This window comes from Ylistrum balloti, unplaced genomic scaffold (genome assembly GCF_031769215.1).
Source record: "Ylistrum balloti isolate Yb309-2 unplaced genomic scaffold, AGI_CSIRO_Ybal_v1 Utg369740, whole genome shotgun sequence".
Taxonomy (NCBI): domain Eukaryota; kingdom Metazoa; phylum Mollusca; class Bivalvia; order Pectinida; family Pectinidae; genus Ylistrum; species Ylistrum balloti.
Genome location: NW_026781950.1, coordinates 1,672,018 through 1,811,803, shown reverse-complemented (window position 1 = coordinate 1,811,803; position 139,786 = coordinate 1,672,018). Strand labels below are relative to the sequence as shown.

At 34.3% G+C, this 139,786-nt stretch overlaps 6 protein-coding genes across 6 annotated transcripts; 3 read left to right on the top strand and 3 right to left on the bottom strand.

Annotated features, from left to right (window-relative positions):
* Positions 1-5,202: 5,202 nt before the first annotated feature.
* LOC132543105 (neuroendocrine convertase 1-like) lies at positions 5,203-31,471 on the top strand. Its single transcript, XM_060206563.1, has 15 exons — positions 5,203-5,741; positions 15,437-15,541; positions 17,222-17,353; positions 18,351-18,459; positions 19,101-19,138; positions 20,578-20,654; positions 21,073-21,161; positions 24,329-24,501; positions 25,191-25,403; positions 26,200-26,300; positions 27,044-27,283; positions 28,366-28,523; positions 30,033-30,166; positions 30,431-30,622; positions 31,334-31,471. Exons 1-15 carry the CDS (start codon positions 5,577-5,579, stop codon positions 31,445-31,447), a joined length of 2,040 nt encoding a protein of 679 aa, XP_060062546.1. The 5' UTR covers positions 5,203-5,576; the 3' UTR covers positions 31,448-31,471.
* Positions 31,472-34,378: 2,907 nt separating this feature from the next.
* Positions 34,379-41,869, bottom strand: LOC132543062 (protein canopy homolog 2-like). Its single transcript, XM_060206517.1, has 6 exons — positions 41,796-41,869; positions 40,756-40,859; positions 39,995-40,110; positions 38,820-39,014; positions 37,778-37,880; positions 34,379-36,919 (listed from the first exon to the last, which is right to left on the bottom strand). The coding sequence occupies exons 2-6, from the start codon at positions 40,841-40,843 to the stop codon at positions 36,678-36,680; spliced, it is 744 nt and encodes a 247-aa protein (XP_060062500.1). The 5' UTR covers positions 40,844-40,859; positions 41,796-41,869; the 3' UTR covers positions 34,379-36,677.
* Positions 41,870-42,081: 212 nt separating this feature from the next.
* On the top strand, positions 42,082-47,737 carry LOC132543114 (methionine aminopeptidase 1D, mitochondrial-like). The gene is made up of 7 exons (XM_060206575.1): positions 42,082-42,107; positions 43,116-43,429; positions 44,267-44,458; positions 45,223-45,386; positions 45,755-45,852; positions 46,774-46,827; positions 47,193-47,737. The coding sequence occupies exons 1-7, from the start codon at positions 42,095-42,097 to the stop codon at positions 47,333-47,335; spliced, it is 978 nt and encodes a 325-aa protein (XP_060062558.1). The 5' UTR covers positions 42,082-42,094; the 3' UTR covers positions 47,336-47,737.
* A 37,642-nt stretch (positions 47,738-85,379) lies between these two features.
* Positions 85,380-119,499, top strand: LOC132543064 (ankyrin repeat and death domain-containing protein 1A-like). Its single transcript, XM_060206519.1, has 16 exons — positions 85,380-85,421; positions 95,113-95,185; positions 107,961-108,064; positions 108,751-108,849; positions 110,955-111,053; positions 111,896-112,003; positions 112,914-113,012; positions 113,776-113,874; positions 114,944-115,042; positions 115,707-115,805; positions 115,956-116,054; positions 116,691-116,789; positions 117,340-117,435; positions 118,239-118,437; positions 118,963-119,091; positions 119,429-119,499. Exons 1-16 carry the CDS (start codon positions 85,380-85,382, stop codon positions 119,497-119,499), a joined length of 1,614 nt encoding a protein of 537 aa, XP_060062502.1.
* A 1,907-nt stretch (positions 119,500-121,406) lies between these two features.
* Positions 121,407-128,126, bottom strand: LOC132543065 (3-oxoacyl-[acyl-carrier-protein] reductase FabG-like). The gene is made up of 9 exons (XM_060206520.1): positions 128,030-128,126; positions 125,826-125,965; positions 125,307-125,399; positions 123,939-124,077; positions 123,362-123,402; positions 122,877-122,946; positions 122,477-122,513; positions 122,323-122,377; positions 121,407-121,716 (listed from the first exon to the last, which is right to left on the bottom strand). Exons 1-9 carry the CDS (start codon positions 128,064-128,066, stop codon positions 121,513-121,515), a joined length of 816 nt encoding a protein of 271 aa, XP_060062503.1. The 5' UTR covers positions 128,067-128,126; the 3' UTR covers positions 121,407-121,512.
* A 2,913-nt stretch (positions 128,127-131,039) lies between these two features.
* LOC132543066 (3-oxoacyl-[acyl-carrier-protein] reductase FabG-like) lies at positions 131,040-139,558 on the bottom strand. The gene is made up of 9 exons (XM_060206521.1): positions 139,510-139,558; positions 136,365-136,504; positions 135,414-135,506; positions 133,866-134,004; positions 133,710-133,750; positions 132,625-132,694; positions 131,826-131,862; positions 131,504-131,558; positions 131,040-131,343 (listed from the first exon to the last, which is right to left on the bottom strand). Exons 1-9 carry the CDS (start codon positions 139,544-139,546, stop codon positions 131,158-131,160), a joined length of 798 nt encoding a protein of 265 aa, XP_060062504.1. The 5' UTR covers positions 139,547-139,558; the 3' UTR covers positions 131,040-131,157.
* Between the last annotated feature and the right edge of the window lie 228 nt (positions 139,559-139,786).

Below are 139,786 nucleotides of genomic sequence, written 5' to 3'. Positions count from 1 at the left end.
TTTAAAGAACTGATGTTGTGATGTTGTAAGTGTACGAACAAATATTACACCTCTTGAAACAGCAAGTGGCAGTAATATGATACGATGAAGGTAGCTTACCAATAACCTGTAGATCTTTGCTTTGCTTGGTATAAGATGCATGATATTATCTAAAGAAAGGCAATGACAGGTAAACCTTGATACTTATGGGACATCTGTTTCATGAGATGAATGGCATAACCCTTCGTCGTTAGCAAAGAAGGTTTGCGGAAACATAAATCCAAAAAATAAAAAAGAAGAAAGTACCAGAGGCAACTGGTAAAAGATCGTACTGGTTAAGCTAGGTATAAATTGGTGAATTTGGATATAAATGGGATGATAAAGTCTTAAATAGTAATAAACACATCAAACCCAAAACTTAAAGACTTAAACTGTATTGTTGGAATCATTGAACAAACAACATCAACATAACGATAAAAATTGCTTTGGTAACTTATCTATTGTATCGTTCTCCGATAATGATGCAAAATCAAACATTGTTATAAAACACATCGTTTTTGTTTGTTTTTGACCTTCCCTACCATTGACCAACATAGAATATTGAAAGTTTCAGGTATTCATCATTTGCTGGTGTTTTTGTCTAGTGTCTTAGCAACATGTATTTCTGCTGGAAAAAGAGCAAGACATAACGAAAAGTTTATGTATGTAAGTGCATCTTCCCCGTATATATAGCTCTATTTCTTCCTGTCAGTGTTGATTTTATTCAGTGGTCTGATAGAGTTTAAGTTTTGGTCTTGAACTGAGTTCTAGAAAGAAGGATCAGCTGTATAATACAGTGTTATTCATTATTTGTCTCTACTTTATCTAATTCCAAAATATTATTGAAAGTTGTAATTCATTAATTTGTAGTTTGTACATTTTGTAAGACTTCAACGTCGATGGCTCAATGCTAAATTACACATAATCAGCGACAAAGCAGTATGACAGTAGAGTTTTTGGCAGAATAATGTGGGACGCAATTAACATATTTTGACTATTTCATATACTACCTTTTACCGTGTATATAGAGTGTAAGAAATTCGTTTTATATTTCTATCTTACATGATAACATACGACGTGCTTTGGAAAATGATAATTATTTTCTCTTAGCATTTAATACAGAATATATATGAATTGTACAGATTTGTCTATTTCATTTATCTGTTTAGAAATAAAGGTAAATTTATCTATTTTCGAATAAAGTTATCATCCAGTCGATAAATGTGTACACGAGTTGTTGACAACAAATTCAAGGGAAGCATTTTTGACAATACTGAATACAGGAAGTCACATTATTGAAGCCATACAATTATCAAATAGCGATATTCTCTAAAATGAAACTTTTTTCCGATCCAATGCATATGCATTTTCCAGTTCAGTGCAATTTAATCTCTGTAGACACTATTTAAAGTTTAACCGAGAAATCAAACGCGGGATTTGAATCTGGTTCGGATTTTTTATCAAATCAGAACTGGTGTACTCCCATCCGCAATGCAAGCACACATATCAAACCTCTGTGGCATTGCAATATCAAGTTCTTTATATAAAAATTAATGCAAACTATCTTATTAAATCAATCGCAAGGAAACAAATTCAAAATGGTTTATGGAATATTTAGGGATCAAAAAGCACAAAATAAATTACAACGCAATCTTTCACCGGCATAAATATGAATTTTATCGTCAATACTTCTTCTTGACACATTCATTTATCACAATCAATCAATTATATGACGTTTAGTTATTTCATTCAAAAAGTAAACCTAGAACGATGATACGCTAAGGATGATTAATTTATATAGACCGTAGCAGGTAACGTTTCTGCAGTACCTCGCTCACTGGAGTTTGAAATATATACCGTCTTCGTCAATAAATGCTACTTTACCGCTCTGTGCCATGATGGCGGTTTAGCATGACAGCTAGAGTATTTCAAAGTACCAATAACGACGTAACAATCGCCTAATTACGGCTAAATAGATCAAAGCTTTACTCTAATGGGATTTAAATTGCCTCCCTCATCTTACCGGAAGTGTTAAATACTTACTGAGGGTAAAGGACATCCTAACCATTTAAGGCACGTGAAAAGCGTCATTTAACACGTCAACAGGTAATATTCCTGTATATAAAGAAGCAATGGCACCCATAATTATATCGTGCAGGGGGAATGATGTTAAAGTCTTTAAATCGTGGTTAAACTGTCTAGTCGTTCCCATAGCTAATTGATTCAGCTGTCATCGTGCATTATTACGGGCAATTGGTTATTGTGTAATGACCTGATCTTAACAGACAGTGAAGGGCAGGTTCAATTTTGAATAAAAACACAACAACATCAATACTTTCGGAGTAGTAAATAAGCAATGCTTATTTTTTGTACGGTCACACCTGATTCATCGAAAAGGCGGCATCTGTATTCACTGCGGAATATTCTAGTGTTCGTTTCTCTTCTTTTATATCTCATAAAAAATATGTATAGCGATTGGCAGAAATAATTAGAATGTGTCTTCTTCGGTAATAAAATACATTGCAATAGTTATCGGTAAATGGCAGAGAATAAATATATGCTTGACTTTTAATAGGACGTAAGCCGAGCATGACATTTAAGAGAAAACTGGGAATAACATTATAGCTCAACCCGACAGTTATATATTGGTTGAACATTTTGGTAAATACCATGATCTTATCATAACGGATCCCAAGCCACAAGGACATCAAAAGAGAAAGCAGTGCAAAAGTAATCCTCTTCCTACTTAAGGGAGATTTAAGATACTTTTATTGATTGCATCACCACTACAACACAGGATCGTAGGGAGTTTTCAGTTGTACTTCTCCTGACTATTAATTCTGTATTGTATTGTCACAACAATGGTTTGTTTTTCCCTAGTGTGGGTTTGTAGGGGGACTACAAGGTAGGCGAAGCGTAGGAGGGAGATATTGAAGGGTTTGGTCTATATTGTGATTGCGCAGAGAAACATTATCGGCATGTTTTTATGTAATACTACTCATACTAAATGTTATCAATATTTAATGTGATTCATGAAAACATATCCGGTTATAGTATTTGATATTAAAGCACTGAATCGCGCTTCGACCGACTCCGTGGAATAATGAATCGAGTTGAGTTTGTCTTAAGAGCAAGACCATGATATCGACCAAAACAAGATTTGATTCTTGTCTGTCAGATCAGACAGTTGATTTTGTATGACAGTCGACAGTATTAGAAATCTGTAGAAGTCCAATTACGTCGATTAGTGATAGATTTTACAAAAGACATACAAGTGAATTTTCAATACAAACAATGCCAGGATATAGGTAGGACGGTGCACTTACCGCATAATTAAATGTATTATGTAACTTTCTAATTTCGTATTTTAAACAAACTAGAATAACATTAAACAGCAATGTCTACTGTCTGTAAACTCGAAGATTCTATAAAAATACACAAATGAATAACACCGAATTAGAGGAGGATCAAACAGTACTACCAAAGCGAAATAAGATCACAAATTTACAATATAACGAAACACAAATCATATATATCAAAATGAAATGATTAAGTTTATCAACAGATTTAGAAATAATAAGGGAAATCCTGCTAAATATGTGTAGAGTGAATCTTGTCGTTTTTTTTTTCCGTTTCAATGACATCACGAACCGAGTCAAGAAGCAGTTTTGTATCAGAATCGCACAATGGATGTTTTTGGTCTTGTTCGCAATTTTATTTTCAACTGGCGGAAGTTTTAAATTTTTTTTGACTGCATGTTTTTTTTTTGCAGCAGATGACAGCATTGACAAGGTTCCATACAGGTTTCATCAAAATGATCATAATGTTACATTTTCAAATGTATTTCATAATTATTTTATATTTCATTTCCAGATATGTTATATCAAAAATGTTAAAGAGTTATCTTCCCATATTAACTTTTTTATATATTTATACGTGCAGATCAATGTCATTCTGGTAAAATTCATTGACAAATGAAACAAGCTAATTGGAAGTTTCATTGACTCCAACTGGAGTTAAAATGTAAATGTAACTAATTAAGAGATAAAGCTGGAAAATCGTATCAATTGGAAATATTATTTACTAAGTTTGAAAGGAAATATTGTAGCACATATGATGTTCAACCTTGTTTCCATCAATAAAACGAAGTAGATATTTTTAACTGATTTGATGTGGTCTTTCAATGACATATGGTACCTGTATGTGATAATCAGGAAGTCAGTGCAGAATATTACACTTTCAGTAAATAAAAGAAAGTTGTTTATCTTTTTACATAAGAATTTATATGTAAATGATAAAGGTCTCTTTGGCAAAACAATGGAGCATTAACGGAGAAAATGATTTTCGAAATTGGTCGCAATCCTGTATTTACCAAGTCTTGTTAAGATAATCAATCATGTTAACATTGTTTTTCTTTTCCCACAAAAGTGGTTCCAGTATTGTCAAGACCTTGAGTGCTTGGATTAGGTCAATAATCTTAATAACGGTCTGATGATCACGTGATAAAATTACAAAAACGTACTTCAAGCATTATATATTCATTATATTTGTCATTATGTAATGAGTACATACCTACATAGGAATTGCAAAAACTAGTTATGATCATATAGTTGAAAAAAATACAGTATAATTTTGTTATGAGTAACAGTGAAATAATGCGTCATTTTATTGTCTGTTTAAATAGCAAATAACTATTAACAGCATCAAGAAAAACTGAAGCATCACTTTTATCGAATCTGTCAACAATAGAGCACAAAGATCCTATTAAGATGTGGTCACCAAGATGAACAAACAGTTACATTAAAGGCGTAAGTAATGCTTCCACGGGGTTGATAAGACTTAAGCTTTATCCTTCCAACTCCCAGTAATGTAATTAGTATTCTATCCTGTTAATGCTGGATTCAGAATTCAGGACTTCAGAAAATCTCATCAGCCTGCGACAATTAATAAAGGCCATGGCTTTGTCATGTCGATTATCCATTTGGGACCAGTATCAGCCAGTCAATTGTTTCTAAAAGGCCTATTAATAATATGGACAAGTTGTACATTATTTTGCTAAATTGATATTTCCACAAATATTTTAATGTGTCCTGATTTCCTTTCATTGCTCACACCACAGCGATACGGCTCTGATTAGGTCTGATGCTGAGGAAAGATGTATACCAATGGATCGTGTAATGCGCGTATTATGCACACGACCGAATGAGCGGGCGGCTGGAAATGACATCAAATACATGTATATATACAATACTAGTAACAGTGTAGAGGCTAGTGTCGGTCTATCAGTACTTTCTCTCGGTGACAGCTGTGAAACAATACTACTTTCTCACTGAAGTCGTGTTTCGTGCGGTATTATCTAATACCGACCCCAAACTACTGATATGGCAAGGTAACAAAGATTGGAACTGTGTCCTCGGCTAGTACGGCCTATCACCAATCAGGAGCTAAGAAAGGTTTTCTGTGTATAAACTTTCTTCCCCATGACGTGATCCTAATTCTACATTTTTCCCGTTACCTTTCTTTTTCGATTTTCGATTCTGTGTGGATAGTCGTGTATTATGAGAGAAAGAATTATTCTTTCTTCTGTCTGTTTGTTTGTCCTTTACATCTGTAATGTCACTGCCGATAATCATTATCTGAATGAATGGGTTGTCGAAATCCCAGGAGGTTATGAAGAAGTTCATCGCGTGGCCAGACACCATGGATACGAAATACTGAAAGAGGTATGCTATGTTCCTATGGAAACTTTAAAAGATAATTAAGGCGATATTATTTGTAACAAATGTTGATCGTATTCACTACAGTAGAAATCTAATTGATTAAATATTTACATATGTATATACAATTATCAGTTTGATAATGTTTCTGCATTAAATATCCCATCACAAAATAAGAATCAACCTTACTGGAAGTAGGCATCTGTTTTACATTCTTGTTTTAAATATGACTCGTTTTTACCGATCGTTGAAATTGGGCTAGAATTGCCTACATAATTTTCATTTCAAGCATCAATTTCCCCAATCATCCCGATAATTACGGTGTAGTTATAAAATGTCAGAGCCCACATATGTATTGTACCATATCCTTGTGTATTATGTACATAATCCTAGTATAGTTAGGATGTATGTTACCACATTTAGTTATTGTGATACAACACAACCTGCATGGTTGTTTTATCTGCCGTACATATGTTAGTTTTTGTCCGTTAAAATATTGATCGGCTAATTGAGTAGATAGTTGTTCATTAGATTTGAGGATATTACAGTCAACACCTGTTATATAGATTATTGGCTTTGTCTCATTATCTCATTATGAACACGTGTTATATACAATAACCTATGGTTTTATGGCACAAATTATTCACACTGTTAGAAAGTTGTTAAAGAAAGTGCTTTCGATGACATTTAGCTCGTTCACATCTAAATGTGATTGAGATTCTAAAACAAATATTAAACAATTGTCTCATAATGCTGAGTAAATTTACTGGAATAATGCCTCACACCTCCGCACAACTTATCAATCAGTGAAAATAATTTTTTGACAAAATCTTACACAATATAATATGCATATGTCGAGCGAACAAAAATTGTTATGTAGATAACAGAACATCACGTGATATACCATTGGGGTCAAATAGAATTTGACGTCATCAGTTACCATGTAGATAACAGAATTGTATAACTACTTAAATTCTGCATAAGGTCATTCGATTTTTGATGTAAAAACAAAATTAGTTGAATTGAAAATTTCTAAGCACGTCTAGAATTAAAATGAAAAGTCCTGGAATTTTATCGAAGTAAAAAGACTTTAACAGGCTATAAGATCTTTGATGATTCTTTATCGACGCTTTCATGATTTTCTTGAAGAATTATATATTTATTTTTGAAATTGAATGTATTGGGTATTATTTAGTATGTGCGGAGATTACATTATTGTATTTTAGACCGCGTCGTCACTTACCTGGATTGAATACGTTATACATTTCAATTGTTGCCGATTAAGCAGAGAACATTATTTCAGACTATCAGGACAACCCCTTGTTCTTTTTCTGTGTATCCGTGTCACTCGAAATTTTCATGCAAATTTTAAAGAAATATAAACAATGAAGCATGTAAGTCATTTTACATAATCTGTGTAAGCATCTAGCAAGAAATGGATAGCAAGATATGTGGTACAATGTAGATTTTACATAGCATACGCAATACAAACTGGGTGTGACATGTTTTTTATTGTGATGTATTAAGTTTTTTTAACAAACATATATATATATATAGTGCATTTTGCAGTTTAGGAGTGTACAACTGAAATAGACACCTTACACAAAATGAGAGATTCATTCTATAGTACAGAATTGGACCTAAGATAATGCAAAACATTAAGACTGACATTACAAATACTGTAAAGAAAATTGCGTCGTGGCTGTTAAAAAACTAAATATAGTATCTTCTATTTCGGCGTGTATGACATTTTCTTTCATTTCATCGGTTTTATGGTTGTGCACTGTATTAGTAATGCGGACATGTGGTCGTATGTTACAGCTAATCAAACTGGGCATTCATCACATCCACACTCTTTTTTAAAACATAAAAGACAATCAATATCCATTTTCTCCTAGTCTAAAATTGTTCAAAAGACACATATTAATAACAACATTACTACAAGTTTTGTTAGATGCAGTAAAAGTCAAACAATGAATCAAACTGCATCCTACAGCTGTTTCGTCCTTCTAGAACTCATCAGTGGTGTTACGGGCGTACGAAACCTAGGATTTCTGGTTTAAAATAGTCAGCTGTAAATTCTGACGTATTGACATTACTGATAAACTGCTATAATTAGGAGGGTCGAACCGTTAGTCGCAAACTATCACGTTAAGTCGAATTGGTCGAATATCCCAATGCGTAATCTTACTTTAAGTGAGGATCATTTGCCCGATGTCAAGACCATTCAGTGGTTATATAAAGATGGTAAATTATAATATTTATTATTATGATGAGAACATCTAACAATGAATCGGGGATCATTTTATCCTTTATTATTGAAACAATAGATAAATAGATCAAATGATAAAAAAAGCAAATAACAAAAAAAAAAAAAAAAAAAAAATAATAATAATAATAATAATAATAATAAACCGCCTCCTTCCAAAGTTAAAAATCATTACCTCCTCGTATAGCATCAATTCCATGAACAGAACATGTACTGAAGACCTTTAAGCTACAAGGCAGGTAAGAAAGGAGCCATTATATTGATTCTTTGTGTATTGCGTGGTAAAATGAAACCAGTTGTAAGTCGATCGTCACCACACCGTGACACCCATACTTACCTACAGTTAGTAACACCTGCTACAGATCGATATTTAGTCGACATCGACAGTTACCTGATCAGAGTGGGTAGTGTTCGTATTTAGCACAGTCGACCAGGTCTTAATGGATACAATATGTAGCATCGAGATATCAGGATATCCTGTTCAAATAACAAAGTAAATATATAAAGTAACAGTTGAAACAATTCTGAAAATATAACAAAATGGAAGTGATATTGACGGAAATTTGAATCGTCTCACTCGTCAATTATATTCCGCATATATAGTATACGTCATACAATTTTCAGATCCGATGTTATTCTAACCAATTGTACTGTATGCACGACAATTGCAAGTGGAAGCAATTTTATGACTATTTAGACACACACCATGGAAGAATATCCGGATAACAATGTTTTTACGAGGTTTAGTGGCAAGGTGTTGGTATTCAGATAGTCATGATGTATATATAATATAGCAAAAATAATGTTTTTAAAAAAACAATCTGCAACAACATCTTACAAGGAAATATCAAAATGATAGCCTAATCTAGATTCGGTAAGGTTTCTAAATTGCATTGGCACTTCCGTAATGAACTAGGTTGATGTTACCGAGAAAAATATTTAGATTGAAAGAAGTGTGGCTGGTGTTTGTCTCTTAGAGTCGCCCTTCTAGTTAAAAACATTATCATGATTTGTTTTGATTAGCATGCCTATGAATACATCTATACAAAAAATTCCAATGAACACGGACGATGCATTTGGATTAAAACAAGATAGACCGGAATGGCGAAGAGAATAACTAGGCAATGTCTATGATATAATATATTATCAAGCATCAATATGTCAAATACAAAAGGTTTGATATTGAATAAAAGATGTTGGTACACCTTTTTTTGTTCGACTGCCTAGCTATCTGCATCTTTTATTTTTATCTTTGAGTTTTAGAATCGCGCAGACCATTATTTCATCGGCACAATTGTCAGGGTAGGTGCAGTGGAGAGGAAGGGGGTATAGGAATGTACGCAAGTTGGGGAAAAAGAGTGATAAACTTGATAATGTTTACTTAACTGTACAAGTGTGTTGCAAACATTATTAAACAAAACTAAATGTCTTAATTTATACATGCATCACTCTAATTAAAAGGCAATTCATGTTTAATTTCGAAATATTTTATTCGTGTATTAAGGAGGTGTGATTTTTACACGTACATGTACATGTAACTACAGAGAAAAAAAGTAATGAAGTATCAATCTAATTGTCACTAGGAATTTATCGACTAATTAATTTATCGACTAATGAGAAACGACTTGATTAATGTACTGTGATTATAATGGATTGATACAAAGTACAAAACGAGACTTCCTGGCAATTGCCTAAAACATCTTATTATATTTTTGCCAGAGAAATATAGAGTAGTATAAAAGTGATAGAACTGTTGATTTTCACTTATGAAATTCATTAAAAATTTGAGCACATGTAAAAATAAAATAAAAAACGGAAACAAAACATAAGTTGACAGTCTAATTTTGGTAGTTTTAGTTTCCTGATCAAAGTGATAATAGCTTAAGTCTGTTTAATCCTTCTATTCATGCTTTGTCAAAATTAGCATCAGACAAATATCAATCACCATTATACTTTCAAAGAACTGTACGTTGAGAGAATCAATATAGCCATGTTGACGATGAAGCATGGGTAGCATCACAGTCATTACCGGAAATTAAAAACACATGAGTAGGAAATAGTTTGTATATATAGTGCGACCAAAGACACATGAGAGTAATTTTGGATCATGCTTTATTGCACTCAGTTTAATGCCCGCAAAACAAAAATGGAAAAACATGTTATCCTTTATTTGAAATGAAACTCTTTTATTTGTTTATATATTTTTTATTTCTTACTGACAAAGTTGACGTCAAAAGCAGATATGTAAAAGATAATTTTGGTAGCTAACATCAGAAGCCTTTACGACGAATTACAATAAATACAGGAAGTTATTCAGAAACTTGTTAAATCATCCGGAACACAACGGCAGTTGTCCTTCCTTGTTGGAGTTTCTCATTACTGTCATTTGGTTAGTCGTTTGGCTTTGTTTTATTAGCCCACGAATAGTATATGTTCCAACACTTCCTTGATATTTAATCTCAAAACCAAAGAGGGATCATTTCATCATGATTATATGGTAATGATTTATGCGTAGGCTGTATTCGTTATACATGTCAACGACATATATTTGATAACTTATAATTAATTATCGCGGATATATATATATATAGTTCTGACTCACTTCTTTTGAGAGGAATTGATAAAGGTTGTCACCTTATCTTAGAACTAGTATCAGTGACAAATCATACCTGGCCCCACTTGTATAAAACATCTCAACTTGAGATTTCCTCAAGCCCAGATTTTCCTCAGCTGATATCTTCTTGAAAATATCTTGTATGAAAATCCCTCAAGGAATTTCAGGACATCCTAGCCGATGACTTCCTCCTGTTCCTTGAGAAAATTTTATACAAGCCGTTTTTGAGGAGATATCTGCTGAGGAAAATCTCGACTTGAGGAAATCTCAAGTTGAAATGTTTTATACAAGTGGGGCCTGATTTGTAATGTTATATCACTCCTATCATAAACGTTGAATACATTGCGCTATTCATTACTACGTGTTGTACTTATTTACCAATTACGTTTCCTTTCTGGATATTACTGTTACAGTCACGATGTATACAATGAAAACAAAGGTGTTTTTTGTTATAAAGTATTTTTGTTTCTTTCAAAGATGCCCCTAAAAATCGTTTTTATTCCTTCAAATATCAACATGTCAATTTCAAAATAACTATCATGTCAGGTTATAAAAATGGAATAGGGGTTATAGATTTGAAATGCATGTATACATTATAGATTCAGAGGGTTATTTATGGAAAGGCAATCCTGCATGTCGTTATTAGATTATCCATGATCAACTAGGAATAAAGTATTGAACAACGCTTTGTGTGCTGAAAAGTAAGTTATTTTCATTATTAATTCACATGTATAAATACTAACAAATTCTTCTCTTTGTTCTAATATTAACTAATCAATTTTTTTTTTTTTTTTTTTTGGATGGATTTGTATTTTGCTCTGACTTTACAATACCTTGACTAACTTTTAATGCATGTAATAATTGTAGGCCCCTCACATCCACGACTGACAAATTCTAGAATGATAAAACAGTTGTTTGTTTCATTGTTAGGATCTACTGTATCTAATTCTTAATCTGTTTCGGAGGTTATCGACTACGTTTGTGTCTTTGCACCTTTCTCTGACAACAGACCGAAATATAAATCTATAATCAGATCAATGTAATCCTATTTCAAATTTGATCCATGTAGATATTCGATGACACCATTTCATCATAATCGCACAAGGCAGTTATTGTGTGATTTTTATAAGTCACACTATTCCAGACTTACTGATAATATAAACACCAAATAAGGTCTTCATACGTATTCATGGATATGCCTTTTACTACAACTAAAATTTCTCTAAATGTCTCATATAGTAAATTGCGTTTTAGATAGTTGATTCCTTAACATATTAATTAGTAATGATTGGATCGCATTCTTCTGATATCGATTTTTCACCTGCTGAAATAGATCAATATGTCAAGCCTTTGTATTCAAATTAGGTAACCTAAAAGTCAAAATGACCATCATCGACTGAGCAATGTCTATACAAAACTGAGTATAGGCTAGGTTGGCCCAATTAATAAGCTTATCGATGCCAGAACCTCCGTCGGTAACAGGAAATAACATGTGGGTGAGGGACTAATAATATCTTATAGAATAAACGTATAATCCCTTTAATGTCAGGACTGTAGTATGGGATGTGTTTCATACGACATTCATGCATGCCTAACGTCATACAGTAGACCCGGTCTATATTGATACTGGTTGTAATGCAAATTGTTGATATGGGATAGCCACTGTCAAACTGCGTCACAGTGAGCATTTATATGCTGGTTAGGATTTCGGTAATACTTTGCAGATAATTCAATAACGCTAACAGGACTATTTGTAATATCATGTTTACATCTTTCACGGGTAAATATCTTGTGTTGAAAGCGTGACGATCATTACAAAATATCACATTTGCAATGCATCACACAAAAACACATACATAGCAAATACATATTTGTCGGGATATCTGATGTATATGTTAATTTCTTGTGGATAAAATTGTAAATTACTTGAGGTAGATATTGCTGTATAGTGTAAAACGGTTGTTGAGAAACCTGATAAATATATAACCAATATGCGGTGAAGGTAAGCACCAACACTGTAAATTTCTACAGTATATTATCTAGATAAGATCTTGTGGAAATGATGCTTTTAAATACCTAGTTCTTATTTGTAAAAATCATTTCAAACACTTCTGGAAGATCTAGATTTCTTCCCATAGTGTTTCCTGTAATATTTTCCTTTGATTTGTCTCATTTGTTTGCTTTTTCCCCTTTTGTTATCTTGGTTGAAATATTGGTGTTTATCTTGTTGTTTTCTAGGTACATCCTATCTACGTAGCTTTACTGTTAAGATGACATAAGCCGTTCATTAAATAAACCATTAACATTATTTGACTCGTGCCCTATCCGTTGCCTCGAATTTCCTATCGACGCCTCCAAATCGCCCAGCCAAGAAATTTGACAAATGCCTAATCAACTAATTCATCCCGAAATTCAGGTTTGGAAGTTGATGGGATAGAGACTAGGAAATTCCCAACAAGGTCATAATGGCAAATTCTCTATTTTTTTATATCAACACCTGGATCACAATGCATATACATATATGGATACGAATTGTATTAAACACAGGTGCAATTTCGACAGGAAATTTAACTCTGAAATCTTCAGATCAATATACATTAGTGTGTATGATACATTGTGTTAATTCATGTATATTTCAACAAGATAACACAACTAACGAAGGAAATATACATATGTATGTACATCGCCTCCGTTCAACTAGCCTTATTTCCTTATGACGATAAAACGATAAAGGGTATGATTTGAATTACTTTTAACTTTTAGCTGTTATTTCATCGAGCCAAATATATTGCGCAAATGACAGTGTGTATTAGTCGTCAATATAACAATAATAGTGAATGTGCGAATCCACATTTACGTCACTTTGTTTAATACTGATATTGCGCTAAAACCTCATTGCGCCAAAATAAGTGCGTTTACATAACTCAAACTTGTCGTTTCTAATTTCAATATGTATTCACAACCGTGTCCGCGAACATGTACATGCATGATATACATTCTCTATTGCGTACGTGGATAGATATTATGTAAACTTATTATACAAAACAAGCTTAATCTGACACCAATTGCTCTTCATAATTAAATGTAATTGTGGTCGCTGTGCGGAAAAGGAAAATATCCAACAAGACATTTTCGAAGCTTTAAGCATTCAATGGGAACATTGGCAGAAAAAGAAGGACTGTTACAGAAGCGATGATGACATTATAGGAGTCATTAGCAGCAACATACCAAGATCAGTTGGATCAAACACAGCATGGCGTCGTGCCATTTTAAATCATTATTTTTATGCCATGCATTGCTAATCAAACGAGTCTAATTTTCAATGCATTCTTAATTGAACAACGAGTCATCTGAATTTCACACAACATGTTATAATTGAAATCCGTGCAAACCTATTAATCTTGTTCCTGTATACAATGGTAGATTTTGTGATGCATTTAATTGTATCGACTGGCTTTGTGTAAATATGTACCAAACGCAATATCAAAAAGGTATGGACGACATGACGACTGAAGGAAATTTTATGTTTTCAGGTTTAGCGTGAGAATCACACAACTAAGCCGTAGATTGCCAATGCCTTAACAGCAGATGGCAAATATTGATCAGTTTAACATGTTAATGGAAAATGTTGATAAATTTATATATTTCTACCGGTCGACTATCAGTGATGATAATCTGACAGAAAGTTATTTTTTGTGTTAGATCTATAACATGGGATAGATTTGATAGTTTATTAAGGCTCAATGCTCATGCGCTTAAAATTTGCATTTTAAATTAACATTTCATTTTTTATAACTTAAATCATTGATATTTTTCGTGGGATTTATTTCCTTAATAATACATGAGAAAAGTCAATCGCTAATTCAAATCCCTCGCGAAAAAAATATCTTGATGACTTCCATAATGCTTCGGTCACCGATATTTTCAAATGCCCCATTATTCACAAAAGTCGAAGTCCTTACTAGATTTTACATTTAGACATTTATTTAACGCATATTTTATTTGGTTTAATTAATGTAATATCCCAACGTTAAAATCTGCTTAAAATAGGCAATATCACATGAACAAAGACAATTGGACTTACGCGCAGTACCTGCTATTGGTATAATGTCCTGTCATTGCTCCATGTATCCTTCACCCTAAGAATCTCCAGATATAGTGTATGCATGTGTGATGGTGATAATTGACGACGCAATACATTTTTGTCACTTTTTTCTCTTTTTTTTTTTTTTTTTTGCGAAAATTCATTATCGTTATTTATATTGGATCTATGAATATTCATACATGTGAACAGAGCATGCAGTTCATTAAATCGACCAACAGCTACATATCTTCCTGATATATTATGTATACCACATGTTGTTACTGTGATAAAAACTCTTAAACAGAACATTGATAGGTAAGTCCTTACTAAATCACCGTTCACGAAATCATGTATTCGCGAATATTCTGAAGATGTTAGTTCTCGAAAGCGCATCGTGAGCACATTTTATATGATATACTTTAAACATAATAATGTTCGTGACTAGTGTGCGCCTCTGCTCTTCAGGATCTTAACTAGCTCGAAAAAAGAATGGGATTTTAGTTTTCATGGATAGGATGCCGCCGTGGACATCGCATTAGTGAAAAGCCTGCGAACAAGAGTAGTTGAATAGGTGTGTCAAAAGAAGGCGTAACGTATATGTAAACTTGTCGGTGAATTCTTTTGTGAGAAGGTAGAGAGATGTTTTATAGGTAAATGATATGTTTACATAAGGAGAAATCGGTAGAAAAAACTAATTAGACAAAATATTTTCAAATGTTTTATATTTCTTGCAGCTCAAACCTTTTAATGACCATTACCTCCTAACGCATGCAGAAGTTCCTAGTCGTTCAAAACGCAGCGCTGATCATCATACACTGCGACTCCAAACAGACGAGCGCGTGAGTATGGTCTTTAACACATGTACCAGGATAAAAGCAAAACTGCATGTGTCTAATTGAAGGAACTATATCGCCCAATGTCTTTGTGTTCAGCACTTATCATAAATGTAAGGTTAAGATGTCAACTTCGAGCATCAGAGAATGGGTTGTAGCGTTTTATTATCATATTTATAAGTTTAAAAGCCTTTATTATGCAGTTAGTAACATTATTATGTCAGACCGGCCCGACATTGTGTCTTCATTAAGGGACGGAGTAAAACCGTTACTTATGTATAAACGTCCATTTGGATGTATTCATTGTCGTGCGTTCTGGTCAAACTTCCAAAAATCGATACAAACACAGTCTACCTAGTTAAGGCGGAATAATTCCCGCGTTTTTCATGACCGTACGTCCGTCATATGACTGAGCATGACGTGTTCCTGCCGGATCTAGCTGTTCTAGTGTCTGAATACAAACGGTGTTTGGATTATGTATTATTACAATACTGCGATCCTTTATCAGAAACTGCGGAAATGAAATGCAAAGTAATGTTGAAATGAACAGCGAATACTCGAAGTCTGTCACGTGTGCTTATCTCACTTCCGGTGGCGGGATTAATGCCGTTTCCAACATTAATGAAAAGCCTTATGGAATTAAGGTCAGGTGGAATAGAAATCACCTCATTGTCCGGAATCATTACTTCCGTTGTAACTTTAGAATCACGTGTTCACAATACTTGTCAATCATCATTTATTCATACTAGCAATATTAGGCTTGTATCAATACGTGAACTTTACCATTTAATCAGTTACAAGATAATGGAACTGGTCATATATAAACATAGTATGTGCATTTACATTTATCTAACGCATATTAATGTATTATCCCAACGTTAAGATCTGCTTAAAACAGAGAATATCACTTGAATAAAGACAATTGGACTTAAGCGTAGTACCTGCTATTGGTATAATGTTCTGTCATTGCTCCATGTATCATTCACCCTAAGAATCTCCAGATAGTATATGCATGTGTGATGGTGATAATTGACGACGCAATACATTTTTGTCAGTTTTTTTTTTTTTTTTTTTTTCCTTTTTTTTCTTTTTTATTTTGCGAAAATTCATTATCGTTATGTATATTGGATCTATGAATATTCATACATGTGAACAGAGCATGCGGTTCATTAAATCGACCAACAGCTACATATCTTCCTGATATATCATGTATACCACATGTTGTTACTGTGATAAAAACTCTTAAACAGAACATCGATAGGTGTAACTTGCACTGACTGAAAGCCTATTCCTTATCTCACCTAACTATGTTGATTTCTCCTGTTTTCTACAGTGATTTTGACCTCGCTATACAACACAGTAAAAGTTCTACTCTATTAATTCTCGTTATATGGACTTCATTTTTACAGTTAATTTGCAACTGTACATCGTATGTAGCCTATGTGTGAAAGTGAATGTTTGGAATAAGACAAGAAATACGTTGTTATTCAAGAAAAACCACTTCTTGTAAGGATAGTAATTTAAATAACAAAATCGTACTGAAATGAAACATCTTAAGTGTTATCTGTGACTGTTTTGTTTATTTATTTATTTTATTTGGTTATCTTATTTTTTGGGGTTTGTTTTTTTTTTTTTTTTCGATTTCGTATATGAAAGTCAGAACCGTGGAGCATTTTATAACTCTAGGTACACTGGACTGAACAACAGGTTGCAAAATCTCGAACCAAACGGGATATCGTTGAAGAAAGGACTAGAGAAGAGAGACAATATGTCAGCATGGAGTTTAATGACCCTCTATGGGCGAAACAGTGGTACATTGTAAGTATACAATCACTTCCTAATGAAATCAACATTTGAAAAAATAAACATTGAAAGCAACACAAAATGTATGTTGACATGTAATGACTATATTATATATTGTGAAGTATTCACGGTCATCATAATGATCTCAAAGAGAAATGTCTTATTTCTTTGATGTATGATGTATGACTGTTGGTTCTATTGTTGTTGACCTTGTTCTCACTTGAGAACGTGACATTACTTGCTGACATTGACCAAAGTTTACCTGGCGGGTGTCATCGTTAAAGCAGAAGAAGCTTACTCTTTCGGAACAATCGACCTTATTTTCATCGTACTTTTGCAAGAATAACCGTGTAAATATTTCTTTCGCACATATTTTGCCCTAGTGTAATCGACATTTTGTATGGATGATGATTCAGTTTACTAGGGCCTGTAATTTTTACCATAGAAGTTTTGAGAGGTCATATTTGAAGTTTTGTTTTTTCTGTAACACTAGTTCACTAGTATACGGTAACATTGTGTTAGGTCATGAAAAATGATCAGTTTACATATAACATTTTATCTACATCTGTTTTAGATCAATAGTACTTGTTTATGAGAAGTTTAGGTCACGACTTTATGGGCAATAAGAAAAAAACAAGTGGAAATGTATTTCAATTGGCTTTATAGCTGAGGAAAAACGATATGAAAACATAAAGAAAAAATAATGTTTTCTATTTCTGTGTTTGTGCGTGAGGAATTAGATCAATATTAATATCCTAAACACGATATTTGGCATCATAATTATGAAGATAAGAATTTCAAACAATTCAAAATTTGTTCTATCATTCAGCATACATCAATAGTCAACGAAAAATAGAATATAATTTATCTGATTTCTTTAAAAAAAAAAAAAAAAAAACTGGTTAAAAAACATTGCATACATACAAGTAACATGTATTGCAAGAATTTATTCGTTTTTATGTTTGGGCTTATAACCTAAATATGATTTTGCGGCATTATTATGACTTTGCAGAAAGATAAAGCCCATGATCTTACTAAGCCAAAGTATGATCTCCACATCATTCCGGTCTGGAACCAAGGATTCACAGGAAAGGGGGTTGTCATCACAGTGCTGGACGATGGTAAACACTACAAATAATATAAAAATACATTTGGAGAAGTATTGAATAATTTATCAAATCCTCATTTGTGTGTCTTTAGTACAATATCTAGGTTATGTATTTTACTCTCAAACATTCAGGACTGATCTATTATGGTTTTTGATAGAAAATTCAACATTTTGTATTTACAATGGTAGCTGCAAATAAGTTATTGCCCATGACATATTTTTATTGATTCTTTTTATCTCTACCGTGTATGTTTTACTAAAAATAGATATATTCCCTAGAAGGAAACTTTTACTCATGATAGATTCGTATCTGTTACGTTTACAAAAATAATCGACTACTATAGCAAAGGTGTAGATACATATATAGATTTGTAACAGATAATGCGCGACGATAATCGACCATTATGATAAAAGATATAAACACAGTGTACACATGGCAGATGTATATCAGTTACCGTTATGATAAAGCATGTGCATAAAATGTATACATGCTAGATATGCATCAGTTTCGCTTTATGATAATCGACTATCACTATAGCATATGTAAATAAACGTGACTTTTAGATGCATACACTGAGAACAAAAAGACAAAAATAAAAATATTCATATTAAATACGTTTCCCATATTTGAAATTTATTTTATGTGTTTATTAGGTCTTGAACATAATCACACAGACCTAGCACAAAATTATGTAAGTATGAATTACTTTTGGCGTGTTATGTTGTAATATGCTTTATTCATGTTGAGCTGAATGTTGTTCAAGTGCACATTTTCCATCCAGATAAAGAGTGAAGCATTTAACACTACAATCGCTGGATGACTCATATGCTTTACTTATATAACCAACATACAGATCATAGCACCAGTTTAAAAGTGATCACGTGGTCATATTATTATACTTAGAGATGTTATATGCTTTACACATATTGTATATAGCTGTCGTGATTAAGTGTGTTTGTAATCATCTCATAATATATACAACTGCTGTTGTAATTTATTATATAACCTTTATAAACCTTAGTATCATTATACAAGGATAATCATAGACTCTCTCGATCGTGCATAGTGATATGACGTTCTGAATTAAGGACTGCCACGTAACGTCATCGTATCACACACTTGGTCTTGAATTTTGCACATTTCAAAATGTCTCTGCGAAATAAAGTTGATTAGAAATACGGTCCTTATTGTCAATCTTTTAAGGTATTCTTTTACGAAGTTTCATTAGAGTAATCTTGAGAATCTTTATATACAGAAAATGGAATATGAATATTTCTGATGTAAATAAATAAGATAGTTGTTGTTGCCTGCATTCCTGTGGTAAACAGTAGGCTACATTATGGTGGTTTGTAGGTAGACAAATTGAAAGAATTGGTCAGTTTTAATGTCTGTCAATGTTGACAAGGATATAAATAGAAACTATGTTTTAATGAATCAAAACTGTATATATAATGTTTAATTTACTCGAGTTCAACTGTAGTTACCACCCTATAACCTAAAGAAGATAGAAGGTGCATCGTTAAATACATAATATACTGGACCGATCAAGTTCTCATATACATTGTTTGCAAATATAGATATAAATATACTATCTAATACCTAGCCTTGCACAAGTCCGTATTATCTTTATAACAATATGCCCATACCTGTAGTGAGTATACTTTGCGTACAATATACTAACACAGATGTAATGCTCAATACACTTGATATATAAATAAACTTACTTTAACTGTGTCGTTTCAAGCTGGAACTTAAATCTCAATAATCTTCATTTAAAGATTAAAGAATGATCAAATTAAATAACATATACATGTATATACTTTGTACTACAAATATTGCTACACGGCGTACATTTACATTTAGATAAGTAAAGAGATTATTCCATTTACGATTCTGTGTAAAATATATATATATAAAACATGTCACAGAAACTGATAAATTATAAGTTATACGAAAACCTCTATGCAACATTAAGATTTAATCAAGAACACATTGAAATTAATAAATTTTAAAAGCTTTCAATTTAATATATGATATCATGAAGCGCTCATACAGTTAGTTCTATGTCCTAGTTCAATAGAAATCAGCCAGTTATCAATATTTATTGTATGTTGATATTTGTTGATACAGGATCCTCAGGCGAGTACGGATTTGAATGGTAATGATCGCGACCCCCAGCCGAGATATGACCCTACGAACGAAAACAAGTACGTCAAAATACCAACTTATGAACAGTAAATCAATCACATCTATATATAGGGAAACACGTACATTGCATGTTTTGAGCTTCTTTTATATATAGTGACTATATGACATTTATAATGAAATAATTCTGAAATAATCTTTACCTTATGAGAGGAAAAATGAAATATCAATGATGACAATATGAGATAGAAATTGAAAACTTGTATACATATTAATAGCATAATGAAATCGTTGTCAATGTATTCGCATGTAACAGTCAGGCACAAATATGTATATATATTGTGTATACCAACATTTGATGATAATATCAGTGTTTAACATTGTGACCATATACAGAACTGAAAAGAAAGCAAATATTCTTTTGATACTCCGTATCTATCAATACTATCACTAGTAGTTCCCTATTTCTTATTCATACAGACATGGCACCCGTTGTGCTGGCGAGATCGCCATGGTGGCAAACAATAGTTTGTGTGGTGTTGGTGTTGCTTACAACGCAAGGATAGGAGGTATGACGTCAGCAATGACCAAAGTAAAGCAATTCTAAATGTTTTCCAGACGTATTTCCGTTCCAGCATCAACTAACAAAATATTCTTTATTATCTATTTTTGAAACAATTATCTTGGCTTGTATAAATCCAAGAATTTGTGTTCTTTCCTACTGATACGTTCATACCGAAATTGGTACAGGTAGATATCACAACAAACATTTGTCTTAAGATTCCAGCTTGACATCGAATTGTCACTGAATACGAGATAAGTGGAGTCTGCACTCTCATTTGATTTTAAAACCCTTTACATAGTGTTCTCTTTGTCTTTCTGTGATCGATATAAATGTTTGTAGAACAGAAAATGTCCTCGATTATTTAGATTTTCCGCGTTTTAGTCTTCTGTTGTACGCTCACTTGTTGATTAGTAGATTCAGATGATCAAAATTGCTTGCTAATGGGTTGAAGAATATTTCGCATCCTATAGATCTGAAAAGTGTTTGCTTTCATCTTTATTTTCAATTACTTGTATGAACATAGAAACCATTGTAATCTGTACATATATCAAAGTGTTTCCTCCGTAGAGATTTATCTTGTTATAACAAAAAATTACAATACAGCTTACATCAACCACAATCAAATGTCCCTTCCTCCATCTATTTTAACAATTTATCAATGTGATGTCTCATTTGGTGCAAACGTATGTATGGTCCTCAAACCATTAAAAACATACACCCCAAGGGAGGACTTGTCATTGTGATAAGTGTATATTTTCCCAGTCTCTGTATCAGACTCAGCACATAGCAATAACAGCCGATTTTATGAGTGCCTTGAAAAGCCTTGCGGATCATAAAACCCGTGTTATTACACTTCACATACATCAAATCTGTTATTAATAGTAGTAAACGCCGCGATGATTTCCCCACTGCCAGGTTGAGAACTAGACCGGGGATTTTGCACTAGCTATGTAAATCAGTCGGTGTAAGTGCTATGTCACCGATCTAAATGGTATGTGGACCGAAGTTTACAATAAAGACCTATTGATGCATGGAATTTAAAAAAAAAAAAACGGACACGCCTGCTATCAGTACGTTCCTATCACAATATATAGCACTACAATTAAACAGATTTATGGGTTAAAGTTCAAACTTGTGACATTTAAAGAATTGTCCAAAAGATGCAGAAATGGATTTCATTATTTCATTAACTAATTATAGTTGACAACGGGCATGTGTTCACAGGGATTTGACACAAATTCTCGATCCACGGTCCATATACAGGTAGCAGGAAACAGTTAATTTGCATTTTTCCTGTAATTATTGGTCATGTTTCAGATATACAGGTATAGCAGTTTGGTTATGAAAAATACATTATGACATGTATATATATTCATAAACTACATAATAATTACATAAATAGCAGAGAGATAAAATTTGTGTAAATCAAAAAAAATAAAATGAATTTGAATTAAAACCTTTATAATGGGCCAATCTAATGAATCGAACACTCGATTATCTCGAAAGGTTTCCATGGTCCCATCAAGTTCGAGATAGGGAGGTTCGACTTGATATTGCATTATATTGAGTATAAGAACGCGGGATCGAAAATTCTTGCCAAATCTCTGTGCATGTACGAATGGATTGCGAATTTCCAATACAAATTTAGAATGAAATACTGCAGAGCCGAATAATGAATTAACCAGCATCAAAAACCTATACCCATTATCATTATCGATTTTTGTTAAACGTCGTCAGCTGAAGGTCTTACTTCTCATTTGAGAATGTTTCATCACTTACTTAGACTGAGCAAGATTTACATGCCAGGTGTCGTCGATAAAGCAGAAGATGGTTACTCTTCCGGAACATTTTATCTTATTTTCCTTGAACTTTTTCATGAGTCTCCGTGTATTGTTTTTTTTTTATTTTGTTTATATCCCCCATAGTTTTATTGAATCTGAGTGTGGATTAAGATTAAATTGGCCTGTTGGTATTTTCCTGTTGTTTTTTACACAGCTGTTTCTTTTTTGGGGGACTAGCAAGTGTTGCAAATTAAGCGCCAAAATTTTGAAACCTTGCAGGCGACTAATGAAAATCAAAATTCATAAAGACAAAATACTCATAATGTAATGGCCGGTAACTGGTGACGAATGTCCTACTTAGTCAACTGTATTTTCCAATCGCATGAATATTGAACGACCCATACCCATAACTTCCAGGGGCGTAGCAAGCCAATCAGAAATGTGTAAGCCCAGGCGAGGGGTCTGAATTTCATGATTTCAAAGAGGTTTTGAATCGTTTTCTGAGACAGTTTTTTTTTCCAAATAATTTAACAACAAACTTCAACCCCTGATATTTATTTTCAACTTTACTTTTGTAATTTTGTCCGACATACTCTATGCACGGATTTTTTTTATGTGTAAGCCCGGGCTTTTTTCTTTCTATGGAAGCTACGCCCCTGACATCACAATATTACGATAGAATTGGTAAAAAAAATAACTTACCCTTATGTTTTAACACGAGAGGTGGCTCAAGAGGTTGCGAATAGATAATGGCCAGGAAAACTTCATGTATGAAAGTTCATCTAACTGCAGCTCTATTTATACATATTTGTTATATGTTGAATCCTTTGATCCTTTAACAAAGCTGAATCAAGTAATAGATACAACAGGTGTGGATTATGGAAGATGATCAATAAAATATAAAAAAAAATCTAAATATAAAAGTATAATGATAAAAAGAATAAAAACGGCGGTACCCATGTACATACTATTTCAACAATATCTTATAAAAAATAAATTGATGAACAAAAAAAAAAAAAAATATCTACCAACAAATAGGTCATTGGGTATCTATATTTGTTAATAAGATACATCGAAATTTGATGTTCTTGTGCTGGAGAGAAACGGACAACGCCCGAGACAAAGATAGCTTTATTATATTACGTCTTTAATCTCCGTCTTGATTATTACGAAAATAAATTGTAATCATTGGAGGGACAATCACAGTAATCATAACAAATATACTGTATTGCTTCTTGATTTTTATAAACTGCTTCCCGCTATATTTTTACTACAGTATTTACTTAACTTGCAAAGAACAATCGTGAAATAAAGCCAGCGTACTTGGATGTTATTGGTAATATATATTACAGTGATTATACGGAATACGTTTAATATTACCCATTAACAGGAGTACGAATGTTAGATGGTAGAGTAACAGACAGTCTGGAGGGAGAAGCCATAGCATTCAACCACAAATACATTGACATCTACAGTGCATCATGGGGACCAAATGATGACGGAGCTACAGTGGAAGGACCGGGCAGAATGGCGCAGAAAGCATTCGAACTTGGTATCAAAGAGGTCAGTATCAATTTTTAACCTTTCATACTGCGTTAAAATTAGTCTATGGAAGTTTAAGCTAAATTGTCTTGACTCCCGTGTGAATTACAAGGCAAGACACTACTATTTATGTTATAAATCAATTAGCCGACTAAAGAAAAGACTTGCTGTAAAAGTACATTGATGTGTAAAGGTGAAGGTTTGTGGCCTCTCCTCGTACTCTTCCAATAAGAACATTCATCCATCTTGTGATGTCGTTGTAGGTGTCCTTTTTTACGATCAGTCTCTACTTATTCATGTCGAACGATACAACCATTTGAGAAGGGACCTGTAACCAAAGATCTACCGGTTAAAATCTTCGAAAATTACTTTCAAAACAGCCATACATAATCTAAGCCTTGCAATACGTTTTGTCTATCAATCTCGTAAAATCGGGGAAGGGAATTTACGTTACGTATCATTTGATCTATTAAACAAATCACAAGAAAATGTCCACATTTGATTTCTAATGGAGTTTTAATAATGTGTTAAGAGGTTCAATTTTCTTCCTTACACATTGATACTTATTTTGTATAATCGGACTCTCGATGATCTCTATCACTTGATACCGTGTTGTACAACTAATGAATTCTTTAAAATTCCAAAGTTTCAGCAACATATTTGTTAAATGAATTCATTTTACGCAAAACAGCTACCAAATATCTTTACAGGGCCGTAATGGAAAAGGTGTCATCTATGTTTGGGCTTCCGGAAATGGCGGCCGTTTACAAGACAATTGTGACTGTGACGGTTACACCGGAAGTATATACTCACTCTCTATCAGCAGTGCTTCTCAGCACCAGATGACCCCTTGGTACGCCGAAAAATGTGCTTCAACCATGGCAACGACATACTCCAGTGGCGCTTACGGTGACGAGCGCGTGGTATGATTTATTCATTGTTAAAATTTTCAAACCGATGTGTATGCAATTTGATATCTTGATCAAATGACTTATTCATACAGCCATACCTACGATATCAGTACCTCTAAATGCGATATGTGTAACATATCTAATTACACTAAACGTTTTCCTTGTATGATATTAAATTATTCACCCTTCAGAGTGTCATATTAGTACATTTTACCTCACAAATATTTCATCCTTTCATATTGTAAAACTAACTCACCTACAGTAAATATGACACCTTAAATACCACTCTTTGGAGAGCAATCTTGATATTTCGCTACTTTTAAAAGACACAATAGGGATCTCACAATTGAACCTTTTTAAAATCTTATTTTCTCTATCATACAATGTGACTAGTATGTTATTGCTGACAGTTGGAATCTTCAAGATGCCATTTGGAACGAATTCGACCCTTCTTAATGATTTTTTCATCACGTTACCATCGATGAATAACATAGGTAACACATCCCATCCCTTCTCAATGTCATTCTACATACCCAGCACATTTGTCGCTATACAAATATTAAGTCTTAAAGACTATCGTATTTCAAATCAAACAATTTGATGAAAATTTTAAAAACTGTTTTATCCATTGCAGAAGGTTTTTGCAAATCAAAATAGTTCGTATACAATAGAATATTAAGTAAATATTGGAATCTGGGTTGTTCTGTGTTGCTGATTCCGCGGGAAATGAGATTGCTTAAAGCAAGGATACTGTTCTTTTCGGATATTGTGTTCCTTTTTCAGCCTTCCGTTTCTATTCTTTTGACAGGCCAGTGCCGACCTCCATGGCGGCTGTACAGTACAACATACGGGCACTTCTGCTGCCGCTCCATTGGCGGCTGGGATCTTCGCCCTGGTCCTAGAAGCCAAGTATGAAGACTTTCTTTGAATTATTTGTGATTTGCTGGGGAAGAAAACTGATTTGTAGTTATGCATGCCTTAGTATCATCTTCTGTTGTATGTGATCATCTTAAATATACTGCTTTGATTCTAAGTTACAATTCGAATAGTGGGAAGGTTTCAGAACATATACATGTACAAACATATATATTAATCTATGTTTTGTTAATTATTTTTAATTGTTTATTTATCGGTCGGATTTATTTCCGATTTTATTCAAACACAATTTTCATAACATTTTAAGTTTGTCTGATAGCACTAGGTTTTCCGCTCTTTTCTCAGTTCCTCAATCACCATTAGAAGACAACTTTTATGTGCTCTAACAAATCCCTTTTGTGGTGCAGTTTCATAATATTACATAATTCCTACTTATGAGCATAAATCATGAGCGAATGTGCGCCTCTATTTGTAATCCATTAAATGAAGTCAGTTTTACAGTAGTATGCCATTAATTTTAGTATCATCCGATCCATTAAGATCAAACAACCTTTAAGGTTCTCGGGCAATCTGTTTCAGTATAAGTGCATATATGTACTTTCCTTTGCTGTCTGTTTAAATGACTTTTGTAATGGTATGTACAATGTACATGTATGCCAGTGTTTGACCATTAGCAGACTAACTCTTCATCAAAATTTATTATCATTATTATCATTTTTTTAATTATTATTATTACTTTTCTTCACAAACTACTTTCGTGTTTTCTCCCGTTTCAGTCCAAATTTGACTTGGAGAGATATGCAGCATTTGGTAGCATGGACATCTGAATACTCGCCACTACGAAACAATTCCGGATGGAAGAGAAACGGAGCCGGATACTGGGTGAATAATGCATTTGGGTTCGGACTGTTGAACGCCGCTAGCTTGGTACAGGAGGGTAATCCTCGCACCTGGAAAACAGTTCCGCCAAAATATATCTGCACGGTACATTCGGATTCAACTTCAAATTTACCGCAGTAAGTCAAAAGTTTTTTTTTGAAATTCAAATTCGTAAACAAAAGAAACAATTATAATAAATATCTCATTTGGAAGAAGGAAAATAAAATGTTTTAATCTTAAAGTACCAAATGCCATGACAGGCTTTGGAATGAACCTGTTCTACAGTTTCGTTTTTAAGATGATATTGCTTATCAGTATATTTGGTCGAGGTTTCCATTTATCTTATATTGAATAGCTGACATACCCTTTGCTACATGATTCTCTGCTTCTTTAAATAATCTTTGCATTTATAAATTCTAATGACATTCAAAATTCAAACTAACTATTCCCTGTCACAAAACTGTAGTCATATCTTCTGTAGTAATTATACATTATTCATATCACATAAAGACAATACCGTGTTTACTATAGTAATTAATACATTTAACTTTGTTATACCCTGCAGATTCAGTTCCTATATATCTATAAAGAGAAAGAAATGTCAAAAGTTTAACTGTTTTGTTCACCGGTCCAAATGGTTATCGTCTCTTATTGCCTGCACAACAAATTCGCAACCAGTAGGCCTAGTGACGCAGACAGATTCGGTCTGGCATCGGAGGAGAAAATACAGCGATCTTAGACGATCGTGACAGCAGAAATACCAAGAATGTTGTTAAGACTGCCGAAAATATCCTCAGCGATTTCTTGCCGACATTCGATCTGTCTCTGCCACTCATTACAGGCTATTCAATTGAGAATCTTAATTATTTGCTCCGGAAATTTTATTGTGCTCTTCGTAAAAATATAGTTTGTGTTGTAGTACTATTACGTCATATTTGTGAAGGATATAGCAAAACAGTTATTGGCTGGGGTTTCGGGCAACAGACAACCTGTTGGACTCTCAGCAAACTGGCCGAACATTTTGCCTTCGGGTTCAACAGATCATCTGTTGCCCTCAACCCAGTCAATAACTGTATATTATTTTCCGAAAACCTCTAGATTCCGATGTCTATGAAATTAATTGCTATTTTTTTTTTTTTTTTTAATTAGAAAGTGTAACATTTTACATGTAGGAAAATATGTAGAAGGCTTTGAACCGATACATAATGTTTATTTCCAGGAGACTTTCTAGTGGCCATAAACTGGACATCGACTTGACCAGCAGCGGTTGTAGTGGACAGGGCAATGAGATAAACTTCTTGGAACATATTCAGATGCAGATAACGATGGACTATTCCAAGAGAGGGGCTCTACATATAAGTCTTACTTCGCCAAGCGGTAATTGCCTTTTTCAAAAATCTATTTCTTTGTATGTGTATTGTTTTAAAGGTGGAAATATCTTATCTATGTTAGATAATAATATATGGGCAAGTAATAGGCCGCAAGCTTAAGAACTTGTCCGTCTGTATGATATCTACTAGAAGTTAAAATGAACTTAGGAAAAAGCATGCTTGCTAATGTAACCAAAGTAATGGACACGCACTGACCTTTCACTTCGGCGTTCGGGGTTCGATTCCCGGGAAGAACGCGAAAAGATCTGGGGCTAACCGCCATGTAATTTTCCCCGGGCACTCCGGTTTCCTCCCACAGGAAGACCCCTCATGCGCTTCCATCTGTGCCAACAAGAGTAATTAATAAAGTTTTTTAAAAGCTCGATTCGCTATGGCTGTGGAGTTTTACAAGTTTATTTCTTAAATGCAGTCTTTGTGTAAATTCTAAAATTTAGTTAAATTGTAATCTTATATTTCGATGTTGACTAATTAAAGTAATCAAATATGGGATTTACGGGAAACATGTGATATCGGTATTTCTTTTCAAGTTTTTAAATCAATTGGTTACGGTTTTATCAGGAATTATACCAATAGCAATAAATCTCCTCGCTCCATATTACCAGTAAAAATATGAATTTGATAAGTATCCAGAACGGTAGGAACCCCTTTTCCTTTAGAGAATACAATGTGGACTATGAATTTATGCAAGAGATGGTTATGTTATTGTGGCATGGTATCCTTCTACACTGGAAAGCCCAACAAAACCAGAAATACTTATCGGGAGAAATACATTGTTGAAATTGTTCCAAGTTTTGTGAAAGTTTGATATAGATATAGCAAGGCCCTCAGATGCTTAATACCACGGAGGTTGAATATGTTATAGGGTTGAAACGAAAACATTATCACAACTTGGTTCCTGAATATTTTTTTTCAGATGAGTAATCCATTTGACAATATCCCTATATGTGATACACAGGTTCTATATTCCTTACACATGACATATACCTGGTTTTCCCTGTCTTCTAAATTTTCTCAAATAATTCAATTCTTTGTATAAAAACCTTCTCTCCAAAACCCTGATGTTTTCCCTTGGAAATATCTTCTCTGCTGACAATGAGTCTAGCCCCTATACTAAATACATGTTTAATTGTCCTTCATGATGAAATCAAACCTATCAAAAGTGTGTATATCAAGTCAGATCTAATGGGCATGTTTTATATGCAAGTGCTAGATTAGAGTAAGGCTTTGAATGAATACAGTTAATTTATTCCACTTATATGATTTAAAATTAAAAAAAAAAGACATAATATATAATTATTTAAATTTTTGATACATTAAAAGTACAAAATTAAATAAATAACACTTGTCTGGCCGATGTAAATATCTGACATAACCAGGACATGTCCACATAACATCACAAATAACATTATGTCACAAATATAAATATATTTTATAAGAGAGTCAAGAGGAAAATGCAACATTGATTATCATGGTATATCTTTATATAAAATTGTAGGTATAAAAACGATGTTGCTATCCGAAAGGTCGATGGATGGGTCATCTGCAGGGTTCCAGAACTGGACATTTATGTCCGTGCAGTCATGGGGAGAGAATCCTGCTGGACACTGGAAACTGACCATTAAGGATGAGGTACAATAGCAAAATCCGATCTGTATGTTACATGGTGAAACTGATTGCTCTCGCTCTAATTAGGGTCTTCAGTTCAATGGTACATATATCATTAAATAAAAAGAAATAATCAGTGCGAGAACTGCTTGATGGCTGTAGAGTCTCTTTGGAATTTAAATTTTTATTACTGTTCATCATGAAGTTATAGAAGTTATCTCGTTTAACACCATATTAGAAAATATCCAAATCACGCAATTATATGCATGTATGTTTCGCTGTTGACAGAAGAGTGGTAGTAACTACGGGGAGGTCCAAGCTGTAAAACTAATTCTTCACGGTACAAAAGAAATGCCTGACCACAGGCAACGAGCTGGTGGACAGCGAATATATGATGTAGATTTCCAAAGACCACACACGATCACTACTTCCGGTCATCACGTGATGCCCGTGCTACGTAAACCACAGGTGAACACACATGTGAGTAGCTAGTACAACAGAGTAGATATAGTTGGAATACGTATTTGAAGAGTAGGTTGTCACGCTTTCTTGTGTACTTATCCTTCGTTATCTCGAACTCGGCCAATTCGAAGACCCCATCAAATTCTAAACATTTCGTCGTCCCCTGCCTAACTGATACAAAACATTTGAACTCACTTAAATCGAATACTAGGTTATCTCAAAGTTCCCCATGGTCCCGCCGAACTAAAATGAAGCCAGTTTCAATCTATGAAGTAAATCCATGAGCGTTTTCTAGTTGCACTCTCTTTTTATAAAAAAAAAATATCTATCAAACGTTTTGGTGTACCAGAACCGGAAGTAGTTGTATCTGTTCCGTGAAAAAATGTGCCTAATCCTTTTGATATGTTTCATGACCGAAAATGTATAACTTTTTTTTTATTTTGAAAAAAAATCTTACTTAAATGTACGATTCTGATAATAATTTGCAACATTACCTACTTTTAAAAAAACAATACCATGTGATAGTGTTTATTACTGTTGTAATAGTTTTTTTGACGAAATAGTGAGCCTTGTCGTACACTCAAGGTGCTGTAAATAACAGCCAGTTAAATTCAACAATTTGGTTCTTGGGCTAAATTCTATATATTCAATGTGGATTTATATGCTACATTGTAAGCATGTTTCAATATGAGTTCATGTCATAGTCACATTAACATTGTTTCCTTGCAGAAGTCGTTCCTTCGACCATACCATTCATCATACAAGAGCTTTGGGACATTCCAGGGGCAATACCAGGACCTGTTGAATAAATTCCGTCTGCTTAGTTGGAAACTGGGACAATAAACGTCAATAAAATATTTTTCCAGTGGAGTGTTTCATTTCTTTCTTTCTTTTCTCCTGAAAGTATTGTATTGCTCACTGCGGTATTGGTTTCACAAGGTAAAAAAATACGTTTGAGTACATTCTGTATTCACTAACGGGAATTCTTTTTCAATAAAGATGTGAATTTCACGTGCGATTCCGTAATAGAATGTGTGTGTCGATCGATTATGGGATGGAAGTAATCTGAAGGTGCTAATGCCTCGTAGCATTATTTGATTAGTGCGATGATATTAGTGTCAGTTTGCACACAATGTCACGATCTTTGTTTTCGTTTATTAATCAATCAAGTCCATTCATGTAATATTAGCGATTAAAAGGTGTCATAAAGGTAGTGTTTGATTTTAATCAGTGTTACGTTTCTGTTAACGACTTGAGATACACACAGCTAACGAACCCTGTATATATGTCTACAATCAATGTTCTGATGATAAAGGTCACAGGATACACATGCACGTGTTGTCTAATGATTGGTTATTGAACAGTGCGCGACACGACTCATCCACATCATTCCAAAACGTACCTGTACATGTACCAATTCAAGGAGCAGACCAATTTGTATAGGCCAGCGCTGCAAATCTCAGGACTACGGACGCGTATTCCGGCCACGTTGTTTTTTGTTTTAACTCGAAATTTCGAGTAAGTAATCTGAAATTTTGAGTAAGTAAGTCGATATTTCGAGTTGTTATCTCGAAATTTCGAGTTGCTATCTCAAAATTTCGCGTTCCTATCTCGAAATTTCGAGATAAAATAAAACACAACGTGGCCGCAATACGCTTCCGTACAGGACAACTTTGTCAACCATGAAAATAGCATCTACATTTTTCGAGACACAGCAGATGTGTGATTTGTTTTAATTGGAGTGTATATTGATATCATACAGATGTTCTGATTGTCTTCCAGGACATATTTTGAAAACAAAATCCGATCGTTGCCTTTTAAAAATCATACACAAGACAAAAGCCAAGAGGCGCTCATCATTGATCTTCAGTATTTGGTTCTAAGCATGATTGATCTCTTTATACCTTTCTCCTTTTGATCAAAAAGTCTTAAATATGAAGTCCTGACTGATTTAACAACTTTCTGAGAAAGACGAATATCCAACTTCAATTGTCAAAATATAAGATGGCCGTCTGTCGGCCATTTTGTTTCAGTGATCAGTCTCGGAATGAAACGGACACAGCTAGAGACCATGGGAAAACATACAATTCAAGTTTGAGAGATAGACTTTCGGTACGTCTCAATGTAAAACAATAACAAATACCGGCTGTCAGAAACTATCTGTTGTAAAAACCTATCACAGAACTCGTAATATTGCGAATAAAGAAAAGTAAGAAGTGGAAATATATATTTTAAATGATGCTTGCTTTGTTAACCACTGAACACGTGACTAACACTTTTCGCGGAACAAAAATATACACGACATTATATCTAGTATAGATGATTAAGTGGAAATATTTTTGATGCCGATTAAGTCTTCCACATATCATTAGAAAGTGTCTGTTTATGAAAAAAGACACATTGTATATAATACTGAATCTGATAGGAAAGGGAAATAACTGCAATGAAGATGAAGTGTTTCATACAAAATGGTCTGCGTTATTAAAGCGGTTTGGTCATGACTTCGGTTTTTTTCAAATTTTGTTACACCATAATCTAAATAGCACTACCACCCAGATCGCGCCGCTCAAGTAAGATACCTGACTATTGTATACTGAATGATGCAGTGTTTAACGCCATGGAAAAAAATATCTCCAATTTCAACATCTTTTCTGATCAGATCGACTTGTCAAAACCACATCGATACAGTATATGAAAAATCACTTATCAGAAAGATAAAAAAAGTCACAGAAGTGTAACTCTGTTACAATACTAACCGCAATATACCACTCGGCTAGAGAGAAGTTTTCACTAGCCAGATTGGTTGAGCGTCGGACTAGTAAGCCAGGGGTCCCGGGCTCGATTTCTAGCGGAAAATGAATAATGACCTCTGTTACAGAAGATTTAGACTATGCGTTTGATTACGATGTATGTTTCATACTTATTTACTTGAAAATAGATCTAATGAAACTGAAGGTAACCTACATGTATCTAAATATTATTGATCCAGACGACAAAGTATACGCTTGATATGTGTATAATTTTCATAAGCCATCCCAAAAGTCAAACGAACAGAAATCTATGTCAGCATTTCATACAATATATTTCTAAATACAGTTCATGAAAATTAAAGGAAATAACACTGAAGAAATTCGTTACAATATGTAGCAGTCCTGGATTGAAGACGAAATTGCATATATTATTTTATTCCAATAAAATAGGAAATGAAATATTTACACGGAGACACAGGAAAAGTACAAGGATAATAATACCATGTATTCCGCAACAGTAAGCGTCTTCTTCATCCACGACCACGACCAATCCTTGAAGTGCAATGTGTAATGTAATGCCACGTTCCAAAAATGAGAACAAGGTAAACAAATAAGGAACCTGCATATCTTTAAACCTAGTTTTGAGTGTGTATCTGTCAGTTGTCCACCTCTTGTGGAAATTGTGATATTATAAACAAAGTCAACTGCGATATGAAAACACGGTGTTTTTAGGAAAGTGGACTGTTACTGTCAAGAAAAGGAAAACTTTGAAAACTCTCAATGGGGTAACTACGTGTAAAAGTGATATTAAGGAGCTTGGTAAGATTAATTCTTTGATAAACTCTCCTAAAAATTTAACTTTATAAAAAAAAAATTAAAAAATTAAGAAGCAAGTCTGCCAGGATATTTTTTCTAACTTGGTCTTCCCATCAAATTGAACTCAACAAAAACATTGTCAACCAGAAACTCATCTTTTGCAGTCAAATTGGGTTCTTATTTCCATAAATAAAACAAAACACAAAGATTATTAACTCTCAGACATTTTATTCAGAAAATAAGTCTTAATAAATAAAGTTAAGGGCATCGCACATCATTTCAACCGATACATAAGTAGTTAAAGTATGGGATGATCGACACTTCAAAATGTTTCATTACATGCTAGATTTCATCAGTCAACATATATACATGTATATACATATCAACCACAAGGGAAAATGTGACCAGTTAGAAAATGATTCTATTTACATGACACCAATTTGGTGAAAAATTAGGTAACAATTCATCACTGTTACAATAGTTTATCCTCTGTGGAGAAAATTTCTGATAAACATCTGTTGATATAGTGAGGTTTTACCTGTAAATCTAGTGTTGGTTGTTTATTAAGATAAGTATAGAATGTACTTGGGTTGTTGTGATAGCTCTTTATCATTAATTTTTGTTATGTCCCAAAAACTATCAACTTGGACATCCGTAAGAGACTTTGTCTGCTGACTACTAATTTGTGACTACAAAAATCCGCTGGAAACCTGCCAGTCAGAAGGGATACTGACCTGTACATTCGACAAAGAACTTATCCAACGATTCTTACACATATGTCATTTGACAAAGGACTTGGTAAAGCTTTTTGACTTAATTGTCAAGAAGGAAAGCCATTTCACCTAAATGCATTATTAAATACAAGGTCATATCTTCCTTACAGTAGAAAATAAAAATGAACTTCTCAAATCACAGTTTCAAAATAATCTGTCATTAATCATCATGTAGTGTTACTGTCTTTGAAAACAAGCAATTTTCTTTGCTTTTCCCTTTTTGAAAATTCATTTCAAATAAAATAGTTGTAATTTTTCATACACTGTTATGATCTTTAAAATGAGTAATGACAGAAAAATATAGTGATTTTAAGAAATGAAAATAAATTTTATGAGTTTAATACTTTATTATTTCAACCTTTGTGGATTTCGAACAGAAGACAAAATAAGAGGACAACTAGGAAATAAACTTGAAAAACAAAACAAGTCTTTTATCCACTTGAATTAAAAATCAGAAAATATCTCAAAGAATCACATACTAGTGTTAATATCTAAGCTTTTTAATCATTTAATGTGTTATATGAATTTTTTCTCACTCTGTACTTATGTTCATCATATGGGTGTATTTCCAGTGCACATATCTATCTTCATGTAAATTGTTTTCCCTGAACATGTAATAAAACATAAATATAATACAATGTAAATGTATACATACATATACATACATATAAAGATTCATCTCAAAATGTAAATGAAACAGGTTTGCAATAATTCATTCTTGAATTCCATTTAAATGACAAACATACACTGTACTTTGACTCAAGCTTTCATTTTAAAGCCCATCAATGTTATTACGTTCATAAAGTATTCATCTATACATGCCTCAACTGTATCAGATATATAAATATTATATATATATGTTTAGTGCAATCTGATCTCCAAGAGTTATTTCCCTTCGTAACGTTTATTAAACGCTTGACAACTGAGAGAAGCGGAGAATGGTTTAGCACTACAACTAACAGCTACAAAAAAAAAAAAAAAAAAAAAAAAGAAGTTACTGTTAAAACACATTATTATGTCTGATTTACAAGATCTTTACAAAATTTTCTTGAATACTTGTGTCTAGAAGGCAATTTTTTCTAGAAAATTTCACCAAAAAAAAATGTTTCTTATATGCTCGTTTGAATATCATAAACCAATGCATCATGTTAGATATCAACATCATAAAAATTTACACATTCCATTGGATTGCTTTCATACAAGTGTAGCCATCTGTGCTTCAATATCGCACAACACATTACTACAAACAGCAATTTAAGCACTAAGGATGTTGTGAATGTGCTCTGAGACATATTTCCTTATATTTATGTTTGTAGCGACAGTTACTCACTATGCAGATAAAGCACAACTTTTTTTTCATCTTGAAATTACATCCTACAACTTATCAACGAAGCAAGATAAATGAAAAAAAAATCTCTATTATTTCATTAACATTCATTGACGATGAGAAATTTCCTTGGAGAAAAAAAAGATTCTTTAGTTATTGTCAGTCCTTGGCAATACAGAGGAATGCTAGATATACTGGGAATCGCCACTTTTTAATCTGACTGACCCTCAGTATTTCTGTAGAATGACAGCCACTGACCAAAGAACTGATAACAGTTGTTGATTGCCTATTTATGTTTCTAAGTTCAGAACAGGTGATCTACATGCTTATTAAAAAAATCTCGACATATGGTAGGTACATGTTGATTAACACACACAGAAATAACACTATAAATGGAAAGATTTTCATCATAGCTCCTCTTTCTCAGTCTTCTGTTCTGTCCCTGCATTCTGATTTGTCATGGTAACATATTCCTCCTCATCATCGGCAGGCTCCTGAGACGGAGAGACCTCATTCTCAGAGTCTACGTCATCCCCATCCTCAATGTCTGTATCATCACTATCACTATCATTTTCCATTGCTGCTTCATCTTCTGCTGTCATTTCAGAAGAAGGCATTGACACTTTCAGATCAGCTTCTGTACAGAGGTCTGGAAGACATACATAAATTGACATTTGAGTGAATACTTCACTGGAAAGAAAAATTGTTCATTTAAATCAGATGGAGGTAAGGAAATGTGGTAAAAATATAAAAAAATTATAAAAATTACAAGAAAAAATCAACTTCAAAATCTTGTATCACCTCTGCCACAATTGGGTTTGGTAAAATGAAATTGTCGGCATTTCTGTGTGGCACCAAAGATTCGCTGTTGTCTGATCCCTTCAAAATAACTGACATTTGGGTGACATTATAAAGAAGAGATCCCCAGCTGATCTTGGCGCCCATCATTGCTTGAGGCTTATTCTTTCTTTAAAAACTGGATATCATCACTTCTTTACTTTTCTTCCCTCTGTTTTTGCTGTTAGGTATATAGCGTTTGAAAATTCTACTCAAAGGAAAGCAACCAATAGTCAAATCAAAGATGGTCGCATGGCAACCATTTCTTCATTTTTTTTTTTTTTTAACACTCTCAAAATTAAAAGAGTGCAGCCGTGGACAAATGGAAGTCTACATATATGAGGTAAGGGAAAGGTCCATCCTTCTTATATAATGAAATAGTAATCATGATTTTCATAGTCAAATATGCTTTTTGATCAATCAATCCTAAAATCAAAAAGGCACAATAAGGGACCCAAGGGAACCTTCCTTTGAAATTTCAGCAAAAATCGTTCATTGCCTTTCAAAATATATTAGTAACAGAAAGTGTTTCATGACTGATTCATCAAACTTGAGTTTCACAATTTGTGATAAATAAAACACAATTATATTTGTTGTTGGAACTGCTGTACAAATTGTTGTCATGATTGCTTAGCAAATAAAATAGTTGAATGGGATTTTTGAGACTTACTTGCCAGTTCCCTACAAACTTTCTCTTCTGTATCAGATGGCTCTGTGTACTTTTGGAAAGCTGCCATTATTTCTTCTTCATGATCCTCTAGTATTGTATCACACTACAAACAAAAATAAAACAAAAATCTCAAATGTCACTTATTATTATAAATAAAATCACAGGAAAAAACAACTTATCATTTTTAACAATGTAAGTCATTCCGAGCAATACATGTAAATTCCATAACCTCTGTCACAAATTAGTAAAAAACAATTTGAATAAACAATAGTTTCTCTCTTTGTATTTTCAGAGTAACACCTGAATTTAGAACAGAAAAATAATCATTGCAATGAACATATGATATGAGCTAAGCCCTATACAAATCAGGGCTCTCTATCTGCCAGGCCCCAGTCCCAAAATGGGGTGTGAGAGCCCTGCAAATTTACACTGATAATTAATAACAATAAGAAGTAATCATAGCAAATAAATAACAAGACTACATTGATAAACAAGGTGTATGTACATGAACTAAGCACACATTTAAATTTGTCACTAGCAGATATAGATAATACCAAAAAAAAGCACCAGATTTTTATCAGGCATACAGTGTACTGGTATTTTTTTTATCATTTTAAAGACTTTGAATGACATACATGTCGATAATAAAACCCATTTCTGTCACAACTGCATGAATTATTTCAGCCTTTGAATGGCTACATCATAAATTTTTTTTTTTTTTTCGGTACAATTCATGCAGCTTGTGTGACCAATATTTGTATAACTTAACTTTGTCTGTGGGTACAAGATAATGTTTTCTTGAAAGGCTACCAGTTCTGAAGGTCAATCATAAATCAAACTATACCACGATTTGTCTAAATCAAATAGCAAGTGATGCATGAATGATTTAATTGTAAAACATTAATTCTCGGCATTCATTCTTTTGATCAGAACACATCCATGTAAATTCATTTTTAAGAAAATATCACCTAATTCTACAAATCATCTACTTATTTTGCAAATTAACGCAAATTCTAAACCATGTGTGTGCACAATTACTTACAGCAAAGCGGATAAGTTTCTGTTTTTCGGAGCTGATAGATATATTATGAAGTGATACAGGTTTCCCCTTTCTTGATGACGTTCTTACAACACTTTTCTTTCCTTCACTATTAGTAGTTTCCGCATAGTCCTTGAATCTTTCACAAACCCCTTCTAATAACTCGGTCAGGTGTAACTCTGATCTAGCTAACGGAACCTGCAATCGTTAACATTGATAGTTTAAGTAATAAACATTTAAAAACAATATTTTTACATTACAAAGATAATCTGGATTTTAATTTCATTGATGGCAGCTTAAGGGTATCGCAATTTTGTATCCTTTAAAGTCTTTAATTTAAGTACAAAACAATAAATCTTAATTACCACATTATAACATCAGAAAAGCCAAGCTAGCAAATTTACAAAAAAAAAGTCAGTTAATACTCAACACTTCCCAGGTACATGTACAGATAAAGGGAGATAAATTTGTATAATCAATTTCACTTTATTGTATCCAGCTTTTTACATTCAGAGATATGTGATAAAGGAAATGTGACAAGTTTAGGTAAGACATATGTTTTTTTTTATTTTTTTAAAACACTTGGTAAGACAGTTTTGACCTTTTAAATTCTGGATTGAATCACGGACTTATAATCACAAGTCTGATTGAAATAAAAATTACTTGGAAGCACTCTTTATAAATTTTTACAATCTTTTAATTTCTAGAGTTTCTGTAATAACATAATAATGATCATGTTTACTGAAGTAAATAATAAGAAAATTCCCCTCAAAGCAACCAAGAACTAATTCTTAGCGGTGCATTAGTATATAAAAAAGAATTTAAACGGAAGATTTAAGACAATTGACTCATAATCTCATGCAAAATGGTAAAAAGTTCGCCTCTTAACAAGTTTATGATACAGCCTAAGAAGATAGCATGAAAAGTGGTTTAGAAAGTGTTTACATAATCTTAAGGAGACAACATTTTGTTGAAATGATAATTTATAAATAGCAACTATTACAAGGTGATCAAGTGATATAATATATCAACTTTTGTTCAACAAACATAATGTTAATATACTTATTAGGTATAATAATATTTTAGCCTCTTTTTCACAGCCAACCAATATTTGTTGTAGAGAATGAAATTCCAGATGGACTGTATTCAAACTATAAGGTGTATAAAATGCTGCTTACCTGTTTTGTCAATTGATTTCCTTTTCCATCAATTCTAAAACTTCCAACTTGTACCATTTTCTTTGGATCAACTTCACCGATACTAAAGTTTACTTCATCCACCAAGGCTCTGCAAACTGAATGCAAACCATTGCATATGAATACTACAATTGTTGTATTTTTACACTTCAAAGCCCATATCCATGATGCTTCAATGTGTGAAAATTTAGCTTTTATTTTTAAAATTTGGTTTATCATTGCTCTTCATCCTATTAACAGCCAGGGTCATTTAAGGTCATGCCAAGTTCGGATGGTAGAGGAAAGCCAGAGTCCCTGTTGCTGGCTCCTGGTAACTGTCTCATACAGGCCTCAAACCCACAGCCCAGAGATGGTTGGCTAGTAATAAAAGCAGTCAAACACCTTGGCCACTCGGCTACTGTGATCACTTATTTTTTTCAAGATCATGCACATGCATATACTATATATTAGTATAAAAGTAAACAACATCTTTGAATAAGTCTACACCTCATCTAATAATATATGCATTTGAATTAGGTCCATGTCATTAATCTGAAGTTTATGATTGGATATCTATGTTATTGTCAAACCTCTAAGGTTGACTACAACATGCACATATTAAATATCAAATTGTAAATACTAAAATTCATGATATGAACCGTCCAAGGCATATATTACAGGACTAAGTCTTCAATAAAAACAACTTGGCTTCAATATATTCACTTGTCTCTATACATCATATCAAAATATCATTGGATATCTACCTGCACAATACAACTCCTTGTCCTTTTTTGCCTCTGTTAGTATGAGCATCAGAGGGATGAGAAAAGTCCAAGAAATGTGCAGATCCATTTTCTGACAATATTACCTAAAACAAAAGCCCAGTAATTAAAATGTATAGCAATGAATAAATCTCACTGGATGATGATGATGATGATGATGATGATGATGATGATGATGATGATGATGATGATGATGATGATGATGATGATGATGATGATGATGATGATGATGATGATGTGATCTGTCAATTTGATGTCTATGAAGGATGTTAATAATTAAATAAAACTTTTTAATCAAATCATTTTAGTTTCACAAGTACTATATAAATACAAATGCCCAGTATCCTCCTAATGCAAATGGACATCACATTACAATGGGATTGTAATATTAGACTTGTCAGAGCTATAACATTGCAGCTATATTGTTTCACATAACATAAACAAATCATACTGTTAAAGAAGTCTTGATCATGATCAGAATGGAGCCTTTCTATAGAAGTAAAATTGGGAAAATCTATGTTTGTAGGAGGAATCAATTCCATGTATACGACTTCATATTTAAACACTGTTAATTCTTTTTGATAAAATCAAAGAAACTATACAATTTTCTTTGTTATTTTAATTATTTGTGTCCCTGCTGAGCGTCGAATTTCCTAACACTATTATAGGGGAAATAACTCTAATATTCTTTTTTGTCTAAAAGTTATAAAAAAAAAGATCGTCATCATTATGGTTAATTGATTAGTGCCGGTTGTATTAGGACTCGTGCTTTCATTGTTTTTCATTGTCAGTTACATTCATCCTGGCAACAATAGACACGTTAACATTGTAAGAAGAATGACAGAGCTGATGTGGAAAAATCTGATTGGCCAACACTTACAGTAACAACAATTCAGTACTTTGCAATTGACTTATGTATATAATGAAATTTTATGATTACTAAACTTCCAAGTATATTTCAAAAACAAAAGAAGATCAACGATCCCTTATATAAAATTAGCGTTTCCAAATTCACCACTTACCCCACACGGTAAAGATTTACGAAAAATATCGCAAAGGATATGTAGGTCTTTTAGCCGGCTACGAAAAGTTTGAATGTGTCGCTCAAGATGTTAGAAATAGAGTCGATTGATTATCAATCGAAAAAGACTATCGGGATACTCTGTCAACACAAATGACAAAGGAAACATACTATCTAAATTTGGTAATCCGGTATGCACTAGTCACAACGAGCGTGGTATCGTTAAGAAGCTAGTTTCTTTTTCGAGTTGTTTTGATCTACTTAAGCGGCTCATTCCAACTTTTACCAGACGAAAAAAACATGAGGAGTAAAGGTAGGTTTACATTAAAATGGAAATCAAATGGAATAGGGAAAAATACAAAGCACAAAGATCATTTAGGTCTATTTGACGTCATTTTTATGGTCCATTATCAAGATACGCTATGTTTTTTAAATAGTTTTTTTTATGACGAGGCCGCAAGAAAGAACAAGAAACATTGGTTTTTAATTTCGGGAAAGAAAACACCACCAAACGTCCGATATAAATGCGTTCCAAGGACGAATCCTGAAAGGGATTAGGAGTAAGAATAAGCGTGCCATCGGTGGATAAGTAACCTATTCACAACATACCCTACAGGTCATGGCTCCCTGCTGCTAGTATGTTACTAGGTCATAGTAGTCTGAATTGCAGCCGGTGATTGCTCGCATAAAACACATTTAGTATGCGGGTACAACAGAGATGGTAGTCTCTTAACAATTGCAGATTCAAAATGTTTTGTTTGTCTCTTGTTTCTTGGCAGCTATCCAATGCTCGTAAGAACCTAGTTTTTAATTTGTGCCCAAATCTGTTGTCAGTGAGTGGAAGTTTAAGACCAAGGTGAACAACTTTTGCAAGCGCAAATCAAATAATCCAACAAGTAGTTATCTGTATCATCTAGGTGCATTTAGGTTATGGCATAATTTTCAAATACATGAACAGAAGGACTTATGAGACTGGAGTGTGAAGGAGTATATATTTATGACGTTCTATGGACTTTCTTTATGTCAGTCTGGATCCTAGAGTCCATGGTATTTATTCCAGATCCACATGAAAAAGGTTAATAGAATGCCATAACAATTTGACCTACCTTGGATGATATCAAAATATATGTAAACTGTTTCAAGTTATAATATGAAATCCATATTACAAGTTACAGCCAGATATGTAAATAAGATATGTGCTATATACACATGTACATCTCTGTTACAATGTTATAAAAATTAAACACTTAGTAGATCTATAAACTCTTCCTTTAAAGATATGAGAAAAGATGAAAATTGCAGTTTTCTTTTTTCATTGTAGTTGGGAGGCTGCTGTCATTATACAGGAGATTTGCTGGTAATGGCTCAAAAAACTTTACATTATCAGCAGGAACACCACAGAAAGAAGTATCCAAGTTCCATTATTCAAGAAGAAAGTATAAACTTGTACGTCCAGCTGACTGCACACCTCTGAGGGATTTTCCAAGAGATCGTATACCAATGCCTTCCTATGTTCAAAACCCTACAATTGAAAAAAAAGAGCTGGAATTAAAAAATGAAGAACAATTAAAAAAAATGAGAAGGTCATGTAAACTTGCAAGAAAAATTCTGGATGCAACTGCTGAACAAATTAAGGTTTGCATTTTTTTTAATTTCTGCCTGTGTGTGTATACCAGTTGGTATTTTAAAATTTTGATTTGTGCTGATCTAGATACATATTGTAAGTAGAAGTTTTGTTATGGTGTATGTATATAACATTGAAATATGGTTGAAGCAATCCTACATTCATATAATGTAACCTTTGATAACCTGTAAATTCAATATTAAAGGGATATATTACACACAAACTAGAATTTAAAAAAGTTTCCTTCAAAACAACCAGGAACTAATTTTTCAGTGTATGAAAAAAAAAACTACAAAATTATCTACTTATGTTTTTATGGAAACCGAAACCTCAATTAACCATTTAAATAAACATATGATAATTGATTTACAGAAAATCTATATAGATCTTGTTTAAAAAGCTTATAAGTTGAATCAGTTTAAGGTAAATCTTGTTTTAGTTGTAGCAGGTATTATGTCTTACATGTATGTATATCTTACAGTTGATTGTGTGTATACATGTATGTACCTTTAACTGTCCAGATTGTGTTTCAATCTTTGTAAGAATGCTTTACCATTTTCTTCTGACTTTAGTATCATTCAGATACGTTGGCAGTCAAAAAAATATGAGAGGTATTCCGTTTCTAGTCCGAATTGTTCTGATGTTTGCTAACTTTTATCAGTCAGAAGTTGACTCCTTGCAAAGTTAAAAAGGTAAATCGAATTTCAGAATAATTTGACTAAACAGTTACAGGAAATATATACAAAAAGAATCAAAATACAGCATTCTTAATTAGTATTCCTTGGTTTTTTGTCTCAATTGTGCTTTGAAATTATACAGGGTTATTAAATATTGATTATGTTTGATAGCCTGGCGTGACAACAGATGAACTGGATGAGTTTGCCCATGAGATGTGCATAGAACATAATTGTTACCCTTCTCCTCTCTTCTACAACCTATATTACAAGTCTATATGCACATCAGTAAACAATGTAATGATCCATGGAATTCCTGACCTCCGACCTCTGTACAGTGGCGATATCATCAATGTTGATGTGACTGTAAGTAAAAATATTCTCAACACATCCAAATCTTAAAATTATATCAGTCAAAGTTCCATTGTTTAGCTGTGCCGTTTTGCATGGTGAAACAATTGTTTCTATTCCTATTCTTTTTAAAGTCATGTGATTTGTACTTTAACTCTGAGGGAAGGTTTCTAGAATTACAATATGTCTAGTTAAGACTAGTTCTGGTATGGAACTAAACTTAATGTAGTCTAGCTATAGACGCTATAGACATTTTTCTTCTATGTTTACATTGTAGTGAATTCAGGTTTTGTGTTACTGGTTCCGTTGTCCTGGACTCCAGCACCTCATTGCAAATCCTTAAATTTTTTTATTAGAAAAAATATATGGTGTTGGAGGGAATGGGAAGCTACTAATTTATCAGTGGGTGATTTTATCAAAACCAAGATGTGCTTATGAGACACTATATCCCTGGTTGCAACAAAAGTGTAAGGCATGTGCTAATTGCATGCACACTTTGTGAGACACTTATATGTTCATTGTGGTAATGATGTTCTTTAACTTTCCAATGTAGGTCAAAGGTCACATGGTCAAACATTCTGGTACCACCAGTAAGGTGTTACCACAAGGAACACACATGACAAATATGTAAGCCAAACTTCTTATGCAATAGTTATGGGAAAGGTTAAAGTTTGACAACAGACAAGCAGACACTACAACAACAATATGCCCCTGATCTTTTGATCTCGGTTATAAAAAAAATATTCGTTTTAAGAAATGTTACAAACATTTTGTTCCAGATATTTTTTGATGGATATCATGGTGATGTGTCAGAAACTTATCTAGTTGGAGATGTAGACGATGACGGTAAACATTTAGTTAATGTGGCCAGGAAATGTCGGGACGCTGGTATTAGCGTGTGTGGACCAGGACAGCCTATGAATGTTATTGGAAATGCTATAAGGTATGCACAAGATATTGAATTGGTATGGATGGTTGTAGTGTCTGGACAGCTGATGTGTGATTGATATTGGAGAGCCCCTGAAAAAATATTAAATGTAGCTCTGTGGTGGATAGTTGATTCAAATATCATCTATAGTTTTTGAAATTTTTTCTATTAGAAATAAATTCAGTATGTTTGTAATATCAGCATTTTTATACATGAAATAATTCTGCATATTTGACAATGCATGTTTTCAAAACAAATTGTTTACCAATGCTTTCAGAATTCTAGGTCTTTTTAACTATAGTTTGATAAACATCATAGATTTTCAAAAATTGTTCATGATATTATCCTCTTTTTTAAATGATATTTGTGAAATGTCTTTCAAGTGAGGTTGCTGAGTCAGAAGGATTGTCAGTAGTACCTGAAATACTAGGTCACGGCATTGGTACCTACTTCCACGGACCACCAGATGTTGTGCATGTTGGTGAGTATCAGTATCTAGTATCAAAAACATGCTTCACTTAGTATAATCGGATTTAAGCGCATGATAACTTTTTCTCAAATTAGTACAGTGACGAATTTGCACATCTGTACTAATTACTTATATAAACAATAAAGTGAGTCAGCAGTTAGCACAATTATATTCAATTAAGTGAGTCAGCAGTTAGCACAATTATATTCAATAAAGTGAGTTGGGAGTTAGCACAATTATATTTCAGCATTTTACTTTCAATAGGTAGGAAAAACAATAAAATTGTTACTTCTAGAAAATGAATGTTTACAGTTTTTTTTTTGTTTTGTTGCTTATGGATTTTTATCACAAATAAGATTTGAATTCAGTAAATTAAAAACAATATAAAATGATACATCAAGTCTGATGCATATTTTGTACATTTATACATATCATGTAAAAACAAAGTGACCAGACAATTTATTGCACTATGTTTTGTGTTTCATGACTTTATAATGATATGTAACTTCTAAATTCTTAAGTGATTTGTTTTCATGACAATACAGAACCATGACACAGAAGGATAACAACAGCTCTATTGCCTAAAACCTTATTATCTTGAAATATGTTTTAAGATATTTCAATACTTTTTACCACAATTGTATATCGACATAATGAAAAAGTAAAAATTGATCACTGAAAGGGTTTTACTAAGATTTATAAAATATTTCAGGAACCGATCTTCCAACCACTTTGAAATACATCTTCATGAACATTCATTTTTAGCAAAAAGTTACCAAATTCTTTAGTATTTGTACCACCAATGTAAAAAATTAACATTTAAGACCGAATTGAACAGCATGCCTAGTTACATGTAGTACTGTGTAGTAATGGGCTCCGCAACAAATCATAAATGATAATCCTAGTGATATATGTTATATCTGTATGTTTCAGCACATGATCCTGATGAGGAAGTTTTGATGCAGAGTGGAATGACTTTCACAATAGGTAATTAAAACATTTATACTAAAGTAACAGTAAATGTCTTCATTTCATGAGTAAGATATATAAATTTTCTAGATTTAGTACTGAGGACCAGACGTCATCCGTTGTAACATCTTCAACAGGTTTTAATGGTTTACATGTTTTAGAATGCTAGGTATGCTGTCCTTAGAACCCAGTGTTCAAATTTGTTACAAAAGTATTGATCTTCAGTGAGTTTTTATAAACTTGAACCAATGATTTTTGCAATACTGCTATTGCTTAACGCCAGTTCTTGCTTACCTGTGGAGATGATGTTATCTAGCCAGGCAGCTCATTGTAACCATAACTTTGCCACACACTACAACATACATCTACTTTCTCTGTTACAGAGCCTCTTGTTTGTGAAGGGGAGACAGCTTACACTGTGTTGAATGATGGTTGGACTTGTATATCTAATGATGGAGGGCGGTCGGCCCAATTTGAACATACCATTCTTATTACAAATAATGGAGCTGAGGTTTTAACAAGTTGACACAATTGTAGCCCATATAAGATTTTTTTTCAGAATTATTAAAGCATTGATTTAAGTTGTTGTTGTTGTTGGAATATTGGTTTATTTACCATTGTATGATCATTGACAAAAGGCTGGTTGAGTTGCGCAGTGACAAAACACTCGCCTTTCATCTAGCCATCCGGGATTCGATTCTCAGAACAGATGTGAAACAGTATGAGGTCACCTGCCTGATCAAACAGGTATGAGGTCACCTGCCTGATCAAACAGGTATGGGGTCACCTGCCCAACAACGTGAGTTTTCCCTGCATACTCTGGTTTCCTCCCACGTTAAAAATTATCCTGCGCTTCTATCAAGGCCAAGATGAGTGATCAATATGTTTTGCAATTGTTGTGAAATGAATAAAGTTTATATATAAAGGCTGTTTTTTCACAGTTTATTTATACCAGTGTAGGATCTTAAAATGAATTTTTATTTCAAATGTGATTTTATGAAACAAGTTTTTAAATGTTTTTATTTTTGTGGGCTTTGGTGAACAGAAAATTTAAAGTTTGAGGCAACTTTCAACAAATATCATATGAAATGAGAACAAATTGAAGATAATTTTTATCATATAACTCAGATAAAGCAACCTTTTCCTGTAATGAGTTATATTTGACCAACTTCGAACTTTTGTCTGCAGTACCCCACATTATATTAGTATTGTAGGTACATCATCAACATTGAGAACATAGATTCCTCGGAAGTCTAGAAAATTCTACAGTTAAATCTATTCAAACACAAAACATAGCAACGGTACAAAGTATGTAAACACAACATTGTTACCAGAAATATAGCTGTACATTATGGTTTTGTTCTAATTTCAGAAAAGTTTGACTTAGAATTAACAGTATTTGTAGACTTTTTTCTGCTGTGCATAAAAATCTTGAAACTGTATAGATTAATGAGTATTACGTTGTATAAAATAACATGAATAATTTATAAACTTTGGATATATCAATCAAAGTGGAGGAATAGATCAAAAATGAAAAATATTACCGTAAGCATTTTTCTTTTCTGGGTTTCCTTTTGTTTACCCAACAGATTTCCTTCCATTTGATATGTTGTCAATGAAACTACTGAACTTTGATTGGAAGATCACGTGACACCCATCAGTTGTCTGCATTCCGTGATGCACAAAATATACAAAATTTTAATGTACCTGTCTGTAGTGGTGAAAAAAATAATAGAGAAATTAAAAAGTACTAAAAATATCAGAATATACAAGATGTCAAGCCTTTATGAAGTATTGTCGATAACCAATTTAACAAAAAAATGATGAAGGTGAAGTTTTTATAAATTACTAAAATACTTTAGATGTTAATTCTGTTTGTATTACAATCGTCTGGTGAGGTACAATGTCCAAGCATTGTGCAACCAAGTTTAAACGAGTTATGCCCCTTGATAGAGACAAATTACATTGATAGCTTTATGAAAACATGCACACTTGTAATTCTACTAACCATCCAACACGTAAAGAAAGAAGTGGTAATTATTATCAATATTTGTAATGTTATTATTTTTATTATTATTACAGTCATAACCGCCCGTCAACGCGTAAGAGGTCATTAGGGCCATCAACCGGTATATATCTACAATGTGCTTGCAAAGCTTAGCAGTAACAAGTTTGTTTTGCATTAAAAAAGGTCAGTTGATACGGACTTATTTAAATCAATTTTAGAAAAAAGATAATTGAAATCGGTTATCTGCTGTTATGGGTCAAATTTTGGCTCGGTAATTAGGGATCTGTAATTTATTCTTTTTACTTACGGATATGTAATTGGTTCTGTTTGCGGTAGGTATCTTTAATTAGTTCTGTTTACTTACGGACCTGTAATTTGTTATCTTTACTTGGGATCTGTAATTATGAATCTGGGATAGGAGATCTGTAATTGCCTCCCTTGCTAGCTCGAGATCTATAATTTGTTATCCACATTTATGGTTATGTTATCAACTCTGTTCTTATGGATCTGTAATATGTTCTCTAAAATTATCGTCTGTAATTGGTTCTATGTAAATGTTGATTTGTTATTGGCTCTGTGTAATTATGGATCTGTAATTGGCTCTGTGTAACTGTGGATCTGTAATTGGCTCTGTGTAATTATGGATCTGTAATTGGCTCTGTGTAATTATGGATCTGTAATTGGCTCTGTGTAACTGTGGATCTGTAATTGGCTCTGTGTAACTATGGATCTGTAATTGGCTCTGTGTAATTATGGATCTGTAATTGGCTCTGTGTAATTATGGATCTGTAATTGGCTCTGTGTAATTATGGATCTGTTATTGGCTCTGTGTAATTATGGATCTGTAATTGGCTCTGTGTAACTGTGGATCTGCAATTGGCTCAGTGTAACTGTGGATCTGTAATTGGCTCTGTGTAACTGTGGATCTGTAATTGGCTCTGTGTAACTGTGGATCTGTAATTGGCTCTGTGTAACTGTGGATCTTTAATTGGCTCTGTGTAATTGTGGATCTGTAATTGGCTCTGTGTAACTGTGGATCTGTAATTGGCTCTGTGTAACTGTGGATCTGTAATTGGCTCTGTAACTATGGATCTTTAATTGGCTCTGTGTAACTATGGATCTGTAATTGGCTCTGTGTAACTATGGATCTGTACGTCTCTGAAATTATCGTCTGCAATTGACTCGGTAGTTTTTATATCCGTGATTGACTCTGTGTAATTATGTATCTGTAATTTGGTCTCTGTAATTTCGTCTGTAATTAGCGCCATGTAAATATTAATCTGTAATTGGCTCTCTGTAATTATTGATCTGTAATTTTTCTCTGAAAATATCGTATGTAATTAGTTTTAAGTAAATGTAAATACTGGTCTGCTATTGGCTCCCTGCAAATATGGATATGTAATTGGTTCTTCGTAATTATGTATCTGTAATCAGTTCTTTGTAATTGTAATCATCGCCTTTAGTTTGCCCGGTGTAATTATTGATCTGTAATTGGCTTTCTGTAGTTATAGGTCTCTAATTGGATCACTGTAATTATCGATCTGTAATTGACTCCCTGATGTTTGATATAAATTGGTTCTCAGTATTTAGGAATTTGAAATTGGTTTACTGCTGGTAGGGATCATGGTATCATCTTGCAAAATAAAGAAAACGTCACTATGTGACAAATAAAGATTCAACAAATATGGTGAATTGACGTAACTTAAGCCCAAAAATATCGCTCATGGTGATTCAGCGCCTGTCTGAAATTGGTTATGTTAAAAGGAAACGTACCTGAGTCATGATTGATTTTTTTTTCTCTCGACTAGAATACGGCGAACATGAAATGGCGGGTTCCATTGTTTATCATTGTCTCCGATTCTCTTACCAACTATAAAAAATATATGTATTTATGTATCGTTATTCTCGACAGTACAGCTTCAGATTTCCTTTTTGTGTTACCCGATAAAGAACTTTCTACATATGATCATTTCTGAAACCCGGAAGTTGACCTTTGAAACAATATTTTCTTACTAATACAATGTATCAATAATAATTGATCGCAATATGCAACTGACCAATTGAAAAGAAATCATTTGAAGACTGTAACACAACTGGCCCATGTAATCTTGAAAGTGACCTATGGTCATGCTTATTATCAAACCTGATAGCTTATGTCTTGGATATCTGAGATGAGGAATGTCAGAGTTTTGAGTTAAATATATTAAGCCGTTATTGAATTACAAAAATTTAGATAAAACGGATATGGCGTCATGACAGCACATTTTGAGATCGTCTGACAGGATGCCATTTATATCCTTCGTGTTTTATCTGTCGCCATGCGACGTCCGCCACACGCTGTCAAACGTGCGTGAACTTTCAAACGACTTCTCAGTAACCGAAAAGCTTAGGGTTTTATATTGGGTATGTGCAATTGTAGAATATTGAGATGAAGCGTTACCAAGTTTGTGGAAATGAATGACATGCATACACTTTTACAGTCATGGTTCAAACAATTTCTTAATAATCACAGGGCACAATGTGCTGATAGGTATTACACTAGGATGAATTTCTTTAAATATTTGATCTGGACCTATTTTTATGGTCATTGATATCAAATATGTATAGAACTTGAAATTTCGTCTTGCAACAAGCTGTTGGTCTTGGTTTATTTGTGAAGTAGCACACTTTACGAATAGGATCCCAAGTTTACAGACATTGACTTTATAAAGTCTTCTGTAAGCTGTTGAACAGGTGAGCAATTCAAACCCTTGGGGCTTCTATCAAATCTTTATACTGCAGTTAGATGACCGTTAAGGCATATGGGTCTCTTGTTATTTTTTAATTTAGTCAAACACATGTGGTAGAACATCTTGTTTATTATGTTTTATAGATAGCAAAAATCAACGGGAAAATTCAAAATGGCGTACATCATTAACGGTAGAGTAAGGGAAAACTGAAACCACCAAATCCATTGGGTTGACATTATCAATCGACTACTACAATTTCTTTTCCAAACAGAAATGGAAAAAAAAAAAAAAAAAAATTACAAAAAATTGTGACCTTTGACCCAGCAACGCGGATTTTTTTTTTTTATTAAAGTTTTGTAAATAACACACAGAGACAAAATGTTAGTATCGTAGGTAGCTTACAAAGTTCGTCATTGCATGAATGCTACATAATCAATATAGTTATGGACTTTATAAGATTTTGATCTATGACGTCATGGTGGTCATATCGGATTTTTTACTTACTTAAAAAGTTTAATGGCACCTTCAATCTATGGCCTGTCCTACACTTTCAGGACTGTGCTTATATACATATTACCAGTCAAAAGATTAGGAGGTAACAAATGATACTAAAACTACCAAAAACAGTAGTTTTTTTAACGATATGGTGAAACCCTCTCAATAACACTGACCACATGTTTCAATGAGGCATATCATGATGTCTTCGGACACTTTTCTGTCAAGTCACCGCCTGCAACTACTGCAATGAATTAAACTTTGGCACTTCTGTTGTATTGATATTTGAATAGGGATGGAAATATAATTGTACATCTCTGGCCCCAGGTGGAAAATTTACTACCACTTTTCTAGATAAGCTTCAGAATGATTTTCACCCGTACGGGTAAATGGCATGTGCCAATTCTGGGCTCTTTATATCACGTGAGTCAAATGGGTTATGGGACCATCGCCATTGGCATGTTAATTTGGTGACCAGTCCAGCAACGACGACGGATGGTAGGTTGTTTCTCGTGGCATGAGTGTAACGTCTTCATTTCTTTTAGACATATTATTTTTTTTACCGTATAACCGGTTGTTTACGCGGGGACGTTATTTTCTCTATTTTGCGGTAACCGCAAAAATGTAATTCTTAAAATATTGAGACACGTATTTATTAGATGTCCTTTTACATCCATACCACCAAAATTTAATTTCGTTACAAATATTTTTCGATGGTTTTAAAAGAATATTTTGACTCGTAAAATTTCACAATATAGCATATTTTGAAATACATTTTTGTTATCAATATTTGATAACACAGAGAAAGAAAAAGAAAGAATAGAAAGGAAAAAATTGTAACTGAAGTTGACTTTATATGTGAATATCTTACTCAATGCTCGATATTCAGTAAACAATTACATGTATTTGAATAAGTTTATGTTAACTAAGTCGGCAGAAAACATGAAAAATGCCACAGGTGTTCTTTCTGTACGTAAATAAGAAGGTAAAGCTCAGTGCTGATCGCTGACACCTGACGTTAGCTGGTTTCAAAAAAAAAAAAAAAAAATAGGACGGCATTACAATCGGAGTATCCATGTTGTCCTCGTGTCTAGCCGAAACGAACGTGAATAAATAACTTCATTCTATTTAAATGTTTGTAAATGGAGCTATTTACGTGTTAATTTCATGGAAAGCAATATTAATGCTTCCATTGAGCTTCGCACAGTTTTGTATACATTATATAGGAGAACCATCATGACTGTATATCATTGTTTAGAAGTGTGATCAATAAAGAACGAAACAGGCACAACTACAGCTTGACAATATTGAAGCTCTCTCCCACAATGTTACTCATTAATAAATTGTTCAATTAAATCTCTCTTTGCTAATGGCACAACAAACAAACGCATGTTACGTTGGTAACAGTCCATAATCATAATGAATATTGCATGAACTGGGCCGCAAATTTAAAAGAGCTGTTATCAATACGGTTACTAAAACATAAAGAAAATACCAGCATGTAAACATAATCATAATCAAAACACGAAAACTGCTGAAAACAGACAAGAAGAATAAGAAAGGCGTTCCGAAAGAGAAAGTGTCTTCTGCTTCATCGACGTCATCCGCCATGTAAATCTTTGACAATGCAAGTAAGTAATGTCACGTTCTCTCATGAGAACAATGCATAATACAACGGAAATACAATATTTTTCAATGAGGTTACTATGGCGACCGCAAAATTTCCCCATAATTTTCATCATCTAAAGACATGGTAAACAAACCTGGGACACCTTGTAACGCAACATATGCAATAAGGACTAGGGCGACAGTATTGGTTAATCTGCAATAAAAAAAATCAATGGAAAGAGAGAAAACGACTTCTACTCAGAGAACAAGAAGCGATTATTTGAGGGTTTAGTGTCGGATGTTCTCTGTTGTCTATGGGATGATGATAATTCAGGATGTATTCGATCGCCATCTCAACCGTTTAATGGGACCCATTAACTTACATTAGGATGTTCAAGGGGAAAATGTTAACGGGAAGATCCATAAGCAGTTTTCCCATCGTGGTCATCGTATGTCAAGATCGATTTCAAGGTGAAATTTCAACAAATGAGAATATCTATTTAATGTAAATTTGCATGGCATAACCGTACATTATGTTTCTTTCATTTTTCCTCGGGGACGACCGAAGAAAACTGATCCATGTCTTTTCCCCACAAATTTTCCGAAGAACACGTCTTTTCAGACACGGGAAAAACACGTAAGCAAACATTTGACATACACATATGTAACGACCAAGAACACGGCCCCTAGCGATACCCACAAAGCACGTGTAACCTGCCCGGAACGGTGTGACTGGGCCTTATCAGTATTACGCTTCGTTCGATGGCCAGCAGCGTGCTACTTCCGGTCTGTATATACCAACGAAATGACCGGTTGCTTTCGATCTGACTAACATAGTTTGTTTGAAAAAAGTTACAATAATATTTGTACACGTGTATTGCATCAACGGTATAGCCCATGATACTTCCCCACTGCGTATCATTTAAAAAATCACGCTCGTGACACAATGACGTGCTACTTTTGAAATGCATAACTTCAAAGCGTTGCATGCACACTGCATCTGGCACCCAAAGGGCACAGCACCATGGTACTTGTATTATTGGTTGCGTCCTATTGACGATCTGTATAGAAAGTCGAATTAACACAATACAGGTTACCTCTGCGACCAGACAATGTGACGAGCTCATAACAGATTTTCTAAATTTGTCGGTTATTACACTCGAGCTCCCACATCTGTCATTGGATACCTGATGCATTCGCGTTGGGATTATAATGGTTGTTGTTACAGTCCATTCTGTCTATAAACAACTGATGAATACACTCACTCATATTTGACCTATTACTCGGAACTGCGGATAAGTAATTAGTAATGGTACAATGCTGGTAATTGATATTTGCACTTACGTGAGACTGAATGAGAGATAGATACTTATTATGTATGGCAATGTACTTGATATGTACCTTAAATATACATCGAATCATACAGAAACGCGAGAAAAACCAAACAAAAACCAGTTTATCTGACTCAGTGTGCAGCCATACAGTTGTGTGTGCAATTGATTTGAAATTCGCTCAACATATCTGAACTGCATTATAGACCTGGTCAGCGATATCAGTTTACATCATGATGTGATCAATCTGTTATATCGACCGGTCCAACATTAAGTCACCGTGTCCCCCTAACTACCACAACGAGAGCTTCCGGCAACACTTACACGGAACAATATTTTCTGATATAATAATGATTATTGTTTTGTATGTAAATAAACACAATACAATTTTTTTATAAATCCGTTCTAAACGATACAATATATGTTGTTTGCTATAAGGGGTGATTTCGAAAGAGAAGAGCATTACCTTAACTTGTAACAGACGAGGTAAAGGTGTATGTTTATAAGCATTAACTTGCTTATAGTTTGTCATCGTTTCATTCTATAATAGAAAATATATAGAAAACTTTCTATTATTTTGCCCTCAAGAACGATACAGATGTATTGTGGTGTATGTGTTCCGGAAGGTACCATCAGGATGGATTGGGGTCCCATCTTCTTTGTGAAAAATATGCTCGAAATTAATGAAATTTCATTTTCGACATGGTCTTACTTATTTTCAAGGTTACATATATAACATTGACAGCTGTATCTTCACGATGTTATGCGCTTAAGATAAAATGCATTTTGCATCCTATCAAAAAGAAGTATCGAAATAATTATTCATTTTTTTTGTTTTTGGAGAAAAAATTCAAATGTGCTGACGAACTGTTAATGTCTGAAGATTTCACATTAGCACAAATAATTGTATAAATATTGGTATAAAATGGCTGAAATGAATACAGCATTCAACATATACTACAGGGCTAAGTGAGAAGCCTACAGCTGCTTTGCATATCTTCATGTAAATTTGACATTTCGTGAACGTCTCGCTTCGTTGTCGGATTTCCGACAAAATTCAGATTCAAATGAACCATAATTCAAGGTTATATATTCTAATACAGGCCCGTGTGTTTGTCAATCAAAGCTTATACTTAACGTCTATGTCTCAAAAGCACGAGGTAATTTAGCATTGCAGTCCAATTCATAGTTACTTGGTTGTCTACACGACGCCACCTTGACAACTCCCACGGACCACGCACATTACAGCGAGATCTCAATCATAGATGAAAAGGAATACTGCCGTGTTTCTTGATTTATAATTAATGATATTTTCAAAATAGAAAAAAGTAAACTATACCTTATTAACGTCAAGGAGAAATTACTAACATAGTACCAAATTTGCTTCCCATTTCTCTACTGGAACAATGATTTCGTTATTGAACCTTGTAAAGCTCTGTTCAGTCTGTGCATGTACATATAATTTAACATCAAAGTGCTTCATCTAACAATCATGTTCTTAACATTTATACAATCAAGAAATATCGAGACCCTTATATAATATTGAATTTCTCCATCTAGCCAAGCAGTTAAGAGTAACAGATTATTTTATTCCTATATGTAATGGCGCATACGGTCATTGTCTCTGCAACAAGTTCCATCAAGACAGCTTCAATAAACTCCTCTGATTACAACACGTAAATGATTAATGAATAAAATTTATTCTGTTTATTGGCACTCTCGGACGTGACAGAATCAAGGTACAGGGCTTGTGTGACAAAACGTGTTAAAAACAAGGAACTGGCGCCGTTAAAAAATCTGCTTTAGATATTGGAAAGGTAAGGTTCTTAATTATAAGGTGCTAGAGTATTGGTGAGCCGTTGTGCCGTCGTGCAGACTGCCGTCAATTCCCATAGGAAGGCCATGGAACACTTACATTTTCATCTCTGTCAATTGGCCGTGTTTCCCCACAGTAACCTGACACGTCCACGCGTGAGCCGCTATACACCATATCGCCCGTAACAAGCTCGAAAGCAAATCGATGTTACCAAGTGCGTTCTGGTAGTAGCGTTTTTACAACCATGTGTTTGCCATGACAAATCTCCATGACATTGTCAGTGTCGAGTCTTTTAAAGGTTGCAATTTCTCAACAAATATACATTCCATTAACGTAAAAAACAAGGCTGTCACCCTTAAATTATTAATGACAAGTGATTGCAGGATGTGAGAACGGGGAATTCGTTGAAGTGCTTTAAAGACTAGCTTTCACCTGTCATCATGGTACAACTTGGATATTCGCAAGGCTACACAAGTAAGTGGTTGTCGTGTTTGTTGACGTTATACCCCCATGTATTGAATAGTAAGATTAGAACTGATCTGAATAATGCCAGAAGCAAACATGTGTTCGGGTTGAGTACTCTTATACTACGTGTCTGAAAAAAAAAGTGAACAGTATTTGTTGCCTATTTAATTGCTTTACACTCCAAAGACCGTGTTTTTTCGATGTCTATAATATTTTGTCTATATTTCTCACCGACAATAGCGCAATTTAACGATCGCACATTTGGTACTGCGTTAATGTGAACTAAATAGAATTGCGGATGATATGATGATTTATGTGCATTGATCATACGAGATGTTCATTATATGTGATACTATTTTAAAGTATCAGATACAGGTATTTATCGTTCGTTTATTGTATAATTGATCTCATGTCAATAAAATGCATCACCATAAACCATAAATATACCAAAATGTATTGAATGTGTATTATCATCAACAACGCTGTCTTCAGAGTGAATGACAATAACGGCATCTTTATTGCAACGTTTTATTTTTATTGATAGCTATATGTCAACGTGTATTTTATTATGTAACAAAAACTGACAACTGTACAATTTGTCTATATAAAGATAATACACACATATTTACACGTAAATACACATCCCAATAAAACATTTTTTCTCTATTTGTTTTTTTGTAAAACAAACGTACATTATATAACAACCTAATCGTTCTTTACAAATCCAGTGCCACTGATAACGAAATGGGTTATGCAGCAAACGTATAAAAAAATCACTAGGCCGATATATTGTGCCTCTCTGGTGAAATTGATTGTTTCTTTAGTGACTTTCCAGCATCATTGACCTTCGGGGAATATAGAAATGTCGCTTATCAATATGGGTAATACTTCACATTTCAATAAAACGGTCCTGTTGTGGTTTCGAAAGCATTTCCCCCATATACTGCATTCATAGCAAAGGATTTTGTATATATAGTAGCATTTGATTGCCTTAGTCGAATTTTATCAAGGATTGTGGGGGTCTTTCATGAGTATTTGTAGATATCAATGGTTATTGTATGTGAATGTAGACCATTTTAGATTCTTAACACTTCAAGATTTTGTATTTTGTTTCTACAGTTCTGTTTAACACTTGAATACCAAAGTGATAAATCTTAATTCTCTGAGGAATGCCTTAATGTCATTGTTGCAATGCTGGAACCTGTGCTGGTAAAAGACAAATGCAGTATATTCTCTCGCACATCCCAATAGCGTTGTAAACAAATATTACTTTCTTTTTAGAGCATCTTTATAGTTTTGGAGATTTGTATCGTTTTACGTTGTATGTTTCAGATATTACACTAAAAATAGCTATTTTTGTGACCAGATGTATGTATTCGTTGTAATTCAACACGTCATTCTGATGGCGTGAGGGAAACGTATGTGATTTCCCTCGTGTTTTCTCTGACCTGATTAGCATGGACACAGAACGGCTGATCCATTACACGAACTCCATGGAGACAAGGACTACTTACACAGAAAGAAAAATCACTTAATTTTCTTGTCACATTATCCTTAATGTTTCTGAGGATGGTCTCGTGGTCGGGCTGCGCAACGTCTTTGTTATATTTCATTAAGTTATTTTTCACAATTTTGTGCTGAATATGACGTTTGCGTTGATACACATAATCTCCTATTCCTATGACACTTTTCATTTTCAGTGCAGGTACGGTTGAATTATATATAATATATCATTTTCATTAATTTCTGCTTAACGATTTAGTGGCAAACAAGACAGTGTTTGAAAATATCTTTTAACTGTTACTGTAATCGTAATTTGTACTTTGCTTTTCATAAGAAAGGAATGCACCATAATGACCAAAATGGTGAAAAATAAATAAATAAATGTATTTAAACATTTTACCCGTATACAATAAAAAATTCGTGTTGATGAATATGCTCCCAACTGAACTTGCATTGTATTTAAAAACCATTTCATCGAAATAGAAAGCAATTTATCGAATTGCATATTACGATAAATAAGCGACGTTTTCTTAAAGGGAGAAACCTTTTTAGTGCTATATTTCGTCTTTAAACAAAATGCTTTGATAATGAAAACTTGTCCTTTCTAACCGTGGTATGGCATTGAATTGAAGTCACAAAATAACATTACTGTGTATTTTTAGTATAAGATTGGTGTATCACTTCTTTGTAATACAGCGTGTACCAATACTTAAATATTCTGTACTTTTAATCATATTATATCATCATGTAATGTTTTGTACATGAGTATCCGGATTTAAAGAAATGGATGTATAAGATTGTAAGTAGATAAGCGAGAGATTAGTAGGATGTTTCTTTTGGTTTCATAGTAAACTCATGGGAATTGTAACAGTGTACATAAAACCTTTACTATACACTTTGCGTTGTTTACGTCAATAACGAGATTCTAATGTGTTTTCCCTATGCATTTAATGGCATTGTTGTAGGAATTCCGCGCTGAAATCACCTATCAGTTGAGTTTTATTGAGATCTATGTGATTGAATACACAAACAAGTTCAAGTTATTGTCACACCGAGTTGACATCAAAGCATTTGCAATGTACTTGTATACGCAGGAACATTACAGTGAGAATCAAACATGGCTTTTGTGAAGTGGAACGATATTTAAACAACTAATCCATCTTCAGTTGAGATTTTAATCACGATTCTTCAAGAGCATAGTATTAAGACTCATATGTATTTATTCATTAAATATGTGTTTTGTTTTTCTGCCTATATATGATTTAAAAACATGGTCTCATAATCATATTGTTTTGCACATTAACTTGTTCATTATCGCCCCGTTTGGATTAATCCTGATATACATAGTTTGCTCATTTTAATTTCAACATCTCAATTGAATTTCGGCATATTCGAACATAGCTAAAAAAAACTTCACAGCATACAGTGCATAACATAGTGGTATGATATTAATTCAGATGAAAGAACCATCACCATGCTGTTCAGTAATGAACATATAACTAAGAATAATAACATTAGTTTTATTGAAAGAAATACATTGTTCGGTAGAATTATTTTATCATTAAAGAAGATGTTTACATAAAGAAAATACTTTATGATTTTATGATTATGGAATTGAATTGAATAAAAGTAATGAACTGTTATACTCAGTACGATATTGACATATTATCTTACAGTAATGAATGCATTTTGGTTTTTAATCATTCTGTATTATCTTTATTATTAGATTTATTTATATCTTTATCATCGTTGATATCGTTTTGCCTGCAGGTAAAGCGTCCTGATTTGCAGATATTATTACATTTCCTGTATGCAAAAATACTGGGCTTGATCGACCACGAAAGAAGCCAAAACAACACATTATCTATTATTTCGAAAGAAAAAAAATGTACTGGTTAATCATGATTCAGTAAAAGAATAATTCAGATTGCCTATCAGTGATAAAGGAACAGCCATTCGCCGTTTGTATTGGATAATACAGAAGACACATTGTTGCTGACTCGTCGAATTGTTTTACCAAATTTTTATCAAAAAGTCTTCCTACACATCAGGGTTATAGGCCTATCGTGTTTGATGAGACGAGGGAGGTTACGGTTATCATACAGATCTCTTGGAAAGTATCATGCTACCGTATGCAATTAATTAAAACGGCGGTGTTTGATGCTCGTTAGGGCGATGGTATCATTGTTGTTTATATTGTCCACATTTAAGAACGTGACTACATGGCGAGTGTCGCCGATGAAACAGGAGAAGCTTACTCTTCCGGAACATATGGTTTTATTATTTTTCAGGAGTTTCCACGTAAGTCTTTCTTTGTTGATATTTGGTCCTCGTTTCATCAAATATGAGTTTGAAGAAAATAAAATAGTTGAAATGTCTGTATTTTTCTTTGTTATTGCTGCATGATAGAACAGAACATGTCATTTGTGTAAGAATTTTGGCAAAACAATAAATAAGTAAATAGATAAACAAACAATCCTTACAGAATTTGATCTTTTTTCGGCCCTAGAGAGTCACGATTTCGTTCGAAATTAAACCTTATCACCGTTATGTTATTGAAATCTTATTTAGTTATCTATGGCATATTGTACAAGTAAATAGTTGATACCCACGAATGCAATGAAACATTTATATAATTTAATAATATACTTAGAAAATATCTATTATCTCACATCGTTAGAAGGCTTATCCCGTGATTACGCATCCGTCCTCGGCCTCTCATCCCGTTTCACATTACCCTAAAACACAAGAATCATGATACGTAAGGAGCAGTACTAATTAGGTGGAAAAATCACCTTGATCCAAGTCCAAGTCATATGGGAACAAATTAATTAAAATCCCCCGATTAACTAGATAGTCTAGATTCACAATATTTTAATTGTAGATTTCCGAAAATAAATGTCTGCATCTCAAAGTTAATGTCACAATAACACTATCTCTAGTAGGTTCCTACGTTTTAACCTAACACAGTTTGCGGAATGAAATTACCTTAACCGGTGCCTTTGAAGGTCAATTACGCTAGGTACTAATGCATGCGTGCAAAAGTTTGAAAGTAATGACCAGGTGAACAAGTATTTGACCGATGGGCCTCGTGGTTTGGTTACGGCTTCGTTTGTTACACTGGTCCATTTAAAAGTTTGAACTATTGAGTTATGATAACTTTTTTCTTAATTGATATATGAGAATAACCTATTTATTTATTCATTTATTGTCATTCGAATTCATTTCGCTTTGTTTTCATTATTACCTGTAACTTAGTTAAATGATGTATAAAGTCATAACTGACTGAGATCTACGAATTTCCAAGGAATATAGCCAATGATACCTTTTACCACATTAATAACCTTTGTGTCTGCCAGGGTATGCGATGCTCGCTTCGTATTTCGCACATTGCATTTGTCATCACACCTTTTAAAATAAATCGTTTTATTTTTAAATCTTGCAGTGGTGTGTATTGTTTACTTCGCATTTTGTGTGATGGAATTAAAAAAAAAAATAGTTTGATGATAAATTAGTTCATTTCTGGAGAATATTCCGCCAAGTTAATTTCCTGTGTACTTTTAAATACAGTGTCATACGTGTATCTTATTAAATGCAAAGCAAAGCCTTAAATATTCCAGATTTTATAACATGTAAATTATTCTCATCAAACTTTAATTTAAGTCAATTAGCTGGGAATGGGTTTGCCAGATAATAAAACAGCTCGAGTGACAAATGCTCTTCTCTGTTATCTCTGTTATTTTATGATTTTGTTAAAACGTCATGTAACTACTACAAAAGTCATAAAGATCTTAATAATATTTGTGTGATATCCAGATATAAAAATAAAGTCACAAAAACGATACTACAAATACGAAGTTTTCTATTTTCTGTGTGTGAGGACTTCATGTTAGAGTGTGCTTCTACTGTAATCACTATTGTAATAGGAACTCTACTCCTTAACACCTTTTCGCACTCGTAACGTTAGGTTAAAAGATTTGATGAGAAATTTTATCTGAGAGTGAAATGTCATTTGTGTGATACCTCCTTATTGATTCGTTCCTGAAGCCCGTGGAGTAGTATCACAAGATCTGGATTTGATGAAATGAGATGAGAGCATTGTCGCACTGTGTTTTATGTGATATATCCTATGTTTGTAACGGGGTCATGGATATGGAGGTATTACACATTTAAATGCAATATCTAGTAAGGAGTGAAAAGCCTGGTTTCAAAATATGCTGGTTTCTGTTTGCTAGTCTATAGATACACGATATATGCTAGCATGACTTTTAGATACAAAGTCGGCCTTCTATTGTGACACAGCTATGTTCGTGTTATTGATATTTTCAGAAAGGGATGAAAATAATTTTCATGAATAAAACACAGTTTTATATCAGTTTTATTGAAGTCAAATACATGATTTCTATTAAGGTAATAATACTATTTGCTGATCATTGTCTTATATTTGCAACAGAGGACGCCACTGGATAACTGAACTCCAAGAATACATTTTCACCAGTCGCCTTCTAGGCTTCAAAATTTAGGCACTCAGCATCACTGACGAGTCCTTGAAGGAAACAGCTTTATGATGCAGTTTAATTCATTATTTTGTTCTACTGTATCTTTTCTTATCTTGTCTTAAAAAAGTCAGAGTTTCTTTTGCAATGCCATCCGATATACCCACCAGGTTAAAATCAAAGACCGGACATCCTTTAGTTACAAGACACTCAATGGAATAATCTATTTCCCATTTATTTCCGAAACAACGAAGAGTATAATTTTTTTTGAGGATATGAGGGGCTTAGATATCAGACTGCATTATGGTCTGAGTTTAGCGAGAGTCGTCGATGACGCAGAAGACGCTTACTCTTCCGGAACACTAGCCCGTTTTGCTACTTGTGTATACCTTTCTTTTGTTCATGTTTTGCCCTTATTTTATAGAAATTGATTTTGGATTATGATTATGTTCACATGTTGTTGTTTAAGGGTAGCGTATTGAATATGTAATAAAACTATAAAATGATAATAAGAGTGAAATCGTATCAATGTAAAATGAATTACACTGTATCATGAAATCTATATTTAGGTCTTTTAAAAGGATACGAAGTGCTCAACTGTATTTTGAGACTATTTGACCCGAGATTCATTTACACTCAAGATGGAAATGGATCAATGTCCCTCTATGAACCTTCTGAAAAGATCTGGAGATATACTGCAATTGTGACACGTGTCATTTGTACAGCCAATATAGATATTTTCAAGAAAATCGATAAAACAATCTTCACGGTTGAATGGGTCGTTTAAAGTAAATTGTTGTTAAAAGTTTATTCTTATGACCTTCCCTCAGAAAGTCATCTAATGTCGGACCCTTTAAATACGAAGGTCTTTGAAATATGATCCCCTTTCCATTTCAGATTTGCATCCTTAGTTGAGCTCAATGAATCCAGAATTATTTGGTCCCTTAGTGAATATTTATTAGTTTCAATTAGATATAGACGTCATTGGGCCTTTGATCCTAAATCCACGCCCATTGTCATGCTATCTGTTTACAAGTTTATAATGACAGGGGATTCATTTAGAAGGGAGACTACATCGCCAGAACTATTTATTGGGCATGATAAGCAGTCATATCACTACTTCAAACGGAATTCAGAGACAGTTTATCTGTTATTGGTATCAATATGGAGGCTTGTTATCTGGTCACGACAGATAAACGTTTACAGAAAAAAGACCTAAAAGAGCTGATGAACCATTCCAAACAAAATATCGATTACCCTACTTAATGTCGTGCAATCGTGCACTGTAGCTGCAATTACAAACCTGGTTTCCAATTGCTATTACGTCAACTATTTGATACGATGCTGCATGGTGTATTCGTTGACAGGACTTCTATTTCTCAACACCAATATGTACCTAATATAAAATACGAATGTAAAATGTTTATTTTGTACTATGTAGTTAATATTCTAACTAATGATGTTTATTCTAAATTTAAGGTATTGTAACCTCTTCAGGAGTCTTTATCAACTGTATGATTTTTGAGATAGTGACAGTATATAAGTATGATGGACTATCTATCCGGGTTTAAGTTTAGCCACGTGTCGATCACCTCCGCTTATTATTTGATGTTCAACAGTCACTTGCGATATATGTTAATAATTCCGAAACGGATATCTCTGTTCTTCAACTCCCTCCTCCTGGTTGAATATGTGATTATTCTCCTCACGTATGGCACTGATTTTTAACGACGTATTTGAAAATTTTAAACAGGCAACTGTGCTTAATACAACTTCCATTACACTGGCTGACGCGTTTTTTTTAATTCTCTTCATAGTCATCATTATTTAAATACCCTGGAATATATGCAAAGGACAGACTAGGGTGATATTTCTACTGACTTTGGTCACAACTAAAGCGATCAAATGGCGTTATTTCTATTGCGCAGTCTAAATTAGCAGACCAGAAAAAATCATGCTTAACTTGTTGAAATTAAACCCTTCTCGGGTGTCTCATTTAAATGATGTAAAAACACCCAGGAGTAAAATCGAAGTAATGAAATTTTAATTTTGCGTTAAATGTCTCAAAATTTCTATATTAAATATTGAAAACATTTAACAACGATATTTCCAAAGGGAGCATAAGATGTGAACACAGAGTCAGAATAAGTACGGAAATAGCTTAACGATTTGCTGTTAATGTCTAATGATTTTGATTTTCTACACATGTTGCGTGTAAATCTCTGTGTAGCTCTTACCATTACTCGTTATGTTGAAGCAGGTGTTATTGGTGTTGTTAACGCCTCAACAGATTTTAATTGAGTCACGAGTGACACACATCTCCAGCAATAAAAAAAATATAGAGGTTCACTTCCCGTTAAGAAAATAATGCTCATTTACACCTTACAGAAGACACATCTCCATTTCAGGGCACTCCAATTAGGAATGTCGTTTTCACCTTCAACGTAATACGAACTCTTCCTGGCAGGATATGGTTGTCACGGCCTTCCGATTACTGTAATTGTAGAATGAAATGACCCCGTTCTAGGTAGAGTAACTACAATACTGTATATCGGGGATTTTTCCTCTTTTTGTGTGATTTCTTTATATCTATCAGTCGAAAAGGGGGAAAAGGCTACAGATCTTATCAACATAATTTCTTATTCATTTCTTATACCAAGTTAAACTTGAGCTTAAAGATCTTTGGGTTGGGGTAGCCACCGATCTCAGCACAGTGAAGAATTTGAGTTGGGGTAGCCACAGATCTCAGCACAATGAAGAATTTGAGTTGGGGTAGCCACAGATCTCAGCACAATGAAGAATTTGAGTTGGGGTAGCCACAGATCTCAACACACTGAAGAATTTGCGTTGGGGTAGCCACAGATCTCAGCACAATGAATAATTTGGGAAGGGGTAGACACTCAGCTCAGCACACTAAATAATTTTTGCACTGGGGTAGCCACAGATCTCAGCAAACTGAAATAATTTGGGTTGGGGTAGCTACAGATCTCAGAACACTGACGTATTTGGGTTGGGGTAGCCACCGATCTCAGCACACTGAAGAATTTGAGTTGGGGTAGCCACAGATCTCAGCACACAGAAGATATTGAGTTTGGGTAGCCACAGATCTCAGCACACTGACGGATTTGGGTTGGGGTAGCCACAGATCTCAGCACACTGACGACTTTGGGTTGGGGTAGCCACAGATCTCAGCACACTGAAGAATTTGGGTTGGGGTAGCCACAGATCTCAGCACACAGAATAATTTGAGTTGGGGTAGCCACAGATCTCAGCAAACTGAATAATTTGGGTTGGGATAGCCACAGATCTCAGAACACTGACGTATTTGGGTTGGGGTAGCTACAGATCTCAGAACACTGAAGAATTTTGATTGGGTAGCCACAGATCTTAGCACACTGAAAAATTTTGATTGGGTAGCCACAATTCTCAGCACAATGTCTTGGATCTCCTGATTAGACTACTATCGATAAGGTTAAGTAACAGAGTGCCACACGGGTATTGATGTTTTTAGTGATGATTTCTATATAAAGTCTCATGTCAATTGATTATCAAAGATCCGATGTCATTGTGCATTGACGGCGGAAGTTTAGGTTGATGTGTCAGTGTGCGGATTATTGATGGGGACTGCAGCTGAGGTCACTATGAACCGTCGCATTGTATCCTAGTCTTAATATCATTTAATGGATATAATGATATTCTCTAAAAGCCTACCGACGTCAATATTTAGAGTAAGCGTCCTCCGATAATGCACTTTCCAAGGTTCTGCAATCCGTCCTGATCTTCAACTATACTCTGTTAGCTTGCCCAGACAACAGAGACGAACGAAACCTTTGGTTTTTGCGATATGATATGGTTTGGACTCGTTGACAAGTCTGGTGGTTTCGTTGCTATCAACATGGCTCACATATGAAAATGCGTATTTACTTACATGGTTTGACCTAGATCTGAATGATCGAAGTCGTAGGTAAATCAGAAGAAGCTTATCATTTCTGAACACTCCTAGAATTCTTAAAAATACCAAAGGCATAGGTGTGAATGTTTCTTTTCGTTCATATTTGTCCCTCGTTCCATCGATTAGGAATTTGAAATATGATTTGTCACTATTACCTTGTCACTTTTGATATGGTAAATTGGCATCACTTTTTTGTGTTACACATTGATACGGTACATAAACAATGCTAATTCTGTGGTAGATATATACCAATACTTTGTTGATGCAACCATTACACCAATGTATTTGTACCGTTCGGTAGCCACATATTTCAGCACACTGAAGAATTTGGGTTGGGATAGCCACAATTCTAACCACACTGAAGAATTGAAAGCACAGTGTTAGAGAGAAAGGACAATACATTTATTTATAAGAAAAACGGAGGGAAAATATTTTGATGTTCTCTAATTCAATCGAATTTCGTAACGATGAATGATATGTTTATCACTAGCATAATAAGCAAAATGTGAAACTGTCTTGAATACAAGAGGAAACTGGTATTACATAGTAATGCGATATCAGTTAGACAAAGGAAATCTGACAACCCGGAACATTATATTACATTATATACATTGTATTTGTTTACCATTGATTGGCACTTGATTTCAAAATAATTTACAATTCAGTTACACTATTGTAGCATTGGAACTGCATTGGTCAGCGGTGAGGCAAAAATCTCGGGAATCCTTTTTTACATATTCTAATATCACTTATAGTTCAAAAGGTCAGTCTTCGACTGAAAAGCCGTGGCCCCATTGATTGATAATGTATATTCAATGGTATCTGTAGTGGTTGATCAACAGTTAACAAGGCATGAACTTTGCACATTCGCGATATAATGTAATTACGAAGGAATCATCCCCTGTGCATGTAGCATTACAACCAACATCTTCTGACGTTTAAATGGGGAAAAAATATTTAATGAAGTTCGACACGTTTTTTTCCCATGATCCACCATAACAGTTAGCCACAAAGAGAAAACAGGGGATCTCATTAAATAGCATTTCCTTAAACTATGACTTGATAATTGCTTAATATTAAACGCCATACTGAAAAAAGTTCTTAATATGATTTTGTATCAACCCTGAACTCAAAAGTATCATTTACGTTGTTGTTGTATTTTGTCCAAAAATAAGTACAATATCTCCAGGTGGACAGATTACATGTTAATGGCAGCAATGACATAACAATCATTTTGAGAGTAAAACTTGACATTTCGAAATATTTTTCCACTTATTTAATTTTATTTTGGTTTAATTTCTTTATCCATCTATTGATTGTTTTTTTCTATTTTGTATCATTTAATCATTATTGTGATTGTGACTACGAAATCAGGAAATGCATGCAACCATCGAACACAAAAGTAAAAGATGGAGACATATCAGATACCCGAGGAACCTAGTGTTATCGCCTTCTAAATTACGGTATAAATCACACAGATGCGATTTCGCAAAGCGTCATTCAAACAAAAGATCTAGGAATTATTTTTTGCCACGTGAAGGACGCAAGAATGAAAATAAAGTTTGATATGAGTACTTGAAACGGATATCTTTTTTTTAAAATCCCATATTGCATTAAATATATGTTCCTGCCAATTACTGAGAGAATTGTTAGATTTTCAGAAAACTATCAAATTCAATAAATGAGTATTATCCATATATAAACTACCATAATAGCAATTTTATTGACTTAATTATCGGAAATCAACCATGGCGCCAGCAATCGTGGTAGAACATCAGTCAGACTTAACCACGTGACATCATCAACGCAGGAAACATTTAGAATCGAGCGACAATGGCAGCATAAAGAGGTACATGACTAATCAGGACACGAGTGTTATCGCGATGGACTTTCATATATTCCTTGTCCTCGCATGCAGAATCTTATTTATCTCTTGGATATCTTCTGTGACGGAATTATTGTCTATAAATAAATCAATAGCCATTTTTACTCTGATTCAGGTGCCAAAAATAAACCATTGTTTATCATCATCGCTAAGTGTATAGACTGCTGACTTCGTGAACGTGGTAAATCCCAAAACAATCGGAGGAAGTAAATGGTGTGGTCATTACGTTGTGTAGCTTAAAACCCTGAAGTTAAATCTAACAAGAGATACTGTACCACCCTACATGTATTTCAAATCTACGAAGCAAATATGGTGTGTCTGATACGAGATACGAAACTGCAAAACCAGATAGAGAGTTTGTTTCCGGCGTTAATGGACCCATGCCTTTATCGCAGAATGATAGCTGACAAGGCCGCATTTGTCACATTCATACAAACTAGCAACAGGTTGTTTACAATACTGCAAATGTTCCAGATACTGGTTGCATTCTGCCTGGGTTTGTCGAGCTCTTTTACAGTATTGAATATCACACGCAGAGGAAAATAAATGAGCTCAGCGACGGTTGTATAATTCAAGGTTAAATTCATTAAGTGATTTGTTCTTTTTTTATTATTTTTTTTTTACAAATTACTGTTGTGAATCATTAATACGGAATGAGGTTAGGGAGACGTCGTGGAGACGTACATGTTTTAACGAAGACAGTTGTTGGCAAACCATTAATCAGTTGTTAAATGGGTGCTGAACTGTAAATTTCATTTGTATCTTAAATTTTAAATTTTCTGCAGTAAAGAATGATTTCTTTTTTTAATTTCAAACTTTACATAACAACACTAGTGATATGATTTAATTTCAAAAGGAAGCTGTATGCAGCTATATGCATTGAGGGTGTTGTCCAAGCGAAGACGTTTCAAGCAGTCCGTATGCCTTTCTTGATATCCGTTCCAACATGGATGCCATATTTTCTTCATCTTGGAAACTTAATAACTTTCTATAATATCCTCGCAGCTGCGTCTAACATAACAGTAACCATCACTGCTTTGTACCCATGAAAAAGGCCATTCATGTTTTTGTGTAAATGGACGTTACGCTGAAACCAGTTAAGATGAATATTAGAATATTTTTTCGTGAATTGAAAAATTTTGTCCACCTTCAATTTCTTCGTTTTCCTACCCTTGTTACTGCAAGGGTTACAAACACTCATTCCTTTGATGTGTAACAAACACATTTTCCAGTCACATAACGGTGTATTATTATGGCTTTGATGTCGGGTGTCGCTCTTTAGTAATCTCAAAAGAAACGTTTCAGCCTGTGATTGTGATTGTCAATTTCTTTCTCTTGGAACCAATCCAATTATTTCGTTTGTGACTTCAATTTTGCCATGGCATTTTCCAGGGGTGCAGTGAGTGAAAGTGATTGTAACCCCTTGAGTATCGAGGATGACATTTACATAATAACACGTTCATAATTTAATAGTGGGTGATGTACGCAAACGACACTCGCGCTGTTGGTGCATCAACATATATCAAATACTACCTTCTCATGGACTTTTTTTCTTCCGTTAAATGGGAATAACATGATAATAACTATGCTAATTATAAATAATTTTTTTTTTTACTTTATAATTTATAATAGCAAATCGCTATAGACGTGATATATGACTTTCGTATATTATAATTTGGTGTCAACTCATGTGACATTGTCTCTAATAACACCGGATTATATTTATGAAGTGTGCTTAATTTATTAACGTTGTGATGTCCTTATGTTAATTAACGTTTTATATTGAAAGTAAGAAATTGTACTACAGCATAATGATATGCATTAATCTGATATGTTTCTGGTGTTAGATTTAACTCAAAAAATTAATATGTTTATTGATTGGGATGTTTAAGATATTCATAGTTATGCCTTCTTCGTCAAATGAAAAAAAAAGCAGTATGAAATGTTAGTATCACTATTACATTTATAGAATAAACCCTTATATACACGTTTCGGAGATACGTGCTGGAAAAAAAATCAATCTTAAGTACGTTTTCTCGAAGACCCCCGCAACTACACACATTAAACAGAAGCACATATGGAGACCGTAATTCAATTACCATATCTTTCGTTCTATTTCGGAACATTTTCTTCAAGTTGGGGATGTTAATAGAAGTTCTTATACATACAATACAACCAGAAGAAGATTAGAGTGTGACGATTTGATGACTATACGGTCACCTTCATCAGACAAATGACCAGTGTGGAGCGTACTAGCACTGACGTACGTAGTGTACGAGATGGTAAGGAATCGACCTACTTTTTTGGCTGTACTATGATCCTATGACCATATCTGTTGATGTGTATCCATCAATATCGACCTGACACTCCAAGGGAAGCAACTCTTATTATTGCGTGGAGTGTGAGTTGTGGCGCTTGATGCTGAGTTCATATGTACGCGTACATTTGTACAAATATTCTCTTTGGAAAATTGTCTGACAAAGTGTGATGATAGTAAGCGGGTTTATAAATAGATCGATAGAAAACTTTAGAAGGAAAAGGGTTAATCGTAATGTGTTGTATGTTGTTGTACTCTATCGGTCATGTTCGTAAAACAGTACCAACTTGATACGCAAAATCTTTGATACGAAATTATTATGAAATTAATGTCTGTTTTAACAAAAGATGTAATTTCTTCAAACACATCACACATATTTCGAATTATATCAGCATGGTTAAACCAATGCACAAGATGGTAAATGTACCTTACAGTATAAGATTTGTATCAATCAAAGGAACGACACTATGCATGGCATAATATATTCAAATTTACATTTAAAACGAAATCAGACACCTAACAGTCAGTAAAATCGTCAACTGTCGCCAACAGCATATCACGTCATTAGAATATGTATTTGTAAACCGTAAATAGAATCGTTAGTCGAACGTGAATTTAAGCGAATGTTAACTTGCAAAACATATCAGCTCACCATTCGTGTAACATGTTATAGACTGAAATTTCACTTTATAATACAGAAATTTTCATGGGTTAGTTTTACAGTCTATCAAATAGAATTAAGAACACGCTTCGAAAACGTGATACACAAATTACAAATACATAGGACTATTTGTGAAGATATCATGTAAAACTAATGGCTTACAAACATGAATCACGTGATATTGAAAATAATACACTACGCTAACGGTTGCAGCAAAATTCTGAAGTGAGATATTAAAATTGTACTGTGTAAGGCATGTACTAATTGCATACACACTTTGTAAAATATGTCTACATTGTGCAATAATTAAGGTCAATGTTCAAGTATTTCATATGTAGGTCAGTGGTCACGGTCAAAGTCACATGGTCAAACATTTTGTAACGACCGCAAAGGTCTTGTCAAATGGAACATTCATGCTAAACATGAAAATTCCTACCTCTTACGATGCAGTGGTTATAGGCAAGGTTAAAGTCGACAACAGACAAACAGGCGTACAAAGAGACAGCACAAAAACATTATGTGCCCAATCTTTCGATCCAGGGGCATAAACATACTTATTATTGGCACATAGAAAAAAAAATGAATAACAAAACAAATGGGCATGTTGAGAATTGAACCCCGGACGGTTAGGTGAAAGGCGTGTGCGTCTCCACTGCGCCATTTGACCACATCACTATAAAACCGAGGAATACTGCAAACAAACCTTTTAACAAGCTGTTTTTTAATGAGAAACTAATTCAATTAACTGTGAAATATCGACACAACACATTGCTATCTGGTAAGGACTGCACAAACGAGGCACAAATGAATATCACCTTTTGCTATTAAAAACATTAGAGCGAAATAATGAATGACACTGTACCATACGGCTGTTTCGTGGCTCTAGGTCTGGTTAGTAACGCCGAGGGAACTAATAATTGAAACAGATATGGGGAGACCGCGGAAAAGAAACATAAGTAGAAATATATGTCAGAAACAGGATGGGGAAGTTTTCTTCTCTCAAACCCTCTATAAATTTCGTAAGAAAGTTCGTGACTGTGTATGTTCCGCGTGGACCTTGAAACTATTCGAGTGATTGAAAGGGTTTTGGCATTGATTCAGTTTTCTAATCTAAATATCACTACCCCCAATATGGCGACTCTCAGATATGTCCCGTTACCCGTTTTCCAGCAGTCAAAAATACGGTATGTTACGGAATTGCAAGGTACAATGACCACAATTGTTGAACAAACGACAAAGAATCATGTTCCTGATATGTGGACCTGATGTTGGAGAAATCCATGTACTAGGAAGTCGATAAAACTTCGTTAATGGCAACTGTTGTGACTTAATTGGTACATGTAGCTGGCCTTAGTAGCTGCTGGTGGAAAATCGAACTCTTCACGAGACATAAACCATTCAAGACTCCCGGAACTCCCTCGATGGTGTGTGAGGTTTCTGAGGAAATCATTGGCATTCTGTACGTCGAGACGAGTTTTGTGGCTGTTTAGGAACTATATTTCATTTGACAAACACCCAGTAAGACATTTTTTGTTTGTTTTTGATACATTAAAATCCTTTAGAAAAGCGAGGCTGGTTTTGTTTGATTACTACTCTCCTACTTCACCGTCCAATGTGGACCAAAAACATGTTACTTTTAAATTGCTTTAAAATGATGAATTGTTACTGAATCGGAAAAGACTGCAAGACCCGGTTTTTGTACATACATTTAAATACATGTGGAACACAATATAAAAGACTTGTTCGGTTGCCTCATTAACCTGCTTGTATACATGTAAGTAATATCGTTCCCGTGAAATTTCTAATTGTTAGAAATAGACCAGGGCTGTTAAATTGTACAAAAGAACAATTAAGCAAAAACTGCAGTCATCAATGAAATATATCGATCATATTAGTCTATGGAACTACTGGATAGGACTAGTGTTGTGTCCTCTGCCGACAATATTTTAAAAAGGGGGTTCAGAAGAAGAAATCTGTAATCAACAATGTTATGTAGATATCATGGACGAAGTGTTTTCAGCAAGGAATTGAATCATAGTCGAAAAATCTATTTCGTCATTATCAAATATTATAAGTGGAAAGTTTTCCCTTTTGATCGGGTGAAGATTGAAATGCATGTCGGTTGTTTGCATTTTTACCAATAGTTTCAAAACACACGTCAACGATGTTTTTGAACATCTTGCAACCAAAATATGTACATGATATTATCTTTTAACAATTCTATTGTAAGTGCGGTATTGTCCTCATCTATCGTGACCAAATTATTTTTGACCATATATTATGAGCATGGTGTTGTTTTCTAGAGATGTAAAATTCACAAATGGGAGATGAAATCATTATGCTTGCTATCATGCATCTTGGTGTAATGCTGTTTCAGTTGTTTCGATGGATAAAAAAGAGTGAAATACACGTCTGACGAAGACGAGTCTGCCATCAATATAATTAAATGGTGTAATTGAAGTTTACCAATGTGAATACAGTCTCGTGTGCAAACAAAGTAAATTAGGAATAGAGAACAGATGTCCCTAAAGGTCTGCTGGGGCAACCAAGAATACGGACGGATTCAGTTTCCTTCAGTTAATTTTGTATTAAAAATATCAGTATAGTTTAAAATAATATCTTTGTATTGCCGTTCAACAAGAATTATATAAGATTCTATTGATGTGGAATCTTGTGAAGTTTAGGAATCAAATACAAATGAGGGAGGTCCGTATGCAAAAATTTATATTTTTCTTATATTTGCATTCTGATGATAGCAATACGGAAGCAAGACTGTCTAGATTTTTTTTATTCTTTGAAAACATTAAATCAAATATATAGATATAGTTGGTATGCACGATATGTAATTATGTTTGCATACATGGAATACATGGATCAAGGTATTGTACTTCTTTATCTGCAATTACAATAATGAAAACTGTCTTGATTAGCCGTTTTGGATTATGCGTAATTCGGCAGTTACTATCTGCCAGCTGGACCAAAGTTATAACTATATATAGAAGGAAAATTAGTTCTCAGGTCATCTATATTCAGTTGCTGCATCGTTTGTAAATTGCCAATTTGGAAACAATGGGCTTAATGCAAATTAAGGAAATGATCAGGGTGTTTTGCATTGAAAATATGACGGAATGCTAGCACCTCCAGATTCAAAAACACTTTATAATTGTTCAAATAAGCAATATCAGTAGTATAATTTGATGGTTTGTTACTAAAGTATAAATTGATTTTATTATCCAATGCAAAGGATAAAAGTATATTTTTTAAAAGTAAAATACAGGATTAGTAAGATGTGTTCCTTTCAAACATGGTGTAATACATAAGATACATTAGTGACCTATCAGGATGTTAATGTTAGTTGAGCAGTATTAGAGTAGGATGTAACATGATTGCAATGCCCCCTGTAAATCAATACCAGAACAGATTATATAGGGTAATTATGCTACCCTTATGAATCAATGATACAGTATTCTCTACGATGTGCCAGCATGCGATTTTTCATCACCTACAGGATGTATCCTAAGAGTACTGGTGAAGGGTGTCTGTGTTTTGTCAGCAATTAAACACTGGCTTATAGACATTGAATTATAGACTACTGGTAATTAGTGATGATATACGGACCGGTGAGACAGACGGCTATGGCATAATAAAAACACTTATCACGAATCTTGTTCTGTTGCACGGTAGGATCGCCTATATACTTGTGACAACTACTAATCATGAATAAAACTATAGATTCTATTCTATGACATATTTCAAGAAGATATACAAGAACATATTCTCTGATACAAATAAATGTAATCTGTTTACTTAAACTAAAGAAATGGAAATAATCGACAACCACCTATTCAAAAGGTTTCACTAGTAAGTAGTTGGTATATTGATTTGTTTAGCAGCAAGCTTTAATGCCATAGTGGTTTATCTGGCTGTCAGAAAAACATGTTTCTACTAAGTTTTTACCATAAACTAAAAACTAACCAACGACTACAGTATCCTTCACTAACGCCGTCAAGATTATCTTTTTTTTGAAAAGCCGGATACATGTATAGACAAGTATACATTATATCTCTCTTGTTAACATATTTCGTGCTACGATAATACGGTTGATTGACAACTTAATCAGACTCTAGCATTAATTTTTAATTTGTTATTTCCATGAATAAATTGTATAAATTGATCAATTTAAAACTTAGCCTATAGACAGCGTTAGAGAAATAAGGTCGTCATGGCTTTAAAAACAAAACATGTTCAATGATTATCATAAGCTTAAAGCCATTGTGTTCTTATGCTGCAAATGTTCGCGATTTTTATTTAGCTGCTTTTCTTCTAGTGGTGTTACGATTTCTGCAATGGACAAATCAATGAATTTCTTCCTCTATATCCACCCCTAACTGAAAACCACCAGCTGTGATTGTAGAATGCGCTGATACCTGACATTAAAACTGACACGTCAAACTCTGTATGAAGTGGCCATCTACAGCGTATAATATTATTTACTTATCATAACGACACATGCGAATATGCAATGCTTTTTTGCACACGTATACCCATAACGAATTATAAACGAATAGACTTGTCTATAGCAACATTTTTTTTTATTTTATTGTCCACTTCTTTAGACTAAAATTTTTCGCAAATTTCAAATCTGTTGTGAAATGATCAATACTTTTGAAACCATACACAATCAGCTATGTCACATGTAACATGAAACCGAAAATGAGACTGTCTGGTTGGTAGACCTGGCCCATCCAAAATTTGAACTTGTTTACCTTGTTCTCATTTTGGGAATGGGATATCACTGTAGCCATGTCGCAAATAACATGAAACCGAAATGGGTTGGTAGACCTGACCTATAAAAATAATAAGTTGTCAGCCAAATGAGGGACACAGTTCGTTCCGAAAACCAAATGTTTGTTGGGAGAACTTGGCATTAAAATACCCTTCATTGAAGTTCAAAATCATACGTATATTTGCACCTTCTTTCACCCTTTTTCGACTAGAAACTATGGTGGTACACGCCCAAAGTGAAAAAATCGGATGTTCTTATAGACGAGAGTCGAATATTAGTCAAAAGCTGTTTTGCGTAAGAATAATGATGGCACATTTTCAAAAACGAGCAAATTCAATATATCTTAACATCAAAACACAATGACTCTAAAACATATCAAATATCGTGTAGCAAACTGGAAAAGGATCGTGCCCAGTTCGATCATGATGGAGACCGTGATTCACAAACTCTTCATCAACCCGCATCTCCAAAAACCCACATTTTCAATTTCGTTCGAAAGCTGTCGACAATTGTGGAGTAAATCGTGAGAATTAGAACATATTGAACATATAAACTCGATTTGTGCATTAAGCAAGTTTTTCATGGCGACATATACAATTTATACCTACCATTATCACTTACTATATATCTAATCCGAGAAAACACTTAAGGTGTACATTGGAACAGCACTTTTACAGTGATATACATCATAGGATAATGATCTTTAATTTGACATTTTCGCAAAGCGTATCCTTAACCAAAATATATCGCTACCAATGTAAATAATACAATTTAAAATGTGTTTCCCAGTATACCTTTTAATAATTGATGGCTTCATTTCGGCGGACGAGGAAATTGCTCTGGAGGAAAGATTGAAATGGTTTTTGCGTCGTTATTTTACGATGTCGTGAACATTTTTAACGCCTAACCTTTGTAAAGAGTTCTGTTTAATGTGCAAATAGATCTACTTATGTATTGTTATGCATATGTCGAACAAGGTTGTTATTTAAGGTTGACATTAGAACGGTGAATAAATGATAGTTAAAAGCCATGCTTCTCAAGTTTATGATATATGTTTTTAAAGTGAAAACATTAATACTGAAATATACATGAATGTTTTAGCTTGAAGTGATAGTTTACATAATTGTTTTATAACTTTATAGAAAGTCTACCTGATGCTTTAGTTGAAAATGTACAATGTAATACGACTTCACAATCAAAAAAGGTGTTTACAATGATATATAAAAAGTATATAAATTTCGTAATGAAATATATTAGTTTTCGAGCATTAAATGTTAGTAGGTAAAATATCAAGTTTCTTTTTAAATTTTCAATATCTTACCTAATCAGAACTCTATTTTACATAGATAATACCATTTTGTACCAGATAGCACTTCCGGACAATTCCACATCATTCACTGTAATTACTTGGATTTATCAATTTGAATTAATCAATCTAATGTTTCATTTGATGCATTTACCTACTTAATGTTAAATTATTCAAAGATTTGTGTCTTAGAAGTGACAATGTATCATCTGTCGAAGTAATGTTAACAGAACATCCATATATACCAGTAGACATAGCTTGAATAGTAAAACTTATATGGATGGTGTGAACTATGGAGTTATCATAATGTCCCCTCACAAATAACAAGAATATTCCTTCTCGTGGGAATGAAACTTTGATGATTTCCATGCTTCGCACTACATCCCACTTAATGAAATATGTTATTGTTATTCATTAAAAACTAGGATTAACTTCATTGCATATTTGAAAAAAACATATGTGACTGATGACTGTTTTTTTCATATAAAGACTTTCAAGAATCAAAGACTTTTTCAACCAGACAGCACCATCCCCTCCTCAAACAAACACCTATATTAACTTAAAAGGGACACAAGAAAAGTGTTATTAACCACTGTCATGAACAGCTTGCGATAGCAGTAAGTAAACGGTTAACAATTGCATGGTACGAAAAACAGAGGAGAAAAATGACACGAGATCAGAATGTTTCTCAGTAGTCAATATTTCAGGAATAAAGTCATGCTTATTCGTTTACCTACGAGTAACTACATAACTACCATAGAAAAAATTCATGGTGCCTATGAAACGACACACGTTATTCAACATTACCTACATGATATATTTTATTATGACTGATCACTAAATGTTTTCGCTGTCTTTTTGTCCTCCGTCTACAGTATTGTCTGGCTACTTGGAGGTCATCCGATATGTCCTTTGATAGACAACATATAACAATTTTGTCCTTCTTGTATCCGAATCACTTTGTGTATAATGGATGTGTTCTACTTTGGATGTCTGCTTCAGTGAGTGTGTCATTATGATTTGTGGTTATTTATACGGCTATAAAATGGCCGGAAAATCTCCTGATTCGGTACTCTACACACTGATCGGTCTCTCTGTTGTGTTGAATATCTTTAATATTATCCAGCAGCTTGATCAAGAAAAGCAAATATGATAGATTGGTTGGCTACTCGTTAATAAATTTGGCGTCTCTCGTCCAGGAGGAATATTCATTGACTGATCCGTTGTGTGATGTTCCAGACATTTAATCGCAGTACGACAAAAGGAATGCAAGACTCTTTATTCTTGGAACTGCTTGTATATATACGTTTGTCAAGCGGACATCGGTAGTTGCTCTTTCAGATTGCGTTCTATTGATAAAAAACCACACATTTAGTAAAGTAGTAAATCCCAATGGATGTCATTAAATAGTTATCAGCATGCTGCACTAATGATACATCCTAAGCCTGCCATTATATCTGAACTGAAATCATTCCCTCGAGATCTATATTCAAGTTATATCATCGTACTATGTACACATGCGGATTTATTGGTTCAATAAACAGATTATTGAAAGTATGTGCATGAGAACGGCATTAACCATTTATGTTTTTACGAAATAGCGGTAATAAGGTCAATTTTAAAACAGACCTAAGAAATCTCCATTATCCCCATTATCTGTAGGCGATTCATATCAGAAACTTCTAATGTGAAAGGTACACGTGCATCTTCTACTCTTGAGTTGTATTATGCAGGAATAATCAAACAGACGGTTTCATGTAGTCTACGTTCCGCTGTGCTCGATAATGGGACACAATTGTGAAAAAGAAAAAAGATAAACAAAAAAAAATAAAAAGCGATACCAAAAATATGCCCTAATATATTGAAAGGAAAGTAATATAGGAAACCAGAGCCCGATTATGATTTATGAAAAACGTTAACAGACGAATTGAAAAGGCTATGCACTCCATGTATGCTTTGTTAGAATGTTTTAAATTATCGTTGATATGTTCTATGTTTTGATGGAGTAGGTGGTGTGTTCAACCTTTTGATTGGTTCGTTGGTGTGTTCTGTGTTTTGATTGGGTCGTTGATGTGTTCTGTGTTTTGACGGGGTCGATGGTGTGTTCTGTATTTTGATGGGGTCGTTGGTGTCTTCTGTGTTTTGAGGGCGTCGTTGGTGTGTTCTATATTTGATGGGGTCGTTGGTGTGTTCTGTGTTTTGACGGGGTCGTTGGTGTGTTCTGTGTTTTGATTGGTTCGTTGGTGTGTTCTATATTTGATGGGGTCGTTGGTGTGTTCTGTGTTTTGATGGGGTCGTTGGTATGTTCTGTGTCTTGATGGGGTCGTTGGTGTGTTCTTTGTTTTGATGGGGTCGTTGTTATGTTCTGTATTTTGATTGGGTCGTTGGTGTGTTCTGTATTTTGATGGGGTCGTTGGTGTGTTCTGTGTTTTGATTGGGTCGTTGGTGTGTTCTGTGTTTTGATTGGGTCGTTGGTGTGTTCTATGTTTTGAGGGGGTCGTTGGTGTGTTCTATGTTTTGATGGGGTCGTTGTTGTGTTCTGTGTTTTGATGGGGTCGTTGGTATGTTCTGTATTTTGACGGGGTCGTTGGTGTGTTCTGTGTTTTGACGGGGTCGCTGGTGTGTTCTATATTTGATGGGGTCGTTGGTGTGTTCTGTGTTTTGACGGGGTCGTTGGTGTGTTCTGTGTTTTGACGGGGTCGTTGGTGTGTTCTATATTTGATGGGGTCGTTGGTGTGTTCTGTGTTTTGACGGGGTCGTTGGTGTGTTCTATATTTGATGGGGTCGTTGGTGTGTTCTGTGTTTTGATGGGGTCGTTGGTGTGTTCTGTGTTTTGATGGGGTCGTTGGTGTGTTCTGTGTTTTGATGGGGTCGTTGGTGTGTTCTGTGTTTTGATGGGGTCGTTGGTGTGTTCTGTGTTTTGATTGGGTCGTTGGTATGTTCTGTATTTTGACGGGGTCGTTGGTTAGATGTATTAATATATACTATGACATGTTGTTTTCATTTGGTATTAGTTGGTAGGTTAGATACCTATGTTGTGGGTCGTTAATGTGCTATATAAGTATTGAGTGTTTCGTTATTTATTTGTTTAAATAAGAAGTGTTCTAAACGTATGATGTGGCTGGTATGTGGATGTTATACTGATGATGTTGTTGGTTGGTGCGGTGTTTACGTTAATGTTGTATATGATGTTGTTTGTCGGAGCGGTGTATACTTTAATGTTGTATATGATGCTGTTGATCGGTGCGGTGTATACTTTAATGTTGTATATGATGCTGTTGATCGGTGCGGTGTATACGTTAATGTTGTATATGATGCTGTTGATCGGTGCGGTGTATACGTTAATGTTGTATATGATGATGTTGGTTGGTGCGGTTTTTACGTTAATGTTGTATATGATGTTGTTAGTCGGTGCGGTGTATACGTTAATGTTGTATATGATGTTTGTCGGTGCGATGTATACGTTAACGTGCATATGATGTTGTTGGTCGGTGCGGTGTATACGTTAATGCTGTATATGATGTTGTTGGTGGGTGCGGTGTATACGTTTATGTTGTATATGATGTTTGTCGGTGCGATGTATACGTTAACGTGTATATGATGTTGTTGGTCGGTGCGGTGTATACGTTAATGTTGTATATCATATTGTTTGTCGATGCGGTGTTTACGTTAATGTTGTATATGATGTTGTTGGTCGGTGCGGTGTATACGTTAATGTTGTATATGATGTTGTTTGTCAGTGCGATGTATACGTTAATGTTGTATATGATGTTGGTGGTCGGTGCGGTGTATACGTTAATATTGTATATGGTGTTGTTGGTCGGTGCGGTGTATACGTTAATGTCGTATATGATGTTGTTGGTCGGTGCGGTGTATACGTTAATGTTGTATATGATGTTGTTGGTCGGCGCGGTGTATACGTTAATGCTGTATATGATGTTGGTCAGTGCGGTGTATACGTTAATGTTGTATAAGATGTTGTTGGTCGGTGCGGTGTATACGTTAATGCTGTATATGATTTTGGTCGGTGCGGTGTATACGTTAATGTTGTATATGGTGTTGTTAGTCAGTGCGATGTATACGTTTATGTTGTATATGATGTTGTTGGTCGGTGCGGTGTATACGTTAATGTTGTATATGATGTTGTTTGTCAGTGCGGTGTATACGTTAATGTTGTATATGATGTTGTTGGTCGGTACGGTGTATACGTTAATGTTGTATATGATGTTGGTGGTCGGTGCGGTGTATACGTTAATGTTGTATATGGTGTTGTTGGTCGGTGCGGTGTATACGTTAATGTCGTATATGATGTTGTTGGTCGGTGCGGTGTATACGTTAATGTTGTATATGATGTTGTTGGTCGGCGCGGTGTATACGTTAATGCTGTATATGATGTTGGTCAGTGCGGTGTATACGTTAATGTTGTATAAGATGTTGTTGGTCGGTGCGGTGTATACGTTAATGCTGTATATGATTTTGGTCGGTGCGGTGTATACGTTAATGTTGTATATGGTGTTGTTAGTCAGTGCGATGTATACGTTTATGTTGTATATGATGTTGTTGGTCGGTGCGGTGTATACGTTAATGTTGTATATGATGTTGTTTGTCAGTGCGGTGTATACGTTAATGTTGTATATGATGTTGTTGGTCGGTACGGTGTATACGTTAATGTTGTATATGATGTTGTAGTCAGTGCGGTGTATACGTTAATGTTGTATATGATGTTGTTGGTCGGTGCGGTGTATACGTTAATGTTGCACACAGTTAGATGTATACTATGATATAGATCATTGCTATATTTAGACCTGTATTTTTTATATGTACATAAAGCGTTCGATCGATAGCCACTTTGTTGATATAGCAAATAAATGTCAAATGACATCAATGTCAAATAACATCAAAGAAACAAAAGGGGATAACAAATGGTATAGATTAGTTAAGTCAAAGCTATGCCAACCACAACTGGAAACCAGAAAATTATGACGTTACAACTTACTAACTTTGAGACATGATATGATTGATGAGTGTTGTCTTTTTAACTGTATTGATGTCTTTTGATGACTCGATTTTAAAACGTTCAGTACTATTGATTGTTTAGAAACTGGACACAGCATCAGGCGGATAATAAAGTATTATATTAGCAAGTGCCACTGTAAAACGTTTGATAGATGTAATCCTGGAGTAGCTTCTATGATGCCTTGTTTACTACTAAAACATCAATGAAAATATCGATAGTCACCACAGGCTTTTTTTACAAATTTGGTTTCCAATAAAACTATGGTAGAACACCAATAAAAGAAAGATTTACATCAACACACCTGCAAAAGTGCAATGTGTAAATGACCAGATGCCCCGGAAAAGTAAGCGTCTTCTGCTTAATCGACGACGCCCATAGAAATCTTGGTAAATCTAATAAAAGGCTGCAAGTAAATACTAACAAAATAATCTTTCAAACTCAAATCCAAAACACCTAGGACAAAATATGAACAACAGAAAAATTTACGCGGCAGCACCTGTAAAAGGACAAAGGGATTAAGACCAGGTGTTCCAGAAGAGTAACTCTCTTCTGCTCCATTCACGACGCCTGCCCTAAAAACCTTGGTAAATCCAAGTAAGTAACATCACATTCTAAAGTGAGAACAAGATAAACAACAACGAAACTACAAGGCAAGCTAACGGATATCAACCTCGTCCGACCTCAGGTCACATTGTAGCCATACAGTTTCAGGCGTCGCTATTTTCCAAAGTAAAACCCTTGTCAAACCAGATTTATTTATTACGTTATGGGTATTGTTGTGCGGCATTTTTATCTGATTCTGAAGTAACCGATCGGTATGAGTGGTGCTTATTTATATCTAGGATCAGCTAACCTCATCTAAACACGTGCATTATGTATACAGAGAAAGAAGATCTGTATCGATTTAAGGTCATTATTCCAGTAAATAAGAGACATTTATTCATACAATTGAAACCTAACTCCAAAGTGCATGGAAATTGCTTGTGAGTTATCTTGGAGCTGAATGCACGTAGTCAATCATGAACGGATACTATCTCTTCTGTAATCTAAAAGCATTACGGTTGGAAAGAAATTTTCCAGTAGTAAAGATTTGGTCTCATGTTCACTGATTTGCTGTCTACCTAAATTCTTGTTCTGGAGTTATGCTATTGAAGCTGCTACCTACATGTTGATACGTTTCAAGTTGTGTTTTCTGTGTCAATGAGGCACACCTTACTCACAGATTACTTGTTGTGTTTGGAGATCTAAGCGAGTGTAGAACGAGCTACGTCAAAAAACAAGCAAACTTTTTTTTTTTAATTTTGTACTTGATAAGTTTGTACGTTTTTTTGGTCATCAGCCTTAGTCGGGCTTACAATGGTGCACTTTCTTCAAACCATACACTTCAAGAGCTAGTGTTCATACTGTGTAATGTAATCATTCGTCAAAAAATAAGGAGTTATATGAACACTTGCTAGAGCTCGCCAGTCTTGAGTAAACTTTTCTATAGCCATGTTGAATTAAAAGTATCTGTAACCTCAAGGCAACCCACTGCTCAGGGGATATTTCAAAATAGAAAAACACTACCCTACACAAGGACACAACAACAGAACCGTGTTGTGAAAGCGACCATGAGGAGCCATCAGGAGACAAAGGGATGCCCCACAATGAACGATGAAGTCGCAGGGCAAAACGAAAAAATCGAAACTATGTGCTTTGGTGGTGTGCGTGTATAAGCCATCAGTAGGGCGATGTACACCTGTCCTCGTTGCTGTGCTTTCTGGCACTGTTTTAATGAAAATACTATTGATTCGCCAGCCCTGTTTAATCATGCGAGCGCTGACAGTGTTCCCCAAGCGTGACATATCATAGAAGACACTATTCTAAGTAACAAGCCTACGGTGATATCTCACGAAGTCAGCCTATGGAAATTGTTGAAACATGTGTTTCTTATCGGTGTAAGATGCTGTTGTGTTTCCATGGTTACATATATATTGGAAAATACCGCACTAGAGACGTTCTTTATTGGGAATTTCCTAAAGCATGTCTGGTAATGTGAAGGAAATTCATAATGGAAGGCTGATGATTTTCGCTTGGCAGACCGTTGGACAGCCGCCCTAATTTTAAAACCAATCAACAGTGCTGTGCAAACAGGAGCTGATATTCTACACGGATTTTACGGGCTGTAACCTGATTTGGAGATAACCTACGCGACGATGGACCTTTCCAGGATAATGGACATTCTTCCTTCCTTTGAGGTTGTATTCTAACGTTTCTTTTTTTTCTTACAGACATACTTTTTCCGATAGAAAATTGAATTTTGACAGTTCATCATATGAAACATAATTATCCAGCTAAAAAGCCATATCTTTGAATGATACTTTTTAAGAAATGCATTCACGTTTGTGACGATTTTATTTTCCAAATTATGCAAAGCACGTTATTAGTTTTTTTTATATGTAAAATTCGGATAGACTTATATTCATTTGTAATATTGACAATTAATTTACCTTAAGCTTCTTAAAGAATTGTATAATTCAAACGAATCAATACATTACTATCACTATGTTAGAGTTACAACTGCTAGGCAGATCCTCTGTGGCACATGGACTGTTGCCTGTGTATCTTACTTAATAACAAAAGCCTATTGACATTTAGTATTGATTATGCATATCGTAAAGACAGCCTGACACTGGCACCTCTATCCACCATCAAGCACCTGTTTGAGTACAAAGTTATCTCCCTTACATCCGGGTTTCGCGGAAAGCAAACAGTAATCAGATATGATTTAATATCGAGTTTGCTTTAAACGGCCATGTAAATAAATATCATCAGACTGGATCGATCCACTTGTACACATAACAATGTAGAGTTGATATATTGGTATTACGGCGACTATATAGAACAGCGGCCAGCAGCATTCTCCTCTACGCTGACGTGCTATGAATATTTTAACGTTTCGCTTACAACACAACTGTTTGTTTTCGTACAGCCGTATAAGAGAAGTCGGTCACAGTAAAGCAAGCGATATTGTTGTGATCTCCAAAATGCACCAGTCTTTCTTAGAAGCTGACTGTGCGGTCACATGCACCAGGCGTAAAAGACAGATAAATAGATGTTGATCAGCTAGAGTCTGATATCAATCATTGCTGTTGCTAATACGGATATTATAACATAACATTGCTGTTGAATCGATCAATCATTGATCAGAAAGAGATAAATGTTTTGGTAGTTCATCGCTTCAACCATTTTCACTTATCACTCCAAGACAAAGATAACAAGCTCACACGTGTAGTGCTCTCAACTACCACTCATTGGATATAAAGCTGAATTCGATATATTCTCATTATTTCAGTTTTCAATGAATGCTTGATTGACAATTATCGTGTTGTCACAAAAAGATTGTTGCCGATCTTAATTTACCCGAGAAAATATTGCACATGATATTAGTGATGAACTTCGCAGAAGAATCTAAACGAAGCAATTATGTCCTCGGTTTGTTTTCCCTGAATACTGTGTAAAATAGGACGCTAGTTAAGATCTGCAGTTTAAATAGGAAAAAATCCATTTTATATTTCACACGTTTAATAAGACACATTGAGGGTATTAAATGTAGTGTATCAAATTTCATGAATGATGTCGTATTTGATATACTAAGATGCTACATATACCTCAAAGAAAGACAAGAATTCATTAGAGCTATGCCAATGTAGGTTAATGTCATGCGTAGGTCTCTTGCCCCAGGGAAAACCACACTTTCTGGTAAGACCGCGTTTGACAATGATTTGATCTGGCGAGGCTGACTCCAAGTGCGCCAGTATGGGAAAGGGTACATAGCTACCGACGTTATATCAATACCGTTCTTCTTCCCGTACATAACAATCATTCGCGTGATGCTGAAGATCCGTTTCAAAACAAGAAATAAGGAATCCAGGACAATGTTTAAGACGTATATTTTAAAGCGAGACGTGTATTGAGTTTTAAGTTGCAATAGGGTGAACATTGTCGATTATTGCCGGGAAGAATTCACATTTACAGAAAACAAATTGTGGATTGGAACTTCCAATATGCAGGCTTGGTATTGACTTATACAGTATCTACAACTATTTCATATCTTTTGATTATTCAGATAAATTTTATCTTTTTTTTTCTAACTGCGGGATATTACGTACGTTCATTTAAAATAGCGGGTACAATTCAAAGACGCTACAAGATTGCTTATCCTTTGAAATTTGCGATACCAAATTGTGAAAATAACATTATCAAAACTAAATATTCGGTAAACAAAAGAGGTGTGTGTATGAAACAAAAAAAAATATCATCATTTGCAAAGAAAATCGACATTAAAACAAGCATAATTTTGATTCGCATTTGAAGATCTTGTGATGAGATGGGAAAAGTTTTGATAAATGTATTGATATTTGTTGTCGACTTTCACACTTACTTTCAACTAATATATCTAAATAACACGATGATTATTTTTTTGCAAAAACGTACTGGGTTCTAAGCGTTGTCAAAGGCGTTATCAATGATCAGCTTGTTGAACCCAATCTTGTAAAAGAGCTGCCTATACTTGCCATCGACTATAAATTCGTTACTTGGGGATCAATGTTCTTGTCGTTAGACAGAGTTGTAGTCATCATTGCTATATGGAAGACAATTATTTTGTCATCAATGTTTTACTGACAAGTACAAAAATCAATGGCAGAGCGAGGGGTTATCTCGTGCAAAATTTCAGCCATACAGCACTCAGAACCAAGGTGACAATTCGCTGCAGAAATCACATTGAACAACACTTTCTCAAATGGTTGGCCATTTATACATGAAATATTCACTGTTCAAACTATCATTATCCCTATATATAGAAAACCTGGGTGTAAAAATCATGAGGACCAGTGATATAGCTGATCCAAACTATAAAAGCGTAGATTAGTCTCGATGTTTTCCAGTGACGCGGTATTGGCTCACTGTTGTGTATGTGTCCTGTAGTACTCGTGGACTAGGGATGTTATGAAAAAGACATTACAGAATAGGGAATCAAGTGAAAATATATGAAAAAATAGTGTTTAAATTCAGTAATATAAAGTTAATTCTGTTGGATTATACTTCATAAACTACCAAAATGGAGACTTATAACAGAGTTGGACCCCAGTCACCCAAATGTGGATCAAAAATTTTCAACACCGGCATGGAGTATGGTATGATCTTTTCAAATAACCCGCTTCAAATATATCTGTTTAAATTTATATGAAAAGTAGGCCTCTCTGCGTATCGAATAATTTTGTTTACAGTATTTAGTTGTGCCCATACACAATAGATTTAACTTTTCTATCGAATTTTGATAAAGTTGACTGTGTGAGTCTTAAAGCCTCTAAGCCTATGAGTTGACGTACACGCAGTACATACGTAAATATCATCCAGGAAACGATGGTTGAACTTGGTGTTGTAAAGTTCTTTAATTTCATTTTTGTTTTCATTACGATTGAAACTCAGTCAATGGCTTAAACAAACATTCTGCAGTAACGTTTTTGTTTAAGCTACTGATCAAGTTTCATTCGTAATGCATACTTTCAGCGTGCAAAATGAGAAGCCATGTAAAACATAAAAAATGGAAAAAGATCGATCTTTATTTTGTTGGAATTTCAATTTATTGCAGACTAGATATCTGATGCACTGGCATTTAATGATAATATTATCGTTATCCATAATATTTTTTAAGATTTTGGATTTGTAGGAAAAAAATATTAAATTTATGTGAAATTGATGTAGAGAAGTATATGTGCACTAGTTTTTTAGTTCTAGATGCTTATGAAGTGAAGAAAATGTCAGCATCTGCGATTGATTTACATCTTTAAGTTAAAAAAAATCTGACCATCAAATACTTCAAAAAGTTTAACATTGATCACAAGCTTTTTCTACACCTTCTGTTACTTTGTACATCTGGACGGAGTCTTTGGAAAGTACATGACCTCGTTTGATGTGCTTAAAATGCAAATCGATAATATCACTTCCTGCGTCATTCCTTTACTCTTTTTCAAAGGTCAAATTGATTATTTCACATCCTGCTTTTGCTGCAATTTGTTTCCTTAAACAGCACGTTTAAATACCACAATTCTTCAATTGATTGACGACAAACCGGCGTTAACTTTCCTTGTGTAATGTATCAAAATGCCGATCTTTAATGCTAGAGGTACTGTTGAATTCGTTTCTCTGTAAAACACGAGACAGCCACCAAAATATATTCAAACATTGTCATGTTTCTCCACTTAACTTGACGTGGACACGGAAGAAAATTATTGCACACCGATCTCTTAGATTTGTCTCAAAATTCAAACGAGAGAGGATATTTGAATTAATTTTAAATATTGACCATATTTAGACCTTCAAAAATATCAAAATGATTGTGATATACTTATAACCATCTACACAGACAACAGTTTCTACCTTTTAAAACGATTATGATCTAACTGACTCATAGAACTCACAAAGAGTAATACTATTGTCCATGATATTTACTGTATGCCGTTTTTTTATATTTTAGTAAACAAAATGTATATATATCTTTAAAAAAAACGCACGGATGATCATATAGACATTGTATGTTCAATATACAATCTATGTATTAGCGTTTGGAACTCCGTGAACATCAGTGTTAGTATTCTGCATAAACTTTAAACCATCAAATACCCAAACAGTATACAATGTATTCTGTCTCACGAGAGGAACGCTACTTCATTCTTTTTGGCAATGATGCGCATTACAGAAGCGGTATCCGCAAAGATTATCTTGGGAATTTCAGAAGTGCGGGTTACATTAAAAACAAAGAAAAATATCTGCTCACTCAACACAAAGTGTAGCTCGTTACTGTCATTGACTTATTCGTAATAATTTAACACAGTAAAGTAAGAAGTCCTTTAAATATCTCATGGAAATAGCTAGGTATTCAATATGTTTAAGCCACCTTTAAAATATTTCCGTGCGGATTAATTGCAAGTTTTCCGGATTATCGCATACTCACTGTATACGGATGTCGCTCTAGACCAAAACGTGTGTAGGTGTTATTAATTGTTACAAATTACTCCCTATCTTTTCCGTCTGCTTCTACTTGTTATTGCAATTTAAAGATGACCATACTCAAGTCTTCCAGTACAGCAATTGTGAAGTTAAACTTGAATCTTTGAAACAAATTTTGAATACTAGCCGAAATTCTAAGCGATAAATATTTTCAATATTCAAATTGAATTTGAAGAAGTGCTACTTTATCTAATTCTGATTAGTATTGTGTTGTACATTCCTTTAAGATTACAGGTTGTAGACTCTGTGCACTGTAGTTACGGATGTTTGCTGTAACCTGTCAGTTACGCTTTTAATAAATCGAAAACTGACTCGGTTCAGAATAATTACAAATACTTGACGTTCTTTTTCTCTAAATAAACAGCTATTTGAAGGCTACAAAATTTATTGAATAATAGGACAAGAGCAAAGCGTCTATATTTTAGCATCTATATACCCCTGAGACGTTGTCGCCAATAGTATATAGGATCCTCGCGTACGTACGTGACGTACGTGCCCCAAACGACGTCATCACTCTACAGATTACCTTTTTATCTGATTGCCACGATACTACAGACATATTTTACAAACATCACCTCTTGTACGAATGTCTGTGTTAACCTTCCGTGGTGAAAAACTAGGTCAGCGTTCCTAAAAATAGAAAAAATAGACATCTCAGCTTTTTAGTATGCATATCTTACATTTGAATATGATTGTACAATTTTGCGTTTCAACCTTCTGTGGTCAAAAACTAGTTCGCCATTGCTATAAATAAGAACGGACATATTGTTTAACGTCACCGCTCTAAAGGCTGCATATCTTTTCTGATTGTCACAATACTTCACAGATGTGTTCATAAAACATCACCTCATGTACGATTTGAGCTAGTCATTTAAACCTTTGTCCTACTTACGGAGTACCAACGGAAAAATCTAAATCTAATATAAATGACCCTCTACACTTAAATTTCGTACAATTTGTTGAACGTGAGGTTTCCTACCGTCTGCGATGCCTTAGTTTCAATCAATTTTAATTTTCCGAAGTCGTTTCCATATTCAGGCATGACTGACGAAACCTACAAGGACAAAAAACCTATTTGTTGCAGTTTTACTCATTATTTGATTCTACCGTCTCTAAATGTGTACCGGAAGTTTCTATTCACATGTGCACGTTATATCCTCATAAATGTCTTCTAGACGAATTTAGCATTTCTGGAACCGAGTTGGTTTCGTCAATATATGTGCTGGTATCAGACAAATAAAACATGTATAATATTCAAGTGGTGTTAACTGTACTTTTGTTTGTAGAAGTTTACTATAGCGCTATATTTGGCTATCTCCATGCTTATTTTATCTTCTCTTGTTGTACTTGGTTTTTGTCGATACTAATACTGGTATCAGATACATAGAACATCATACTTGAATGGTGTTTGTTCACCGCACTTTTGTTTGTAGAAGGTTACGTATAGCGCAATATTCTACAGGCATTCGCACAAGAGGTGATGTTTGCCGTATCCTGGCAATCGGATACAAATGTAGTTTGTAGAGTGGCAGGCCTTCCAGGACGGGCATTTTCCCCAATGCTCTGCCTGCCACGCTTGAATTCCGTCGTCTTCCTTTTCACTACAGCATATGAAGGGACATCAGTCCCTAGTGTAGCTACTATATAAGTTTGAATATCCGTAGGTGCAAGACCTTTCTTATACAAATATCTAATAATTGTTCTTTCAGCGATTCTCTTCATTTTTCGAATGTGTGGAAATACTTGGGTTACAACATTTAACTGTTTTGACTCAAATGCAAATACGTAGGCAATGCTTGTTTTATATTGCCATCGATGTATGATTTATAACTAAATAAATTACATAAAACATTGCCTGAATGCCGACCTTTGCAAAGGTCGATAGTATTTAGTGTGGAATTCTGACTATTGGTGTGCGACCATGACAAGATACAATAGCAGATGGATAGTTAAAATCCCTCGGGCTAACGTATTACATGCACGAGAATAACATATACATACACGTGACATTAATTAAGAAATGAGTTTTGCGTGTATTTTACTATTTCCTGTATAGTAAAATATACGTAAGATGTTCAGAGTTAATTATTTACCATATCAGATGAATTAAGGAAATATATTTCTCTGGTAAAATGTGTCAAGGTTCCTGCGACCAAATCCTTCTTGGATCCGACTACAGTGATATTTGGGTGCTGATTGATAAGTTGTGAGTCTTGTATTGAAGAACTTACGCAGGTATGTCCTTTTCCAGCTCTACTATTCCCTGAATATTTAAGTCTGTGTACCCGAAGACTGATGTCATTTGGCAAATTTATGTCGAAAAGATACGACTCTAAAGTAAACAAGGCAAACGACTTCTGCAAATGAACTTAATTACTGAAAGAGCAGCAATTAGATATATACATAAGAATGGTATAGCACCCACGGATATCCATACTGATATGGTAGCAACATGATGATGCCCCTCCATATGCTGTAGTTAAAAGGTAGATGGCGGAATTGAAGCGTGGAAGGCAGAGCCTTGGTTAGGATGCCCGTCCTGGAAGGCCTGTCAGGTCAATGGTCAATAAAGCCCATGCTATTGTTTTCGCTGATAGGCGAGTTACAAAGATATATACATCTAGTAAAGTTGAGAATTCACAGGAAAACGTACATATTATTCTTACTGATGATCTAGCAATGAAAATGCAAAGTTGACCAGAATCACACTGGGCATGACTTGTTCTGTGCTAATCTGAACCTTTTAGCTAGCTTTCTGCAAAGGGGTGTAACTATGGATAAACCGTGGGTCCATCAATTCACCCCAAAGGCCATGCAATAATCTAAAGAATTGAAGCATCCTGGTTCACCCCCGCGAAAAAGGCAAAGACTGTTCCATCAGCTAGGAAGTTTATGGTCTTGGTTTTCTGGGATGATGATGGTAGATTATCTGCAGAAGGAACAAAAAATCAATTTCACATGTTATGCATTCCTTCTCAGGCAATTAAGAGAAAATATTAAACTCAAGCGTTGCGGAAAACTGGGTTAAGAGTTGTTGTTCCGCCAGGACAATGCTCCTGTTCACAAGTCTGTCGTTGTCATTGCTGTCATCAACGACTGTGGCTTTGAATTGAGCATCCGCCTTATTCGCCTGATCTCGCATTATCAGACTTTCATCTATTTCTAAAATCGAAAAACGCCATTTCCGGTACCAACTTTCGGTCACATGTTGACTTCATATAATTAGTCGAGGACTTCAGGAAAAAGTAAAAAAAAGTTGCACTGAGGCCCTTAAACATCACCGACAAAAGTGTATAGATACTGAAGGGGATTATGTTGAAAAATAATGCAATATGTCCGCCAAAAGTCAAACCCTAGAATATGGTTCACAACTTTATCAATCAGCCCTCGTGCAAAAGTGTTAGCATTTAAAAGAACTAGCGTTTGTCGTATGTTTTATTATCATTTTTATGGAAACTAGATTTCTGTTGGTTTGACATAGACAAAATATACTATTGTTGAAATTTTTCGATATGCTGAAGCCGAGCAATATAGCTTTATGTTCAAGATAAAGTCTACAACTATATCTGAAGATAATGTTATAAAATGTGTTTCTCTCCCTGTATATGCACATACTTTTATCACTATATAAATTCACGCACAGACATTCGTGGTTTTCATAAACTGATACAATATCTTTATTAGCGATAGTCTTAAGTAATGTCATGAAGTTTTGTCTTAACAACGGAACCTATCTTTTGTCAGTCACAGTTCTACGGTGTAACAACACAACATGTAATGGATGGCGTTAAACTAAAACCAATCTAATCACGTGACATAAATCGATAGTGGACGTGATATTAATACGACTCTAGCTATTGCTTATTAGAGTACCTTAAATAACCTTAAATATAAACTTACTGTTTTACTTATTCCTAAATACCTTTCTAAAGTAGTGGATAAAATATACGATAGGATAGGAGAGCGAATGGAATCTGTCAACGATATGCCTGTCATTCCTTTTTCATTAGATCCCGTTATCATTTATGTCTAACACTACATGCGTGTATGACTTAGTTTGCAGATCATAATCCAATCAAATGAATGAATGGACTCTCTTCGGGTCAAACGCAACCAAGAGAGCAAGGACTCAAGGGGGATAACTCTCATACCATAACGTGTTCTACAATACAAATACATCGGTTCTCATATATAATTCATTTGTTTCGATTCTGGAAAGCGAGTCATGTATTGAAATAGAGTGCACGTAAATACGTTAGACCGTAGCAGCCACTTGATGAAGGCGATTTGGAACTGATTGCAAGTAGAGATATATTTACCTACTTCTTGCCCGAAGCGGCCGCTAATGTATAGGTATCGGCGATGAGACCGTGCCAAAGCAGGAAATCCATTATGCGCTTATTGGCGACCTTTCGTTGCTCGACACCTTTTCTAAACAGCGAGTGTATGTCTCTATAGGGAAACAGAAGGCTCACTGTGCGTGCGACTTGAGATAGAGTCCACGGTCCAGTGAACGTGAGTTATTAGTAACGTTTAAAGGCAGCCCCTGAGTGAGATGTGTGTATAATGCACACAGGTGAAAATGAACAGATACCCGGATGTGTGTAATAGAGGTGCCAGTGTAAACATATCCGCGATAGAGGATGGTGATCAGCGGAGTGACATATACAGCATTTATGTATTAATACTACCTGACGATACATTTATTCATAGACGCACAATGCAGGTGCGAAAAGTGGTGGTGATAACTAATGTGAAGTATAGGGGCTAAAACGACATTTTAATGACGAACTACCCATGGACCGCGTGGACAGCATGTGACGACTTTCTATATTTGTAACCATGACAGTTCACACGATGGCGATTGATTCACAGGTTGAGGAGGAGCTGAAGAAAAAACTGAAGGACAATGACTGCGGAATGTCAACAATGCTCCAGGCAGCGGCAAGTAAGAATTCTTACATGGATACCATATGAATTACTTCTTATATCTCGATAAAATAATGAACGTACATTATTTAATAAAACCTTGATACATATTTTGTTTTTCAATACAATTTGGTATCTCACAAGTGAGACATGTATCAAGCCTTTATTTCTGTACGACTTTGTTACTGTAAATCCTCAGCACATACCATCTCGTGGTATTCAGTGTTAATCACCGCGAGGCGTCTGATTGTTTCAATAATTTAGCAACACATAATGCGAAATATAACAAGTAATGTCAACTCTTGTGATAACGACAGCCTAGCCTTCACTAAATTAGAACACTGTCAGGTTTGACGATATCACGCCGACTTTCAGGTAACGGTTTTAGTATTGTGGCGACAGATCACGGAAGTAAATCTGTGTTTATTATCCTTGCTACAATGAACATACAGATCGAAGTATTGTGGACACACGGTGTAGTTTGTGTATAGGTTACACGAATGAAATAGGAAGATTTATCTCAACAAAGCTAATCCGCTTATACCATAAACCAGTATACATATTACAACTGCTGAAATGAAATTCCTATTTTGTTAGTATACGGAATTAACAGGAAGCTAGCGTTTCTTCATCGTGTATAGTATTAGTATCAGTTGTGTTTCTGTAATGTATATACTTGTTTATTTCTGAAATATATACGGCAGCATAAAAATGCGATCTATCCCAGTTTAGTGTTGTCATCCGTTTAATAATTTGAGTTTCAAACATAAAATTTACTTTTATTTAGCATAAATATCAATAATAAATAATAATTATGGAGATTAACGTTTGATCTTTATTCTTAAAGATATTTATTAATTCGTTCCATCCGTGAGTTATGAACATGAAACATTTGCGATTTTTTTATTCACTGATGATCTAAATCAATAGAACTGTATTTCTGACGTTGCTATCGTACAGTTTGAAAGTGTTTCCATGGATACAGAATAAGTAATTGAAGATTAACCATTCAATTTGTTGAGTTTATGAGATAATAAACCCGATAAAGCACGAGGTAAATTGCGTAACGGCTTTATGCTATATGAACTAAACAAAATAAGGAAGCCATCTCGATACACCGAAGCGGGGCTATCCTAAACAGGGACGAGGGGGACCACGAACTCTTGAACATCTATGACCAAGTGTTAAACAAAGTGTAGTCGAATTGACTACAGTACGTTGCTACCATCTTGTGTACATTTTTGGAGGTCTATAAGCTGTTTTCAATCACGTCACACTATTTTCGACCTTAGTGTACAAGTGATTATATAGTGAAGCCGAAAACTTGGTCGATTCCTTACCATCTCGTTCTCCACATACGCCATTTGTCTGATGAATGTGACCATGTAGTTATCGAAAAGTCACAATCTTATCTCCTACTGATTGCGTGATAAGAACTTCTGTTCTAATTTCGAGTAAAGTCTTTGTTATGGCGGTTCATGAATGCAAGAGATGTATAAGTAATGTTTATAGTTGACCGGGTCTACGTATACAATCTGCACGCCATATTGGAATAAATAATTAATGATCCGGATTCGGTTAGACAGTGATCCGGAGCGTGTTCTTCTTCTAGACACTGTAAAGTCATAAATAGAAACACTTTCTTCCAGTTCGTGTGTAACTTTCCAAGGATCTTATTTAAGAGGTGAAGGAGAATGCAAATTGTTCCGTCATTTTTTCTTCATTTTTTCTGAAATTTACAGTCCTAGAGGATTTCCGTACGAGTTTCACTTATAATGTTTCCAAGGTAACCATGGATGGTCTACTTTATAGAAACTGCCGATGTTTAATATATTGCCCCACCATGCTACCACACACTACCGCGCTCGTGATGGTAAAGTGTGTGCCAGAACCTTACATACAGCCGTTCATTTTGACGTAAAACCAAATCAACACGTTCATTGTGTTTTAATCATCTTTAAATCCCTTTGGCTTTTTTCTTGCGTCTGAATACTGTACCATTGTTTAATCATTTTCCAACAGCCGTAGGCCATAAATTGTTTCCTTGGAACCAGCGTTGTTTAAATAGGGCAGAGTCAATCTTTCAATAATGGTTTACTTCATGGTAATGCTCTTAATTACAAGATTTCAATTATGAATGATCGGTGACGCTAATGGGCTGTTTCCATAGTGATATAGCAACATAAACATGCAAACCCGATATAACGACTGTCATTTAAACGAAACGTCTTGTTCGCCACCTGAAGTGTATTTCGTCATGGATATATTTGTTAAACATCTTTATGTCGACAGTAGACATACTGTTACTATAGGAAGATAAATTTATATTTCTCAATTGTCAATTTTCATTGCTGTAACTTGCGATGGATATGTAGTTAATTCCGTTTCGTCCCTAGAAATGCCAGCAAAATTTTCAGACTGGTCAGAAAGAAAAATGACTTGCAGGCAGAAAACATAAATGAATTGATCGTTCTCAAATTCCAAACACATAGTAAATATATTTCTATTGTTTCACGGAGAGTCACAATCCTGCTGTCCTAGTCAATAGTGTCTATGATATGTTCGATATAATACTAAAGTGCTTGTTTCCGATATCACGATTTCCTTGCAAGACGTTAACAGCCGATAGATGGACAACAAAAGGTATCAAAGGACGCAGGTTAATGAATACTTCAATGAGTTTCACTATCGTCATGTTCTCGTTGGGAAATATTTTATTTTCTTGTGGAAAAAAAATTGGTCCATACTCTTCAGTATACCTGGATTCGTTGTTGTTCTTGTTCTCATTTGAGAACATGACATTACTCATACGGGTTCTCCAATATTTACATGTCGGATGAAATAGAAGAGGCTTATCCTTCCTGATTGATTTTCCCGTTTGCTCACAGATGTAGACGTGTCGGTAACTTCTTCATGGCTAGTACTTTTTCAGAGAATACAGTTTTTTATGTTCATATTTTGCACTAGCTTCATTGCATTTGACATGTCCGTGTTTCTTTGGTATTTGTTCATCCATATTAAGTATTACGGCGCTTAATTAGCTAATCACGGTTGTTTTGCAACAAAAAAAAATGAATTCAGCAATATAGATAAATGTATTTCATCGCTTTGAATTATTGCATATCTGTTGTTTGAATGTGTGATTAAAACAATGCACTAGTTTCTCCTGGTGGTTATGAATCCCACTCGCATTTGTTTCACAAAACAGTCCAATCCCATTTAATTCCATAAAAATCACGCAATCCGTGATCGCTAGGCGAAGAGAGGGATATGTATCATTGAAACACACACATATATATGTAAACAAATCGCTGTTATACTAATTAAATATCCAGAATAATTATAGGAAATGTCATGATTAGATCTGATGATGAGTGTTACTCTGTCTAGTCACTTACATTGCAGTCGAACCAATAAATTCACGAGAGACAATGCCATGTATACAATTCTTTTTTTTATCTAGTATCAGGTTTTGGAGGTCTGAATCCTGGAAAATAAAGTTCACATTCATACCAATATCGTAATGAAATGTACAATTTTGATAATGGAGTAAGGAAATCGATATGAATACACACTGGATACCGAAAGGCCACTTTTATTTTCATACTACAAATTTAATTGGCTCGTACACGTGCTTGGAGACGTTATGATTGGTGATCATGAGTTAGTGTATTTAAAATTGAAGAACACGGCTTATTTTTTTCATCTTGAATGAATGTAAAAATAGTAATGAAGTAACAAACACGAAGAACCACCATAGCAGTAACTGGAAAAAAATATGACTAGCGTGATAAAGCCATGCTTCAAATTATTTGTGCCACATACTTAAGAGAGACGTAGGTCGATCAAGTATTGTGCGTGGATGTTGTCGAGTGGGCATCCTTCGCCAAAAACAAAAAAGGTATCCGTAAGCGAAGAGGATAGATACAACTACATATCGATCATCACCGTGTGTATCTTTTTATGCAAGGTACAGATTTACCGTAAGTCACTCAGATTTCGCGAATACTTTATTTCGCGAACTTACGTCTTCAGACATATTCGCAACTGCACGATTTCGCGAACGGTTGTCTAGAAATGACTTTGAATGACACTGGTATTGATAAATGAAACAGCATGGATGTCATCAAGACTTATTTCCGTGCAAATAATTGCGAGGGATTTAAATTCGCGATTGATTCTCCTCGCGTATTAGCGCGAAAATAAATTCCACGCAAATGTAAGCGATTAACTGTAAAAAAAATCAAAATGCAGATCATTTTACTGTTACCAACAAAACAATGTTATTCAAAATCCTTTTTTATCATTTGCAAATATTTTCAAAAAGTACAAATGTTTACACCAATACGCAGTTTATGCGGACAGCATACCAAGATACAGTATACGATGTAAGCTATTTCTTGCTTTATCTTACAACATCTTTTGTAGGCAGTAAATACCTCGTATTCATGGGTAAGAAGTGTATGATGTTATTTCCGGATGAGCGATCAGGAACTATGGAGTATGTGTCCATCATACCTAGCCTCTCACCCGGAACTTTTTCTGCACACAAGCGACATATTCATAGTTTTAAAGTATGTCCTTGAATGGAGTTTTACTGTCGTCTTTCAGAAATGAAACGAGATACGAAACATGATGTGGCATTCTCTAATGACTGAAAAAAACTGTTTTTATGTGTATGAAGCAGACGTGTGTTACATACTAAAGCTCTAATGACGGCAGTCGAAATTATATGTCTCCGTGTTGATTTCAATAACATTCAATGTCGCGGTAACATCGTTGTATACGCACCAATCATAAGACAATTCCCACACACTTATTTCCTTAGTGGTGATAAACATGGATATAATTAACATTTGAAAACATTTTATTAGTTGTAAGTTAGAATATATATTAAGTTTAATCAATACAAGACCCATTGATTGCCACTGTGAGTGCTACGGAATACGAGATACTTGAGGATAATGTAAGGGAAAATTGGAGAGTATGAGCCAAATTGAGTAAGTCACTCCAACCAAAGCGACTTGTTACAAGAACATCTAACGGAACATCTTTATAAAACAGAACGCGGAAATATATGTATATGTTATAATACAAGATTTTAAAACTGAAGTATGTTACCTTTTATGGTTTGCTTTCGAGGAAGATAGATGTCGCAGTGATATATATTTACTGGTGGTTTGTTGTAAATTATCGGTTGTCTTTGTATTACAAGCGTGCGATATCAATATTACCAGCCGACTGCAGTCAATATATATATATATCGACCTGTAAACTCCATGTTTACTCGAACACAGGATGCAGGATCGCAAAAATAAAAAAAAGAAAGACCAAAGATTATGAGAGTACCAGTTAAGGGTTGTTAAATAGTGACAATAATACGAACAAGTAGCATTACACTCACCCTGTCGCGTAAAACTGACACTTTCATTTACACATTGTAGCTCAATATCCAGGCGAGAGGAAGAAATCCTTTTCAAATATCATGGACCTAGGGTTTGCTAGGTCCGGAAATATATTTAGAACCAGTTATCTCCCTTATTTTAAGTCAACAGAAAGGCATAACAGATTAGGAAATACACTAATAAAACTTCCTGATCCCAAATTAACTTAGTCAGGGTGAGGGAAACGGTATCATTATACACACGTACCGTGTGTTTGGTTAAGCTGAACATCCGGAATCATCTCACAAATACGCGTTACAATGGTTTAGAACATTATTTACGAAACGAAATAATGAAGCAGACCATTCCATGCTGATAAGATAAACATAGATCCCCAAGAGTGTAATTTCCCACACGACAAATTAATAAACCCAAAACATAATCATTATCTATATTCGGATAATGTTGTTTATGTGTCTGTATATTGGTGATGAAATGACGTTAAGTTGAACTGATATTAAATTATTACCTTTCCGGAACATGTGCCCGTCTCCGGGTCCTTTTTGTCATTAATTACGTATGTAGCCAATAAAGCGATACTTTCCGAGAGCGAATTAAAAAATTGAAGAAAGAACACGTATTTGTTTTAACTTATTCATCACAATAATGATTATGGTTAAGATTGATTGATGAGTTTATCTGGTCATGACGTCAAATATGACGTGTATTATTAAACAGATCGATTTATATGTTAATATTTACGGATGTATAAACCTCTGTTAACTAAAGTCTGCTGGACGAAATGCAATCCTCTTTGTTGTAAAATGTATGTAAGTCACAGGATTCAAATACATTTCTTCGCATGGAATGCAATTGACCATTTACATGCTTAATCAATAATATTGCTGGATAACTGTTGGGCTGGTCTCCTACAGAACCTACACTAAATCGCTAAGACACAGATATCAGGAATCATTAATACAAAGTAATTGACGTGTTAAGTTGGAATAATATAGCCGTGACCACTTCTGACATCAATGCTTGATATGTTTCGGTCGCACTTTGATCATTCGTTAACTTTCCTACGTCATTGGAGTCTAATCTCGCTATCTCTCTGCTAATCAAAGGAGATGTGGTCCAACGAGTGCGAGTTTTCACATTTAAGTAAGTATTTTATATATTGTTCACATAACGAAATTATCACTGCTGACAGCAAGGCTTTGATGTATAGTTTCTAAATGCATGCATTGTAAGCCGCAACGACAAAAGAACATGTTTTTCAAAATGTTGGAACGTTAAATTTTGCAGGTGCGATAGGGGAGGGGGCTGTTCTATGTCTTTTGCTCCTATTCTTGATGTAATGAGGAAAGATATACTTTCTGAGAGGTTATTTACTAGCATGGTTCATGCATATTAGACCTAAGAAATTGTTAATTTAGCGGAATAAGCATGCACGACTTTCCTAATGTAGAGTTTCCTTTTCGCTGTGCGGTTACAGTAAACGAGAGACCATACAATTGAAAGCGTGCACACCATTTTCACACATATCACACTACACTGATGTTTTTATGTGACAAACATATGCTGAAAGAATCCAGAGTGCTTTCAAAACGTTTTAACGACAAGCGTGCTTCCTTTTTCTTGCATCGCCTGTTTATTGTCATGTCGTTATATAGAGTATGAGTTTGTGTTTTGGTAACAGCAGGGAAGATGAAACTTGTTGCTGTACGTTGTGTCAAATCACATTATTTATATCGGAAGCGAAATTGTGTCCCAATCTTACGTGACGCAGTTTTTCCGCGCGCCTCTGTGTTCTCTTAGGTTACCAGATCGGTGCTTAAACTTCACACCGTACTTGTCTGGTCTCTGTCAGATCTTCGTTTCAAGTGCATACTGTAGAAATGATGGATTTGTCTTTGCAGGTGTCAATATGACTGAGTCGGACAGGCAAATGAGACGACCAAATGTACTCCTTGTTGTGTACTCGTTTCTAGCGATCCACTACATATTATAGATAAATAGATAAATAAATAAATAATTACACATATTCAAGTGTCTAGACTAGCCTGCTAAAATTTCTTACTTAGCGATTCAGTGTGGTGATTTGTTGATAAGGGATTCTAACTTTCTGATAATACGACAGAAATGAATGTGTATGTCGTTCTTCATGACGTTGTGAGGTAAGAAATAAACAAATGTATGCTTCAATTACAGAAAGTCGTACATTTTGACAAGTATAGCTAACATAAATGCGAAGGGATGGTAAATATCACAACTTCAGTGAAGTACACGCGTCCAAAGTCAGTGAATAGAACAAGATTCAAAGGAAAATGTTTAGTTATCGCAAAACGCTCGCAAAATCATGTGTAGTGTCTTTTTTACTATAATCTCAACTTCAAGTGTTTAGAACACAGTTTGTATTCCTAGCTAACTGATGTCTAATTTGATATACATTTTTATTGATATATTTTTATGGAATTTCAAACATTAATGGGAAATTAGTAGTACTGAACAATTTTATCAACTTACGAACTCCTGTGGAATGGTATTACTTGCGTGGTTTTATGAAAAAGTTTGTTCTGGATCAAATTTACCTTCATGTTTTTAATTTGAGACGAAAGTTCCTTGTACATGGGGTTACCATCTCTGAATCGGATACAAATATGCATCTTTCGTGTAAATTTCAGCGATGAACATAAGCTCATTAGTACACATTGGCAAATTCAACGGTTTGGATAATCTCGGATTCATACAGTTTGGTCTGGTGATTCTACTCGTCGTATCAGTATTGGTTATGTGTCAAATATAATGAGCCAACATCGATACCGGGGTATATGTTTTCTCTTAAAAAACGTCAGTTGTACTCTTTCATAACACTTTTTGTGTATTGTAAAGTATCTTATAAACAAATGAGTTATTGATTTAAGAGGCGCATTATCACCGGTATCACGATTCCGTGTCAGAATGGTACTTTAGGGCAATGCTTCTAAGGCGACTTTCGCATGCTGTTGCGAGAAAACGAAAATTCTGATTCCTCCATGTTAAATGCGGTAAAGCAACAAATGATTATTGTATGAAGAATGTTGTCGATAAGCAAGAGAAGCTTACTCTTCCGGAACACTTGGTCTTATTCTCCTTGTACTTTTACAAGAACCTTCATGTGTATCTTACTTTTAGTTTGATATTTTCCCTTATTTTGTTATGCAATTTAATGTATGTGCTGAATGGAAGCGCCGTTATGTTCCTGTAAGCCTCATTATGAGTGCGTAATTGAAGCTGAACTTATAGTGTTTCTGCATTGAAGCTGAAATTTACTGCCGAAAGCTGCCAACTGCACAACTTGTCCTGTTACAGTGTACAGGAGTGTATTGACAACGGGGGAATCAGTCGTTACATTATCAGAATGCTGAACGTTCAGCCGGGAGTAGTAAATAAATATTTTTTAAAGATCCTGTTATGTCTCCACAAGGGGACGGAACCCAAAGCCTTCCAACGATCCACAAATTGAGCCACCTTTTATAATTATTGTTGAGGGCAGCTGGTACCATTTTAACACCATACCTACATGACAGTCTTTGGAAAAATCATGAAATGAAAACGACCTGATATTGACCATGTATTGGATATAAGCAGCGGCGTCGTTATCAAATATTGTGTCATTAGCCTTATTAAATAAACGTAGTTACTCATGATGCAAAACAATCAATGAACTGCGACGCCAAACAAATATAATTTGTCGCAATATAGAGTCGGTCGACAAAAGAGATTGCAAAAGTATCCAAACCTAATATGGTAAATTGGCTTCCATTTTTTTTATCTTAATAAAACCGGGGTACTGCTCGTTATTGGATGTTTAATGTCGATAATCAATATTGGAAATTACTTTTTCTTGCCTAGCATATCGTTTGCTTTAAGTTGACATTACAACTAGGTGTTAATAGATTCAACAATGACATTTCCTTCGATTGGTAATTGTTCCCTGGAGTATGTGCGCATTGGTACTGGTGACTTGATCAATTGTGGTTGCACGTGAAGCAAACATACAAAGTGTCTTTGTGACGTGTTGAACAGATGGAAATGTCTGGTATACTAATTTTAAAACCTAAGCCGGAAAATAAAGTAAAGTGAAACTGAAACAATATTGCGAAATGTTTAACGATCTGTAATATATGTGACATTTGTGGAATTTATATAATAACAACAATCTCCACTTTGTTAATGTTTACCACTCCTTCGTATTTGACCATTATCGATTCGACATCTGGATTCTATCATATGCTGCGGTAAACCCGATATATCATACAGACGCACCACATGTGGGGTCCAGTGGGAACGTAGTACAATAACGGTGGTCTATCATGCCAATCCCATGTCAATTCTAGTTATGATTTAGGACTATACGTGTGCGGTAATCACTCGTCATTATTCAGTGTGGAGGTATACATCCATTGATCAGTTCACCTGCTACTGGTAGAATACAACTGCAACACTCGATGAAACTTTTCCTGTTGTCTTTGTGTATGTTGACTATCTGTTGTTTCCTTACATTTATTATGCATGTAGGCATTTGACAAAGACATGGATTTTACCTAATATAAAATTAGAATATGGGTAATTTAACACAAATGTGATATAAAGCGAGTTGATGTAAACATGATTTTTTAACGGTAATATCATTTTTGCGGTTTTTGTGCTAAATACATTGTGTTTGTCTACAATTGCGCTAATTCTTTAGTCGATGATATAGCCTTAATTGCGAAGTTGCCCTTGCGATTATTTTTTCGAAACTGTTGATGGGTTAAACTTTGATTACGCCAAAACCGGAACGTTTGCAGTATTCGCAAAACTATTACTGTGTACAGTTGGTAATGACAACTGTTTGTAATAATGGTGCAAGGCGAACAGAACAACATAAACGGTAGTACGGATGAAAGTCTAACATCTGTAGACAACGTAAGCAGCAATGTTGTAGTCTGTATCATAAGGATGAAAGTCTAACATCTGTAGACAACGTAAGCAGCAATGTTGTAGTCTGTATCATAAGGATGAAAGTCAAACATCTGTAGACAACGTAAGCAGCAATGTTGTAGTCTGTATCATAAGGATGAAAGTCTAACATCTTTAGACAATGTAGGCAGCAATGTTGTAGTCTGTATCATAAGGATGAAAGTCTAACATCTGTAGACAACGTAAGCAGCAATGTTGTAGTCTGTATCATAAGGATGAAAGTCAAACATCTGTAGACAACGTAAGCAGCAATGTTGTAGTCTGTATCATAAGGATGAAAGTCTAAGTCATCTGTAGACAAGACAACGTAAGCAGCAATGTTGTAGTCTGTATCATAAGGATGAAAGTCAAACATCTGTAGACAACGTAAGCAGCAATGTTGTAGTCTGTATCATAAGGATGAAAGTCTAACATCTGTAGACAACGTAAGCAGCAATGTTGTAGTCTGTATCATAAGGATGAAAGTCTAACATCTGTAGACAACGTAAGCAGCAATGTTGTAGTCTGTATCATAAGGATGAAAGTCAACGTAACATCTGTATCATAAGACAACGTAAGCAGCAATGTTGTAGTCTGTATCATAAGGATGAAAGTCAAACATCTGTAGACAACGTAAGCAGCAATGTTGTAGTCTGTATCATAAGGATGAAAGTCTAACATCTGTAGACAACGTAAGCAGCAATGTTGTAGTCTGTATCATAAGGATGAAAGTTTAATATCTGTAGACAACGTAAGCAGCAATGTTGTAGTCTGTATCATAAGGATGAAAGTCTAACATCTGTAGACAACGTAGGCAGCAATGTTGTAGTCTGTATCATAAGGATGAAAGTTTAATATCTGTAGACAACGTAAGCAGCAATGTTGTAGTCTGTATCATAAGGATGAAAGTCTAACATCTGTAGACAACGTAGGCAGCAATGTTGTAGTCTGTATCATAAGGATGAAAGTCTAACATCTGTAGACAATGTAGGCAGCAATGTTGTAGTCTGTATCATAAGGATGAAAGTCAAACATCTGTAGACAACGTAAGCAGCAATGTTGTAGTCTGTATCATAAGGATGAAAGTCTAACATCTGTAGACAACGTAGGCAGCAATGTTGTAGTCTGTATCATAAGGATGAAAGTCTAACATCTGTAGACAATGTTAGCAGCAATGTTGTAGTCTGTATCATAAGGATGAAAGTCTAACATCTGTAGACAACGTAAGCAGCAATGTTGTAGTCTGTATCATAAGGATGAAAGTTTAATATCTGTAGACAACGTAAGCAGCAATGTTGTAGTCTGTATCATAAGGATGAAAGTCTAACATCTTTAGACAATGTAGGCAGCAATGTTGTAGTCTGTATCATAAGGATGAAAGTCTAACATCTGTAGACAAAGTTAGCAGCAATGTTGTAGTCTGTATCATAAGGATGAAAGTCTAACATCTGTAGACAATGTAAGCAGCAATGTTGTAGTCTGTATCATAAGGATGAAAGTTTAATATCTTTAGACAATGTAGGCAGCAATGTTGTAGTCTGTATCATAAGGATGAAAGTCTAACATCTTTAGACAATGTAGGCAGCAATGTTGTAGTCTGTATCATAAGGATGAAAGTCTAACATCTGTAGACAACGTAAGCAGCAATGTTGTAGTCTGTATCATAAGGATGAAAGTCTAACATCTGTAGACAACGTAAGCAGCAATGTTGTAGTCTGTATCATAAGGATGAAAGTCTAACATCTGTAGACAACGTAGGCAGCAATGTTGGAGTCTGTATCATAAGGATGAAAGTCTAACATCTGTAGACAACGTAGGCAGCAATGTTGGAGTCTGTATCATAAGGATGAAAGTCTAACATCTGTAGACAACGTAAGCAGCAATGTTGTAGTCTGTATCATAAGGATGAAAATTTAATATCTGTAGACAAAGTTTGCAGCAATGTTGGAGTCTGTATCATAAGGATGAAAGTCTAACATCTATAGACAAAGTTAGCAGCAATGTTACAGTCAGCATCATAAGTTTGCTGTGAGACTTTGACATTAATAACATTTTTAGAATGGATTTCTGATGAGATCAGTGGTGAAGTGATGGGAGAAAAGAACAAAAATATTAAGATATCTGTCGTTGTTTCGAACCAAGTTAGCCGCAGCGCTAGACAAGAAAAATATGAGGTTGTTCAAAACACAGGCCACGAACCAGACATTGTAATGTAAATATCCGACTGCACAAACGTGAGTGATACTATATTGATAGAATTGTTTGTTGGTAAGAGTTGCATGTGTCAGCAGAAAAACACAAGATCAATAGTAAAGATGCATTAGAAGGAAGAGAGAGACCATGCCACTTTTTTCCCCACATTCTGTACATGCAATAGTCCATGTTAAAGTATATAACAGAAAACAAATGCATTTGTATTTACAGTGACGAAGGGAGAAATCAACTTCCACAATGCTGCAAAAGAGAATGATTTACCAGCCATAGAAAAACTACTTACAGACAGGGTCGATATCAACTGTAAAAACAATGTAAGTTTGTAAGTTTTACACGGAAATTGATCTATTTGACATTATCCAAGTTTTGATTGTTACATCTGACAAAATTATTAGTCAATTTATTCCTCGTTGGTAACCATCTGCTATTTAATCAATAACGGACAATACTTTAAACTTGATTTTTTTTTTCAGTTTTTCGTTTGAAAAAAAAAGAAAAATATTTTGTTTAAAATATTATGATAAGATTAATTCAAGATATAACATTTTTCAAAAATTACTTAATCAGTAAACGCAAGTTATTGTTTGCTTAATCGTCTCTTATCAAAACATATCAAAATTGAGTAACTTGATAAAAAGTATGCTAAAATTGTTATGGTTTGGTACAAGATGTTATGAAGCAAGCCAGAAAGTTTAAATGATTGCTCGCCAAGGCTCGCAGAAATGAAAACTTCTAAGACTAGTTTCATAACCTCTCATGTGTAATGAAAATAATAATTTATTTAAAAATCTTGCGTATCTTCAATATATGACAACAAGTCTATCGTTTAATGTCTCGCATCAACACACACTTCTAAAAAAGTCACACAAATATAGCTTTCCTATCACTGGAAAGAAACTGAAGGCACGTTTTACATTCATTAATACTATCTGTATTCCCTTTGCTGCACTTAGGATACATCGTATCTGGCTTTTCATCGTAAACTCAATTGTTTCTTCAGCTCGATAGAACAGCTCTTCATTGGGCTGCTGCCAATGGTAATACAAGTATAATAGAGAAATTGATTGAAGGAGGAGCGGATTTAGAGGCCAAGGACAAGGTAACGTCGCCTAGAGATCTACTTATTATTTCTATATTTCCATATCTGTGGGAAAGCGTTAAGGCGAGAACCATCAATAATTTATATCTTCAAATCTGTTTTGGCCCGGTGCTGTGTGGCCTTCAATACAATATCAAATGACAAATGCAAGAATAATCACGGGCTAGAGCTACAAAGTTTTTTATTTCTATTTTCAATATGCCACTGACTTAAAATTTGATAGAGTGTGTGATTGATTATATTACATAGAAAGGATACGATTCCTTAAAGTTATTAAGAAATTTTCTCTATACTCAAATTATCTTTCATATATTCAAATATTTTATCTTTAATTACAATTCACAGTATCCATGGTACCCATAAGTAATTTTTTTATTGAATTATGGTCTTTCGTCATGCTACTACATAATTCAGTGCGTAACATTTTCTCTCGCCAGAAATATCAAATACATGCTATATGTATGGGTTCTAATAACGCAACTTTCATCCTTTTATTTATTACTTTCTTCTGTACATTTATGTGTACGTATGCTTGGCTACGGATCACGATGTATGATTCGTTGTCGATAGGTTATTTGGTAGCGACTTCTGTTTAAGTAATGTACCGGTATTTGATGATTCACTGACGACTACTTTTAGTTTTTCGACAACCGATAATACTGCATCTCCATCTGATATATTCGTTATCGCCTGTTTAGTTAATTTTGACCACCGATTCTAATAAATTCTTCTGTGATAATTCGGTGCAAACGCTTGTACATGATTCGTCGACTTTTAAGGATGTTTCAACCAAAATTAACTAAATGGCTTGACTATTATTAACTAGATATCTACTACAGATAATACCATATCAGCTATTGTTACCCATGTCTTAACTATAGATATAGGTTTATCGGCTATTGTTACCCATGTCTTAACTATAGATATAGGTTTATCAGCTATTGTCACCCATGTCTTAACTATAGATATAGGTTTATCAACTATTGTCACCCATGTCTTAACTATAGATATAGGTTTATCAGCTATTGTTACCCATGTCTTAACTATAGATATAGGTTTATCAGCTATTGTTACCCATGTCTTAACTATAGATAAAGGTTTATCAGTTATTGTTACCCATGTCTTAACTATAGATATAGGTTTATCAGCTATTTTACCCATGTCTTAACTATAGATATAGGTTTATCAGCTATTGTCACCCATGTCTTAACTATATATATAGGTTTATCAGCTATTTTTACCCATGTCTTAACTATAGATATAGGTTTATCAGCTATTGTTACCCATGTCTTAACTATAGATATAGGTTTATCAGCTATTGTCACCCATGTCTTAACTATAGATATAGGTTTATCAGCTATTTTTACCCATGTCAGCTATTTTTACCCATGTCTTAACTATAGATATAGGTTTATCAGCTATTGTTACCCATGTCTTAACTATAGATATAGGTTTATCAGCTATTGTTACCCATGTCTTAACAATAGATATAGGTTTATCAGCTATTGTTACCCATGTCTTAACTATAGATATAGGTTTATCAGCTATTGTCATCCGATGTCTTGACGACATATCAAGGTTCATCGGCTATTATTACGCTTATGTCGATTGTGGAGTATGTCGTATCGACTATTGTTACCTATATCTCGACTATTGATTACTGTTACCTATATTTCAACTACAAATAATTTTTAGTGCATATAGTTATTGTTTCTGATAAGTCGACTACAGATCATTTCTCTGCATCGATTGATACCCTTAAGTCGACCACAGATCCTGCTGTGTTATTTTTTATGTACACATAATATAGCAAATTAATGTTAACATATCTTATAATACTGGTTATTGATCACAATTGCAGACTTTCTTTGGTCACATTTAAAGTTTCAACAATTAAGTAAAACTGACAAGTCCTAGAAAGACAGAACGGCTGTAAGATGCACTTCGACTAATCATTTGGTTCTAACATGTCTAATTATCAATTTGTATTGAAAGGTTGTATTCACTTGTGTCTTTGGTATAGAATTAGTGTTCGGAAGGATGATATTTGTTTACAGGTTAAATCCACTCCTAAAATTGCCAAATCGTTATTCGTTTTTTTTCAGTATGGCATGCGACCAGTTTTATGGTCAGCCTGGTTTGGTCATCTTGATGCTCTTAAACTACTCATTAACTCTGGTGCTACTGCTAAGTGTTCAAACAAGGTGAGTTACATCTATTTTCAATGACGTATTATGTCAAAGATTAATATTATCATCAGTGTTGAACATTTTTGTTTTGGAAACTCAACACTGTCACATTTGTGTGCATTTTAAACATATGAAATAGAAATAAGTTATTTAAATGAAGCTCAATAACATAAGAAATTGCTACATGTAGGGATTTATAAAACATTTTTAATGTTCTACCGTTTAATAGTCCTGAAGATATTTTTGTATAATGCATTGATTCAATTTGTTCCGTGGTAAATCTTAAATATATGTACTGACGATTGGTCAGGTGGCGCAGCGATAACGCACTTGCCTATCACCTAGCAGTCCGGGGTTCGATTCCTTTAAAGTTAAAATTGTAATGGTTCACCTGCCTTACCACGTGGGTTTTCCCCGGGTATTCAGGTTTCCTCCCACATTGGGACCCCTCAAGCTTCCATCCGAGTCCACAATAGTGATAAATATGAGGTGAAAAACTTGCTTCGCAATTTTGTAAAATAAATATCAATTGATTATTATATTATTATTATGCCTAACCAATCTGAGATATATATTTAACCATTTTTGTATGTCCGCTCGTCGGTCATTCCTGTTACTTCAAAGTCTAAGTAAGAAAACTTGCTATTACATACAGACATATCCTCGACAATGGAATTTATTTTCCTGTTCACTCTCTCTCATCGATAAAGCACAAGTAACTATTGGTCTTATTCACCTTGTACTTTTTCAGGAGTCTCAGTGTAAATCTTTCTTTTGTTCATATTTTGTCCGAGACTTGTTGAAGTTGAATTTTGATTAAAATGACATGTTGATATTTTCTTGTGTTTGTGTTTCAGCAAGGGATGTGTTTACTCCATTGTGCTTCACAGAACAATAATGTCAATGTTATAAACTTTGTGCTGGAATCTCTCGAGAATGTAAACGTCAATGAGATGGAAAAGGTAGTACGTATACAAACAGTGTGGAAACGTTTTACATCCACTCATAGTATGTCAAGGTAGTATTACACAATAGGCTAAGGTAACATGATTGTAAGCAATAACAGTGTATCAATGTAATTGAATATCGATTGTAATTGTGTAATATAGTATTGTGGTGGTCTGTTGTTTCCGTTATACAATAAAGAAATAAGACACTTACATTTTATGTTTTAGGTCGGTCTACTTCTAGTGTATATGAAATGTTAAGTGCTTTGTAAAACTTAAGAGTGTCGATCACGAAGGAGTATTACATTTACGTGTTGATGAAATAATATAGAGCTGCTAAACTTATCTTTGTGTGTGCTTTATTGTATTTACATTTCTCTGATTAGGTCTATATTGATTTTACAAGAAAAATACACAAATATTGATTAATCGATGCTTACTTTTGAATATACACTATTCAGCAAATCGTTTTACCATGTCAAGGATATTGTTCTCGGAGTACTTTCGACAATGTCTAAGTCGATATATTTGATATGATTGTGTAACGTGTTACAGTTTTGTACGGCGGTAGAAGTTGTATCTAAACGAATTAAACATCACAGTTTTCTCGTATAATATCGATGGTTGTCCATGGTATGGAATAAATGGCTTAACTCGGGTCTTTGGGGGCATAAAAATAAATTCACTGGGGAGAACGTTTCTACAAACACAAGTAATATGGCGGTATAAATAAATTAGGGATAATGAATTTAGATAGATAAAGGTTTTAGACTCTTATGCTGAAAGCTGTGACTTAAGTAATATTTACTGTACACTGTACAACTCTATGTTGAAACAGCTTAGTGTAATCGTTAGTTCAAAGCGTTCATGATATTTATCACGTTAACCTTTTTTAGACTTTTGAAATTTCAAATGTTTATATCCGAAGGGAGAACGAACAGCACTACATCTCGCCGCGGAGGCAGGCCATTTAGAGACAGTGATGCGGTTAATAGACATGCAAGCCGATGTCAACAAACGTGATAAGGTAAAGATATCAAATACTCGTAGTAAGTTTTTTTTATCTATATCTAAATGGTTAAACACAAATTTCTTATTTGAAATCAGATTAGTATTTTATCTATATTTAGCATATATGAGACATTGTAGCTGTAAGTAAAACGTATGTTAGAATTAACAGATCTATATCTACATTTGGAGACATTATGTTTCCCGTTGAGGCTGAAGAAGAAGCATAAAGACTGCTAATAACTAAGTTATATCTTTTGCTGTATCAGCATTTCTTGATTTCAAAGTGCTGTCTATATATCAGTCTGGCTGCTACGTAATATCAACTCTGGTCTATAAAATCATCGTTTAGAAGTCGGATGAAGCCATTAGTGGTGAAATGTCTATCACATATATCCTTACATTAAGTGCCATAGTTTTGCAAATAGTAGCAATTATGACGCCTTTATGACGACGAAAAATAATATCGATAACTCGGAATGGTATTCGGGTTCTTGATATACATTTCATGTCTTTCTTTCAATGTTTGACAAGAAATCAAATATATCCTTAGCATCAAGTATATAAAGGATAATTAAAAAGTGGAAATTTTATAAAAAAAATTATAAACGCCTCTAAAAAAAGATAATTTGAAGTTACATCATCTTATTGATATCGCAGCTAATAGAAAGATATGATTGATGTTATGATATAGTCTTCGTGACGTTTATTTATAGATAATTTCATGTGATGCATTTCTCCTTCTTCTCAATTCGTTCCTTTTGCCATTGATACACTAACAGGCTGGTGAGACAGCTCTACACTTGGCAGCCCGTCACGGTCACGTCGAGGTTATTAAACGTTTGCTCATGGTGGGGGTTGAAATCAACGACAGAGATGTGGTAAGTAGTGTATTTCAATAGAGATGAGTGTGTTCCATTTCAATAGAAACAGGATGTGTTCCATTTCAACAGAGAAAAGATGTGTTCCATTTATTATAATATGTCTCGAAAGACATGTACACAATAACTTATAAATATGGTGTCTTAGTGATGTCATTCGAAATATTATATTTCTTTGTACGATATAATGCTGGGCGTATCTGATGCTCGTTAGTTTGCTTGTTGGTTCCGTTATTGTATACCTTCTCCTCGTTTGAAAATGTGACATAAGTTACTTGGAGTGATCAAGGTTTTCATGGTGGGTGTCGTGGATGAATTAGAAGACGTTTATTCTTCTGGAACATTATGTCTTATTCTTTATGTACTTTTTTTCAGGAGTCTCCGTGTAAATTTTTCTTTTGTTCATATTTTGTCCCAGTTTTATTGAATTTGAGTTTGGATTATGATGAAGTTGACATGTAGGTATTTTCTTGTGTTTTTTGTATCATATAATATAACATGCCCCACTTGTATAAAACATCTCAACTTGAGATTTCCTCAAGCCCAGATTTTCCTCAGCTAATATCTCCTTGAAAATATCTTGTATGAAAATTCCTCAAGGATTTTCAGGACATCCTAGCCGAGAACTTCCTCCTGCTCCTTGAGAAAAATTTATACAAGCCGTTTTTGAGGAGATATCAGCTGAGGAAAATCTCGACTTGAGGAAATCTCAAGTTGAGATGTTTTATACAAGTGGGGCCAGGTCTCGGGCGACGAGACGGATACCATTCAAAATATAATATATTTCTCAACGCATTGTTTATATGAACTAAATAATTGATTCCACTTGAAACATGGCACTTATTATCTACTGCATTACTCGTACCAAATTATATGAATGAATGCTTGCCTTATGTGCTATTGTATTGCTTCTGTAAAAGCTTTTTTACGACAAAATAAAATAGGAAAAAATGTTGTAATTTGTTGAATAGACATAAGTGCTTCATCGGATGATTATGATATTTTCTCTCAAATCAACAACATAAACAAATTATCTTAGAATATATTGCTTTACTCTATTTGTCTTCAGGATGGACGAACAGCATTACACATATCGGCAGAGAGGGGTCATTCAGATGTGGTTGAGGTGCTAGTGGAATATAACGTGGGCTGTAACGCTGAGACGATCGTAAGTAATATCTAAATATCCATCTGATACCCCATATAAAGACTACCTTGCGACTTTAATAACAGTCAATAACTACTAAATACTCAATATAGGCTAGACCTCTTTCTACTGTCAAACTATCGCTGGGGTATGCGTTTATGACATGTTGATAAAGCTTGGTCTTTGATTTGTCTGATGACTATGTTATCTTTCTAGTCTAATACACGCCGTTTTCTTCTGCCCATTACATATGCCAAGCGCAGAAGAGACATGTACGTTTTATCCTATTTCACCTTCTCATTTAAATGTTTTTTTCTTTGCCATACATGTCTTCACTGAACCTTTGTGCTGTATGCTGATAAAGTCAAACGATTCTTTCCGGGCAAAATTTCAGCTCATATCAGTAATCTCCTTTGGAGACAATGACGACAGCGTGCAATGGATTTCTTATTTATAAAAGATATAAATTATTAAATTAATTTTCATGATATAACGATTAAGTAGACCTTGTTTGGTTCAGTTTGAGATTTTGTAAAATTTCAACTTTGAATATGAAATAAAAGCATAGTCAGGTCATAGTGTAGAGAAATTGCGATTTTATTTAAATATTACCGGACTTTCGCATACTTCCTTCTGACAAGCACCTCTCATAATGTTCATTAAAGAATATACGTTTTTATTCCAGAAAGAGTTTACTCCCCTTCATTTGGCTGCAACACATGGTCATTATGATGTAGCCAAAACGCTTATAGAGCATGGTGCTAACGTCAACGCTCAGAATTTTGTAAGTTATCTCACCACAATCATTAATCATTAAAAACAGCACAATTTTTATTGTAATGATGTAACATTTGACATCAATGAATTGACTTCTCTTCTTATTCACTGGTGCTACATTGTATATATATATTGTTTTTATATTTGATTTTGATAGCAAGGGAATACAGCTTTACATCTAGCTGCCACGGGGAATTACAAAGAAGTCGCACAGCTCATCGTCGAGTCAAACGCACAAATTGACCTAGCAAATCTTGTAAGTTTTCATTCTATACACGACGTTAAGCTTTCCTTCGTGTAAATACCGAGAACATCTTTGTACTATTCTCTCGTCTACAGTGGTAAAAATACAAAACATTCTTTAAAAGGGATATGGTGTTGTCTTTCATTGACTTTTCAGTGTCTTTGTGGAGAGGTATATCATATATTTCCTATTCAATTACTAAGCTGCCTTATTGATACAGGTACTAGAATACAGATACCAGAGTGGTGCATCTTGTGTTACACGTATGTCTTGACATTGATAGAAAAAAAAACATATGACAAAATACTTGACTTAAAGGCCATTACATTTAATGCCTAACATACATTAATACAGAAAAAAATATTATGCTTAATCCTCGTCCCACATTGGTATTACATCTTAATCTTACTACTCCAGCATATACATTAACATTTGACAAGTCATACAATGATGAATTAAAACCTTTTGCATATACAATGCTTTAACAGAACATAAAGGAAATGTTATTGTGTAAATTGACAGCACAACGATTATTATGCGATTTTAATGACACGGCGGTTAATGTTGTATGATTTTAATAACAGAGCAGTTATTTTTGTGTGATTTTGATAACACAGCAGTCATTGTTGTATGATTTTGCTAACACAGCGGTTCCAAACATCTTTGCACGTGGCAGTTGAGAATGGGTTCCAGGATACTGTGGAAGTGCTACTCGCGGGAGGGGCCAGTCTCCATGCTAAAGAAAAGGTATCAGTATTATCTTGGCGAAAACTCTTAATTGCAACGTATATCTATTGATTTCCGATGTAAAAGCATTAAAGAAATTTTGTGATACTATTATGACAGTGAGTTCATAAAATATTGATTTCATCAAGATCCAATTGTCAATTATCGTTGTAATATCAACAAAGAAAATACCGCCGTCATGAAAACAAGATTTATTGCATTTTTGCTAGTGAAATAAAGAGAAATATCTCACTGATAGAGTATTAATTTTCACAAATGAAAGATAACATTGTTTTGTTGTTTTTCACAAGTTTTGTCTAATATGTTTTGGGATTTATTTTCACTACGAGTGCACAAACACTAAAATATTACAAACTTGTGAAATATATTTATTACTAAAGACACCATAAAATATCCTCTATTTCATTCAAACTTGTGTTAGAAAAACAAGGGCAGAATATGAAAAAAAAACATATTGTGTAAAGATAATAAGAACAGGTGTTGTGGAAGAATAAAGCTACATTAATTAGCCTTTCAAAGTTCATACGAACTGTTTCATTTTGTTTTCTAGTTAGGAAAAACCCCACTACAACTAGCGTCAAGAGGCAGTTTTGTGGCGATTGTTGACATGGTTATCAAGGCAGAACGGTACTACGCTGTGGCAAGGGTAGGAACATAGCAAGAGTTTAACATCCAACACAACATATAATTCTGATAAATTTCGTATTACACATGTAGCCTTTGAAGTGATTTTTTGGCAAGGATGGCGATGTTAGTTATGTCTTATTTAGAATGTCTCATATTATAAACGTTAATAATTTAGAATTAATCTTATTTTAACACTTCCTGTGCTTAATGTAGTGCGCTACAGTATGAATACGCTAATTGCAGATGTTTCACTACTCGTGTAGAAAATATTGTGAATTTCTATTATTGTTGAAACTTGTAAAAAAAAAAAAAATAAAATAAAGCGTTAAATTTGTATGGTACCACATTAAGTACGTATACACTACTCAATACATCAGGTATTAATGATAATCTAAGTCCAAAATGAGGAATTCTAAAGGACATTCATCAAAAATATTGACCGACAAATGTGTGTCCGTATCACGATATTACTAATAAAACGGTCAGCGTTACGTGTAGAACAAGAAATGATTAACCTCTCAGAAGATTTGGTTCTTCAATTCATTTGATCATGGTGTCTTTGAACTTTTCCTCTTATCTCATTTTCTATCGTTTTACAGCAAACTAATGCCTTTTAATGTTGTTGTATGTATTCTGATTCAATTCCCTATCGATATTCGCAACGTTTGGCGTTACAGAAAGATCACAATGATAACACATTATTTGGGAGAAGTGAACTAACGGATGTAGATTATCTAATTTTCCATGTGATGATGATGGTGTATATTTTGGGGTTTGTTTCTTTGTGATTCTATACTATATTGTAATTGATACTCTCCTAAGGACTACCACGAAAAAGAGCTAGACTATGTCGATCCGCACAGATACCTCAGACAACCCATCCATCCCTCATCCATCCAAATGAAAGATATCCTCTGGCGACTAGCCACAAAGCAACTGAAGCCAGGAGACTGGAAAAAACTTGCCATTCAATGGAAGTTTACAGCCGAACATGTTCGGGCCATAGAACATCAATACACAGGTTGGTCATATAATACACTTATCTGTCTTCATGGAACATACGTTATTGAATATATCTTCCATTTAGAACTGTATTATTGAATTATTTCATTTTCTTCGTGTGACAGATAGTGTCAGGGATGAAAAAAAACACAGGAATTAAGATTGTTTTTTATTTGTGATTTTTTTAAAAGTTTGTTTTTGTTTTCCTTCATTTTGAAGCGTTATATAGGTCTTACAGAGTCATTTCCTTTAAATGCTTTTATACTGTAGTAATCAATATCTTATCATTAAAACCTCTTCAGTTCATATCAGCTGTTGATAAGCAGAGTACAATTATCCCATGGATGCATTCAGGTGTCAAAACAAAATAAGCGAAAAAGGTATCGTTATCGTTATGCAAAGGAAAGAACGCACAACGTATGTATTTGTTGGTTAGGTCTTGCAATTTTTTACTTATGCTTTCGGATTGCATGTCTGGTTACCTAACCTAGCATTTGCTGGTTACTTACCAATTTTATTTAATTGTTTATATGCTTATCTCCAGGTACAAGTAGTTATAAAGAACACGGGTTCCGGTTGATGATGATATGGTTACACGGAGTGCGGAAAGACGAAAATATCATGAAACTTCTGTTTGAATCATTGGTGGCTATAGACAGACGGTTGCTGGCAGGTATGGCAAAATTCAAAATTAAAACTCACAGAATGCAAGAAAAATAATGTTATAATGTATCGGAAATGAGGATGATGATAAATTTGTTCATGGTACAGAGAACACCAGAGACTACAACACTATCAGCTAGACATGATATTTTATTCATCGTTGTAATGTTAATTATTCAGAACCAATACTTTTACTTAAACTATCTACTTCGTAATACTAGCTGTTATATTACGATATAACTTCAATTTCATTTTCAACCATCATCGTCATCATCATCATATTGTACATCTCACCTTCCTACATTTCTTTCCATAGTAGATATACACACGTTCTTTGTTTATTTCAGAACAAATAAGACGGCGTGCTGATTACGGTCACGATAAATTCTGTATGGGGAATGTGTGTAATATTGCGTAATGTTTGCTTCTATTATCGATTACCAGAAATCAAACCGCAGACAATCTGCTCGTATGCCAATGATAGTATGGTGCAATTTCTATCAGAAAACAGAACATCTCTAGGAAGAGATTATAAAATAATATCTATATTTTGTTAGAGCTACAAATGAAATATTTATATTTACATATAAATACGATACTACTAAATACTTTCAAATCTTCCTTGTTTACTTATCATTCTGCTGAATGTCTGGTTAGACACATTTTCTTGTGCATTGGACACGTCGTCTAACCAATTTTTAACTCACGTCATTTTTCATGGGCATCACTAAGTATCTCGTTGACTTAAACTTTTGACTCTACGTATTCGCAAATGGTCTGCTAAAATATGTACGGTGCCTTATATTAAGTTAAGGGCGAAGCATGCTTCGACGGAAAATCTGCCTGCGTGTCTTCAAAAGATATGTAAACCAAACGACCCGCCTGAAAGCATGGAAGTGCCACCTCTGTATGTGTTAACGTTATTCACTAAGTACCACACAAGCGCGATTGCGCTTCGTGTTTTGGCTTTTTAGTTCAGTTCTGCTGTTTAAGTGCCGTTTATATGTTCCATGTGTTTTGTTTTTTTTTTCAAATAAGTGTTGTTTACGTTGCGACCGAAGCTCTCTCATAGTTTATTTTTACTCACCAGAGATTTTCATTTTAAAATATATTCTTACAAGTTCTCGAACTGTACGAATCGACAGTAAGCTTCTTCAAACATATTTCAAATTATCATTGTATTTTGTTTCGAGACAGGTTTTGTGTATATCCTATATGGTAAGTTATTACTCTTTATTGACATTGTCATCATATTGGGTGTTGGTATGGGAAACGGGTGGGGTTGGGGGTAAAACTTTCCAATGCTCAATATAGGTTTACCTTTTTATTCCTTGTATGAATACCTTATAATTTGTATTTACTGTGAAAGATACTAAGAAAATTCAGTCGGACGGGTCATTCAAGTGAAAAATGGAGTGGCAGAAATAGTAATGGTTGTTATTTCACTTGTGTACGAAGAATTGTTGTAACTTGTAGACTACTGTTTAGTGATTAATAGTTGTTTGCTGGCACAAGTTATTTTGTATTACATTGTTGATTTCTCAAAATATAACAATAGATATATAAGATATATACAATATATAAGATATACAAATTCACTCCAAAATATCTTATATACCAACACAAAATGTTCCTTTCATTTATTACAGTCGATTAAAAATGTCTATCACTTCTGATTTTCAAATTCCCTGTTTCTTCGAAAAATTAACATACATGTACATTTTGATAACTAGTGCATGAAATCCACAATCAAATCCTGACCCTTAAGTTGCATTTGAAATGTATGTGAATATTGATGTCAAAATAATATATTGAAAATAATAGGATGTCAGTTTAGATTTCAAAACATTTAAATACTAACAAATAATTCTGACGCTTGGCAAGGTGTGTTATGGAGGAAATGTGCAATTAATCTAAGTTGGAGACACGATTGATTTTTCAATGTTCAATTTGAAAACATCTTTATTGTACAGGATGCCTTATGATTAAGGTTAAATGTTTACATGTGTGCATTTTTTACAATAGATACGAGTTCATTTTTGTCTGTAAGAAACTTAAGCCCATATGATATTTGCGCAGTTTTTTATTAATATCTTTACAAAACTTACTTTCATCTATTGTTATCTGTAGATGTAATCTAAGTTCGATTTTTATATAGAAATATTTCTTTCTTGTCTTTGTACATGAGATACTATGACTATACAATTATACTTTTGATTATTTTGTTTGTTGGATTGTGCATTTCAGTATGTTTGATACGTAATCCAAATAAATAGAAAACGAATACCAATAAATTCTAGAACTATTTAATATGTCCGTGTCTGATTTAAAACAACACAAAACGGCTACAGTTCAGACTACAGGATTGCATATTCTGTGTATACACAAACACTCATACCTTAACTATCCAATGTCAATTTATATACATAGATTATTGTTTTGACTGCGATATATTGGAGTATGCGAATCCGGACCCAACACAGTGACGTCCACCATCAACATAGATAGAATCTCCAGTTGTGCAGGATGCCAGGTCTGATGCCAGAAATGCAATCGCATTTGCAACTTCCTCTGGAGTTGGAAGGCGCCCGATGGGATGTGTCATATTTTGTGAAGTTGTAAACTTCTGCAATTTCTAATAGGCATATTTTTTATATCATATCTACTCAACTTATTTGATTTATATCGAAGAAAGAAAATATTGTTAAATGGGCATACCTTAAAGATCTTTTCTACATCTCCCAGCTTTCTTATATCATATTCCGTTATTTACTTTATGACACAGATAATTAATGTTCGATATAGTGTGAATCAAACGCATTAGGACATTGTTTTGTCTGTACCGGTCTTGCTATGTTTGTATATCGAATTTGTCAAAATTTTTCGGTTTATGATCAACTATTATAATGTTTCACACAAAGCTAACACAGCAACATAGCTCTTAGAGAACGGCTACCACATGAACATCTGTTCTTATTGAACTTTTTGCAGGTAAGTGAATATAATGTAATATGAATATTAGCAAGGATTTAATTTTGAATTATAATTGAGGTATCCTCTGCATATGTATATCTGACCGATTACAAATTAACAGGTAGGCTAATATGTCCTGCTTAAAATGGACAAGAAACATCACATAATTTTATCTGTTATATTTTTTTATTCTATCCTTAATTTCGTATCAATAATTCCACAAAGCCACTTAAATTTCTTAGATATCCAAATTTCATTTAGTACATACCTCAGCGTCTCCTTGTAGGAATTTATCATAAAAGTTTGTCATCACAACACCAGGCCTGAAATATTGAAACACTTTATATAGACATTCTATCTAGACTAATCAAGTCCGGATTGGATCGACCGTAATAAAAGTTTGTTAAATGATTATTTCTTACCTAACTTCATTTACTCGAACTCCAAACTGGGCCATTTCTAAAATCAAAAACAACATATAATGCACATTTGTGTCAATTACAAATTACATATCCGGTTGTGAATTAACATGTGAGTATAGGTTTAAAATATCACTTCTAAACAGTTCATAAATTATAACATCTAACTTTCCATAATCAGATATCAAAGTTCAATCTTAATTACATCTGCATATTGAAAATGAAATAAAAGTCTTAACGATTGAATCAAGAAACATTTACCTGTAGTGATATTTTAACAGTCATTGATCATGGCCAGAATTCGCAAAATGATAAATTCAATTGGTAAGTTTGAAATAACGGTTTTATATACGGGGACCCCTTGGTGAGCCCCTGGTTAGGGTATATATCAAAGTTATCTTACCAAGCGCCATTGTTTTGGTGAACATTGCCACCGCAGCTTTACTTATTCCATACACTCCACTCACAGGCATCTTGATGAAAATATATATGCATATAAGTAACATGTACATGTATACTATGATCCATCAAAATGATATGGGAATGTTTTATTTATCAAATTTTCAAACATTTTTATTTTTACATAGTGAATTTCGTCATTGCCTTGATGTAGTGCTTTCTTGTCCTTGTTACATGCAAATGCGAAAGGCGACCCTCATATATAATATCTGTATATGTACTTAGTCGCTATGCCTAAACAAGATTTATTTCATTTCATGACACTGGTGATTAACGACAAAAAAAGTAAATGTGGTACAAAATGTATTCATCCTTCAGCATTTGAAAACGTTTCAACCTTTCATAACTTTCAAATCCGAAGTTCTCCTTGGAAATGCTACGAATTGCCAAACAATACCAATTTAAACAAAGTCCAATATTTATACTTACCGCTTCCTCCGAAACAATACTTGCCAGATTTACTATGTTTCCTGAAATAATAAGAAATATATTACGGTTCTTAAGATTTTTCAAAAGACACACAAGTAAATAACACATTTCAATGCAAAGAGTAAGATACAGTAGAGACAACCAATGAATAAATTGCATCTTACTAGTGATGCTAAGGGCCTAAATGTTGTGACTGAAAAATCCAAAATTATCAACAGAAACGTGAGTTTCGTAATTTTCAAATATCAGATAATTTCAGAACAGCGTCAAGTACAAATTGTACAGAAGACACACAAGTAAAAAACATCTTAGCATATTTAGAGTAAGATACATTAGAGCCAAACAAACATGTTTTTATTTTGCCATATTCATTCCGTATATATGACAGGCACCGAAACTCGTTTTATCTCAAAGTGATAGACATCGTTACTCATTATCTTTATTGTATATTGATCAAAACTGATTTCACAGTAAATATGGCGGTAGCTGATTAACTGACATCTTCATTCTATTTTTTTCTCAAATAAATATGTTAAATTCATTATATTTGTTCCGATATGGACTAAGAAAAAAACACCTTTGGTAGCCTTAAGATGTGGAATGGCTAGTTGTGTTAAGTAAAGTTGTGCCTTTACGTTCAAGTCCATCGTGGCGTCATACATATCTTCAGGTGTTTGTGAAAGCATGGCAAATCGTCCAATGCCTGCATTATTGATCTGCAGAAAAATACAAAGACACATAAAGAAGACAGGGAATGTATAATTTGTGCTCCCAATCGGTAAAATCTTACGATTTTATAGCCATAGCAAAATAGAACCTATTAAAAGAACAAATAGGCTACAAACAATTGCGTGTTATCAGTCTTGGGCACTCAGCTCCATGGAACATTCTAAAGCATGAATTGTGAACTTTTGACCCACAAATTATTTATTAACTCGTCCATGTGGCAATAAATAAACATAACCAAAAGGTTCAAATCATTCAAAGACGAACAAAAACATACATCAAAAATCTAAAAACCGTAATGCAGAAAGTAAATTTCAACCAATAAGAAAAAATATAGCATTTGGTTTCCTCTTGATTTTACTACCAGATCATTGTAAAACATCGAACGATATGTTACGGAACAAAACCAGATTGAATGATTTAAAAGAAAAAAACATTGCTAGCCACTGTGTGCATTACCAGGTGTCTTTTGCATTCTATGTGGGGTCAATGTGACTAATATTGGCTTAAGGACAAACTGACATAATGTTTAACTCCTGCTGAATTCGCATATCATAATATCGAACACATTTCGCCCGTTCTTAGAAGGTGTCTATTTAATAAAAGTAATTATTCTTGCAAATCATTACAAAAGACACACAAGAAGATAACACTGATAAATATAAATTTAGAACAACAAAGTAGAGTCAAACAATTAATTAACCTTCATCATGCATCTGGTTTGTCCTTATAGGTCTCGCAAGTAAAGCTTAGAGCCTAGATGCTTAACCTGGGAGAGGAGACTAAGGAAAATCCAGCGAAACCAAAAGAAAATTCAAGATCTAAATCGGGGAGATGCATTAGATTCATAATTATGTGAATTTCGTAATTTTCATATATCTGATCACCAACCTGATTTGTACAAAGTCAAACCTAGGATGGAAGATACATCAATCTATTGTTTGGCTCTTGCTTGAAATATGATCTATAAGATGCCGCACATTTGTGTTTCTTTTGTACATTTTTTGTAACAGCATAATTATCTGTATAAATGGTCTACAACTAGACTTTAACTGTTTCGTACATTGATTAAAAGAAATGTGTATTAAACTCTGTTTGATTGTTCTGGTATACATTGTAAAAACATATATAACATTTGAATTTCTATGTTCGAGTATTTGCATCCCTAAGGAATTTCTTATGAAACTACAAGGGTGGGAGCACTGCTTTATTCTCTTACCAAAATATCGAGTCTACCGAATTTGGAAATGCATTCGTCGATTATTTTCTTTCTGCTGTCTTCGTTGGTAATGTTTGCCTCCACAGCAAGAACCTACACAAACAACAAATTGCCTTACTGGCATGCCCATCTACATGCTCATTACTCGTATCTTTATCACAGCCTAATTGTTTATGTATGTGTAATTAATATTTCGTCACCAGATATCCTGACTAATTTTATTTTGCAAGAAAGAAATCTTATGAAAAATGATCTTGAAAGAGGATGTGTACAAATTACTAATCATTTTAATTTCGAGTTTGTATTATTCGCTATTTTCTGGATATTGGAAAATCTTTAGTGTACGTTGGACTGTTTTACAATTTTTTTTACATATGATCATCAGCGTTGACGATTCAAGATAAAATAGTCAGTCAGACTTTTCCATCCAAACACTATTACATGTTCTCTGCAATTTAGATCATGAAAGGAAACATGCAAATCATTCTAAAAATGAAGCGCCTATCATATTGATCCTACGTCATCCCCTGTCAATCCTGTCTTCTTGCATTCCTCCAGCACAGCCTCTGCACCATTCAGATTGATGTCCGCAATTACTAACTTTGCTCCATATTTAGCAAAAAGGAGCGCTGTTACTCTTCCGAATCCTCCACCTCCACCTTAATATAGAGGAAAGATTATGATAAATCTGTACAGAGTGTTCAATGATGCATTGAACTTTGTAAGTAACGCATAGTTATATGAGGACCTTGAGAACATATCCACAAAATCATCAAGGTTAATCCAGAAATAAATACGAACAGTGAAAATAACACTATGGAAACGTTATAAAAAAACCACCACAGAAAAAAATAGACCAGAAGTTCATAAAGGGTTAAGCGTTTTATGATAGTTTCATGATCACTACTACCAGTACTGTGATTTCATATCGCATAATCCAATTGAAACAATTAGAACATGTACCAGATGTCAATATACTGGTCATTGAATGTAACACTTAACTACATAATGGAGAACAGATCACAAAATAAAGTTTTAATTCGTATGAAATTTGAGAAATTGAAAATTTGACTATGGGGTGGACATTTAATTCCTGTCTTATATTTCTCTATATTGAATCTGATATCAATTATATTTCTTACAAAACCACTCACAACTTCTGTTATAAAGATAAGATAATCTTTAAGGGTCACTATTACTGCATGCACCTTGTCTCTAAAGAAAGCATTTAGGACCTTCCATCTACCAAACGTTTCGTCTATTATAATCAAGCATTACAGGGGATGGAAGATAAAGTACAATGGTGTCTGTTTGAAACTGAAACTTTTAACTTTTTAGACATCTAAGTGAAGTATTTTTTTTTTTTTTTTTTTGATGGTCTAGGAGGAGGTCAATGATTTCATTGATGACGCAAGTTAGATATTGACCCCTTATTCGTCAGAGCAGCTTGGAGAGGGAAGCATGCCCTAGTTTACCTGGCAGCAATCGCTACAACCCAATATACACACAAAAACTGTGATGTTTTACAATGTAAATCTCACTCTCTTTTTTCGTTAATTTTGTTTTCTCTTTAGACTAATAAATATAAGCAACAGAATTATCATAATAGATGATCGTAGACGATCTGGTTGTTGTGTCTACTATTAGCATTTTACGACCACATGTTGTATGTTGTAAAGCTGTTTCGTGTGTTCAGTTTCTGTATATTATAATGACCTGATAGAAGCCACATGTTGGCTTGATAAATAAAGAAATTCAACATGTCACTCTTCATGTTGTACTCTCCATACTTCTGGAAAATTTATTGGACATGAAGTGTTTGCTACTGTTTATATTTCAGCACCTACTTTGTGTAGATACTTGTATAGATACTGAATATTCGTGTTCTAATAGATGACATATGTAACTTTGACAAATTCAGATTTAGACTGTTTTCATTCTCTCTTTTATTGTGTTATTCTTGTTATAAGTGGAGAGAGATTATCAGTAAATAACAAGTGTTTGTATTAAAATCCCGCACTTCAACTAGGTAGAAAACACTGATATCAACTATCATTTACGAACTGTAAAAGGAAAAAATAAAGAATTTTCGATCAATTGAAGTTTTCTGTTGATCATCTCATTTTTTTAACAATCTGTCTGTTACATGTGTTATATGGGCCGCGGCGACTGAGAGGTAGAAACATCTGACCATCTTTATCAGTAGTTTAAGGTTCTACACTGTTGGTGTTTTTTTCTGCGGGATACCGGCTTCCTTCCACCACCCAGATCTGACATGCCCTTAAATTACCCTGGTTGTTAAGAGAACGTACAACAGTAACACTTAACTAAAACAAGTATGCGATAATAACAAAATAAGCTGAACATATTATGTATATATGCGTAAGGCAATTGACCTACATACGGTGTGCTATGCAGCCCGGATACGTGAACATGTTACATGTCGTCGGCTGTTCGAGATAAGCACCCATCCGAAGTCACTTGTGTACAAGTACAATCATTTCATTGTTATAACAATGTATTAGCGTTATCATGATGCAGATACAATAAATGTAGCAATTCTGATTATTGAAATATTTCCTACATAATCTATAAGTTGCTATATGTATAACAGGATTGCGCTCGGCAACATACTTAGGTTGCTGAAGGCGTCAGCTAAATATTAATACATTCACTGTGACATTTCGGAGCAAATACCTGTTCATTAATCACATTTGTATTACCTGTGATGATAGTGACTTTGTCTCGGAGGGACTCCATCCTCAGCTTGTCAGATATATCGGACCGTTTTTTTTATAAACTACCACCAAAGTCTACACAATTTGTGGATAGAGTAAATACGTGCATAGACTGATAAAGGAAGATTTGATACGGGATTGACTTAACACATGCGTACACAAATATCCGTTTTATCTTGATATTTATGCAAGTTGATATCGAGATGTGTTGCGTGACTAACAATAAAGAAATATCAGTACGTTGGGATATTGATTGATGTCAGAGGAAGTCAATAAAGTAAATTACGGTAACATTCCAAAATGGTACTGATTATTCGTATAGTACTATACATACAAACAATACAAAACTATATAAGGAAGAAAAAGAATTAATAGAAATACTACAGAAATAATCAAACTATATTCGTTTATTCTATACTATTTTATGGAATCGAAATTTGCTTCAAATATGGTTTCAATCTTTGGTTGCTAGTCATGCATTTGAATTTAATTTTTTTTTATAAATATCTGTCCAGTTTAGTTGTCTGACATAATAAAGATTTTGTCTGACTACATAACATCTAAATAAATAAGCAATAGGACAGATCGCTGTGATAGTGAATATATTGACTTTACTACTTAGCTGATACATTATTCATACATCCTACAATTTCACCTAGAGTCCGATCATGTTATCGCATATTTGCTTTGTGTCAATACATATATTACGTTATTATTTGGGTCGACTCGCAAGTCTGAGTGAATATTTATCTGTAACGACTAAGCTTTAATCGGACTGAAAAAAGAGTAAATCATCCTTTTCTTTTTAAGAATCAAATTTCAAATTTTCTCATTGGTGTGATTGATACCTGAGAATAAGTTATGACTATTTGATCTAGATGAGATATGTTGGATTTTGGACCAAAGAATAAAAATTTGATTTGGTCTAGACAATCTCAGGATCACTTAATTCATGCTTGATATCATTGCCGCTCTCACATTATGTTTCGGGTCAAATTTGGTTGAAATCTACCAAGACATTAAGAAGGAGTAGCGTTTTAAAGAAATATTGTCGAATCAACTTTTCTGAATTTTAAGAAATAATTTTCTATCTACCATAAGGTTTTGTGCCACATTTGGGTTTAATTCATTAAAGCCTCAAGGAAGAGCAGCAATTTGCAGCAAAATCATTGACTTATTTTCCCTAAGGGCCATATACGTTTTCTGAATTTAAGAAATTGTTCTTCACTTTCAATATTGTTTTAGACAAAATCTGGTTGAAAGTTATTTAAGCATACAGAAAGTGTAGCAATTTTTATTAAAATATTGTCTAATTTCCCCCCATCGAGGTCTCGACCCACGTCCCTAGGGGCCAAATCAACTTTGTGAATTTAAAAAAAAATGATTAAACACTGTCGATGATGTTTCCGAGGTGATAATGTTGAAATTCATTCAAGCATTCAGAAAGTGAAGCATTTTGAATCAAAATGTCGTCTAATTTCCCCAATTAGGACCTCACCCAATGTCCCTAGGGCTCAAATCAACTTTCTGAATTAAAGAAATGATTCCTCAGTCTTAGTGATGCTTTTGTCCAAATTGGGTTGATATCCATTCAAGCATTAAGAAAGATTGATATTTTGAAGTAAAATATTGAATAACTTTTCCATTGGAAAAACCAAAATTTAACAGGATAAAAAGGTATTACGTTACCATTGCACGACCTAAGCACCCTTATAGGGGCAGAGCTTGTTACCATTCAAACAGAAAATGTACGTTGCCACTTCATCTTCCACTGAACCTTGCCTAATAGGTTGAACCCCGCCACCCTACTTTCTCCTAGTCAGTTGATAAAGTGTATGTCTTCAAGTGATTAAATGTTATGTTTTACCTTTACGATTTCCCCTATTGATAATGACTGCAGACTGTCAGATCGCCGTTACCATCCGTAATTGGTGTAGGTTGTTTCTTGTTTCGTGTAAATGTATCCTGTTTACCTTTGGTGTATAACACAGACATATTTATTTAGACAATCAAAGATATTTTCCCTAAGGTCAAATGTTATTGTCATTTAGTTGAGGCATCACCTAGTCAGCTAGTCTCAATATTGGATAAACTTTATACTCTTTACTTAACAAGTCCGCCCTTTACTCTATCAACAAGGATCACTCATAATTTGGGTTTCCTTCCTTCTTTCAGCCAACTTTGTTTTCCAACTTATTCCTGCTGTATATAAATCTATGTATTGCTGAATAAGTCATGACGTATTATTCATGAATCATTGATTGAAACCTTGACCCTATCAAACCAAGGACTGATTGGTCATTTTTCCCTGACAGATGCTAATTCAAACAGACACATACATTACTTCCCCTTCGCTAATCGTCGGTCGATGCTTCACTAAATCGGAATGACATCCCGAAACTAAACTGACCTATCCTGAGAGGAAATTCTTGAATGCCGAAAAAATAGCCCACAACGCCCTTTCTTCATACAATTGCATGATATAGTAAAATGTCTTTTTCACTAAAATGGTCTGTTACTATTAGGGGGTATGTTTACTGAGGAAAATAAATGTAACTAAATAAGATAAAAAGTAAACCATTTTTCACTTCATTATCAAGAACAATCGTATACTTCGCCAATGTTTTCATGAATTATGTTCACTTGCTACATGTTTGCTATACATTTTATCCATTTTTGTGCGTTCTGTATTATGCAACCTATCAGTATAATGTTTAAATGCACTTGTTTTTGTGCCCTACATGTATAGTTTCCAGATTCATGATTGACTCGTGTTGCCCAGAACCAACAAAGCTGACTGCTTTCCTGGGGCAGATTTTCTTTAAGATCATTTTAACTGGATAGATATCTTGTTTTGATTTGCATTTCATTGAACTGTTTTTACGTTAAGGAAAACATCATACACAAATGTAAATAGACACATTTTACTAAATATTTTAATCAATCATGCTACAGGTACATATACATGATGACAAACTACGTTAAATCATCACGAAATTAACTTCCCATATAATGTCATTTGAACAACTCCTGACATGTACACCGTCAGGAGAAAAAAAATCCCTGTTAGAAATAAATGAATGACAAAGGAACCAATGGACTTGTAGAACGTATCACTGCGCCTTTAAATGCGGATTGTGCCTTGCGCCAACACAGTGGCGCCCCCCATCCACGAAAAAGAAGTTTCCGGTGCTGTAGGAGGAGAGATCGCAGGCGAGGAAGGCTACGGCTTTAGCAACCTCTTCCGGAAGTCCTAAGCGTCCAAGCGGGTGTTCAGAAATGACGCTCTTCATCACATTCTAAAACACAATATCAAACACATATCGAATAAAGACACAAAACATAACCATGGCTATGAGAATACCTTAAGAAACGTGTTCTATCAAATGTTTCGGTCGTTTAATTTATATAAATGTATGAAAAAGTTAATATATATTTTGTTCGTCAAACTATACGTACCGAGACGTTTTCTCCAAAGTCAACATCGTACAGGCCAGTATGCATCGTGCCTGGTCTGCAAATATGATATGGATAAATCTATATAGAATCCAACACTTATTTCTAATAAATGGACTTTTTGTGTTTGTTCTCGTTTATAAAGATCAACATTAGGTATGGCCTTACTAAATCAAGCCATAGAACGTAACAAAATATGCAAGGCATGTACAAAATTGATGACGATGACCATCGCTAAAACATTTTAGAGAATAAACAAAAGATCAATTGCTTATGCTAGAAAGTAATATTCACCACACTAGATTCACGCGCAAATATTACTCACCGCACCGAATTCACGCGCACTCCAAATTCTGCCAACTCTGTAAAGAATAGTTTGAAACAATACCGACACAGTTTTCTTCAAAACAATGTTTACATTTCTATGTTAGAGACGGCACCAGCATTTCAAATGATGACAATCTGCTGCTAAGGCAAGGATTGTACAAAAGACACAAATGAATAGCACATATTGATAATTTAGAGTTGGACACTTTAGAGCCAAACAATGAGTTAAACTGTATCATGCAGCTGCTTCGTCATTCAAGGACCCGTCAGTGATGCTAAGGACCTACATTTTGAAACCTAGGGAACATTGCTGTAGGTTTATTTTCTGTAGTGCTGTTTTCAAAAGGCCTCCTACCTCACTAAATGGACTTGAAGGACCATGGAAAGATTTACAAAAGACACATAAGTGAATAGCACATTTCTTAATTTAGAATTAGACACAGTTAAGTCAGACAATGAATTATACTGTATCATACAGCTGTATTGTCCTTCTAGGACTCGTCAGTGATGCTTAGGGTCCAACTTATACAGCCTAGGATGCGACTGAGGAAAATTCAACATCTAGACGAGGAGCTGCAGCAGTTTTATAGCAATATAAATTTCGAAATTTCATATATCGGACAATGTACACGACACGAAGTTGTACATGAATAGAACATTCACATTGTTGTCTTATAAATATAATATATTGATGTATTGAAATTATCAATATTCCACAATATCATTTAATTAACCAGGAACTATAAGCTAACGATACTAAATAATTAAAATAAATATAATGAGGGTAAATTACATACCAATTGCAAGCACTTTCGTGGCACAGTCAATGCCTGCTTTAGATATACAGTAAACACCTGCTGGTGCTACCTACAAAACCAATCAAATCATAAATAAACGCTGTGGATATAGGAGCATTGGCAGCTGTTACATTATTTCTACCTAACTATACTGTGGCTTCAGATCATCGGGTTTTAATGAAGCGGGCCAGAAATTCATAATTTTTTAAAATCTTCTATGGTAGTGGCTAATACGTGTTGCTTATGGAGGAAATAACTAATGTAATGTAAAGAAAGATGTTGCAGAGAATCGTTCTACAATATGTATCGAATGCTTTTAATCAAAGGAATAACATTAATAAGCGTCGCCTTTGATGTCGTTAGGATAAAATAAGGCGTATATTTTATTTCTACTGTATGTATTGCATGCGACATATAGATAAACATATCTGCATCTGATTCATCTGAGCTTAATCAATAAATGTATGCATATATTTGCATTTGCTCTGGCATCCAATGCATAGTGAATGCAAAGGAAATAATGTATTTGAAAAAAAGTCGTGTGCCATTTGGTAGTGTTTTGTGTATTATGTAGTTATCCGAACAACGGGAAAGAAAATCATATCGGGAAATTTCGTCAACACTGCAATAGGCATATATACTTTGCTTTGAATTCTGGTAAGATTGATGTCTAATTTGTAAAAAATCAAAACCTGTTAACAAGATATGTTTAAGTAGTGATGTACGATCCTATGTAAAGCCGAGAAAGATACCGGTAATTCTGCTTAGAGTTCTCACCACTGGCACACCGTGACGACCTAGTCATTGTATTCCGTGATATAACAATTACTCTGAAGGCGTTAAGATAAGTCCAGCGTATCTTATACTTATATCAAACCGATGGGTAACGAATGCCAAGCGTATTGCCAGTTTTCGTAACGTATCATCAATGTTGTTTAACCTAGGTTTTCCCAGTGCGTGTATATCTTTGTCAATCAATCTTCGCAAACATAATCTCGTGTATCAGATATCAATATGGTGTCAATATAAATACTGATATTAAAATCGTGAAGGTCGAAAACAAAACAAGAACCGAATGAACTCACCGCCTCTTCAGCAACTATGCTGGACAGATTCACAATTGTTCCTGCAAAAAAATAACATATACATAAAAAACATATTCTGATGTCAATTTCTATTTATTATATAACATATAGACGAGACATCTAAAGATCTTGACACAGAAACCATACATGTATTACCTTTCGTCATTTTGAGATAAGGGACGGCGACTTTTGTCAAGAAAATTTGAGCCTTCAGGTTGACGTCCATTAGGAAATCGTACATATTGTCATCTGCTTCCAGCATACTCTTCTTACGGTAAACACCGGCATTGTTTATCTACAAAAACAAAGATGTTGACGTTAATGTTAATCAGTTTTGATTTCTCTATGTTATCTCCTAGGTTTCAACATTTATTTATCACCGAAGAGACATAGAAAGAATAAACAGCTGTGTGATGCATTTTAATTCATTATTTGGATCTGCTGTATCTGATTTTGAAGGTTTATCAAAAATTGTTGTTTACTATTATTTCTGTGGCTTTTGTAAACCATATAAATGTTCACTGTTGGAAACTTTTTCATTACCGGTCTAACGATAGGTTTTACAATATTTCAATTCATCAGTGGGATATTTAAATGTGGGAATGTTTAAGTAATTACATATCATTTTGAGTTTTAATCCGTCTCCGAGGTTTGCTACATCCAGCATGATATGGTTTAACTGATTCGAATGCAGCTGCGACTCAGAATATACACAATGTTTTTATTCTAACTCCATTAAATATTTAAAACCATTCACACATTAGACGTTTTGGTTTTGAAATCGATTTCTAGAAATATAGATATTGTCAGACGAGTCCTAGAAAAGTTTTCAATAATTTGGTTATATGGAAATTTATTCTTAAAATATGCTATTATCTTTGTCAGTTTTACAATTTTCCATTACTGAAATACATTTGTGTAAATCATGGTTTGATAAACCAGTTAAAATGGATTCAAATGATACAACAATACCAGGATCCATAATTTTACAATACATATGAATAAAAAATGCAAACTTTTAATTATTTTTCTTTGTCTTTATTTTTTATTCATTTGTTATCATCGAATGTACTCACTTTGTTTATTGTTATAAGTAACTAGCAATTTAACAATCGACTAAATGTCTCGTTTTTGTCATCAAAATCAAATAGGATTTAACACGATGGTACATGTAGATCAGATCGTGTTACACTCGAGCTCGGATCATATCGTGTTACACTCGAACTCAGATCAGATCGTGTTACACTCGAACTCAGATCAGATCGTATTAAACTCGAACTCAGATCAGATCGTGTTGCACTCGAACTCGGATCAGATCGTGTTACACTCGAACTCGGATCAGATCGTGTTGCACTCGAACTCGTATCTGATCGTGTTACACTCGAACTCAGATCAGATCGTGTTATACTCGAACTCGGATCAGATCGTGTTGCACTCGAACTCGGATCAGATCGTGTTACACTCGAACTCAGATCAGTTCGTGTTACACTCGAACTCAGATCAGATCGTGTTACACTCGAAATCAGATCAGATCGTGTTGAACTCGATCCCAGGTCAGATCGGGTTGTCCTCGATCCCAGATCAGATCGTGTTGAACTCGATCCCAAATTATTGTTTTCTTCTTGTACAATGATGTCTTCCGAGTGAAATAGCTTCTAGAATTGAATATAAAAATGTTTCAGAAAAGTAGAATATTGCTCTCACCAAAATGTCTATCCTTCCAAATGTTCGCACGCATTCCCCTACCAGATTTACTCTATCAGCGTCTTTCGTGATATCACATTTAACGGCTAAAACCTAAAAAAAAAGAAATATCATATTATTCAAATGTTTCTACACTGAAAAACAAACTCTTGACACTATACAAACATTCGAAGCAAGTATACAACTAAGTTTTCGAATATGCATTTTCATCATAAAACCCTTTATAACAATCAGTTATGTGATCTTCTTTCCATTAACTTCTGACCAATTTTTTTTACAAGTTAAATATAAAAGAAAAGCTATATTCAACAGAGAACGAGTTATCAAACCTATATCAACTGGTAACTAAAAAGCGATATAATTTACATGGACAAGTCGTACTGTGTCATAAAAAGAATGTCGGCACTTATGACGTCAATCTCTACTACACAATAGCATTTAATTTGGCTCTTCACCACGATTTACCTACAGCTGAACCTCGTTAACTCGAACTCTACTACCTCGAAGACCTTTTCAATTCGAAGCCTTTTGTCGGTCCCGGCCAAATTTTACACTAAACATTCGCACTAACTTAAATCGAATACTTGGATAACTCGACATTTTCCCATATTCCTGTCGACTTCGAAATAACGAGGTTCGACTGCACTTTTATATATGACTCAATTTCGTTTGCTATCAAAATATAAACGAACGATGTGCTTTTTAGTACAATGTTTGTGTATAGGGCATCTATATACCAAAATGATAACTTAAACAGAACTAATGTTGCTTTTCAAAATATTTTATATATAAGATGCATTTCTTAACAGCATCAAGAAAGATGTAAGGTGAAGTCATGTCCAATATACCTACAAGGACAAGACAACTGTGGTCGTTTAGTTACCTGAAGGACGAGACAACTGTGGTCGTTTAGTTACCTGAAGGACGAGACAACTGTGGTCGTTTAGTTACCTGGCTCTTTTTGTGGCCGTTGGTGACACATTCAGCAGCCACTGCCTCGGCTCCTTCTAAATTCATATCAGCTAGAACTACTAATGCTCCATATTTGGCAAACAGCAGAGATGTACAGCGACCGAAACCGGATCCGGCTCCTTGTTATACACAAAACAAATAATAATTTAATATATATTCAGATACAATCATACGAAAGCCTATTAGTGTCACTTTGAAAAACAAAAAAAAAAACCCTTTTTTCTCGTTAAAACGCGTTAATTATCTCGTTATAACGCGTTAGTTATCTCGTTAAAACGCGTTAGTTATCTCGTTATAACGCGTTAGTTATCTCGTTTTAACGAGATAAAATGCGTTATTTATACAGTTATCTATCTGAGAGATGTGACGTTTACGGTCAGGCTTCGGAATGAATTCGCTTATTTCTTTCGTGAAGAAGCTATCGGATGAAGGGAGTCAGAAGATGGAGAAATTAACTTGTTAATTGATATGTTTGCTTCTCAAATGTAAAAGCTAGTTTCTAGCCTAAAGACAGGACCAAAAAATAATTAACGCGTTTTAACGAGATAATTATCGCGTTTCAACGAGATAACTAACGCGTTTTAACGAGAAAACTAACGCGTTTTAACGAGATAACTATCGCGTTTTAACGAAATAACAAGCTAGTTTTAACGAGATAATTAACGCGTTTTAACGAGATAACTATCGCGTTTTAACGTGATAACTAACGCGTTATAACCAGATAATTAACGTTTTTTAATGAGAAAAAAAGTTTTTTTTTCGCTTTTCAAAGTGACACTAATAGGCCTTCGTACAATCACCACCAATAAATCTGTCGTTTTTCATCTTTTAATACATCATATACAAGTTTGTTTTAAATTCGCTCGACTAAATTGACTTGGTGTCATTGCAATCGTTTGCAAATCGTATTTACAACGAAACTTGGATTGGTACTGGTATACATACAAGGATCTCATGGATAATTAAATGCTTAGTTTTTGATAACTAAACAGAACGTGGCAGAACAGATATGAATGTGCCCACATGACCTACTATATCTAAATACTTACTGCTACAGTAGGTTTCCTTTGTCCTAAATTCAGGGAGTATACTTTAACTTCTATTTATTTAACATCCTACAAATATTATAAAGATTACCACGTGTTGGTGTATTTTTTTCAGAATGCAGATTAAAGGACACCGGACACTTTTTTAAACGTTTTTAAAATCTCAAATGAAAGGTTTCTCAAAGTTATTTAGAAAGCGAGTGTTTAGGTTCATCAAGATATACCGCATTGCTAATTTCCAGGCCTTCAAAGTAACTGTTAGGATTTGCTGTGATTTCACGCGGCACTGTGACATCATCTGACCGGGAAGATCTCTCCTTGTAAGCAATAGGATTTAGATGTGTTGTCCAACACATCCGAAATTAAAATTTGCCGACGTGAACATATATGAGACAAAATTCGCTGTCTATATGAAACGATTTGAGCGAAAATCATGATATTCATCTATCTCTGAGTATTTTACCAACGTAATACTACACCATATGACATAAAGCAAAGCGATGAACTGTACAGACACGTGTGTGAAAATGTCTATGTAATATTCTATCCTGCGATCGCCATCAATATTAGCTATGAGATATCAACATTAAAGATCTTCTGTTTTGGTTTATTTGATTTTCAAAAATGATAATGGGCGCTTCGATCTTTCCGCTCAGTAACATAATTGTGTTGTCGCTCCCATACTATTTGACTGTTTGATGTGCATGTTTCATTTTTTTTTTCTGTTATCTTCCAATCAAGACAACAGGTCAACACACACTGCACTATGACAAGACAACAAAAGCAATCAACTATTCTGTTTGTTGGTTCCCCTTTTCACAACTGTATTATTTCATTTCTGCTTTTTACCCCTTCTTATCTAACACATATATCATAAGAATCGATCACACTGATTTTGTTTTGAATAAAAAATCCATTTAACGTTTGAAAAAAGAAGTTAAACAAGAGTTTTAGATGGTCCATGGACATATGTGCTGAGCATTATAGTGGCCGACTATCGAAAGAAGGTCATCAGTGAGGTCACAAGTCCACCAGCCTCGTTATCGCTCACAGAATATGCTTAATCAGAACACTCAAATATCGGACGACTTTTTTATCATCTCGAAGGTCAGTTACGTTGCCGTTGGGAGGGGCAGCGTCTTGTGAATTTCAGGAAACGTTGATCTACATAAGAGGCAACTATAAGATTATGAAAGTCGTGTCCTGTGTCCTTTAAATAGTGGAACATTTCTTGAAGAATACACAAATTAAAAACTTCTAACTGTTAGTAAAGCCATGTCTCTTACAAGACTTTTGATTGTTCCAAGGTTTGTTATTGTCTTAAAACTTGTCAAATTATCTTTCAATGCGTCTTACGGCATGTAAATTGGTCTTGCAACATATCTATTATATAAAACTTCCAAATATCAACAAAAATTCAAATAGTGGCACGATTTAGAACATAAATGCACTGGACTTTCTTTAGAAATAATCAGATACATGAAATTTGATAGGCTCATTACAGCCCCCAATCTAGATTTTAGCAATTCTTTTAATCAATTGGGATTTCCCTCGGTCGCCCCCTAGGTTTCACAGTCTTGGCTCTTAACAACACTAACACGTCCTAGAAGGCCGAAACACCTGTATGATGCAGTTTAATACATTGTTTTTTCATTACTATCATTATAGATCTACATTGAAACGTGTTATTCGAATTTGAGCCTTTTGTCCAACCTAACTGCACTTGTCTAATTGTCTGGCAACGTTGTTCAATTGATACTGACTTAGAATGGTCTTTATTTCAAACCCTTACTAAATTGCTCTTGTTTTCATGTTGTCAATCAATGAAAAAAGCCCTGAATGAATTACAAAATAATATGTTTTTGCTATTGAGCAGTGCATAAAGGTATTTCGACAACGAAACATGACGAACATGCAAAAGCAATCTCCCAGTACATATGTGTGTATTCTCTTCACACCGATATTCAGATTCTACATCGTAAGTACCTGTGTGTGATTTTGCATAATATCATAAAATAAACTGGAATATTTAGAAATGATGTTACATGTATCAACATAACGTTTATACCTATATTTACCTGTAATAATAGCAACTTTATCCTTCAACGACTCCATTGGATTCTTAAGAAATGAAACACGTGCGACAACTGCTGGTCTTCTGGTTGAACGAGTTCCTAAGTCTCAAGACTACGATGACCTTCACTGGATACGACAGACAAGATAAAATTTGTTTTCTGATAGAGAGTCAGGAATGCGGTGTTAATGCAGAATGAATGCCTTATAGTTTGCTGACCTAGACGGTCACATCGAGATCCGAATTCATGACAAACAGTAAACTACTTGATATGCACGAAC

Coding starts and splice junctions, on each gene's coding strand:
- LOC132543105 (XM_060206563.1), top strand. CDS start 5,577: ATGAGAGAAAGAATTATTCTTTCTTCTGTCTGTTTGTTTGTCCTTTAC. Junction 20,655..21,072: donor GACCCTACGAACGAAAACAA/GTACGTCAAAAT, acceptor TTATTCATACAG/ACATGGCACCCGTTGTGCTG. Junction 24,502..25,190: donor TCGAACTTGGTATCAAAGAG/GTCAGTATCAAT, acceptor ATATCTTTACAG/GGCCGTAATGGAAAAGGTGT.
- LOC132543062 (XM_060206517.1), bottom strand. CDS start 40,843: ATGGATCTGCACATTTCTTGGACTTTTCTCATCCCTCTGATGCTCATA. Junction 37,881..38,819: donor AGAAACTTATCCGCTTTGCT/GTAAGTAATTGT, acceptor TTTTGTTTGTAG/TGTGATACAATACTAGAGGA. Junction 36,920..37,777: donor AGTTTGTAGGGAACTGGCAA/GTAAGTCTCAAA, acceptor TATGTCTTCCAG/ACCTCTGTACAGAAGCTGAT.
- LOC132543114 (XM_060206575.1), top strand. Junction 45,387..45,754: donor GTTATTGGAAATGCTATAAG/GTATGCACAAGA, acceptor ATGTCTTTCAAG/TGAGGTTGCTGAGTCAGAAG. Junction 46,828..47,192: donor TGGAATGACTTTCACAATAG/GTAATTAAAACA, acceptor TCTCTGTTACAG/AGCCTCTTGTTTGTGAAGGG.
- LOC132543064 (XM_060206519.1), top strand. CDS start 85,380: ATGGACCTTTCCAGGATAATGGACATTCTTCCTTCCTTTGAG. Junction 115,043..115,706: donor GCTGTAACGCTGAGACGATC/GTAAGTAATATC, acceptor TTTTTATTCCAG/AAAGAGTTTACTCCCCTTCA. Junction 119,092..119,428: donor AGACAGACGGTTGCTGGCAG/GTATGGCAAAAT, acceptor TGTTTATTTCAG/AACAAATAAGACGGCGTGCT.
- LOC132543065 (XM_060206520.1), bottom strand. CDS start 128,066: ATGGAGTCCCTCCGAGACAAAGTCACTATCATCACAG. Junction 125,966..128,029: donor CAAAGTCACTATCATCACAG/GTAATACAAATG, acceptor CTCTATATTAAG/GTGGAGGTGGAGGATTCGGA. Junction 122,947..123,361: donor GTATTGTTTCGGAGGAAGCG/GTAAGTATAAAT, acceptor ATTTTCATCAAG/ATGCCTGTGAGTGGAGTGTA.
- LOC132543066 (XM_060206521.1), bottom strand. CDS start 139,546: ATGGAGTCGTTGAAGGATAAAGTTGCTATTATTACAG. Junction 131,863..132,624: donor CACGAAAGTGCTTGCAATTG/GTATGTAATTTA, acceptor TATTCTTTACAG/AGTTGGCAGAATTTGGAGTG. Junction 131,344..131,503: donor ACTTTGGAGAAAACGTCTCG/GTACGTATAGTT, acceptor ATTGTGTTTTAG/AATGTGATGAAGAGCGTCAT.